At 44.9% G+C, this 144,179-nt stretch overlaps 1 protein-coding gene across 2 annotated transcripts; it reads right to left on the reverse strand.

The window, feature by feature from the left end:
- Positions 1-44,033: 44,033 nt before the first annotated feature.
- On the reverse strand, positions 44,034-107,661 carry BIN2 (bridging integrator 2). Of its 2 annotated transcripts, XM_044285409.1 has the most exons (12): positions 107,518-107,661; positions 97,220-97,300; positions 95,322-95,376; positions 90,052-90,146; positions 82,939-83,034; positions 80,521-80,628; positions 65,831-65,887; positions 62,459-62,544; positions 58,189-58,264; positions 52,054-52,136; positions 47,791-48,974; positions 44,034-44,303 (listed from the first exon to the last, which is right to left on the reverse strand). In XM_044285409.1, exons 1-12 carry the CDS (start codon positions 107,593-107,595, stop codon positions 44,272-44,274), a joined length of 2,031 nt encoding a protein of 676 aa, XP_044141344.1. In that variant the 5' UTR covers positions 107,596-107,661; the 3' UTR covers positions 44,034-44,271. The 2 variants fall into 2 exon arrangements, with proteins under 2 accessions (XP_044141344.1, XP_044141345.1); XM_044285410.1 differs by lacking the exon at positions 65,831-65,887.
- Positions 107,662-144,179: the final 36,518 nt, after the last annotated feature.

The following is a 144,179-nucleotide window of genomic DNA, read 5'->3' on the forward strand; positions in this document are numbered from 1 at the left end:
TATTTTTCTTATAGTTTATTCTCGCATGGGTCCTGGCTGTCATGGGTGAGGGGAAAACAATAATTACTCTTACCGGTAATTATTTTTCTTGAAACCCATGACGGCACCCCAAAAATTTCCCTCCCTACAAAAAGAAATCTCTTCAGGTTTCCTGTCCTGGATGGGAGTTCCTAGTCGCATGAGTGCCGTCATGGGTCTCAAGAAAAACAATTACTGGTAAGAGTAATTATTGTTTTCTAAAATGGGGAGAAAAGGAGTGGGGCTTAGTAGGAGGGGTGGAGTCTACCAAGGCACGCCAGATTTACTATAACTTACACCAAAAACTGTCGCAAACTATAGCTCAAGTTTACACCAGCCCCCAGCTGGCACACATTTGAGTTTATGGCGCACACAGTGCCCACTCCAGTACGCAGGGGATCAAGACTGGTGTATGAGAACTCCCCCGCCAAGTATATAGAGATTTTCTTTCATTAGAAAGTAAATGCACATACATCCAGCAGTAATATGCCAACATCGCAGGACTGCACTTACCTTTCAATGACTGCGATATCCTGATGAAAATGCTCCCTGTGTTTGTCACTGAGTTTACCACAATTATTATTTCCTGACTTGGCCATTTAGCCCTCTTCTTGACCAGGCACATTTTCTATTTTTTCAGTACATGCTTTTTGAAAGCCATAACTTTTTTCCATTCAGTTATGTAAATAATTGTTGTTCCTTTTTCAGTGAAAAATAGGGCTTTGTTTTTATCATTTTATTTTTGTATTTTTATTTTTTATAAAAAGGAAAAAAAAAATTTTGAAGGAACATTTGTTTTGTTTTTTTTAAACATTTTTTGTTAATAGCACAATGTATAACTAAAATATATATTTTTTATTATTTGCTTTCCCGTAATGGTCATTTTGATATGTGAGATGTATGTGTTGTGGAGTGTGGGGGTGTTTTTTTTTTTCTTATTTTACACTTTGTGCCCTTTAACCTTACATTTTTTTTATTGCTGATTTCTCCTGTAACTAGGGCTGAAATATTAGCCCCACTTATGGGGGGAATACAACCACCAGAGAGCTTATACATGCTTGTGCAGCCTCACTCCAGAGATGATCTAGGTCTGATAGCTCTGCAGACTCCCAAACCCCGACAATCACATGGCCGCTGGGACTGGAACATGAAGTGGCATCACCACACTACAGATGTTTTGTATCTTTTTCTGTGACTTTTGATAAATTTATATGCTTGAAGGAGTAGCACCTTTAAGTGTGAATGTGCTTCTATTATCTGGGGAGTGTGCACTTTTTACCCCACCTATTCCACATGCGACTTTGATTAGGTGGTATATATAGGTATGTGTTCTCCTCCTCTCATTGGTTGCTTGATATACACAGAGGTAACTAGGAGCAGCACACTATATGTGCACGGCCTGCACTCCTGAATGTAGATGCCTAACGGCACAGATAGGTTTAACGTAGGACCTGCCTGACTGAGACCACCTTGGCGCAGGTAGGCGGGCACAGTTGTGTTTTGATCAAAATATATTGGCTGAGAGTCTCAGATTTGATCATATCAGAGTAAGGGCTTAGTCCATATGTAATGCTTGCATCTATTGTGTTAGTGCATTATTATCTGTGATTTTTTTCTTTATGAAAGCTGAATGGAGAAAACAGAGATATTCTTAATGAAAACCTGATCCAGAGTGCTCTGAACCTCATACTGGGCCAAAGGTTCCAACAAGACAATGCAGGCAGTCAAGACAACACAGGAGTGTCTTAGGGACAACTCTGTGAATGTCCATGAATGGCCCAGCTAAAGCCCTGACTCCAACCCAATTGAACATCTCTGAAGAGACCTTAAAATGTCTGTACACTGATGGTCTCCGCCGAACTTGACAGAGCTTGAGAAGATCTGCAGAGAAGAATGGCAGAAATGCATCAAATCCATTTTTTTAAAATATTTGTAATTAAAAAAAAAATATTAAGCATGTTTCACATTTTTTGTTCCCTTAGGAGACTTGAACAGGCGAACGCTCGATTGCTTGTACCATACACCACGTTGCTTATGTATTGCAGTGCATAATGCATGGTCCTTCACAAGCCCACTATCTGTCATAGCAACTGCTCAAATCCCACAATTACGCTGCAGGGGAGGGTATTGGAAGACAGAGAGAGCCCCCTCTATCTGACTAACTGCGCAGGTGCAGGCATTGCTAAAGAGCTTCATGCCAGGACAAGAAGTTTCTAGGATTAAAGTAAGAGACAGACTACAGACAGCTAACCTAAGTTCCAGCAGAAGAGGAAGGGTTCCTATTTACTCCAGTCGACATAGCAGAGCTGAGAGAGCCACCACATAGCAGAGCTGAGAATGTTGCAGAAGTGTCTGCCTGCCATTTTAATGCCAATACCTGCTGATGACCAAGATACCATTTGGAAACTGTTTGGATTACCGTTTATGTCAAGTAAAGCTGTGTTCAACATTAATATCAAGTCCGGATGGTTTATTCTACTCATTCATCATCCAAGTTATTCATCCCCTTTACACTTGCTTCGGACTACACCACGTCTGAGATTGAAGGATATTCAGGTAGGAACACCGTGACACGTGTACATAACATCTACAGAGACTGTAGGCCACCCTGCCCCACTCTGGCAATCCTACCCTGGGTACCAACATTACCATCTACAAAAGGAAGCCTTGTGCTTCCGCTGCTTAGCCGCAGCTGGCGTCACATTTACTTGCTCTATAAGAGGGACATATTTCGTAGAAACCTCCTAAGGGGGCAATGGATACCCCAGACGCCCTGGTAGTGGGCCGCTGCACATACAGTATATGTAATATATGCTTTGGGAATGTATGTAGCTGGCTCAGGAAGCAATTCTGTTATACAGCTTCCATCTGTGTACATCAGCCAGGATCAGAGATATCCTCAATCCCAGCCAATTAAAGGGGTTCTCCAGGAAAGATAAAAATGAAAATACTGAAAAAAACATGTTCTTATATATAAGCTATTAAATGTCTTTAATTATTTATAATTATTAAAATTATTATAATTGCTCCTTTAGTCTAGGGAACAATCAGTCAAGTAGCTAAAATGGCTGCTCTTGGATTTCTGATCATAAAATCTGTCCTTCTAGTGACACTGCAGGACGGCCAGTGTGAGAAAGCAGAGCACAGAGCCCTATGTAAAGTCTGCCGGTCTCAGCCCTGTGTAGATGACAGCTGAGATAACTGCTCCGCTGTGTCCCTGTGCTTCAGAAAGGAGTTTCCTCCTCCATACCGGCAGGCTGAGGTGTTTTCTCAAGACGCTCCTCTCCAACAGCAGCGCGTCTGGTCCTCATTCCTACCCTTCAGTCTCCGAGTACGGGATGAGGTAAAATCCTTTCTGAAGCACAGGGACACTGCGGAGCAGTTATATATCCTGCATGGTAAACTCCTTGTTACTTCACCTCCTCAGAAAATGGAAAAACATCTTTAAAATTGTATTAGTAAAAATTACAGCTTGCCCCCGTTATAAACCCCCTTCACCAAATTATGAGAAACAAACTAAAGTGTCTGTCAATACAATTTCTCAATATCACTATATCCGCTAACCAGACCAAATATTATATGGGACAACAATGGGTGTGCCGTGTGAACTCTGTACACATGACCGTGCCTTTAATCAACATGTTTATTACTAAGGAAACCAATATAAAGTCTCATGTCATACACTATAACACTGGATGCTGCGGTGATGCAAGTCTTTTTACTTTCTGAATTTAACTGATGCTGTAAAATTATTTTCTAAGGATGGGTTCACACAGTCAAAAGACTATAACAAAAGGGCGCCAGATAGACCTCATTGCCTATAATGGGATCCATCTGGTATCTGTTAGAAAACCCTGTATTTACCTGACCAAATATTGCAGCATGCTGTGCTTTTTTGTCCTATATTTTTTACAGAATTGGAACGAAGGCCCTTAACAAAGCTTCCAAGTTACGCAGATATGAACATAGCCAAAAAATAAACGTACTTGAAAAATACTGTCCTCACACTTTTCAGCTTTATGATATCTTAAATAGAATGAACAGGCTTTTCCAATTCTTTTCTATTGATGGCGTATCCTCAGGGTAGGCCATCAGTATCTGATCAGTGGGGCCTAACACCCGGCACGCCTGCCGATCAGCTGTTCTGTAGTAACTCTGGTGCGGGAAGTCGGCTCCAGAACTACACATTTCAATCCATTTTGTCTAATGGATAAAAATGTTTTGAAGTGAATGGGAGCAGCACTGCAGTAACCAGCTCTGTCCACTACACAAAGGTGTAGTTCTGGTGGCAAAGCTACTTGCGAACAGCTGATCGACGGGGTGTCTGATCCTCACCAATTAGATATGGATAGCCTATCCTGAGCATAGGCTATGAATATAAATGGACCGGAAAACCCCTTAAATTTTTCCGAGGTCTGCACCTCAAGATAATTCCACAGATTTACAGATGTGAGATGATTCCTATAACACTGTATCATACTTCATAAACTGTCCTCAGTGTGGAACCAGTCTCAATAGCCAGCCTGATGTTATAGGGGCTGTCTAAGGTAGACTCGAATACTCATGTTTTAGGGGCAGTCTAGACTAGACCCATTCTCATGTTTTAGAGACAGTCTAGAATAGACTCTCATTCTTATGTTGCAGGGGCAGTCTAGACAAGACTCCCATACTCATGTTATAGGGGCAGTCTAGACTAGACCCATTCTCATGTTTTAGAGACAGTCTAGAATAGACTCTCATTCTTATGTTGCAGGGGCAGTCTAGACAAGACTCCCATACTCATGTTATAGAGGGCTGTTTAAGCTAGACTCCCATACTCATGTTATAGAGGGCAGTCTAGACTAGACCCATTCTCATGTTTTAGAGACAGTCTAGAATAGACTCTCATTCTTATGTTGCAGGGGCAGTCTAGACAAGACTCCCATACTCATGTTATAGAGGGCTGTTTAAGCTAGACTCCCATACTCATGTTATAGAGGGCAGTCTAGACAAGACTCCGATACTCATGTTATAGAGGGCAGTCTAGACTAGACTCCGATACTCATATTATAGAGGGCAGTTTAGACTAGACTCCCATACTCAGGGGCGGATTGGCCATAGACCCTACAGAGAAATTTCCTGGTGGGCCGATGCCCCATGCTGCAATCCAAGTCCTTCTCTCTGCCGCTGACCGGGTACATAATGAGCTCTCTTCAGTAACTAATGCTGTGAGAATCAGGTACTCATGTAACCAGCCAGTGGCCGCACAGGCCCTGCTGAATTCAATTGCTGTGGCCCACATCTCATCTCCTAAGCCCCCTGCTCCATATTCAACTGTAGGAGGAGGACAGAAGATGGTAGCTATTGATGGCCACCACAGGGACAGCTTTTGGGGCAGTATACTGTGCTACAATGTGTTATTTGGTTCTGCTGGGATGGTATTTTGCACCATAGTATTTTTAACTCCGCCTACTTGTGTTGCCCCACCTTCTGTTAATTTGGACCTGCCTACAAATGGGGCCACTCTTAGTTTTTTTTTTTCCAGGGCCACTTTAAGTTCGCATTCCTTCCCTGCCCATACTTATGTTATAGGTGTCAATCTAGACTTCTATACTCATGTTATAGTTGACAGGTTAGACTAGACTCCCATACTCATGTTATAGGTGGCAGTCTAGACTTCCATACTTATGATATAGGTGGCAATCTAAACTTCTATACTCATGTTATAGGTGACAGGTTAGACTAGACTTCCATACTTATGTTATAGGTGTCAATCTAGACTTCTATACTCATGTTATAGGTGACAGGTTAGACTAGACTCCCATACTCATTATATAGGGGGCAGTCTAGATTAGACCTTTATACTCATGTTATAGGTGGCAGTCTAGACTTCCATACTTATGATATAGGTGTCAATCTAGACTTCTATACTTATGTTATAGGTGGCAGGTTAGACTAGACTCCGATACTCATGTTATAGGGGGCAGTCTAGATTAGCCTTTCATACTCATGTTATAGGGGGCAGTCTAGACTCCCATACTCATGTTATAGGCAACAGTCTAGACTGCCAAAAGACGGTTGGAAGGAATAATACCCAAACTAGCATAATAAATGTAATGCATGTAGCACAGTTTATTCAATGACCAAAGTAAGTTACATAAAAAATATACAAATATCCTAAAAATGATGAGACACACAAATATCCTGGATAGAAAGACCTTTATGCTGCTATAGCGCTGGAAACACAACCAGTATCACACTAATCTCACTCTGCTATAGTCAGTGCTGTAATATCCCCAAAGGCCAAGCAATATGGAGACGTACTGATGCATCTGACTGTAGATGTATTGTAACTAGAAGATGCATACATACATCCAGTGATAAAAAGATTACCCAGTTGTGTATAAATACACATAATACAATGATGCCAAACAGTATCAGTATAAGCTATAGTATAAAGGAAGGACTTATACTTCTTCTTCCTAACGGTCCACTTCTGGCTTTGCCTCAACAAACTGGATTAAAAACTGCCACGAATGCTTTGTGTGACACCACCCTAAAGTCAGTCAGTATGGATCCACATATTGTCCATGGTGTAGGTAAACAAGATCATACACATAAATCCTCTTATACTACCTATAGTGAAATGAAAATCCCCACGTGCCATGATAAGCAATAGTAAGCTCCAATTGGTACTGAAGTGATAGTAGACATTAATGTGTTATACTCATGTACATGCTGTATATATACAGTACCTCAATGCGCGTTTTACCAAGACAGTAGCTTCATGAGGAGACAATTACGGTAATTAAAATTCCTGAGGTTTAAATAAGCCCAACAATATGGATGGATGCCCACATGGGATGTCAGATCAGCATGCCCATGACATGATGAATTCCTGCACTTAGAAAGTGCACATTTCCGCCCAGCGCCACAGCGCAACCTGATGACGCCACTACAAAAGAGTAATCAATCAGGCCACTGCCACGGCTTATTTAAACCACAGGCATTTTAAAGGCTATGGACACCTTCAGGATATTTTTTTTATGATTGTATTTTACTAATTTTGGCTAAAAATATTTTTTCAATTGCAGTTAAAAATCAGTGTATTTGCTACATTTCCCTCCTGAGTTCTGTCAGCTGATGCCTCATATAAAGTCTTATCTCTGATCTCCTGACCTCATAAATGCTCATTTAAGCCATGTTATTACCAGTTTAGCCATAATGAGTGTTTATGAGATCAGGGGATCAGAGATAAGGCTTCACATGAGCCGTCAACTGACGGAACTCAGGAGAGACCGTCTGAAAACAGAGTTTTAACCAAATGTCTCACAAAAACTGCAGAAAATGTTTAATAAAAACCAATTGAAAAAATGTTTTTAGATCAAACTGAATAAAACGCAATTGTAAAACAATTGCCCCTGAGGTGTCCATAGCCTATAATTAGTATTGCCTCCTGACGAAGCTACGTTTAGTGAAAAATGTGTTGAGATATCTGTTTCCTTCACAATAGAATTTATTGGCCATATGATAAAACTGTATAGATATCCTGTTCTAGTAGCATATATATATATATTTTGCATTTGGCAAGCAAAGTGGCAAAACGTGATATGGATCTAGCCTAACCCCGAAGTGGTCACAACAGCTATTAAAGTTGATTAACATGACAGGACATCCTAAGGCCCCTTTCACACGGGCGGGTATTCCGCACGGGTGCAATGCGTGTACATGAGCGTTGTTTTTCACTCATCACTTGTGCGTTGCATGAAAATTGTGTTCTATATTCGGTGATTTTCACGCAACGCCGGCCTAATAGAAGTGAATGGGGCTGGGTGAAAATCGCATCGCATCCGCAAGCAAGTGCGTTTTTCACTGATGGTTGCTAAGAGATGTTGTTTGTAAACATTCCGTTTTATATCACGTGTGTGCAAAACCCATTAAATAGCGAGATAAAAACTGAACGCATCCTCAACGCATCCGGACCTATTCCGCTCATGCTCGTCTGCAGGGGGCCTAAGAAATGCCAACGATGCCTTACTAATACTGTGTAAGATTTATACAGTGATTACATAGTGTAAAGATGTGCCAGATTTATCCCAGCGGCTGATACTTGATGATAAATACACAGTGTGCACAATATACACAGTACAACATGGCAAAACATGACATATCACAAGATTCAGAGTATAACATGATATAGCTCAGTGTGTGACACATGGTATAACATAGAGGAGCGTAAAATAGGAGGGCATATTACAAATGGTAGGTGATAACATAACATGGCATATCACACTATACATACAAGTATACAGTTACTGAAATACGGTTTCCTGGAAGGGGGTGGCTAAGTGTTCCAACAGTCCTTATCATGCCACAATCAAGGCACAATAGATAGCTACTACCAAATGTCCCATAAGTTGTCTTCAACTGATGTTCTAAGAACTGTGTCACTAAGGCCTCTTTCACACTTGCGTTGTCCGGATCCGGCGTGTACTCCACTTGCCGGAATTACACGCCTGATCCGGAAAAACGCAAGTGAACTGAAAGCATTTGAAGACGGATCAGTCTTCAAAATGCGTTTAGTTTTACTATGGCAGCCAGGACGCTATTAAAGTCCTGGTTGCCATAGTAGTAGTGGGGAGCAGGGGAGCAGTATACTTACCGTCCGTGCGGCTCCCAGGGCGCTCCAGAATGACGTCAGAGTGCCCCATGCGCATGGATGACGTGCCATGCGATCACGTCATCCATGCACGTGGGGCGCCCTGACATCACTCTGGAGCGCCCGGGGAGCCGCACGGACTGTAAGTATGCTGCTCCCCCGCTCCCCACTACACTTTACCATGGCTGCCAGGACTTTAGCGTCCCAGCAGCCATGGTAACCATTCAGAAAAAGCTAAACGTCGGATCTGGCAATGCGCCGAAACGACGTTTAGCTTAAGGCCGGATCCGGATTAATGCCTTTTAATGGGCATTAATTCCGGATCTTCAGGATTTTTGGCCGGAGCAAAAAGCGCAGCATGCTGCGGTATTTTCTCCGGCCAAAAAACGTTCTGGTCCGGAACTGAAGACATCCTGAACGGATTTCTCTCCATTCAGAATGCATTAGGATAAAACTGATCAGGATTCTTCCGGCATAGAGCCCCGACGACGGAACTCTATGCCGGAAGAAAAGAACGCAGGTGTGAAAGAGCCCTAAGAGAAACTGTTATGATTTTTTTTTTTTACTGCCAACAGTAACCTCGAAGCTTGTGCCTGAACTGTAACTACTTTTTACTGGACTGTAACCATCTTGTGTAACAGCCAAACATGTGTACAAAGACTGTAACCATTAAGCCAGTGTCTCATCTTTTCAGTAAAATTCCAATGTTTAGCCAGCAAATTTGGCGAAAGAAGCGGGAAACAAGGTGCTCATAGGGTAGTAAGTTTTGGGTACCAGATCTTGGGAGTAGGCTGTGTCGATTGTTATGCTCACCTTCTGGGGTTGTGCATGCCTTGGTGCTGCCGGTATCTTCTCAGTCCTTGGAGTTGCCAGTTGATATGGAACGCTATTAGAAGCTGTGTACTGAGGTCGTACACAATGTGATACCTCTTGGTGCAAAACCACAACCGCGCCACACACAGCAGCACGAACTAAAGCATCTTGACTGGTCGCGCTAACTGCATGTGCCCGGTTCCAAAGACTTGAAAAAGGAGTACTCTCACTCCGAAACGCGTTGTCACCTGATAAAAAAACAACAACTTTTTATAAGACATCATTCGCTGTTGTGGTTTTGCGCCAAGAGGTATCACATTGTGTACGACCTCAGTACACAGCTTCTTATAGCAATGTTTAGCCTGCCTGTGGTTCCTTGTGTGTAAATGGATCTGCCCAATAATAGAGAGAAGAGTGTGGATGTACAGTTAGTTCAGCTCCATCCTCTCTTTCCTCTCTCCGCTCTCATCTCTATGATCAATGCGGGATAAAACTAGGAAGATATATCCACGACTATGTGGCACCTGGGGAGGGGGACCCCAGGTAAACAGCATTAACCCCTTACTGCCCTAGACCACATAGGATCCTGATATTAACCTCTTCACTGCCCTAGATTCTGGCATTAACCCAGCCACTGTCCCAAACCATTAGGGATTCCAACATTAACATTTGCAATGCCCTATACTACCAGTGATCCTGATATTAATACCTTAAATTTCCTAGATCACTGAGGATTGTGACATTAACCCTTAATTTCCCTAGACCACCAAGGATGTTGACATTAACCTCTAACTGCCCTATACCACCATCCTGACATTAATGGGGTGGTCCCACCAAAACAACCTATGCCTCTTGTACAGGATTCGGGCTCATGCACTCGACTGTTGCCCGGCCGTAGCCGTATTGCGGCCCGCATACGGTGGGTGCGCAATACACGGGCACCGGCCGTGTGCACCCCGCATCACGGATGCGGACCCATTCACTTGAATGGGTCCACAATCCGGGAGATGCAGTGCAGTACGGAACAGAAGCATGGATCGGAAGCCGTGGTGTTTCTGTCCATGCCTCCGCACCGCAAAAAATTAGAACATGTTCTATTTTTTTATGGTGCGGAAGGATCACGGACTCATTTAAGTTGAATGGGTCTCAATCCGTCCCGGCCGCCGCATGGATGTTGCCTGTGCAATTTGCGGTCCCCAGTCTACATAACGGCCGTGTGCATGAACCCTTAGAAATAAGTATCTGATTGGTGGGGTCTCACAAGTAGGAGTCATGAAAACAGGAGTTCTGACAATAGTTAAGATAAGGGTACTTTCACACTTGCGGCAGGACGGATCCGACAGGCTGTTCACCCTGTCGGATCCATCCTGCTGCTATTTCGCCGTGCCCGCGGACCGCTCCCATTGACTATAATGGGGACGGGGGTGGAGCTCCGGCGCAGCACGGCACTGCACGGAGAAAGGCCGCCGTACTAAAATTACTGCATGTCAGGCTTTTTAGTCCGGCGGCTTTCTCCGTGCACCGACGTGCTGCGCCCCCGTCCCCATTATAGTCAATGGGGACGGAGCAGCGGTCCGCGGGCACGGCGAAATAGCCGCAGGACGGATCCGACATGGTGAACAGCCTGTCGAATCCGTCCTGCCGCAAGTGTGAAACTAGCCTCAAAAATCCAATTTTACAGTATGGCAATGCTGGAGGGTGTTACATGTACTGATCAAAATCTCAAGATCCAGCCTTCAGTATGTCCAGAACATCGAGGAACCAGTCCTACTGCCTGTTTTGATTCAGTTAGGAAATGTGGTGTTCTGACAAGATAACACCCGACCACATCCTGCCCGCACTACACAATGTGCTCTTTAGGGTATCTAGCAGGCTTCCCTTGGCTGCTTGATCGCCAGATCTCTCCTTCATGAGTAATGTCTGGGACTGGATGGGGGGACAGATATCCCATGCACAGCAACCAACAACCACCTTGGCTGAACTACGGGTCCAATTTGAAAACAGCTTGAAATGACAAACCACAGGAGGCTATCCAGCACCTGTATAACTGTAACCATGTCAGAGGGGCAGCCTGTATCGCAGCAAGGGGAGCTACCATTTAGTAAAGCCTCATTCATACATCCGTTCTCAGATCCGTGAGAAGGTGGTCAGTGATGCATCTGTGAAGCTGTCTGTGAAGGATCCGTGTGTCAGTTTTTTGCTGTCCGTGTGCCATCCGTGTTGCACTGACACTGCACAGCTGAAAAATAATTTTCAAAGCATCTCTGCCTAATGATCCGTGAAACACGGATGCCACACAGATGGCATCCGTGTTGCATCCGTAGTTTTCACGGACCCATAGACTATAATGGGCGTGAAGGATCCGTAAACATGGACAAAATAGAGCATGCATCTGTGCTAAAAAATACTGACCCACGGACCGTGCTAAAACACTGATGTCTGAAAACATACATTAAAATGAATGGGGACGTGTGCCGTCCGTGGAACTCTGACGCGTGAATGAGGCCTAATACTGTGACCCTGCCTCACCATATACCCTGCTGCAGGACCCAAAATAAAGCGGGCACCACCCTGGTTGTGTGATCATTGACCCAGCACCACTAGCAGCTTATACTCTGTCAATCTCAGCTCAGTCACATTAAGTGATTCATCTCTATTCACTTGACTGGAGCTAAACTGCAGTACTGCCACATAGCATGGACAAGAGTGGTGCTTAGTACCTCCCATACCTGACAGTCTCCTAAACCAGTGGTTTTGAAAATAGGTTTCCTACACAGTTTTTTTGTAGCGGTGGCAGGAAGGAGAGTTGTCTGAGTCCTCTGTCCAATATCTGCTTAGTTGCACAAGATAGGTTAGGAGAAAGAGAGTAGCCATCTTACTAGAGTACCGGTATGTGTCATATGGAACACAGCTACCGTCAGAGATGCATGATGAATAATAGATAATTATATTTTGCACAAAAAGTTGTGGACCCTTATGGACAGTCTGCTGTCAACCATCATTGAACAACGAATGCAATAATGGGGAAATCATCTGTGCCAGGCACTTTTATGGTGTCTCCAGACAAGGATCGGCAACAGACCTGGTCAACTGTGTCTGGGGGCATTTAGATCTGGCACACTATTATGGGGGAATCTTTGGAATGTCACACAGTGCTACAGGGATCCACATAAAATGGATTCCTTCTGGGTCGCATTCTGTATTTTTCTCATCCCCATCAATAGAAAGGTCTATTCTTGTCTGCGAAGGATCCTACAAGAATAGGAACTGCTCTGTAATTTGTGGAATGGACACATGCATCCATGAAAAGCATTGGTATGTGCAAAGCAATACATGGGTCAGTGTACTATCCACAGACCCATGGGTAGTACACAGATGGTTGTGCGCATAAGGCATTATGGAGATATCTGTGGTAGACACATTGTTATAGTGGCTGACATATTATTGACCCTTTCCCGAGGAGGCAATTTTCAGTTTTTGTGTTTTCATTTTTCACTTCCTGTTTACATAGCAATATGAGAGCTTGTTTTTTGCGGGGCAAGTTGTAGTTTTTAATGCCACCATTTAATATTGCATAGGATGTAGTGGGAAGTGGATTTTTTTTTTCCAAATGGGGTGGAATTGGAAAAAAAACGCTGTTTCAATTTTTTTGTTTTAGTTTTTTACGGCGCTCACTATGCGGTAAAACTGACTTGTGCTCTTCATTTTCCAGGTCAGTATGAATCTGACGATACCACATATGTATAGTTTTTCTTGCGTTTTGATACAAAAAAAAAAACTTGGAAAAAAATTGCAGTTATTTTTTGCAGTTATGTGTGTGGAGCTGTGTGAGGGCTAATTTTTTTGCGGGGCGATCTGTACTTTTCATTGATACCATTCTGGGGTGTGTACGACACTTTGATCACTTTTTATTACATTTTTCATGGGAGGAGAAGCGACCAAAAAACGGCGAATCAGCCTTTTTGATTTTTTTTCTCGTTTCGCCTTTTTCCGTATGGGATAAATATTATTATATTTTGATTTTGCACGCGCTATAGTTTCCGCATGCGGCAATACCCATGATGTGTATTTTTTTTTTTTTGGGGGGGGGAAGGGGGATGATTAGAATTTTTATATATATATTTTTTATTTTTAGAAATTTTTTATTTTTACACTTTTTTATAGTTTATAGTATAAACTATTTAGCATTGGAGTCTATAATAAATTTACTATGTTTCTATGGGGTCCTGCAAAATGGTTCCTCAGATCGTCACACATGGAGCCGAAGCCAAGCCAGAAGCGCGTGCTTATGGGTTTTCACACGCTCCGATGCCATGGTCAGGTTTGAGGGTCCGCAATTGGCATTACCGCCCGTCGCAGACATTAGCTGAGGGTGCCTGCTGTATAAACAGGAACAGTGTGGGTGCCATCTTTAAAGACTCGACATGTGATGTACTATTACCTCACATATCGGGAAGGGGTTAAAGAGGTTTTCCAATAGCTTTTTACTGATCGTGCGGGTCGATACTTGGGACCCCCACCAATCAACAGTTTGAGAAGGCACCAGCGCTTGCATTAGCGCCGCAGCATTATCCTGCTTTGTCTAGGTCATGTGATGTCGCTTTCATTGGTCACGGGGACCAGGCACATCTCAGCCCTATTGAAGTGAATTGGACTGAGCTGCGATATCAAGCATAGTCGCTGTACAACATACAGCGCTGTGCCTGGTAAGCTGAGAAAAGCCTACAGTGCTACTGCAAGCCCCACTGTCTTCTCAAACTGATTGGCGGGGGTCCCGGGTGTCTGACCCCCACCGATCAGATACTGATGACCTATCCTGAGGATAGGTCAACAGTAAAAAAAACTGTTGGAAAACCCCCTAAAAAAACATAATTGACTAACATACTGTTATAGGGGTAAAAAACAAAAAAAACATCTGCTGAGGATGCCTGTACTGAAGTGCGTTTTATTCTTTCAATCACTTTTTTGTGCTTGGTGCCTTTTTGCTGCAAAGCCCTTGAAGCTGACCTATTTTTACAAAGAATCCAGTCAGCAGCTTTATTTTATAAATGTGCACTATGCTATAAGCGTATTATGCCTGTGAACTTACTAGGGTTCCTCTGTTAGGATATGTTCAAACAACCTTTTTTCTGCATGGATTTCAGTGCATAAACAATTTACAATTCCATCTCCTGTTGTTTTCAACGGGAATCAGTTATGATGGTCATATGGCCTCAGATTTCAAATTCTCGTCAAGAAGGGACACGTCCTTGGCGCAACTTCTTTGCAGAAATCGTGCTGAATTGTCAGCAGTGAACTGGGCTTATCCACGTCAGATCCATGGAATTCAAACCACTAATCTGCAAAGTACAGTCGTGGCCAAAAGTTTTGAGAATGACACAAATATTAGTTTTCACAAAGTTTGCTGCTAAACTGCTTTTAGATCTTTGTTTCAGTTGTTTCTGTGATGTAGTGAAATATAATTACACGCACTTCATACGTTTTAAAGGCTTTTATCGACAATTACATGACATTTATGCAAAGAGTCAGTATTTGCAGTGTTAGCCCTTCATTTTCAGGACCTCTGCAATTCGACTGGGCATGCTCTCAATCAACTTCTGGGCCAATTCCTGACTGATAGCAACCCATTCTTTCATAATCACTTCTTGGAGTTTGTCAGAATTAGTGGGTATTTGTTTGTCCACCCGCCTCTTGAGGATTGACCACAAGTTCTCAATGGGATTAAGATCTGGGGAGTTTCCAGGCCATGGAACCAAAATGTAAACGTTTTGGTCCCCGAGCCACTTAGTTATCACTTTTGCCTTATGGCACGGTGCTCCATCGTGCTGGAAAATGCATTGCTCTTCACCAAACTGCTGTTGGATTGTTGGAAGAAGTTGCTGTTGGAGGGTGGTTTGGTACCATTCTTTATTCATGTCTGTGTTTTTGTGCAAAATTGTGAGTAAGCCCACTCCTTTGGATGAGAAGCAACACCACACACGAATGGTCTCAGGATGCTTTACTGTTGGCATGACACAGCACTGATGGTAGCGCTCACCTTTTCTTCTCCAGACAAGCCTTTTTCCTGATGCCCCAAACAATCGGAAAGAGGATTCATCTGAGAATATGACTTTGCCCCAGTCCTCAGCAGTCCATTCACCATATTTTCTGCAGAAGATCCATCTGTCCCTGATGTTTTTTTTGGAGAGAAGTGGCTTCTTTGCTGCCCTTCTTGACACCAGGCCATCTTCCAAAAGTCTTCGCCTCACTGTGCGTGCAGATGCGCTCACACCTGCCTGCTGCCATTCCTGAGCAAGCTCTGCACTGGTGGCACTCCGATCTCGCAGCTGTATCCTCTTTAGGAGACGATCCTGGCGCTTGCTGGACTTTCTTGGAAGCACTGAAGCCTTCTTAACAAGAATTGAACCTCTTTCCTTGAAGTTCTTGATGATCCTATAAATTGTTGATTGAGGTGCAATTTTAGTAGCCACAATATCCTTGCCTGTGAAGCCATTTTTAAGCAACGCAATGATGGCTGCACGCGTTTCTTTGCAGGTCGCCATGGTTAACAATGGAAGAACAATGATTTCAAGCATCACCCTCCTTTTAACAGGTCAAGTCTGCCATTTTAACCCAATCAGCCTGACATAATGATCTCCAGCCTTGTGCTCGTCAACATTCTCATCTGAGTTAACAAGACGATTACTGAAATGATCTCAGCAGGTCCTTTAATGACAGCAATGAAATGCAGTGGAAAGGTTTTTTTGGGATTAAGTTAATTTTCATGGCAAAGAAGGACTATGCAATTCATCTGATCACGCTTCATAACATACTCGAGTATATGCAAATTGCTATTATAAAAACTTAAGCAGCAACTTTTCCAATTTCTAATATTTATGTAATTCTCAAAACTTTTGGCCACGACTGTACATGTCAAATTTTTCTGACCAGCAGTTATACCATTCGGACATATCCTTCGGTCTCTAGCTGGTTTGGGGTTTTGGAACCAGTGTCATAAACTATAGTTGGGAAGTTGTGCATTGTAAACACCAATTGAAGTAGACAGCTGGAAGGCACCGTGAAAGTGAAGCACAAGGCCATTTGGTACGATATGAGTATTCTGGTGCATTATATTTAGTATGGATGTCTGCTATAAACACCACATCATTTGACACGTGTTTTTAGATATTATACCCATATGCTTTCTCCTAAGCATGTTCCCTTTATGAAGGTTGCCATTGTGCTACACTATTTACTATATCGCTGTACAGTGAGGATCCTGTGTGGCAAATTCACTCCAGGAAGTGTCTAGTAATTATTACTTATTTTGCTGCATGCAGTATTTTACAGCTGCTCCTAATATTACACAATCATAAACCAGAATCATCACGTAATAAGAACCTAGGGGTTTATTTATCATTTGAGGTTGTTTTTGGTGTCACTTTTAAGCCTGGCTTTGCTTTGTGTGCCTGCACCAAATTTATGAACTGGTGCACCATAATAATATATCTGGCATGAGTGCAATGTGGTTAACACCTTTAGGTGTAAAAGTACACCATGGAGTTGCCTGGTGTAGGTTAGCGACTTTATTTTGTGACTTTTGAAAAAGTCGCACATAGTAAATGAGTTATGATCCAGGTCCAGGGACAGATTGGACATAAACTCTACAGGGAAACCTCCCGGTGGGCCGATGCCCATGGGGCCACCTGAGCCCTCCTTTTGGCCAACCAGTGACAGTCTTTAAGGATGTATTTTGTGCTGCTGGGGCAGTATATTGAAATGAACTGTGTATTTCGCTCTGCTGGGGTGGTATAACATGCCACAGTATGGTATTGCTGGCCCTGCCTTCTGTTAATTTGGAACCGACTACAAAATGGGGCCACTTTTATTTTTTTTCCAGGGCCACTTTACGTTCCCAGTTTGCCCCTGTCCAGGTCTAATCTCACCTATAGCTCTTAAGTGGAAAGTGACGACGATCACAAAATGCCACAAATGTAACCAAATGTCGCAGAAAAGTTTGCAGTTGCCATGACTTGCATCTTTTTTAGACCACAAAATTGACGTATCTGATTTGATAAATGTCCCCCTTAATGTTTAAGGCTACTTTCACACTAGCGGCACTAGCGGCTGTTCACCCTGTCGGATCCATCCTGCTGCTATTTCACCGAGCCGCCGGATCGCCACTCTGTCCTCATTGACTATAATGGGGACAGGGCGGAGCTCTGGTGCAGCACGGCAGTGCACGGTGAAAGGCAGCCGAACTAAAAGTACTGCATGTCCGATTTTTTTTTTTTTTAGTCCATCGGCCTCTCACTGCAAACTGCCGTGCTGCGCCGGAGCTGCGCCCTGTCCTCATTATAGAAAATGGGGACGGAGTGGCGGCACGGTGAAATAGCGGCAGGACGGATCCGACAGGGTGAACAGCCTGTCAGATCCGTCCTGCCGCAAGTGTGAAAGTACCCTTAGATAGATATGTATAGATAGATAGATTTATCTGTGTGAACCTAGCACTCCACCCACCTGCCTGGTGCTTTTAATTAGGAATATCACAATAGCTGGACGTGTTAGAGTAGGTCCCATCTGTTAGAAGCCACCTTGTCGTTTGGTAGATGGGCCTGACATATTTTTGATCAATAATATGCGCTAAGAGCTTCTACTTTGTCTAAGGGCTTGTTCACATGACCGTTGTGGTGTCCCGTTCCCGTATTGTGGACCGCATTTGCAGATCCGCAATACACAGGCACAGATCTGTTGTCATTCCGCATCACGGATGCGGACCCATTCATTTCAATGGGTCCACAAATCTGGAGATGCGGAACGGAAGCACGGAACGGAACACTATGGAAGCACTACGGAGTGCTTTCTGGGGTTCCCGTTCCGTGCCTCTGCACCACAAAAAGTTAGAACATGCGCTATCTTTTTGCAGAACGGAGGGACCGTAGACCCATTCAGGTGAATGGGTCTGCGATCCCCATGCGCCTGCCCCACGGAAGGTGCCCGTGCATTGCGGACCGAAATTTGCGGTCCACAGCACGGGCACAGGCTTCACAGATTCGTGTGAACGAGCCCTAATAGTAAGTATAGCAGCATATTCACCATCTTAGGCCTCTTTCACACTTGTGTTGTCCGGATCCGGCGTGTACTCCACTTGCCGGAATTACACGCCGGATCCAGAAAAACGCAAGTGAACTGAAAGCATTTGAAGACGGATCCGTCTTAAAAATGCGTTCAGTGTTACTATGGCAGCCAGGACGCTATTAAAGTCCTGGTTGCCATAGTAGTAGTCGGGTGCGGGGGAGCGGTATACTTACAGTCCGTGCGGCTCCCGGGGGCGCTCCAGAATGACGTCAGAGCGCCCCATGCGCATGGATGACGTGCCATGCGATCACGTCATCCATGTGCGTGGGGCGCCCTGACGTCACTCTGGAGCGCCCCGGGAGCCGCACGGACGGAAGTATGCTGCTCCCCCGCTCCCCGCTACACTTTACCATGGCTGCCAGGACTTTAGCGTCCCGGCAGCCATGGTAACCATTCAGAAAAAGCTAAACGACGTTTAGCTTAAGGCCGGATCCGGATTAATGCCTTTCAATGGGCATTCATTCCGGAAACGGCCTTGCGGCAAGTGTTCAGGATTTTTGGCCGGAGCAAAAAGCGCAGCATGCTGCGGTATGTTCTCCGGCCAAAAAACGTTCCGGTCCGGAACTGAAGACATCCTGATGCATCCTGAACGGATTGCACTCCATTCAGAATGCATTAGGATAATCCTGATTAGGATTCTTCCGGCATAGAGCCCCGACGACGGAACTCTATGCCGGAAGACAAGAACGCAGGTGTGAAAGAGCCCTTAGTGCATATAGTGGTGTGCTGCTACTTTGTTTCTATCTATCTATCTACTGGGTTTTAACCCATTCACCACAGTTGGAGTGCTGCCTCACTTTTTGTCTTTTGGAGCTATGTGTGGAAGTAATACCCCCTGAGGATTTGCACCCATTTTTACATTGTCTAACTGTGCTGCTGTCTTCTCTGGAATTAGATAGATGGATAGACAGCATGTAGAAGGGATCACAACACTCCAGGAAGGTAGATTTATTCTTCTGTAACTATAAAAACACAACGTTGCGTTTTTATGGATACATAGGAATAAATCAACCACTTTTTTGACATTCCTGGAGTACTGTGATCCCCTCTACATGCTATTTGAAACTAACTGATCAGGTCTGGATTGCGTGCACAATACTTTGAATACGTCACTACCTAGTGCTGCTGTCTTGCTTTTATATATACAGTATATATTTTATATACCGGTATATCTATCTCTCTCTATATATAGTTATATATATATATATATATATATATATATATGTACATATTATAGTACGTACCTTAGAAGCTGTTCAAGGGCACTGTAAGTCTCTCCTAATCTTCGACAGGGTTGGGGACAATTTTAAATAGGGAGGTTATTGCTTACATAGCTTAAGGCGTTTCCTTGATCTTGACTTTCCAGTTTAACTACAACTGCCATGTGGAAAACACTATGACTAAGACTAGTCGTATAATACATTAAAATAATAATCAGTAAAATCTAATAAAAATGGGTCAGAAAAACCGACACAGGAAGCTTAATATAGTAACATAAAGTTGAAATAGTAACATCTGGATTAAACCTTGAGTTTTAATATATCTAATATATAAAGCTGAGTGTTTGCATGTATGTCTGCTAAAGAAATTCGCACCGTCGCATTTACAATCACAAAATTTGTCACACGTACATCAGGTGTCTGGGAAAGTTTTAGACCTGATCTCAGCTCTCAGCTTTAGGCCTCATGCACACGACAGTTTTTTTTCACGGTCCGCAAAAACGGGGTCCGTGGGTCCGTGATCTGTGACCGTTTTTTCGTCCGTGGGTCTTCCTTGATTTTTGGAGGATCCACGGACATGAAAAAAAAGTCGTTTTGGTGTCCGCCTGGCCGTGCGGAGCCAAACGGATCTGTCCTGAATTACAATGCAAGTCAATGGGGACGGATCCGTTTGATGTTGACACAATATGGTGCCATTTCAAACGGATCCGTCCCCATTGACTTTCAATGTAAAGTCTGGAGTTCTTTTATACCATCGGATTGGAGTTTTCTCCAATCCGATGGTATATTTTAACTTGAAGCGTCCCCATCACCATGGGAACGCCTCTATGTTAGAATATACTGTCGGATATGAGCTACTTCGTGAACCTCAGATCCGACAGTATATTCTAACACAGAGGCGTTCCCATGGTGATGGGGACGCTTCAGGTTAGAATACACTACAAACTTTGTACAAGACTGCCCCCTGCTGCCTGGCAGCACCCGACCTCTTACAGGGGGATATGATAGCACAATTAACCCCTTCAGGTGCGGCACCTAAAGGGGTTAATTGTACTATCATATTCCCCTGTAAGAAATCAGGGCTGCCAGGCAGCAGGGGGCAGCCCCCCCCCCTCCCCAGTTTGAATATCGTTGGTGGCACAGTGTGCGCCCACCATCGCCCCCCTCCCTCCCTCTATTGTAATAAATCGTTGGTGGCACAGTGTGCGCCCACCATCGCCCCCCCTCCCTCCCTCTATTGTAATAAATCGTTGGTGGCACAGTGTGCGCCCACCATCGCCCCCCCTCCCTCCCTCTATTGTATTAAATCGTTGGTGGCACAGTGTGCCAACCACCATCGCCCCCCCCCTCCCTCTATAGCAGTAACATTGGTGGCAGTGTGCGGTCTCCCATTCCCCCCCCCCCCATCATTGGTGGCAGCGGAGTTCCGATCGGAGTCCCGATTTAATCGCTGGGGCTCCGATCGCTAACCATGGCAACCAGGACGCTACTGCAGCCCTGGTTGCCATGGTTACTTAGCAATAGTACAACAGTAGAAGATTCATACTTACCTGCTTGCTGCTGCGATGTCTGTGTCCGGCCGGGAGCTCCACCTACTGGTAAGTGAAAGGTCTGTGCGGCGCATTGCTAAAGAACTTACCAGTGGGAGGAGCTCCCGGCCGTTCACAGACATCGCAGCAGCAAGCAGGTAAGTATGAATCTTCTACTGTTGTACTATTGCTAAGTAACCATGGCAACAAGGGCTGCAGTAGCTTCCTGGTTGCCATGGTTACCGATCGGAGCCCCAGCGATTAAACTGGGACTCCGATCGGAACTCCGCTGCCACCAATGATGGGGGGGGGGGAATGGGAGACCGCACACTGCCACCAATGTTACTGCTATAGAGGGAGGGGGGGGATGGTGGTTGGCACACTGTGCCACCAACGATTTAATACAATAGAGGGAGGGAGGGGGGGGCGATGGTGGGGGCACACTGTGCCACCAACGATTTAATACAATAGAGGGAGGGAGGGGGGGGGTCTGCCCCCTGCTGCCTGGCAGCCCTGATCTCTTACAGGGGAATATGATAGTACAATTAACCCCTTTAGGTGCCGCACCTGAAGGGGTTAATTGTGCTATCATATCCCCCTGTAAGAGATCGGGTGCTGCCAGGCAGCAGGGGGCAGTCTTGTACAAAGTTTGCAGTGTATTCTAACTAGAAGCGTCCCCATCACCATGGGAACGCTTCTGTGTTAGAATATACTGTCGGAAATGAGTTTTCACGAAGTGAAAACTTAGATCAGAAAAAGCTTTTATCCGTCTGTATGAAAGCAACCTACGGCCACGGATCACGGACACGGATGCCAATCTTGTGTGCATCCGTGTTCTTTCACGGACCCATTGACTTGAATGGGTCCGTGAACCGTTGTCCGTCAAAAAAATAGGACAGGTCATATTTTTTTGACGGACAGGATACTTGGATCACGGCCTCGGCTGCAAAACGGTGCATTTTCCGATTTTTCCACGGACCCATTGAAAGTAAATGGGTCCGCGAAAAAAAACGGAAAACGGCACAACGGCCACGGATGCACACAACGGTCGTGTGCATGAGGCCTTAGACGTACCGTTCCCAAGATATTCCCCAAAAATGCATTAGCCATTAGAAGTCTGCCATACACACGGTCACATGTCACTTATCAGCCAATAGAAGCTCGCAGGCCCTTAGTCTCCACATACACACAGTTTTACACCAGATTTCAATAACAACCCAGCTATTTCTTTTCACTGCTGTCGGTCAGCTTTAAAGGGGCAGGGCACTGTGGATAACACTGTTAAGGAAGCAGAGTGCTGTGCAGATCACAGTCAAGGGGGCAGGTAGGGTGGCCATTCAGGCCACCCTCAAAAGATGGACTTAAAAACCCTGCCCCCAGGCCCCAGTTAGGCCATGCCCTCTCCCACTCCACAGCCGACGGGAATTGAAAAAATGAAGGTAAAAATCAACTTCTGTCAGCTGCAGGGGTGGGAGGGAGGGTGACTTTCTGCCTGCAGCTCACTCTCAGACAGCACAGTGCTGCTGTCTGAGAGTGAGCTGTTCAAAAGGACATCGCTGTGTCTGTTCAGGCCCTGCGCTGGACTGAGGACAGGGAGTCTGAAAGTCGACTGTCTTGCCTAAAACCGGACCTCTGGCCACCCTAGGGACAGGGTGCTGTAGAGGTCACAGTTAAGAGGGAGGTCCGCTATGGAGGTCAGTGTTAAGGGGCAGATTGCTGTAGAGGCCACTATTGAGGGGGCGGGGTGTTATGGAAATCACTGTTAAGGAGACGGGGTACTGTGGAGGTCACTAATAAAGGGGAGGCCGCTGTGGAGGTCACTGTTAAAGGGGCAGGCTGCTGTTGAGGTCACTGTTAAGGAGGTGGGATGCTGTGGAGGTCACTGTAAAAGGGGCAGGCGCTGTGGAGGTCTCTGTTAAGGGGCAGGGAGCGGTGGAGGTCACAGTTATGGGCATGGTCCGCTATTGAGGTCAGTGTTAAGGGGCGGGGTGCTGTAAAGGCCACTGTTACGGTCTATTCACACGTCTGTAAGTGTTCTGCGGATCCGCAAATTGCGGATCTGCAAAATACGGACACTGGCAATGTGCATTCCGCAATTTGCGGACCGCACATCGCCGGCACTATAATAGAAAATGCCTAATCTTGTCCGCAATTGCGGACAAGAATAGGACATGTTCTATTTTTTTGCGGAAACGGAAGCACGGATGCGGAAGTGCGGATCCGCAAATGTGGATCCACAAATGCGGACCCATTAAAAATGAATGGGTCTGCACCCTTTCTGCAAAATTGCGGAACGAATGCGGACCCATTTTGCGGACGTGTGAATGGACCCTTAAGGGGGTGAGTTGTTGTGGAGGTCACATTTTAAGGGAACGGAGCTCTGTGGAGGTCACTGTTAAGGGGGCGGGTTATTGTGGAAATCACTGTTAGGCCTATTGCACACAACCGTATAGCTTTTTCAGTGTTTTGCGGTCCGTTTTTCACGGATCTGTTGTTCCGTTTTTTGTTTCCGTTGTGTTTCCGTTTCTGTTCTGTTTTTCCGTATGGTATATGCAGTATACAGTAATTAAATAAAAAAAATTGGGCTGGGCATAAAATTTTCAATAGATGGTTCAGCAAAAACAGAACAGATATGGATAACATATGGATGCATTTCCGTATGTGTTCCGTTTTTTTTGCGGACCCTTTGACTTGAATGGAGCCAAGGAACGTGATTTGCGGGCAATAATAGGACATGTTCTATGTTTCAACGGAATGGAAAAACGGAAATACGGAAATTGAATGCATATGGAGTACATTCCGTTTTTTTTGCAGACCCATTGAAATGAATGGTTCTGTATATGGACCGTTTACGGAACGCAAAAAACGGCCCGTAAACGGCAAAAAAAAGGTTGTGTGCATGAGGCCTTAAGGAGATGGGGTACTGGGAGGTCACTATTAAAGGGGCGGCCGCTGTGGAGGTCACTGTTAAAGAGGAGAGCGCTGTGGGTGTTACTGTTAAGGGGGCAGGCCACTGTGGAGGTCACTATTAAGGGAGGAGGGGACTGTGGAGGCCACTATTAAAGGGGCAGCGAGATACTGTGAGGTCACTGTTAAGGGAGCAGGGTACAGTGGAGGTCAGTGTTAAGGGAGCGGTGTACTGTGGCATTCACTGTTAAAGGGGCAGTCACTGTTGAGGTCTCTGTTAAGGGGGGTAGGTAATGGTGGAAGTCACAGTTAAGGGGACTGTAACCTCTGGTTAGTGTTAAAGGGTGGATGCTGTAGAGGTCACTGTTAAGGGGGCGGGCCCCTGTGGAGGTCATTGTCAAGGGGTTGGGGTGCTGTGGAACTCACTGTTAAAGGGGCAGGCTGCTGTGAAGGTCAAAGTTAAGGGGATGGGCTGCTGTGAAGTTCCCATTTTAAGGAGAAGGGGCACTGTGGGGGGCCCCATGTTAAGGGGTGGGGGCTGTGGATGTCACTGTTAAGGGGGCGGGGTGCTGTAGATGTCACTGCTATAGTGGATACTGTCGATATCTTTTAACGACACACACAAACATTAAATGAAATAGATGAAATATACCCGTGCGAAGACGGGTCCTTCAGCTAGTTAGCTTATATCTAAGATGCAGGCATTATGACTAGTACAATATCACTTTAGACATATTTAGCTGTCCTCTGTTGAGAACCCATATTTAGCAACATTTTAGATGGTTAAATCGGGGCATCTAAGCTCTGTCCACATAAATGTCTGATCCTGCCAAGAAACTCCCACTTTTAGGTAGGGTATATCTTAGCCCCAACCATTTTCAGCCCGGGATAACCTGAATTTAAGGATTTTCAGAGACAGTCCCGGTAAACTCAGCACAGTTGGCAACTATGAGAACCCCCCTTCCCCCCTCTGACAGCAAAATATGTGTTGGGGACCGGGGTCTGAGGCGGTGATAAGAATAGTTTTATCTGCTATTTGTGGTTTGTTAAAAGCTAAACATCCCTATAGGCCCGAAAACAATAATGGTTGTCACCCAGTTACTAATACTCATGGAGAAGACCAAGAACTAAAAGTAAAATATGTAATGATGGACCATTCAGAGATTTGTGTTTCCTTACTACAATATATTAGAAATAGGTAGAAAAAAAAGAAATACCTTTAAAACAGTTTTAGGAAATATTCCACATTCCAGTGATCATGGATCAGAAAGAATTCAGGAATGGGACTCGCTATGGGGTTAGAATAAAACACAGCAAGTCTATAACATTGCATACACTTCAGTGCAATTTGTTTCAGTTATGTCACAATACCCTAGGCCAGACTTGCCTAATAATATCCAGTTTGGGGATAGCTCAGGTGACTTTAGGCTCCCCTGATGTATAATTTATTTTATTACAAATAAAATCTAAAACAAGTAATATTTCTAGATAATTTGTTTGCAATCTGTGGTACATGTACCCTAAGGGATACATGCCGCAGGGTGAGGGAGCGTGCGAGTCTACCCAAGCAACCGACAATGTTTCATTGATGGTCACTAGGGCCTCTCGATATTCACCTGTACCACAGTTCTCAGTTGAATGCTGCTGCGGGACACGGGAGCCAATGACCCACCATTCACTCTCATAGGCCACAGGCACAAGGCCAGAAGCCTATTAGTGGCCGGCGCAGGCGGTGTGATGACATCATCGAGCTGCCTGAGCTGGGCTGCAAGGAGCTCAGGGTGCAGTCTGGAAGAGTCAACATGGAGGTAAGTATTTATGGTTGTTATTTTTTTTAGGCAGCATGCTGTTACGATAAGGTGGGTTATTATAACTGGGGGCACCATAAGGGGGTATTTTTTTTCTACTGGCCCACAATATGGGTGCTTTATTACTACTCAAAGCGCTATGGTTGGCATCATTACTAATGGGGAGGCATATTTATTACACTGGCACACTGTGGGGGCTTTAATACTACTGGGGGCATTATGGTGGGCTTTATAACTACTGAATGGTACTGTGATACACTTTATTACTACTGGGGAACTATAGGGGGCATTAGTACTACTAGGAGCAGTATAGGTGGGCATTATTACTTTAGGAAGGCATTATTACTACTGAAGGTATTATGGTGGGCTGTGCTACTACTGAAGGCAGTATAGGTGAAATTATTACTATTGGGGGAATTATGGTGGGCCTTACAACTACTGAGAGACTATGGGGAACATTATTATTACTAAGGGCACTCTAGGAAAGAATAATTACTATTGGTGTGACTTTTTAGCACACTATTACTGTGGAGGCACCCTGGCATAGCTTTGCACAATTATTATTGGGTTGACACTACTTTTACGGCACTATTACTTTGAGGGCACTAGTATTTTCAGGGGGAGTATCTGTTTCCGCAGTTCTGTATTGGGGAGCAGAGTGGGCACAGTATTGGGGGTGGCAAAACGGTAAGAAAATGATGGAACTTAGGATGTCTGTGTGATAACACATGGATGAAAGAAGTCATCATGGCAGTCTTGTCTGAATGGAGAAGATAAGGAAAAGGAACATCTATAGCCATCTTGGGTCCTGGATGTGGTGTGCATCATTTTGACAGGAAGATTAGTGCTGCATGCTATGCTATTCTTTCTGTCAAATATGAAGGAACTGCTGATAGAGACTCAGCGGCAGCACATGACAGTGGCGTGAGAATAGCCTTTATGTTAAATGGGTTACCGCAGACCGTAACAGACCTCCCAGGCTGGCCGACCCATGGTGGTCATACTTACCTCCTGATCCCCAGCTCTTCACTTCTCTGTTGAAATCAACATCCTGTTGCCAGGGAGATGCTTGTGACCTGCTCTGCTTGTGTCGAAGGCACTGGCGTACCGCCCATAGTGGCAGACCACGCAGTTGCTATGGGGCCCGGGAGTTTGAGGGGCCCGGGCAGGCTGATTGGCCCCGACCCCTTTCCAATCGAAGTACAACGTCTCCCTCCATCCTTGGCCCTGCAGCCACCCGACAAATGGTTTCGTCTGCTGTGCTCTACTGCTTCCCCTGCCTAGTATCGCTACAGCAGCAGAGCACTGTGTGAGAGAGAGGGCCCCGCAAGGTTAGCAGCGCTTCCCTGCTCTGACCTCCCGACCAACCACTGACCGGGTGAGCCCTGGCCTGCAAGGTAGTGCAAACTCCATGAGCTGTTGGGATTCCCATATCCCACAGGAACACAAACAGCAGACAGCACATTCTGTGTGACAGTTATGTAGTCGCTCACACGCAGAGCTGCAGAGGGGGAGGGGGACACACTAGGGTGCTAACGGCTGGTTAAACCTATGTGTGTTATGTAGGTGTAGCAGGGAGTTAGTGGTTGTGCTGGTGTGTGTGAATATATTGTGGGGATTTGCTCCGGTTGACAGGATAGCGGACGCAGTACAGAGGCAACCACAAAGTCTTTAACTTAAACAGTTCAGTGTTTTATTCACACATAAGGAAAAACAAAAAGTAATAGTTTGCAGGCTTGGTGTTTGTTCACACCATAAAAAGTTCACAGAACAAAAGGCTTCACTTGGTCAGCAGTTTTTCCACCCGCAGTCCACAGCAGGCTTTAGGGCCTGTTTCCCAGCAGGTGTCTCTCAGTGAGATGTGGCTTCTATCACTCCCAGTAAAGTTTTCAGTTCCCAAACACACAGAGACTGACAGTGCCTCACTGTCAGAGAGGAGAAAGCCACACCCAGCTGAGACTGCTGGCCGGGTTTAATATAGGCCAGTAAAGACCCAGCCTGAAATGTGGGGAGAAGCCACCCACCCAGCACTTTGGCTACTCCCAGTAACAGCCGGCCCGGATCGACTTTACAGCCATACTAACAGCAAACAGTGTCAGTCAGCACTAGCTGCCGCTGAAACTCGAAACTACCGGCTCTTACCTCACTGAGGCGAGGAACCTCGGTGACACATACCTTCTGTCAATGACCCTTGAGCCTTCCTACATACCTCCCCCTATGTTCAACCCTGAGGGGTTGAACACCCACCAGACAGTGTACCTGGGACAGGGCATCTGCGTTTCCCTGTAACCTGCCTGCCCTATGTTCCACGGAAAACGTAAAGTTTTGTAAAGATAAGAACCATCTGGTGACCCGAGCATTCCTCTCTTTGGCTTGGCTCATCCACTTGAGAGGGGAGTGGTCGGTCACCAGACGGAACTTTCTTCGCTACAGATAATAGCGGAGAGACTCGAGTGCCCACTTTATGGCCAGGCACTCTCTCTCCACTATACTGTACCTAGTCTCGGCTGGGGTAAGTTTTCGGCTCAGGAAAACAACGGGATGTTCCTCCCCTTTGACTTCCTGAGAGAGTACAGCTCCGAGGCCTACTTCAGAGGCATCGGTCTGTACCACAAACTCCCTTTGAAGTCGGGCATCACCAAAACTGGGGACCCATACAGTGCCGACTTCAAAGCGGAGAAAACATTTTCCGCCTGCTTATTCCAGTAGACCCTCAGGGACTTCCGACCCTTCAGGAGCCCTGTCAACGGAGCCGCTAAAGTGACAAAATGGGGAACGAACCTCATATAATAGCCCACCATTCCCAGGAACAACTTTATTTGCCTAGTGGTGACAGGTCGGAGCCAATTCCGAATTGCCTCAATTTTATTCACCTGAGGTTTGATAATTGTGCGCCCAAGTACATACCCCAGGTACTTGGTCTCTTCTAACCCAATTGCACACTTTTTTGGGTTAGCGGTCAGTCCAGCCTTCCTAAGGGAGTCCACTACAGCCTGCACTTTTGGTAGATGACTTTCCCAGTCGGTACTATGAATGACAATATCGTTCAGGTAAGCCAAAGCGTACCGACAATTTGGACGAAGTACAACATCCATGAGCCGTTGAAAAGTGGCAGGGGCGCCATGCAGACCAAAGGGTAACACCTTATATTGGTATAGCCCTTCTGGTGTAATTAAGGTAGTTTTCTCTTTGGCAGCCTCTGTCAAGGGTACCTGCCAGTACCCTTTGGTGAGGTCCAAAACAGAAAAATACAGAGCTTGGCCTAACCTCTCAATAAGCTCATCCACCCGAGGCATGGGATATGCATCAAACTTAGAGATTTCGTTTAGTTTGCGAAAATCGTTACAGAACCGTAATGTCCCATCCGGCTTGGGTATTAAGACTATCGGACTGGCCCATTCACTTTTGGACTCCTCAATGACGTCTAGCTGCAGCATTAGCTGCACTTCCTCCGCGATGGCTTGTCGCCGAGCCTTGGGTACCCGGTATGGTTTTAACCGGACTTTTGCCTGAGGCTCAGTGATAATGTCATGCTGGATTATGGAAGTGCATCCAGGGAGGTCTGAGAACACATCCGTGTTCCGACTATTGAACTCCCTGGCATCCTGAATCTGTTTAGAGGAGAGGCTGTCAACAATGTTCACTGTGGCAGCTGCTTCCCTTGCTTCAAACAGAGGGGCCAAAACCACTTCCCCTAGAAACCCTGGTCGCGGGCTGTCTTCAGTACAGGTTTCCCTATCTTTCCATGGTTTGAGCAGATTCACATGGTACACCTGCTTCGGCGTTCGCCTGCCTGGCTGGCGTACCTTGTAATCTACCTCTCCAATTTTTTCAAGTACCTCGTAGGGCCCCTGCCACCTAGCTAGGAACTTACTGTCTACGGTTGGTACCAGAACCAACACCCGATCACAGAGTTCCCTCATGACCTTGTACATAAATGGGGTCCCTTGGTCAGTCAGAACCTCCTTAGGCAGACCCACTTGAGAAAACATCTCCATTAACTCCGTACTTATGAGTTTGGCTAATTTATGATGCAGTGGCACCGCCTCCGGGTACCTAGTGGCGTAGTCAAGGACGACCAAGATGTGTTGGTGCCCTCTAGCGGACTTCAGTACCGGGCCCACGAGATCCATAGCGATTCGCTCAAACGGGACCTCGATAATTGGGAGGGGTACCAGGGGACTACGGAAATGTGGCTGGGGGCTTGTTATCTGGCAGGTTGGGCAAGACTTACAACATTCTTCTACCTCTATGAACACACCGGGCCATTAAATCCATTGTGGTATCCGGTCCTGTGTTTTCTGCATTCCCAGATGACCCCTGAGAACATGCTGGTGGGCTAACTCTAACACGAGTTTGCAATAAGCCTGGGGCACCACCAACTGTCCAAGGTTGTAAGGCTGAGACCCATGGGCCGAGAAAACAGGAAACTGGAGGAAGAACTGACATCAAGGTGACTTGTCTTATATGAACTTTCTAATTTGTGTGAAGTAACACTAAGATGTACTTTCTATTGTGTGTGAAGTAAACACCAAGACTGCAAAGTAAAGCATTGTTTTGTGAATTTGCCTGTGTGAATAAACACTGAATTTTTGCATTAAGAACTTGTATTTTGCCTCTGTACTGTGTCCGCTTACCCTATCTACCAGAGCGAAACCCCACAATTGGTGGAGGATGCGTGCAAGCGCAGTGAGGCGAGCGTGATCGCCGAAGTATTTTTGTTTTTCATTTTTGCTCCAGTCACGGTTGTATGTCTTGCAATAAACCTGCTAAATTACAACCTGTGACCCTCGACAAAATGGAGGCCATAATGAAGGCTCTTGTGGAGGCTAACCAGCAGCAGCGAGAAACCAACCTGCAACAACGGGAGGCTAACAGGCAGCATCAAGAAACAAACCAGCTGCTGTTGCAACACGTGATGGCTATACAGACGGCAGGAACATCCCAAAGGGTCCATCATGTCCGGAAAGTGGTCCGTGTGGCGATCCCCAAGAGGACACCCTTAGATGACATCGAAACCTACCTGGCGATGTACGAGAATGTGACCACAAGGAAGAAACTACCCTGAGACCAGTGGGTTGAGGTCATCGCTCCGTTCCTGCCAACCGATTTTCAGCGGGTGTATTTCGACTTGCTGGACGATTAAGCGGCCAACTACCAAAAAGTAAAGGGTGAGATTCTGTCAAGACTGGAGGTGAATGTGTTGGTTTAACTCAGCTGAGCCCACGGGACCCCAGTATTACCCTAGTATTATGACTTATTTCACCTCTTGCAAAAGTGGCTACGGCCTGATGTGCTGAGGCCCACGGCTATGCTGGATCGACTATTAGCTGATATGTTCTGGAAGGCTTTGCCACCCCCTCTCCAGCACTGGATCGGCCAGGTGTCTCCTGTCAATGCCCTGGAAATGGTGGACCTGGTGGAAGGCTATGAGGCTACTAAGAATATACAGGGGGGTTCTTTTGGGAGGGGGCAGTCAAACCCCAGAAATCTCCACCCCAGACCCGGAGATTTGAGCCGATGAAACCCACCCGGGATGTACGCACTATGGGCGTGGCTCCGTTAGTCTGCTGGCAGTGTCCATGGACACTAATTGTGGTTACCGTCAGTCGCTATATGCCAGGAAACTGTGTGCAACAGGTACCCCAGAATCTCTAGACAACTTGTGCCAGGTGGAAGTGGGAGACACTCAAGCGGAGGCGCTGCTCAACTCAGGGTGCCTGGTGGCCCTATTTAGGGCTACCCTAGTGCGGTCCACTGAGTATACTGGCTGGAAAGTTGGGGTGATGTGCATCCATGGAGACTTAAAAGACTACCCCACCGCACTGGTGTCTTTAACCATGGTAGCCGGGAGGTGGACCCACGAGGTGGCAGTCGCCACAAGTCTACACTACGAACTCATAATAGGGAGAGACTTTCCAGGCTTCCCGGCCCTATGGCCGGTTATGAGAGTTACTGATACCCGTAAGTCAGGGATAAACCCAAGAGATTGGCCTTGTTCAGTAGGAAGGCCAGAACCCTGGGAACCTGAGGCCGAAGGGCCAGCAGTAGGGGTGACTGCCACTTCAGTGGAAGAGGGGGAGACAACCCTACTGAGTGTAATGGTGGGAGTTGTGGAGGACTTGCCACGGGGCATAAGTTGGAAGACCTCAACGTCTCCGGAAAAAATTTCGGTACAGCACAACACCGGGACCCAACCCTATCCTGAGCCTGTGAGAATATGGTAATAATTGATGGTGAACCACAACAACCTGGGGACCAGTCGATGTTTCCCAGTTTTGTGGTTCATCAGAATATGCTGTATCGGGTAAACCAGCTGCGGGGGAACATATTGAACAGTTGGCAGTGCCCCAGGCTTATCGCAAACTCATGTTAGAGTTAGCCCACCAACATGTTCTCGGGCATCATCTGGGAATGCAGAAAACACAGGACCGATATTGCAACGGTTTTACTGGCCCAGTGTGTTTAGAGAGGTGGACTAGTTGTTTGCAAGTCTTGCCCGACCTGCCAAATAACTAGTCCCCAGCACCTTTTCCGCAGTCCCTTAGTACCTCTCCCGATCATCGAGGTACCGTTTGAGCGAATCGCTATGGGCCTCATAGGTCCAGTACCAAAGTCCGCTAGAGGACACCAACACATCTTGGTCATCCTAGATTACGCCACTCGGTATCCGGAGGCGGTGCCACTGCGACATACATCGGCTAAACTTATAGCTAAAGAGTTAATGGAGATGTTTTCCCGAATGGAGAGGTTCTGACAGACCAGGAGAGCCCATCTTTTCCCGAATGGGGAGGTTCTGACTGACCAGGGGACCCCTTTTATGTCCAAGGTATACGAGGGAACTCTGTAAGTTGCTGCACATCAAACACCTACGGATGTCCGTTTATCATCCGCAAACTGATGGCCTGTTGGTAGAAAGGTTTAACAAAACATGTTAAAAAGAGTTGTGTCTAAGGATGGGAGGTGTGAGACAGTGACAGGTCTCACGCAGGTTGGAGGCATGGAAGGGATGGATAGTGCGGTCCACACCCCTGTGTGAGACAAGCTGGAGGTAATCAGCCTGGCATAAAGCACCTCCCAGAGTGTCAGAAGGGGGGAAGTGTGTTACCTGTAGACAGAGGCCTGGAGGCTCTGTCTGTGTGGTCTCAGCTGGGCAAGGCTGAGTGACCACAAGGCTGGGAGATAGCCTGGAGGTGGGGGACAAAGCGACGCCTGGGAGGGTCGCAGGGCTATAGTCAGGCGGACTATTAGGCCCCAATCCCCCACAAGAGACATTGGTCTGGTGGACAGAGGCCTGGAGGCTCTGTCAGTGTGGGCTCAACTGGGCAAGGCTGAGGGACCACGAGGCTGGGAGATAGCCTGGAGTTGGGGGACGCAGCGACGCCTGGGAGGGTCGCAGGGCCATAGTCAGGCAGACTACTGAGCCCCAATCCCCCACAAGAAACAGTGAACTAGAGACAGTGGGCATACTGTGCTCTGTACAGCCAGGAGGCTGTGGGACATTGGCTGACAAAGCCGCACGAGTTCACAGGGTGTGAACTGTGACCTAGGTGAGTCAGGAAACTCTGTGTTAGTTAGAGCTTAGCCGGGCAAGTGTTTATTATTTTATGTGGATGTCACATGTGTTAGTTGAAGCTGCGACTTCATGATGACCTGTATTGGTTGGAGTGTAAAATAAATGCACTGTGTGGACCTGAAACCTGGTGTCCTAAAGTCGTATCTGTGAGAATGACCCCAGGAGAAGAGCTAACCCCCCACAGAGGGTTTGGGATCTCCTTCTGCCCTATCTTATGTTTGCAGTGCGAGAGGTTCCCCAGGCCTCTACTGGATTCAGCCCCTTCGAACTGCTATATGGCAGACATTCTCGTGGTCTGTTGGACATAGCCAAAGAGTCGTGGGAGCAACAACCTACCTCATATAAAAGTATTATTGAATATGTCACCCAGATGCAGTAATGTATGGAAACAGTGTTGCCTCTTGTAAGAGAGCATATGGAGGCAGCTCAGCGAGCTCAAAGTCGGGTCTATAATCGGCAGGCTCGGGTCCGGATCTTTAACCAGGGAGATCAGGATTTTGGTACCGACCGTGGACTGTAAGTTCCTGGCTAGGTGGCAGGGACCCTACGAAGTAATCAAAAAAGTTGGAGAGGTAAACTACAAGGTACACTAGCCAGGGCGGCGAAAGCCGGAGCAGGTGTACCATATGAATTTACTCAAACCTTGGAAAGATAGGGAGACCGCTACTGACGACAGCCCGTGGACGAGTTTTTTAGGCGAAGAGGTTCCGGCTCCTCGGTCTGATGCAAGGGAAGCGGTTGCCACAGTGAAGATTGCTGACAGCCTCTCCTCTAAACAGACTCAGGAGGCCAGGGAGTTTGTCAGCAGGAACACGGATGTGTTCTCAGACCTCCCCGGACGCACTTACACAGTTCAGCAGGACATTGTCACTGAGCCTCAGGCAAAAGTCCGGTTAAAACTATACCAGGTACCCGAGGCTGGGCGACAAGCCACCTCGGAGGAAGTGCAGCTAATGCTGCAACTAGACGTTATTGAGGAGTCTAAAAGTGAGTGGGCCAGTCCTATAGTTTTAAAACCCAAACCAGACAGGACTTTACAGTTCTGTAACGATTTTCGTAAACTAAATGAGATTTCCAAATTCGATGCGTATCCTATGCCCTGGGTGGATGAGCTTATTGAGCAGTTAGGACAAGCCTGGTATTTTTCTGTTTTGGACCTCACCAAAGGGTACTGGCAGGTACCCTTGACAGAGGCTGCCAAAGAGAAAACTGCCTTCATCACACCAGAGGGGCTGTACCAATATAAGGTGTTACCCTTTGGTCTGCATGGCGCCCCTGCCACTTTTCAACGACTTATGGACATTGTGCTTCGTCCATATCGTCAGTACGCTTCGGCTGACCTGGACGATATTTTCATCCACAGTACCAACTGGGAAAGTCACCTACCAAAACTGCAGGCCGTAGTGGACTCCTTCTGAAGGCTGGACTAACCGTTAACCCCAAAAAATGTGCAATAGGGTTAGAGGAGACTAAATACCTGGGGTATGTCATTGGGCGCGGCGTCATCAAACCCCAAGTGAACAAAATAGAGGCAATATGGAATTGGCCCCGACCTGTCACTGCTAGGCAAGTAAAGTTGTTTTTGGGAATGGTGGGATATTATATGAGGTTTGCCCCCCACTTTGCTATGGTGGCCACGCCATTGACAGAGCTCTTGAAGGTACGCAGGTCGGTGTTGGTTCGGTGGGATGATCCGGCGAAAGGGGCTTTCTTCGCTTTGAATACAGCCTTATGCGGGACCCCGATTTTGGTGACGCCCGACTTCAAAAAGGAATTTGTAGTACAGACCGATGCCCCCGAAGTAGGCCTTGGTGCTGTACTGTTTCAGGAACTCACCGTAAGCTCACTCCAGCCGAAACCAGGTACAGTACAGTGGAGATAGAGTGCCTGGCTATCAAGTGGGCACTCGAGTTTCTCCGTTATTATTTGTTCGGGAGAAAATTTCGCCACTTCCCTCTCAAGTGAATGAGCCAGGCCAAAGACAGAAATGCCTGGGTCACCAGATGGTTCCTTTCCCTACAGAACTTTAAATTTACAATGGAACACAGGGCAGGCCGGTTGCAGGGAAACGCGGATGCCCTGTCCCGAGTACATTGTCTGGCCAGTGTTCACACCCTCAGGGTTGAACAAAGGGGGGTGGTATGTGACACAGTGAGAGAAATGGTTTGGTAAAACAGGTATTTTCCTCCCAGTGTGTGCTGCTGGGCTGATTTGCAGCCAGGTGGGGTCAAATACCAGACTGGATTTTAATTGCTGGTCTGAGTTTTTGGCAGCACCTGTCTGTCCTTAAATAGGCAGCTGGGCTCAGCAGCAGGATCTCTGTGTTGGGATCTGAGGCTTGGTGCCAGGTTGGAGGGCTGAGACCCATGGGCCGAGGAAACAGGCCCCCTAAAGCCTGCCGTGGACTGCTGGAGGCAGAACTGACATCAAGGTGACTTGTCTTACCAATTTGTGTGAAGTAGCACCAAGATGTACTTCCCATTGTGTGTGAAGTAAACACCAAGACTGCAAAGTAATGCATTGTTTTATGCATTTGCCTCAAGTGTGAATAAAAACTGAAGTTTTGCATTAAGAACTTGTCTTTTGCCTCTGTACTGCGTCCGCTTACCCTATCTACCGGAGGGAAACCCCACAATATATACAGTACAGACCAAAAGTTTGGACACACCTTCTCATTCAAAGAGTTTTCTTTATTTTCATGACTATGAAAAATGTAGATTCACACTGAAGGCATCAAAACTATGAATTAACACATGTGGAATTATATACATAACAAAAAAGTGTGAAACAACTGAAAATATGTAATATTCTAGGTTCTTCAAAGTAGCTACCTTTTGCTTTGATTACTGCTTTGCATACTCTTGGCATTCTCTTGATCAGCTTCAAGAGGTAGTCACCTGAAATGGTCTTCCAACAGTCTTGAAGGAGTTCCCAGAGATGCTTAGCACTTGTTGGCCCTTTTGCCTTCATTCTGCGGTCCAGCTCACCCCAAACCATCTCGATTGGGTTCAGGTCCGGTGACTGTGGAGGCCAGGTCATCTGGCGCAGCACCCCATCACTCTCCTTCATGGTCAAATAGCCCTTACACAGCCTGGAGGTGTGTTTGGGGTCATTGTCCTGTTGAAAAATAAATGATGGTCCAACTAAACGCAAAATGGATGGAATAGCATGCCGCTGCAAAATGCTGTGGTAGCCATGCTGGTTCAGTATGCCTTCGATTTTGAATAAATCCCCAACAGTGTCACCAGCAAAGCACCCCCACACCATCACACCTCCTCCTCCATGCTTCCTGGTGGGAACCAGGCATGTAGAGTTTATCCGTTCACCTTTTCTGCGTCGCACAAAGACACTGTGGTTGGAACCAAAGATCTCAAATTTGGACTCATCAGGCCAAAGCACAGATTTCCACTGGTCTAATGTCCATTCGTTGTGTTCTTTAGCCCAAACAAGTCTCTTCTGCTTGTTGCCTGTCCTTAGCAATGGTTTCCTAGCAGATATTCTACCATGAAGGCCTGATTCACACAGTCTCCTCATAACAGTTGTTCTAGAGATGTGTCTGCTGCTAGAACTCTGTGTGGCATTGACCTGGTCTCTAATCTGAGCTGCTGTTAACCTGCGATTTCTGAGGCTGGTGACTCGGATGAATTTATCCTCCGCAGCAGAGGTGACTCTTGGTCTTCCTTTCCTGGGCCGGTCCGCATGTTAGACAGTTTCTTTGTAGCACTTGATGGTTTTTGTGACTGCACTTGGGGACACTTTCAAAGCTTTCCCAATTTTTCGGACTGACTGACCTTCATTTCTTAAAGTAATGATGGCCACTCGTTTTTCTTTACTTAGCTGCTTTTTTCTTGCCATAATACAAATTCTAACAGTCTATTCAGTAGGACTATCAGCTGTGTATCCACCTGACTTCTCCACAACGCAACTGATGGTCCCAACCCCATTTATAAGGCAAGAAATCCCACTTATTAAACCTGACAGGGCACACCTGTGAAGTGAAAACCATTTAAGGTGACTACCTCTTGAAGCTCATCAAGAGAATGCCAAGAGTGTGCAAAGCAGTAATCAAAGCAAAAGGTGGCTACTTTGAAGAACCTAGAATATGACATATTTTCAGTTGTTTCACACTTTTTTGTTATGTATATAATTCCACATGTGTTAATTCATAGTTTTGATGCCTTCAGTGTGAATCTACAATTTTCATAGTCATGAAAATAAAGAAAACTCTTTGAATGATAAGGTGTGTCCAAACTTTTGGTCTGTACTGTATATATATATGTATACACACACGTACTACTAATGACAACGTCTGCATGTATTTTTTATGGGTGGGGGGCCCAATTCTGAGTTTTGCTATGGGGCCCCATGATTTTTATGTACGCCCCTGGTCAAAGGTTGTAATTATAGATAAACCCTTTAACATTTACCACTGTTTTCTTCCTTGGAGTTACCCGGTTCAAACTTGGAGGTTACTTAGCGTATAAAGGTTGATAACCACTGCTGCAGATTTCAAATCCGCAATTCTGCATCTTTTCCACTAAGTTTTTTTAAACATCACGTGAATGAGAATTCAGGAATTCTTATCCACTTTGCTGGAACTGCAGAACACTGTGGATCTGCCATGTGCAAATCCATGGCAGCAAATCCGCAACCAACGAGTCATGTGTGACCCCAGCCTAAAGGGGTTGTCTGAGTTGATTTTGTTAAGGCAATAAATATTTGAAGATAGCTGTACTTCCTGCCCTGAGCTCTAGTGGTGCTTCTCTGATGCTCCCGCTCCTGCAGCTATGATGTCATGTGCTTGACTGCAGCCGACCAAGCACTGATGAAGCTGGAATGACAAATCTGGTTGGCTTAAGACAGAGCATCCATATTAATGTTTTATTGACTTTTATGCATATTCAGCTCAATACTTGTTGTAGGACCATTTGTTGAATTTTATCAAAAGGTGCTGTGCTTTCTCATTGATCGTTCTGGTGGAACGGAAGATCTGAGATATTGTTAAACCCGGGGAGATCAGAACAGCAGAGAAATAAAATAAGAAGTTGTGTAGTGCTGCGAGAGATCACCGAACAGTTCCTGTTGTATTTGAGTGGAGGGATACACAAGAATATTAACCACCTGCAGCAAGCTCTAGGAATGTATCAGGGGCGTAGCTAGAAATGACTGGGCCCCATAGCAACATTTTTTTATGGGCCCCCCTCCCGGATCTCCCACCCCCACATACCTCTCAGACCCCCACCCCTTCCAGAGCTCCCACTCAAACACCCTTCCAGGACCTACCACCCCAACATCCCCACACCCCTCCAATGTTCCAGACCTCCAGGATCCTGCTTCCCCCTACTCCCCATATATAATGGTCCAGACCTCCAGGATCCTGCTTCCCCTCCTCCTAATATATAATGGTCCAGACCTCCAAGGTCCTGCTCCTCCCTATATAATGGTCCAGACCTCCAGGGTCCTGCTCCCCCTAAATATAATGGTCCAGACCTCCAGGATCCTGCTCCCCCCTTCTCCTTAAATATAATGGTCCAGACCTCCAGGATCCTGCTCCCCCCTTCTCCTTAAATATAATGGTCCAGACCTCCAGGATCCTGCTCCCCCCTTCTCCTTAAATATAATGGTCCAGACCTCCAGGGTCCTGCTCCCCCCTTCTTAAATATAATGGTCCAGACCTCCAGGGTCCTGATCCCCCCTTCTCCTTAAATATATTGGTCCAGACCTCCAGGATCCTGCTTCCCCCTACTCCCAATATATAATTGGCCCAGACCTCCAGGGTCCTGCTCCCCCCTCCTCCCTATATAATGGTCCAGACTTCCAGGGTCCTGCTTCCCCCTCCTCACCAAATATAATGGTCCAGACCTCCAGGGCCCTGCTCCCCCTAAATAGAATGGTCCAGACCTCCAGTGTCCTGTTCCCCCCTATATAATGGTCCAGACCTCCAGGATCCTGCTCCCCCCTTCTCCTTAAATATAATGGTCCAGACCTCCAGGGTCCTGCTCCCCGCTTCTTAAATATAATGGTCCAGACCTCCAGGGTCCTGATCCCCCCTTCTCCTTAAATATAATGGTCCAGACCTCCAGGGTCCTGCTCCCCCCTTCTCCTTAAATGTACTGGTCCAGACCTCCAGGCTGCTGCTCCCCCCCTCCTCCCCAGATATAATGGTCCAGGACTCCAGAGTAAGTTTTAACAGTCCCAGAGTCAGCCAGCCCTCACCTCACAGCCACTTGAACGTCTGCGCGCCCACACTCCAGCAGCTCTGCCAGGCCCAGCAGCACGCAGCTTCGCTGTACGCTCCACATCCTCCACTTTCGGCCAGTTTGACTGCCGCCCAGACTGGGAGCAGGACCACTCTATCTCTTCATTGCAGGTATGCCTCTCTGCCTTTCTCAACACTTCTAAATCATAAATACTAGACATTTTTGCTACACTGCCACTAAATTCCAACTCTGTCCTTGATAAAGACTGTGTTATAGCTGCACATAAAGCCACCATTTTGGGGGACATTTATCAAACTGGCGTACAGTAGAACTATCTTAGTTGCCCATAGCGCCCAATCAGATTCCTCTTTTCATTGTTCACAGCTCATTTGGAAAATGAAAGGTGGAATCTGATTGGTTGCTATGGGCAACTAAGCCAGTTCTACTTTATACCACTTAGAAAAATCTCCCCCTTTGTCCCTTTCTTAAAGGGCTTCTGTCAGCCCACTAAACCCCTTTTTTTCCCCCGTTAATATTAATCCCTACACTGCAAGCTCCCTGTACATATGCTAAATATTCTTTTTCGTTCTGTAGATATTGTTAAAAATCAAGTTTTATAATATGTAAATTACCTTGCTATCAGCAAGTAGGGTGGCTACTTGCTGGTAGCAGCCGCATCCTCCTCTCATCATGACGCCCCCTCCGCCGTTTGATTGACAGGGCCAGGGAACGGGTTTGTTCTCTGCTGGCCCTGTTTGAATTCAAAATATCGCACCTGCGCCGTACCTTTCTTTAATCGGCGCAGGCGCACTGAGAGGCGGCCGCTCTCCCGGCCGCTCCATCCTCAATGCGCCTGCGCCGGGTGTGGATGTGACGTCATCGGCACAGGCGCACTGAGAGGTGGCCGCTCTGTCGGCGCTCCATCCTCAATGCGCCTGCGCCGATGACGTCACATCTACACCCGGCGCAGGCGCATTGAGGATGGAGCGGCCGGGAGAGCGGCCACCTCTCAGTGCGCCTGCGCTGATTAAAGACAGGTACGGCGCAGGCGCGATATTTTGAATTCAAACAGGGCCAGCAGAGAACGATCCCGTTCCCTGGCCCTGTCAATCACACAGCGGAGGGGGCGTCATTATGAGAGGAGGATGCGGCTGCTACCAGCAAGTAGCCGCCCTACTTGCTGGTAGCAAGGTAATTTACATATTATAAAACTTGATTTTTAACAATATCTACTGAACGAAAATGAATATTTAGCATATGTACAGGGAGCTTGCAGTGTAGGGATTAAAAAAAAGGGTTTAGTGGGCTGACAGAAGCCCTTTAAGGCGCACACATTTCAAGTTTGGAGTTTTATTTTCAGCCCTTTTAACAACTGCAGAGAACACGTGATATCGCCATGGGTTGTGCCAAATGACAAAGTCAGCTCTGCAACATCTGCACACTGAACAACCAAATACTGTCCATATGTTAACAGCAAGGTCAAAGTACAAACACATTTGGCACATTGTGAAGTCTACATTATTCACGTCGTATATGGTACATACTGAATCAGAAGCGTGACAATCCTGAGAGAAATGAAATATATACCCTTACCCAACCGGTCCTGGATTTCTTTGTCTTGGTTTGGTGGACTGTGAATCATTAGTGCCGCCCCTCTTTATACTTGTCATCTAACCTTAGACGCTTGTAAGTGAACCCTATAATTGATTTTAACTGGACCCCAGAAAGTGGATTACTGGTGAAAAGGCTGCCAGTTTTAAATAATAGCGCCATCTGCTTTCCCATTATATGCCTCCTGCGTTGTGCACTGTAATTCTAGTTTATCCACGCGATGCAATAAAGTAATGCAAGAACTTATGTTCCTTCATTTCTGTCGTCGTATCTGAAGATTGAGTTCTTCCCCCGCTTTCCCCGCCTCATGCTTATTCTTCACTTTATTTAGAAAAAGTTGAAGCTGTTCAGAATTTTCAACTAAAGCATCTCACATGTACCATACTATAGTCAACATAGCACAAGTGTTTGCCTGCACAGAAAATAAACCTCCAAAACTACTTTTTGTTTTTCTTTCTTTTTTTTTGGAAAGGTTATACAGAGCAGATGGGGCACCATAAAGCTAGTTTCACACTACCTGATGCTGCCGGAATGCCACCTGGCCCCATTATAACGGGGTTTGGCAGAGATCCGGACGCAATCTGGAAAATATGCCGACAATCGACTGGACAAATCAGTGTTTATTGTCTGGTCGATTCATATGCCGGAACAGCCTGCCGGAAAGCTGTATCGGCAGCGTGAAACTAGCCTAACAAATAAACACAGGCTTCCCCTCTTTTTGCTGGCTCATACCACATCTATAAACTGGCATATTAAGGGTATATATTTACAAGTTGCAGATTTGTAGCAAAAAGTTCTGCATCTAAAAACCCAGTCAATAAGTCTGAATGGTTTTGATTCTGCAGTAAAAGCACATGGATTTCTGCAAGCCCCTTTCACAGGAATGAAACAGTTGTACAAATTTCCCTTAGGCCCCTTTCACACGGGCGAGTTTTCCGCGCGGGTGCAATGCATGAGTTGAACGCATTGCACCCGCACTGAATCAGGACCCATTCATTTCTATGGGGCTGTACACATGAGCGGTGATTTTCACGCATAACTTGTGCGTTGCATAAAAATCGCAGCAAGCTCTATTTTGTGCGTTTTTTACGCAATGCACCATAGAAGTGAATGGGGCTGCGTGAAAATCGCAAGCATCCGCAAGCAAGTGCGGATGCGGTGCGATTTTCACGCACGGTTGCTAGGAGACGATCGGGATGGGGACACGATCTTTATTATTTTCACTTATAACATGGTTATAAGGGAAAATAATAGCATTCTGAATACAGAATGCATAGTACAATAGTGCTGGAGGGGTTAAAAAAAATTAAATAAAAATATTTAACTCACCTTAATCCACTTGCTCCTTTGCTGAACAGGACTTGTGGTGAGCATTCATTGCAGGAAAAGGACCAGTGGTGATGTCACTCCGGTCATCACATGGTCCATCACATGATCGTTTACCATGGTGATGGATCATGTGATGGACCATATGATGAACGTAGTGACATCACCACAGGTCCTTTTCCTGTACACAGCACAAAAGAGAAGCCGGGCTGCGCGAGCAAGTGGATTAAGGTGAGTTAAATTTTTTAAAATTTATTTTTTAACCCCTCCAGCGCTATTGTACTATGCATTCTGTATTCAGAATGCTATTATTTCCCCTTATAACCATGTTATAAGGGAAAACAATACAATCTACAGAACACCGATCCCAAGCCTGAACTTCTGTGAAGAAGTTCGGGTTTGGGTACCAAACATGCCGATTTTTCTCACGAGTATGCAAAACGTATTACAATGTTTTGCACTTGCGCGGAAAAATCGCGCATGTTCCTGCAACGCACCCGCACCTTTTCCCGCAACGCCCGTGTGAAAGAGGCCTTAGGATACGACCACACAGCACAGTCATGTTGAGGTTGCGCCATGGTCACACTGAGTTTTGTGTGGCCATATGAGCTGCAGCAGTACTAGAGCCTCTGGCTCAGCTATTTTCATCATCCCCACAGAAGTGAATGGGGTGGTGGCCGAGTGCGCTTCCCATACATTTTTATGGGACTTCTGAAAAAAAGAAAGTCCATCGCTTGGCAATTTTCGACACTCCTGAAGAAATGAATGGAGGGCAGTCCGCTTTCCTTCACTTTGCGGGCTCAGTTCTATAGATAGATGCAGGTCCCAGAGATATGAGAAGGCGAATCTCTTTAGAAGGGTTTTCCGAGATTTTTATGATTACCTATTCTCAGGATAGGTCATCTGTATCTGATCGGTGAGGGTCCAACAATGCGACCTCCACAGCCGCATTGCAACCGCGGCTGACCACTGCACGCGGTTAAGCCCTTAGAGCTTATTTACACATCTGTATTACAAATGGACCACTTGTCTGCTGCCACACGAAGATGATATTTAATATGGCAGTCCACATAGGACATATACCCAGAACAATTGTCTGTAATGACCTCCAGATCACTGTTCTTCTGGGGGGTCTTGGGCTGACTTCTGGGGGGTCTTGGGCTGTCCGTGTACAGTCTGTTGCGCGCGTGGATACTACATTAATGGAAAGTACAGTTGTGGGAAAAGGGCCTTAATACACTTATAGCTCAGAGCAATTTAGATATAAACATGTTTATAGCCTTTTATTAACTGTAAGTTCATGGTACAAGGTGCTGCATAGTGATATCACATAAAAATGGTCAAAATTTGTTTAAAAAAATTAGACCTGAGAAATGGGTAATATAAATATGGCTAGCAAGTCCACATAAGAGGATTTCTCTAAGAAAGGCTGTGTAATCCAGGGATGGACTAATTCTGGAGTAACTGGCACCAGCACTGGCTCCTGCTCTGGAACTGGGTGTCTGGACTTACAGCTGAGTTATCATTTGGTCCTGATATTCTGCATGAGATAAAAACAAAACATGGAATGTAACATACAGCATGCAGTATTCTGCTTGTGCATTGATACCCTTGGCACCCATGTTACCGTTTTGACCTATGTCTAAGGGCTTATTCTGATGAGCAGTGTTAACATCCGGTTGCTGTCCAAGTGTAGAATGGATAGCACCCAGACTAAACACTGACTCGTTTGGCAAGGGCCACGCGTCGACACTGGTCGCTTGACACCTGTCGCGGCCAGGATCGCTGAGCAGCGGTGATCCCATAGAAATGAATAGGATCGCTGAGCAGCGGTGATCCCATAGAAATGAATAGGATCGCTTCAGTCGCAAGAAATCCAACACGGCTGCATATCTTGCGACCAGTGTCGCTGTGTAGCCCTTGTCTTATAGCCAAAGGACCAATTCATGTGTGCAGAGAAAATCGCATAATGCATCAATTTCTTTCTGCAAAACTAACCCATTATAGTTAGTAGGTGCACAAAAAAATTGACTGCAAATAGGTAGTATCCGTGTGCGGTTTGTTGGAGAAAAATAAAATCAACAATTTTTGCGGATCCGCAAAAAATACAGATTACGTTTGCGTGACATCCATATTGCATCCACTTGTTTTGGCGGGTCCATTGTAACAATGCCTGTTTTTGTCTGCAAAATGGACAAGAATGGGACATGTTCTATCTTTATTAGTCCCCTAGACAACGAGCAGGGGGGGGGGGGAACTGAGCACCGATGTCAATGAGTCAGCGCTCAGGTGTATTGATGTGCTGGACATGGGTCACGTGACCCATCAATTAGACCTATTTAAACAGGTAACCTGCTGGCCACAGGTTGCCTGTGATTGGTCTTGTTACCTCACTAGCGTTCTCTGCATGTGTGACTACTTTTGTTTGACCTTGGCTTGTATTTGACTTCGATTTTGTGTTACCCCTTGTACTGATGCGACCTCTTGGCTCCTGACCTCGGCTTGTACTGACTTCGATCTTGAATTACTCCTTTGTTACCTCCTGGTTCTTGACCTTGTCTTCCATTTGTTTCAGTTGTGGTTTTACTCAGCCTGGGAAGCTTGTTGCTTCTCTGTTTTCTGCACTTGTCTTTTGTTTTCTCCCCTTGTTGTTTCCTTCCTTTAGGCCCCTGCACGTACGTAAGCTAGGGTCTGCCGCCCAGTTGTACCCCGTCGGTTAGGAGGTAGGGATAGGGGAGTGGGTGGAATTTAGGGCTGCTCTTATCCCTACCTTTTCGTGACACTTATGTCCTACGAGAAGCTGGAGTGCTGCAATATTTCACCACTAGAAGTTTTTTCTGTCATTTTCTCTGGTGTAGGGATATTGGATGATAATAGCGGATGACTTGTCTCTCCTATAGCAGCTATATTCTTTATTTTTATTTTATTTTATTACTACAGGACGTAGGATGCAATTATATCAGATTCTCTCAACACAAACCAAGAACATTCAAATAATTCCAACTTTTACTGCAAGCTATATACATAGAGGAGAGGAAAGTCTTAAATACAATATGGTCATTTTTCCCTCCCCCGCACAATCTTTCACTACAACTTGTTCCCAAAACAGTTTTGTGGAAATGTGGAGAACTTTGGAATAATCCGAAGACCTTTGAGGGAATACTGGATTCTTAAAACTGTTCACAAGTTGTGCTTATATCATTTATTATTTATTCTGCAGGTTGTTTTTATATCATTTTTTTTTCCTGCTAGGGGATTTACACATGATGTATCCTGATCACGTCCCTAATACATTGCCATGCTGTTACACTAATGATATAATACAATGCAATACTGTAACACTAATGTACATGCCAGACCTAGGGGCTTTGTTAGGGCCCGGCTGCCATGGCAATCTATCAGCACTCTGTGATTGGTGGCAGGGGGGCTGACAGGCTTATAGAGGGAGCCCTTTCCCTCTATAAAACCACTTAGGTGCAACAATCACTATTGATAGTCGGCATCTTTAATGCCTCATCCCACCTTCCTCTGCGAGCAAGCACCTGACCATGGACATAGGTGAGTATTTAGCTTTTAATTATTTTCCTTTTTATTTATTTTCTATTTGATGTGCCTACTTTGGGGGATATGGGGGGTGGAGACACACAGGAGGACATATTTGGGGGCAAATTACTATATGGGGCAGTGTGGGGGAAATTACTATATGGGGCAGTGTGGGGGGAAACTACTGTGTGAGGGCAGTGTGGGGGGAAACTACTATGTGGGACAGTGGAAACTACTGTGTGGGGCAGTGTAGGGGCAGTGTGGGGGAAATTACTATATGGGGCAGTGTGGGGGGAAACTACTGTGTGAGGGCAGTGTGGGGGGAAATTACTATGTGGGGCAGTGGAAACTACTGTGTGGGGCAGTGTAGGGGCAGTGTGGGGGAAATTACTATGTGGGACAGTATGGGAGAAACTACTGTGTGAGGGCAGTGTGGTGGAAATTACTATGTGGGAAAGTATGGGAGAAACTACTGTGTTGGGGCAGTGTGGGGGAAATTACTATGTGGGGTCAAATTACTATATGGGGCAGTGTGGGAGAAATTACTGTGTGGGGCAGTGTGGGTGCAAATTACTATGTGGGGGAAATTACTATATGGAGGCAGTGTGAGGGCAATTTTATTATTTTTAGGGACACTATACAGGGATTATTACCTGGAGCACAATATAGGGTGTTATTATTACTGAGGGTACTCTAGGGGACAGTATAACTGCTGTGGACACTATAGGGACATTTGGGGTAATTTATCAAACTGGTGTAAGGTGGAACTGGCTTAGTTGCCCATAGTAACCAATCAGATTCCACCTTTCATTTTTGATAGCTCTTTTAGAAATCCAGTTCTACTTTACACCATTCTGATAAATGACCCCAATTATGTATATTAGGGTCATTATTTTTTCAGCAGTATAGTACCTGAGGCATTGGGGAGCACAACGGGCACAGTATTGGGAGTGGCAGCAGGATGACACTGTGGGGACACCAGGGTTGATGGAAAAATTTAGAAATCTAATGTGTTTGTGTAACAAACACTGTAGAGACGAGATGCGCCTGAAAGAATTTGCCATGGCGGTCTGGCTCAAAAGGAGGAGAAGAGGAAAGAGAAAGTCTACATGACAGGAGATGTCCCTGGAAGCAAGAGTTATGTGGTGCTGTATTCTCCTCCAAGTCTTTTTTATTATAATTATATGTATTTTAAATTTGGCGACCAAATTTTTCCGTTTAGGAGCCAATTTGGGGTAATTCAGGGTATTTTTTTTTTGTTTGAAGCATCGCAGCCTCTTCATACAAAAAAAAAAACTAAACTAAAATGGAGGGAGGGAGGGGCCCAAGTTGGGTAGACAGCCCCGGACCTATCATGCACTTAATCCGCCCCTGTGTAGATGTGCTTAGAGTAGTAAATTGAGTAGGTGAAAAAGAACAGTTATTTCTATTGCGGGATGGTTAGTAAATGTGTGTTATTGCCCTGTAATAAAACTGCAGCATACCTGATTCAGTTTGTGTTCCAGTTATTTTGTTGGATGTTTCATTATTTTGATTCTGCTTCACTTCATCAGTTGGGCTTGGTTGGAAGGGATGTGGCACAGAAGAAGAAGGTTCATCACATGATTTCTTTACTTCATCAGTTGGACATGGTTGGCAAGGATTTGACACAGAAGAACAAGATTCATCACTTGTATTCTTTACTTCATCGGTTGGGCTTGTTTGACAGGAATGTGGCACAGAAGAAGAAGGTTCATCACTTGAATTCTTTACTTCATCAGTTGGACATGGTTCGCAGGGATTTGGCACAGAAGAACAAGGTTTATCATTTGAAATTTTCTTCACATCATTAGTTGGACATGGCTGGCAGGGATCTTTCACAGAAGAACATGGTTTTGTCTGTCTATCAGAATCATTGCCTCCAGATATATTTTCAGATTCTGTAGGCACTTCAGTTCTAAGGCCCTCCATTCCAACATGATGTTGATCACTTCTTATTTTGTCTTCGACATCCTCTTTGTTTACTTCTCTGGAATTATTTTCCTTTCTATTTTCTGATTCTTCCAATTCTCTCTTGGTACTGTCAACCAAACTATCTTGTGTGCTGTCTGTAACTTTCTCACTGTCTCCAATTTTTATCTCCTCAGTTTCTACTTGCTTTGCATCACTGGAACCTTCTTGGGCTTTTTCGTCTCTAATTATTTTACTGGAATGGCCTGGACTATCAAGAGTTGACTTTTCTTCAGTTCCAGTTTGTTTAATGAGGTCAATGTTTTTCTGTGTTACACATTCTGACACCTTGTCATCTATTGCCCCTTGATCTTTTAGAGACATTTCCTTTGGGTCACAATTTGAGTCACTATCTGTTCTGGTCTCCAAGCCTTTAGTTTCTTTAGATGTTGATGTATCATTCTGTACATTCTCTTCTGTGTTCTGACTTACAGAGTCTTCCAACTGTTCAGTATCTGTAAGTATGTGAGATTCCTCACGAGTCATGTCATCAGTTGAAGTAGAGATGTTTTCATCTGTGTTGGAGTCATTTGACGTTGGAGATATGATATTTGCCTCAGAGTTCTCATTGAAAGAACCTTTGTCACTAATTGAAATACTTGTCCCTGGGTCTACTGAAGCCATAAAAAAGGAGCTGGAAGAACTTATGGGTGATGAGATCAGCAGTGAACTTCTTTTACTGAAAATGAGAATTGTATACATTAGGAATCAAATACTAGATTAGAATAAGTCTGTGTTAACTATATGATGCATTTTCAGCAGTTTTGCCCCTGTTCTCTGCTATGATGTTCTTCCACACTAAGGTGTACTGCACAATTTCCCACAGCCCACAATTATGTGCATGCTTCTAATGAACTAGCAGGGGATTCTATGTGCAGGCATCCTCTTCCTCCCTTCTCATTCTCAGACAATAATATGATCCCTTAGTGAGACATAAAGGGGTTAGCCAGTTTAGAATGTAATTGGTGAAAATATCATATACAGTCATGCATGCTCCATACAAATATATATCACTGTGCCCTAGCTATCCTAATAGAGGCCACCGACTGCCCTGGTGTTACAGAAGTAAACATACTCACCTGTAATCCTCTGCTTCCATGGGCTCCAAGATGGTGGTGACCAATTCCTCTGGCTACTCCTGGGCAGCTTCTATTCTGAACAGTGCTGAATAGCAAATGAACTCATCCAGCGTATGCGCAGATACAGGTAGCAAAATCTCCTGTATATTCGCATGCAGGGTTAGGGTTGGGGGTTAGGGTTAGGGGTTAGTGTTCACTGACTAAACACTGACAGTGTCAAAGCAGCCTTGGGACTCATGCACACAAGCATAATCGCTTAGTGCCCGTATTGCGGATCGTAAACGGGCGGTCCACAATATATGGGCACTGGCTGTGTTTACTCTGTAGTACTGATGCAGACCCGTTGTCTTGAATGGGTCCGTGTTTCATAACATACAACCAAAGATAGGCCTACACCTATCTTTTGCGGACTGGAGGCACGGATTGGAAGCCCACGGAAGCCCTTCCATGGGCTTTCAGGTCAGTGCCCCCGCACCACTAAAAGATTTAACATATCCTTCCATTCTAGTCATTGTGGACCGATATTTGTGGTCTGTAACATGGGCGCCGAGCCATTACACTCGTGTGCATGAGCCCGTAGTAATAGGGAGCCTGGAGAGTCGCTGGAGAGTGAATGAATACAAATTGGGGCATATTTACTAAAGTGTCTCCACCTGATTTCATGAGTAAAAAGCCTATTTCCGACCATCTTATTTTTTAAGTTTCATTTACCAACTGATTTTGTGCCTCTTTTGGAGGCATTTGTGCCTGTTGTGCCTATTTTGAGTTTTAAGACTAATTCAGAAGTTTTCAAACTTTTGCACCTAATTTCCGTCCTATTTATGTAGGTGAGCCTTATTTTGTGGCAGATTCAGTCTAATTTCTATGCCACTCCGGGGCGACGTACTTTTGTCTCTTTTATGGGTGGTGAGTTGCCCCACAATCTACAGGGCTCTCACAAGCAGTCCAAAACAGATACGTTTTGCCCTAATGCATTCTGAATGGATAAGGATCCGCTCAGAATGCATCAGTTTGCCTCAATTCCGTCTCCATTCTGCTTTGGAGGCGGACACCAAAACGCTGCTTGCAGTGTTTTGGTGTCCGTCTGAGGAAACTGAGCCAAACGGATCCGTCCTGGCACACAATGTAAGTCAATGGGGACGGATCCGTCTATGACACAATAGAAAACGGGTCCGTCCTCCATTGACTTTTAATGGTGTTCAAGGCGGATACAATTTGGCTATGTTAAAGATAATACAAGCGGATCCGTTCTGAACGGATGCAGACATTTGTATTGTCTGAATGGATCCGTCTGTGCAGATCCATGATGGACTCCCACCAAACGCGAGTGTGAAAGTAGCCTTATCTACTTTCATGAAGACGTGCGCCAAAACTCATCTCATTTGCTCCACATTTTCATGCAAATTAGACCAGTTTTAGTGAATATGAATCTCTCTTACAAGAAACAACCACTAAAGACAAACCAGATTTATTAGGGGTCAATTGTAGACAGAATTTGCCAATACGCCTTTTTTTTTTTTTTTTGCTCCAAAAAAAGGCGAACTTAGTAAATGTGCCCCATTCTCATTTGGTGACACTACCTTCAAGTTCAAGATGATCTTGAAGTGTAACTGTCTTATTTTTTTATTTATTTGCTAGTTCATTAGAGCTAGGCATGTATACCTGAGTTAGGGTACTTTCACACTAGCATTAGAGGAATCCGGCAGGCAGTTCCGTTGCTGAAACTGCCTACCAGATCTGGAAATCCGTGTGCAAACGGATATAATTTGTTTCCGGATCAATTTGACAAATGCATTGAAATACCGTATCCGTCTCTCCGGTGTCATCCGAAAAAATGGATCCGGTATTTATTTTTTTTCACATTTTTTCACATGAATAGACCAGAAAACCGGATCCGTTTTTCCGGAACACTTGGTACCGGATCTGGCATTAATACATTTCAATGGAAAATAATGCCGGGTCCGGCATTCCAGCAAGTGTTCCGGAATTTTGGCCGGAGAAAATACCGCAACATGCTGCAGTATTTTCTCCGGCAAAATACCGTAAAAGTGACTGAACTGAAGACATCCTGATGCATACTGAACGGAATGCTTTCCATTCAGAATGCATTAGGACAAAACTGAAGCGTTTTTTTTCCAGTATTGAGCCCCTAGGACGGAACTCAATACCGGAAAACTTTAATGCTAGTGTGAAAGTAACCTAAGTCTGTCAATGATTGTCAAAAGATCTATAATTACCTTATAATAACAGCTTTCCTTAATGTCCGCTGTCCCTTTCCACTGGTCCCTTAAAAGACTGTTGCTATGCCTTGTCTGTCTTCCCTTTAGTATAAACAGAAGACAGGGGGGGCGGTCCTTCACACTGCATGCCTGCATTAAGCTTCAGAGTGCAGAGGCGTGTCTCTTAGTAATCCAATCTGATTGGCTGGCAGAAAGCTGCTGGCTACAGCAAGTGTGTATGTGAGGTGAGGGAAGGAAGTTTTGGCCTCAGAGAACTGGCAGAGGAGCCATCTTGAGAAGATCCTCAGCCATAACTAAGAGAAAAACTCAAAGAAAACAGTGGTACTGTTTGTAAAGAAACTAGAGATTGCTTTATGCATAATGCAGCAGCAGTAACATATGCTAAAATTGATCTTTTGATGAAAACATGGCGGTTACACTTTAAGTAAACTAAACATACCTTTTGACTCCTTTCACAACAAAGACTTTGTTGGAATGTTGTCTCTCTAGTTTACTCATAACTTCATATAGGTCATGGTTCAGCTGCAGGGAGGATGAGATACATTCAGTAATTAATTGAAACGACCTAAATTGTTACTGGCAGACAAAGAACACACAAGAAGTGGAGCATTACTAATTGTTTGATATGGACACCTGCTCCACCTATTCTGTGCTGAAGATTTTATACTTCAGGCTTATGCGCTATAAGGCCTCATGCACACGACCGTATGTATTTAGCGATCCGCAAAAAATACGGATGACGTCCGTGTGCATTCTGTATTTTGTGGAACAGCTGCCCCCTAATAGGACAGTACTATCCTTGTCAGTGATGCGGACAATAATAGGACATGTTCTATTTTTTTGCGGAACGGAAATGCGGAGACGGAATACACACGGACACAGAATGAAAATACGTTCGTGTGCATGAGGCCTAATTTAGAATAAACTATTATATTTGTATTTTATGTATTTTGATTTGATCATTTTCAAAATAGCATCTACATGGTGTGGAAATTTTACAAGCATAGGGCTCATGCACACAAACGCGTTTTTTGTCCATGTCCGTTTGTTTATTTTTATTTTTTGAGGCTTGTATGAGGAAAAAAAATATATAGAACAAGTCCTATTCGTGTCCGTTTTGCGGACAAGTACAGGCATTGTTACAATGGATCCGCAAAAGCAAAAATGGACTGCAAAATACATATGGTCGTGTCATGAGCCCTTAAACTTGATCGTGGGGAGGATTTTGATATATGATTTTCAGTGCAGATAGCACTGTCTAATGAAAGGAGTGAAATCTGGTGTAAATCCATGTTGAGATCTGCAGCAATATCTGCATGTACCACATATGGATTTTGGTGCAGATTTGGTGAGGAAATACATAAAAATCTGTATGGAAAATCTTCATGAATTACACTGCCATGTGCATGAATCCTTGTAGGGACTAATAAGAGAACACCACTCATTATACTGTGCTATAAGCTTCTAGCAATATTTGTTTATCATGTGGCAGATTTACTAATCCTGTCTAATATTTAGGCAGTGTAAACTTAAAGGGGTTGTCCAGGATTAGAACAACTACTGTCCACGGGTGAGCTGCAATACCAGACACAACACATGGACAGGTGTATTGCTGTTTGTGAAAGAAAGCAGCCATGTTTTTCTAATCCTGGATAACCCCTGTAAAACATGCCCTTTCGCACCAAACCACGCCGCTTTTTCCGCTAAGATTCCACCTTTTGTTTTCCAAAGGAGCTCTGAAAAGTAAAAGCTGGAATCTGATATAAAGAAGCTTTGCAGATATTTCTCATTTCAAATTTTCTGACATTTTGGGGCACGTTTATTAAGACCGGCGCTTTAGATGCCGGTCTTAATGAAGGCCCTGTGCTGGCGGTGGATCCGATGAAGTTATGTAGAGACGCCATAACTTTGTTGTATCCAGCATCAGTGTAAGGCCTCTTTCACACTACAGTATATCCATTTCAGTGTTTTGCAGTCCGTTTTTCACGGATCCGCTGTTCCGTTTTTTTGCTTCCGTTGTGGTTCCGTTTCTGTTCCGTTGTTCCGTTCCGTTTTTCCGTATGGCATATACAGTAATTACATAGAAAAAATTGGGCTGGGCATAACATTTTCAATAGATGGTTCCGCAAAAAACGGAACGGATACGGAAGACATACGGATGCATTTCTGTATGTGTTCCGTTTTTTTTTGCGGACCCATTGACTTGAATGGAGCCACGGACCGTGATTTGTGGCCAAATATAGGACATGTTCTATCTTTCAACGGAACGGAAAAACGGAAATACGGAAACGGAATGCATACGGAACACATTCAGTTTTTTTTGCGGAACCATTGAAATGAATGGTTCCGTATACGGACCGTATACAGAACACAAAAAACGGACCGCAAAACGGAAAAAAAAAACGGTAGTGTGAAAGAGGCCTAAGGCCTAGTTCACACGAACGTATGGCTTTTATAGTTTTTTGCGGTCCGTTTTTCACGTATCCATTGTTCCGTTTTTGAGTTCCGTTTCCTTTCCGTTTTTCCATTCCGTTTTTCCGTTCCGTTTTTCCGTATTCCATGTACAGTATACAGTAATTACATGGAAAAAATTGGGCTGGGCATAACATTTTCAATAGATGGTTCAGAAAAAACGGAACGGATACAGAAGACATACGGATGCATTTCCGTATGTGTTCCGTTTTTTTTGCGGACCCATTGACTTGAATGGAGCCACGGAACGTGACTTGCGGCCAAATATAGGACATGTTCTATCTTTCAACGGAACGGAAAAACGGAAATACGGAAACGGAATGCATACGGAGTACATTCCGTTTTGTTTTGCGGAACCATTGAAATGAATGGTTCCGTATACGGACCGTATACGGAACACAAAAAAACGGCCCGTACACTCGCAAAAAAAAGTTCAATGGGACCCAAAAAACGGAATGTACTCTGTATGCATTCCGTTTCCGTATTTCCGTTCCGTTGAAAGATAGAACATATTTGGCCGCAAATCACGTTCCGTGGCTCCATTCAAGTCAATGGGTCCGCAAAAAAAACAGAACACATACGGAAATGCATCCGTATGTCTTCCCTATCAGTTCCGTTTTTTCTGAACCATCTATTGAAAATGCCCAGCCCAGCCCAATTTTTTCTATGTAATTACTGTATACTGTACATGGCATACGGAAAAACGGAACGGAAACGGAAACACAACGGAACTCAAAAACTGAACAATGGATCCGTGAAAAACGGACCGCAAAAAACTATAAAAGCCATACGTTCGTGTGAACTAGGCCTAAGCCAACTTCCAAGCTGTCTTACATTTAGACCATTTTTTACGCCTGAAACAGGCGTAGAAAATGGTGAATGAGATGGACCTTATGGCCTGCCCCCTTCCCTGCCCAGGCCACACCCACAATTTTAGACCTGGTGTGAGAGGGGCGAAGTCGCAGATAGCGGCGCAACTATCCCTAGCGCTGCCATCTGCGCCAGAAATACACCTAATTTAGGCATATTTCTTCTTAGTAAATGAGTAAATGACCCCTTATGTGTCTACAGCTAATATGTAGACTTATGTGTCTCCATGTCTATAAACCATGTTTAGGGCTCATGCACAGGAATGTATTTTTTGTCTGTGTCCGTTCCGTTTTTTTGTGTGGTCCATACGTGGAACCGTTCACTTCAATAGGGCCGAAAAAAACGAAAGTGACTCATGTCATGTGCGTTTCTTTCCCGTATGTCCGCAAAAAAATAAAACATGTCCTATTATTGTCCGCATTCCTGACAAGGGTAGGACTATACTATTATGGGAGGTCATTCCAATACACAAAATGCAGAACGAACATGGCCAGTAGCCGTGTTTTACGGATCTGCAATTTGCGGACCGTAAAACAGCGATGGTCGTGTCCATGGGTCCTTAGGCCTCTTTCACACGGGCGTCATTTTTTTTGCCCGGATAAGAGCCGGGTGCGTTGCGGGAAAATGCGCGATTTTTTCTGCGCAAGTGCAAAACATTGTCATGCGTTGCACTCGCGTGAGAAAAATCGCGCATGTTTGGTACCCAAACCCGAACTTCTTCATAGAAGTTCGGGCTTGGGATTGATGTTCTGAAGATTGTATTATTTTCCCTTATAACATGGTTATAAGCGAAAATAATAGCATTCTGAATACAGAATGCATAGTAAACCAGCGCTAGAGGGGTTAAAAAAATAATAATAATAATTTAACTCACCTTAGTCCACTTGCTCGCGAAGCCCGGCATCTCCTTCTGTCTCCGCTGCTGATGAACAGGACCTGGGGTGAGCTGCTCCATTAAATACAGGTTAAGGACCTTCGATGACGTCACTCCGGTCATCACATGGTACGTCACATGATCTTTTACCATGGTGATTCACCATGGTAAAAGATCATGTGATGACCGGAGTGACGTCATCGAAGGTCCTTAAGCTCTATTTAATGGAGTAGCTCACCCCAGGTCCTGTTCATCAGCAGCGGAGACACAAGGAGATGCCAGCTTCGCGAGCAAGTGGACTAAGGTGAGTTAAATTATTATTATTATTTTTTTAACCCCTCTAGCGCTGGTTTACTATGCATTCTGTATTCAGAATGCTATTATTTTCCCTTATAACCATGTTATAAGGGAAAATAATAATGATCGGGTCTCCATCCCGATGGTCTCCTAGCAACCATGCGTGCAAATCGCACGCATCCGTACTTGCTTGCGGATGCCATCCGATTTTCACACACCCCATTCACTTCTATGGGGCCTGCGTCACGTCAAAATCGGAAAATATAGAGCATGCTGCGATTTCAACTGAACGCACAAGTGATGCGTTAAAAACATCGCTCATGTGCACAGCCCCATAGAAATGAATTGGTCAGGATTTAGTGCGGGTGCCATACGTTCGCCGCACGGATCGCACCCGCACGGAAAACTCGCCCGTGTGAAAGGGGCCTTAGTCTGATCCTGCAGTGATTCTCCAGATATTTGATAACATACATCCAGCAGGTTAGTAAAAATGAGGGAAAAGTTAGCAATTTTACAGGACCAGGCTACGCAGAATTTGTTAGTCTCTTACAATGGAGACACACATATCTGCATAGTAGCTGTACAGGTTATTCATTTATTTTATGCACTTATATAGCGCTACTATATTCCGCTGCGCTTAACAGACATTAGCATCGGGCTGTCCAAATGGGGCTCACAATCTAAGGTCCCTATCAGTATGTCTTTGGAGTGTGGGAGGAAACTGCAGTACCCGGATGGCATTTTTAATCAAGACTACGGTACTTTCAAAAGTTGTTTTATTTCTTATTTTAAATGCATTAGATTAATCAAACTGGTTGTGAAGGTGTACATCTCCTCTAATCCCTTAACGCCTTCCTGGCAGAGCCTATTTTGCAAATCTTTTGCTGAGCAGATTTTGATGGATTGGTTTATAGGCACCATATTGCTTTTGAACAGCCTCATGGGTAGTAGTACAGGTATTTTCTGAGAACCTATGTTTTTTTTTTTTTCTTTAGACAGATCTGAGTATTTATTTTTTTCCGGATTAGTTGCTATTATCATTGGTATCATTTTGGGGTACATATGACTTTCTGGGCACTTTTTATTTCGTTTTTTGGGAAGCGTGATAAAGAAAAGGCAGTAATTCTGCCATTGCTTTTTGGGTTTTGTTATTGCACCGTACACCGGGTGGGGAAAATGATATTAAATCTTCATTCTGCTGGTCAGATACCAATTTTATTTCAACTTTTTACCACTATTACTGTTATTACGCATTTTTTGGGGAAAAAATTAATGTTTTTGCAATTTAAAAAAAAAATCTAAATATGGTCTTGTGTGAGGGCTTGTGGTTTGCTGGATGAGGTGATGTTTTCATTGGTACCATTTTGGGGTAGATACTACTTTTTGATCATTATATATTATCATTTATGGCAGGCAAGGCGACCCAAAAATAGCTGCAGTTTTTTATTATTTTTTTTATGGCATTCACCTGACGGGGTAGATCATGATATTTTTATAGGGCAGGTCTTTAAGGCTTGGTATTACCAAATATGTCTATTTTCATATTTTTTTTTTCAATTGTAAATGGCACTGGAAACTGGAAACTTATTTTTTTATTTTTAGAAAACAGTTTTTTTTACTTTTCTTTTTTTGTCCCTTTATGGGGCTTCAACTTTTGAGGGTTTGATCCATTGTACAGTGCATTGCAATACATTGTTTTCCATTAGAAAAAAAACCTCATAAAGTTACTGTATGTCAACAGCAAAATAACCTCGAAATGATATGATGAAAACATGGAAAAAAATACTTAGCCTTTAGACCCAAACTGGCCTGTTTGTTTAGGGGTCAACAGGAGACAAAGGTACTATATAAGACTGCAATGTGAGTGAAAATTTAGCCTAATTTGGTGTAAGCGTTCCAGTTCTTTGTGTGAGATGTCAGAGATACGGGTATTCTAATCTCACTGTCATCTGATTTCTTTGGGGAACCTAATAGCGGCAAACATACAGCATTCAACTAACCACAAAGTGATATGTTCCAGTTTCTGCTTGTGACATATGTTCTAATGTTATTTTACAGTACCTTACTCATCTCCTTGTAGAAAACATCGCTAAGATTGGAAATATTCTGGAAAATAGTCACATAACATCCAATTCGACTGCAGAACACAGAAAACATAAGTTATAAGAGCAATGAGAACTATAAATATATTTATAGAACATACAAAAATGTACACATTTGAAAAGTAGAGATATAAAAAGTCAGATGAGATTGAGCAGGTGGAATGCCTTTGTGATCAGGTAAAGTGCAGTCATCAATCAATACCACTAGATGGCAACAGTGACTTTATAAACACATACCAATGTAATTTTTTCAAATGATAACATAAGGAATAATAAGCTCTTTTCAGACCTCACCTAAACCTTACATGTTTTAACGTGATTGTCTGAGCTCTATCCTCAGATAAGGTCATCGATATCAGAAGGTTTTGTGGCCTGACACCAGGAATTGCACAACATATAAGGGGAGAGTTATCATCTCCCTGCACTAGAAAACTGGTGTTAAAAGATCGCAAACTGTGGGGTTCTGACTTTTTAAAAGCAACTTTTTTTTAAAAAAAAAGTTGAAAGTGGCATTTTTGTAGACTACCACTTTTCAGAAAGGGGGTGTGGCAAGGGTGGTAAGGAAGTGTGACCGACTGCCACAACAAATTCATTTGCATTACGTCACTTTTCTGGTGCAAATGAAGCCAGAAATCTATAGCAGCTGTTTACTGTATATCAGTGGCATAACTAGAACTGACTGGGTCCCACAGCAAATTTTTGAATGGGCCCCCACCAGCAGCCCATGCGGCTAGTCAAGATAACTCTCTCAGACCAGGCGAGGCAGCCACTCCATCCATTTCTTACTTCATGTCACTGTATATACTTTCACTGTATATATTGTCATTGTATAATACTGTTGAGGGGATCCTGACAATAAAATCATTCATCCCTCCTCCTGGGCGGGCCCCTTCTAAGTTTGGGCCCCATAGCAGCTGTTTCCCCTTCTTCCACTATAGCTACTACCCCTGATATATATATATGTATATAGATACCAAAAAGAGGGTCCCAGCAGCACAAGACCAAGAATACAGGTGCAGGTCCTCTCAGCCGCAGGCTCAGACGGCTCTAGGTAAACAAATATCCAAAGGATGAGGCAGCACTCCAAGTAAAGTGAAAAAGGTGGATATATATATATGTGTGTGTGTGTATATTGTGGTGATGTGTACAGTATAAGTGCTAGGAGGTGTGTATATCCCACCCAGATACCTCAGCTGGGTGAGATAACTGAAATCCAGAAAGCTGCAGTGGTTTCAGCAAAGTGTAGTTTGCTGAGATAGTTTTGTCTAGATGTTGTTCTGGGCTGGATTTCATGTGGACTGGGGGATAGGTTTGGTAGTGGGATCTGCCAATCCACATCCTTCCACTATATGTATTGTCTTTTGCCAGAGATGATCGCAGATGACGCGTGCTGCTGTAATCAAGGAGGAATAAAATAACCCTCTGTGTATGACTTGGTGGGAGAAAGGCTGAGGAAGCCTGAGAGAGAAGGGAGCCTGAGAGGCTCTGTGTGGTCTCAGCCTGGAGGACTGAGGGATCACGAGGCTTTGTAAAGTCTGACGTTTGGGGGGCCCAGTGACGCCTACGGCCTTCCCCCCAAGGATGTTGGTGTAGTCACAGCCTAGAGCCTGCTGGACCGTATATGGCTGAGGAAGCAGGATCTAATCCCGTGTGTGAACGGCGCTCTATAGGTGAGGTAGAGACAACACGTGTATTAGGGGCAAGAGGCTGGCAGGGCCATGGGCAATGAGCACTTTCATTGTGGCAAAGGGTTAGGTTAAGAAATTTGCATGGGGGGGGGGGGGGGCTGAGCGATGCTTCAGTTTTCGCCTCAGGCAACAGAAAGGCTAGGTGCACCCCTGTTGAGAAAGGCTCTAACATTGAGCTGAATCATCTCGTCCACGTGGGTAAATACATTTATTATTATTTTGTATTAACTTGAGTGCTGCCTGTTTGCATTTATATATATATATATATATATATATATTTATTTATATAGACAGTTATATACTATAACTGTCTCTGCATACAGTAGAACAGCTTCCCCTGCCTCCCATTGACAGCGTGTTGGGAATACAGGAGAAGAGCTCACTGACAGCGCCGGCCACACTGATCACTGAGAAAGACCTAGGATCATTTATATATATACTGTATATATGCAGTGTCCCAGGGGGTCAGTAGTGTATGCTGGGCTTTGTAGTGCAGATTGACCACTAACCTGGGATCCACTGTCGTCTTCAATTGGGGCAAATACAGGAACAGGCAGATGTTAAAAGTTCGTGACGCCAGTGTCAATTAAACGGTGACACGCCGTGTAAAGTATGGTGGAAGAATGAAGCAAGCACAGGATAGCCAACAAAAACTGGAACTTTTACTGAATATCAGTCAGGATAATACATGGACACAGGTACAGCACAGTTCCATGAAAGACGGTTGGTTTCTTGTAGCAATACAGGTGGTTCTTGGGAATTACAGAATGGCCGGTCTTAGCAATGTATAATACAGAGTGTTGATTGCAGGAGATGCAGTACAGGCGGCTTGCACACTATTCCTGACTGGTCCCGCTACACGTGACTTTCCCTCCAAGGTCTAATGCCCTTTATCTGGCGTACCCTTGAAGCTGTCCTTATCTAGTACCTCCTCTGTTATCTTGAGTACCTCTTGCTTATCTGATCGGCCTCTGTGGTAATCTGTTGCTTGGCTGGTGTCTGGCTTATGCTGCTTCAGCTAAACGGATGATGAATCAGGAGGGGAACCTTTTCCTTGGATCCGGAACCCGGTTACAGGGCCTTTACTACCCTCTCCTAGCCGGCAGGCTTGGGGCCTGCTTTGCTCTCACAGGCCCATAGCCTGGCTTCCACTCAGACACAGGATCATCTCTGACCTCTGCTCCCACTGTCTGTCTCTCCTGCTACTACTTCCTGACTGGGCCTTATATAACCTAGGGTTCCCTAGCTCCCTCTAGTGACTCAGAGCTGGAACTACACCCTAGCCGGCCTGCAAATGCACATTTCACAGTAACAGGAAAATACATAGCATGACATTATAAGATATTCTATACCAACCTCCCCAAAAATACAGGGGGAACGACAATACCCAAGTGACCCTTCTGTAGTGACGGGGTATTACTCTCCCGTACACTACATATATATATACATACAGTCAGGTCTATAAATATTGGGACATCGACACAATTCTAACATTTTTGGTTCTATACACCACCACAATGGATTTGAAATGAAACGAACAAAATGTACTTTACCTGCAGACTGTCCGCTTTAATTTGAGGGTATTTACATCCAAATCAGGTAAACGGTGTAGGAATTACAACAGTTTGCATATGTATCCACAGATATTAATCTACTGTCCACTATGAGGTAGCAGTGAGGGCAGAAGCCTGGCAGCTCCCAGCCCGTCTTTCTAGTCAGTACTATACTGAATTAGGCCTCATGCACACGACCGTTGTTCTGGTCCGCAACCGAGCTGCAGTTCTTGCGGCTCGGGTGCGGACCCATTTACTTCAATGGGGCCGCAAAAGATGCGGACAGCACTCTATGTATCCGTTGCTCCGTTCCGTGGCCCCGCAAAAAAAATATAACATGTCCTATTCTTGTCCATTTTGCGGACAAGAATAGGCATTTCTACAATGGGCCGCCTATTCTGTTCTGCAAATTGCGGAAGGCACATGGGCAGCTTCTGTGTTTTGCGTATCCGCAATTTGCGGACCGCAAAAAACGGAACGGTCGTGTGCATGAAGCCTTAGGAAGATGGATGTGCCTTAGCAATGCTCATTTAAGAGAATGCCGCTAAGGGATATTTCTGGCCAAGTTTTCTACTATAGGGCCTCATGCACACGACCGTTCCATTTTTTGCAGTCCGCAAATTGCGGATACGCAAAACACGGAAGCCGCTCGTGTGCCTTCCGCAATTTGCAGAACGGAACAGGCGGCCCATTGTAGAAATGCCTATTCTTGTCCGCAAAACAGACAAGAATAGGACATGCCTCATAATTTTCACGGAGTGCTGTCCGCATCTTTTGCGGCCCCATTGAAGTGAATGGGTCTGCACCCGAGCCGCAAAAACTGCAGCTCGGATGCGGACCAGAACAACGGTCGTGTACATGAGGCCTAAATGTAGGATTTTTCTAAATGAAGTATATTACAAAAAAGTTCCCTATCACAGTCCCTACACATTAGCAAAAATACATGACAGTTACACTTTAAAGTAAGTTTTGCTCCTCCGATTTGTACCTGTTGAAGAGAATTGGCAGCTCTTCTCTTAATTCTTTGTTCATATCTTCAAATATAATCTGAGATTTATTGAACTCCTCTTCTGCCTAAACAAAATATTGATTTACCTTAATAATCAACCATTTGAATGATTAAGTGCAAGCTACCAAAATTACATTATATGCTGCACTGTTCATTTAGATAATTACAAGGGAATGTGCAAAATGGTAAACCTACCATCCATTGCGGTGCCGCCCATTCATTATTGACTTACATCATTTTCTCATTAGTTCCTGGTTACTACAGGATGATTGAGGCAGGCTCGCACTGGCTCACAGGTGAATCCCATGGTGGGCCCCTGTGCAAGCCGTGCCCCTAGTCTCCCACCCCCGGCAAAAGAGGCACAGTAGAAAGACTGCACTACATATAGATAGGCGGTTTATCATTTTAGATACATAAGGTGGCTGAGATGACTTCTCGGCACACAGGCAGGCCAGCCAGTATGCTTTTTCTCCTTGTCTTGCCTTCTCAAAATTGCAGCAGGGACACCAATAATCAATAATTTTGAGCATGTTGCTGCTGCCTACCAATATGTCAACAGTTGGCATTTGCATGTAGCTGTACAGTGGGCCCCCAGAATTAATTTTACTGGTGGGCCCTAGGCACCCCAGTCCAACACTGGTTTAAGGTATTTCCTTAACCGCCAATGGCTCCATAAAGTGGAACAGTTTGAGACATTGAGCTAACCAAAGGAAGACTTACCGTAAGACTTGCTTAGAAACATGAAAGGGTGCCACTGAACGGATTTGACGTGGGGCTATTCCTGAGGGTGTTGCCAAGGTGGACCTTTGGTTTCCTCTATTTCACACCTGTATGGGCATCTGGACTTTGTTTTAGTCACCACCAAGCCTCTACCTTTAAGAGCCAATCCCCATTCAGAAGCTACTGACCCCAGCGGTCACGGGACATCGATATGTGACACCAAGGGGACATGGAAAATCATGGTCAGCAATATGGTAATCAGGGACTAGGTCAGGGCAAGTGGAACAAATTGAATATGGTGATCAGTCAGAGGTCAAGAGAGGTGTACAAGGTCAATCTGGTAAACAAGTAGAGGTTTGGCATGGGAGGTCAGAACAATATGCAATAGCGCACCTTTTCCGGACTAGACAAGTTAGGAACCTATAGCTCAGGCACCTCCCGACAGGGGAAGGTGCCCTATATAGCACAGGAAATGCTGCCACTGGCTGGGGACAGATTGGTCTATGCGTGTGCAGGCCCTGTAAGAGTTGGAAAGAGAGTGCGAGAGAAAGCACCAGGAAACAGGTGAAGACCACGAGCAATCTACAGCGTGGAGCCTCGGCAAGGGTGAGTATTCTGGCATACGTGACTGGAGATGCCGGTGGACATAACAAGAAAATATAACATTTGGGATGAATACCATACTTTATCTGTAGTGTTCAACTGTTACAGAGTCACTATCGGGGTACATCCACTCGTAAAAGCCAGTGGAAAATTCTACTGCGGTTCCGCCAACGGATGTGGCAAATACTGCATATATTACATGTGGTTCTTGGTGCAGAAATGGTTCCATTGCAAAGGGTGAAATCTGTAGTGGAGATCTGCAGTATAAATTGTATAAAAGTATAAATTGATAGGTTTGGAATCCGCACCGCAGGTCAATTTACACTTGTTCTTTTTTATACTGCATGTGGATTAGATTTCTTAAAATTTGATCCGTTCTGCTGGTATGGTACAACGCCGCAGATTTGCCATACGAAAATCCACAATAGCAAATCTGCTGCATATCCACTATGTGTGAACATACCCTAAATGTTTTTCCTTATGTGACTGAAATACTGTAGATTTTCTGCAGCAGACAGTTGTCAGCATTTCTGGATGAAATCTGCATCACAATAAAAACATCACAAGTAATGTTTCTGATTTTGATGCAGAAGTGCTGCTGATTTTCTTCTTATTTCACTCTTTGCATTGCAAGAGCACTTCTAAGAAGAAATACACAGTGAAAATCTGCAGCATAGGACTTTCATATGGCAAATCTGGAGCGTTGCCCAGTACCAGCAAAGTGAATGAGTTTTTTTTTTTTTTAGCAATTCTCATCAACACACAAAAATCTGCTGAAGAGATTGACTTGTGGTGCCTTTCATTCAACTACTGAAGACCGCACTGTATAGTCAGTTTTCCTTGTTACTAGCCACACGGCCATTAACAATGAAGACTGACTACAATGCAGTCTTCATGAGTTAAAAGAAAGGAAGCTGTGAGCTAATTGGCTGCACGGTTTTTGACCGCAGCATGGCCGCAACAGCGGCTCCATTTGGTCATACCCTTGTTTACAAAAAACATGCAAAAAACGCAACAAAACCACATTTATTACATGCGGTTTTGCCACAGAAAAGCCAGCAGATTTCACCCTATTCATTGCAAAGGGAGAAATCTGCAAGAGAAATCCGCTGGATAAATTGACATGCTGCAGATTTGAAATCCGCAATGCGTACCTTTACCCCTGCGTTCTTTAACGCAGTGTGTGGATGAGAATTCAGAAATTCCCGTCCACTTTGCTGGTTCCATACAGTGCTGCAGATTTGCGTGTGCAAATATGTGACGGCAGGTCCACAGCTAATAAGTCACGTGTGACCCTGGCCTTAGGTACGTTTTTGTGCTGCAGATTTCCAGCAGAAGCACTGCAGATTTTTTTGCTACAAAAAGTCTGCAGCATTTCAGTCATGTGAAAAACAAATATAAATCACTGCAAATAATATTCTATGCTCACAATTGCGTCACTAATAGGTACAACTCACAGAACTCAAGGATGCTAAAAACGAAACAAAAAAGCTTTATTATAATGTAATGTTAAAACTGGGTAGGAAACACTCTTATTAATTTAAAGGGATTCTGTCACCAAGTTTTGGGCTATAGAGATGCGGACATGGACGGCTAGATCGCCGCTAGCATGTCCGCAATATACCTGTCCTATAGGGCTAAATTAAAGCACACAGCCCTATAGGACAGGTATATTGTGGACATGCTAGCGGCGATCTAGCCGTGCATGTCCGCAGCTCTATAGCCCAAAACTTGGTGACAGAATCCCTTTAACACTAATCCCTTTTAATGAAAAGATATACACTCACCTAAAGAATTATTAGGAACACCTGTTCTATTTCTCATTAATGCGATTATCTAGTCAACCAATCACATGGCAGTTGCTTCAATGCATGTAGGGTTGTGGTCCTGGTCAAGACAATCTCCTGAACTCCAAACTGAATGTCAGAATGGGAAAGAAAGGTGGGCTACAACAGCAGAAGACCCCACCGGGTACCACTCATCTCCACTACAGATAGGAAAAAGAGGCTACAACTTGCACAAGCTCACCAAAATTGGACTGTTGAAGACTGGAAAAATGTTGCCTGGTCTGATGAGTCTCGATTTCTGTTGAGACATTCAAATGGTAGAGTCCGAATTTGGCATAAACAGAATGAGAACATGTATCCATCATGCCTTGTTACCACTGTGCAGGCTTGTGGTGGTGGTGGTGTAATGGTGTGGGGGATGTTTTCTGGGCACACTTTAGGCCCCTTAGTGCCAATTGTCCATCGTTTAAATGCCACGGCTACCTGAGCATTGTTTCTGACCATGTCCATCCCTTCATAACCACCATGTACCCATCCTCTGATGGCTACTTCCAGCAGGATAATGCACCATGTCACAAAGCTCGAATCATTTCAAATTGGTTTCTTCAGGGGTGTGGAATTCCTATCGCCCGACGCCCGGGACATGCAGTTCCGGGCGCCGGGCAGGTAGTTTGTGCAGGCAGCTTAGCCCTGAGGGCAAGTAGCAGGGCTAGGGTTGCGCCGGGTTTTCCTTTAATACACAGCCCGGTGCAGCAAGTCCGGGCTGCTTACCGCAGTGTTACCAGCGCTCCTGTGCAGCAGGCCAGACGGCCGCGGAAGCAGTCATTGAGTGAGGTCTGAGTGACTGGGAGCCGGAGGCGTAGTTTCCGCGCATCTCCGGCTCCCAGTCATACACTGAGAAGCAGCAGGCGGAAGCGGCAGTGACGTGCGGCGCGAGGTGAGTTTTGACTAGCCTCGGCCCTCCTCTCTCTGAGTGACAGGCGGCGGCAGCGCAGTGAGCAGAGCCCAGCTTGATGATCGGATGGTAACTCACTCATTCTCAAGAAGAAGGAAATGCAATATTAGCACACAGTGTATAGAGTGGGTAATCCACAATGACATGGAATAGTTTCAGATCTTTTTCATTTACTGTAGTGCCTCCTCAGTCACAGGTTTTGGTCTTTTAATAAAGTGCCACATGAAATAAAACTAACCCTTTAGTGTCAGTGACAACTGTGGTGCTGATTCTCCTTGCCGGTGTGGGTAGCCTTACAGGTAAGGCCTCTTTCACACTTGCGTTGTCCGGATCCGGCGTGTACTCCACTTGCCGGAATTACACGCCAGATCCGGAAAAACGCAAGTGTACTGAAAGCATTTGAAGACGGATTCGTCTTCAAAATGCTTTCAGTGTTACTATGGCAGCCAGGACGCTATTAAAGAGGACCTTTCACCAGAATTAAACTTCTAACCCCCACTTTTAAAAATATTGTTCTGTCCATGGAGCCCTTGTGATTACTATGGTGTTGTTATAAGCTAAATCTGCTGGCTCGTTTTGTTAAAAAAACGTTTTATCTAACCTGTCAGTCATATTGTTAAGGTGCCCAGGGCGTTGCTCATGGCCTGAAGATGCCGCCCGCCGCCGCCGTTGGTGCCCAGCTCCTCCTCTGCTCTCGTCAGCGCCGCCTGAAAATACTGAGCTACGCCTCCGGCTCTCCCTCACTCCCCCCTCCTTCTTTTCTAAGATCCCGCGCGTGCGGCAGTGTTCGCGTTATCGGGAGGTTGAGCGAAGTGCGCGCGCATGCGCACTTCGCTCAATGAGGCTGAACCGAAAAGTCCGCACGGGCGCATCAGGCACAGGCCTGTGCGCACGCGTGGGATCTTAGAAAAGAAGGAGGGGGGAGTGAGGGAGAGCCGGAGGCGTATCTCAGTATTTTCAGGCGGCACTGATGAGAACAGAGGAGGAGCTGGGCACCAACGGCGGCGGGCGGCATCTTCAAGCCATGAGCAACGCCCTGGGCACCTTAACAAGATGACTGACAGGTTAGATAAAACGTTTTTTTAACAAAACGAGCCAGCTGATTTAGCTTATAACAACACCATAGTAATCACAAGGGCTCCATGCACAGAACCATATTTTTAAAAGTGGGGGTTAGAAACTGGTGACAGAGTCCCTTTAAGGCCGGATCCGGATCAATGCCCTTCAATGGGCATTAATTCCGGATCCGGCCTTGCGGCAAGTCTTCAGGATTTTTGGCCGGAGCAAAAAGCGCAGCATGCTGCGGTATTTTCTCCGGCCAAAAAACGTTCCGTTCCGGAACTGAAGACATCCTGATGCATCCTGAACGGATTTCACTCCATTCAGAATGCATTAGGATAAAACTGATCAGGATTCTTCCGACATAGAGCCCCGACGACGGAACTCTATGCCGGAAGACAATAACGCAAGTGTGAAAGAGCCCTTATACTGAGAAAGGTATGTGAAATACCTCATCAACAGAAAAAAGAAACCTGTACCTCTAGTGCCACCTATAGGTAGCTACCCTGTAAATTATTGTCCAACCCATTATAGAAACTTTAGATATGACTAGGTACATCAGGAAAACAACAGACACCTCTCTGTAGACATCACTGTTTTTTTTTTTTTTTGCTGCTATAGGGAGTATTACAGGCAATCCTCACTGGGGAAAGTATGCAAAACAGCTCTTTTCCAGAAGGAGAAAAAAAACGGAGCCCTAGTCTAAACTGATGAGGAGATGCAATTCTGAAATAGTGCCGTCTACAGATGAGTGTCTCTGGGTTGACTGCTATACATAGTCTTGTATCAAGGCTCTATAATGGATCTGACAGTAGCTCACAGGGTTGTTACCAGGGACATAGCTCTAGGGGGTGCAGAGGTAGCAGTCGCTACCGAGCCCAGGAGCCTGAGGGGGCCCAAAGACCCTTGTGTTGGAATTTTAAAAATGATAAATTAGCATTTTTGTTGCTGATCCCCCAAGAAAAATGTAAAATCCAACAATCTCATTCGTTTTTCAGATTCATGGGATGCAAAATTCAGGAGTGTGGAGGTCTAGAAATAGAAGTCAGTTTTCCTAGGAAGGCAGGATTCATAGCTGTTGAGAAAGAGCATCATGTCATCTCAAAGTCTTCTTAATTTAGGCTTTAAGAAAACAAGCAAACAAGATGGGGCCAATGTGTCTCGAAGTCATAGCCCCTGCGATAGTAGAAGCTCAAATCCTACTGCTCTATCAAAAGACAAAAAGTATGATACCGAGAAGAGAAAGAGAGCATTTCTACCTCACTGGAAGGATTCTTGGCCTTGGCTTGTTTTGAAGGAGAGCGATGGGGAAGAAAAGATGTATTGTGAAATTTGCTTAAAATACCCTACCATAGCAAAGAGTCACTCTGGATCTGGTAGGAATGCCTTTGTAAGTGGCTGTGATAAATTTCGCACTGAACCAATTAAAGCTCACGAAACAAGCAAAGCTCACATGGCATGCTGCTCGTGGTTCAAACAAGAAAATAAAAAAGCACTTGTGCAGTCTGAGGGATCAGCAAGTAGAGCAACTAGCAGTGCCAGTTCTGCAGTTCAGTCAGCGCAGCCCATTGTAAAAGCACTACAAAAACTGAAGGAGGTAGAAAGGAATAGACTAACTATTCTATTTAACAATGCATACTTACTTGCAAAACAAGGGAAGCCTCTTTCAGACATGGATATGTTATGCCGAGCAATGATAAAGGCAGGTGTGGACTTAGGAAAAAACTACACTAATCGTGAAAAAGCTGCGGAATTCATCAAATGTGAAGCAGAAATAATTAGACGGGACATCAAAGAGATTGTGAGAAATTCAAGGTTTATCAGTATTATTGCAGATGGCAGCACAGATAGTGCCATAATTGAACAGGAAACTGTGCTGGTCAGGGTTGTTAATGGAGGGAAACCTTATACAGCATTTGTAAACCTTGCCCCAGTTGAGCATGCACATGCTGCAGGTGTGCTAGATGCAATTGTTAAAGGTCTTAAACACCTGTCTTTGGATATGGACCATCTGAGGTCTCCAGAACAGCCTGGTCCAACACTTATCTCCGTAAATTTTGATGGTGCTGCTGTAATGATGGGTTCAAAAGGGGGTGTAGCAGCACTGATAAAGAACGACATTCCATATCTGCTGCCTGTACACTGTGTGGCACACAAGCTTCAACTGGGGATTCTAGATGCAGTAAAGAACAATCCTCACATTGTTTGTTTCGAAGAAACTTTGAAATGGGTTTTTAAATTCTACTGGAATAGCCCTAAAAGGCGAAGAGATGCAAAAGAAATTGCAAAAGTAATAGAACAAAGTTTTGCTCACTTCAGTGACATTAAGCAAGTGAGATGGGTTTCAAGTAAAAAAAAGGGCCCTAAAAGCAATGCAACAAAACTTGCAAACTGTTGTTTTACATCTTGGCCAAGTTGGTACTGGGACTGATGACTCTTCAGCTAAGGCAAGGAAATATCTAAAATCAATCACAAGTGTGAATTTTCTCTCTAACCTGTACGTTTTGAGAGTTATTCTTGAACCTGTATCTCAGCTGTCAGAATTTTTTCAGTCAAATGACCTACTGTTACTAGATGTGAAGCCTGCTTTAGAGAAATGTGCAATGAGACTGACTGGCTTAAAGCTTGATCCCGGAGAGAACATGAAGCAGTTTAATAGACTGTACCACCCAGAGGAGAGAAAATTTGGAGATCAATCTACTGAGGGGTGGGAGATTCAGTTGTCAGGCAAGTGCCCACCAGCTTCTCACGAATGTAATATACAGCTCATTGAAAACATTGTAGATTACATTGATGAAAGATTCTCAATTTTTGATTCTATGCCATCCCGTGGATTCCAAGTGTTTGACTACACACTATGGCCAGAAGGCAGAGAGGACCTATATACATATGGGAGAGCTGACCTTACGGAATTGTTGGATTATTACGGCATTCTTTTCTCGGCTGAAGAAAAGTCCGCTATCCTTGAAGAGTTTTGTGGACTAAAGGCACACATGAAAAATTTCAAAGATAAAAACATAAAAGTTTTGCTAGCATATTCTTCTATGTTGTCATCAAAACCATCTACTCTGTGTAACATATTGAAGGTTGTGGAGATGATGTTCACAGTTAGTGTTTCAACAGCTGAGGCAGAACGGGTGTTTTCTGCCATGAATGTAGTTAAAAACCCACTTAGAACAAGACTTAGGGAGGATATGCTGCAGGACTCCATGCTCATTGAAATGGAGGGACCTGAATATGAGGAATATGACCCCAGCAGAGCCATTGAGTATTGGCTTACATCTGGCGGAACAAAGCATGTGGGTGGACATAAGAGGCCTCATGAGGTTGATTCTGCTTAAAGTGTACTTGTCATAACAGAGAGGCACTGTCATTTAATTTTCCTTTATGTGTTATGTTCAGTTCAAGCTCATCTAGCATTACCAAGCATGTCCATGATGGGTCATGAGGGTGCCTCTGTTAACTTAAGTTTTTTGACAAAGTAAGCTACAGTTCTGGTTTGGAAATCTGTTCTGTTTAAGCTAACAATCTATTTTTGGGCTTGTTTGATTGAATTACAGTACATTTTGGGCATGTCTTCTAAGTTGCTATCAATAAAGACCTTATTTAAATATGGTTTTGTTTTGATTTAAAATTTCTTTTTGTATCAGGACAAGTAGATTGTCATGAGGGACAAGTAGATTGAGACCCCGCTTTAGTCCTTCGACAAGTAGTTTTTTTTTTTATTTCCACACCCCTGTTCTTGAACATGACAATGAGTTCACTGTACTAAAATGGGCCCCACAGTCACCAGATCTCAACCCAATTGAGCATCTTTGGGATGTGGTGGAACGGGAGCTTCGTGCCCTGGATGTGCATCCCTCAAATCTCCATCAACTGCAAGATGCTATCCTATCAATATGGGCCAACATTTCTAAAGAATACTATCAGCACCTTGTTGAATCAATGCCACTTAGAATTAAGGCAGCTCTGAAGGCAAAAGGGGGTCCAACACCGTATTAGTATGGTGTTCCTAATAATTCTTTAGGTGAGTGTATATTGTACCTGCATGCCTGATAATGCAACCCCTGTATATGGGATTACCCCTACTTCTAGTTTCAAGGGGTACAACAGGTCAGCAGGATGTATAGCACACCTAAACAAGGGCAGCCTCCTGATACTGTCCTCGTTCAGTGTCAATATCATTCATGAGGGTCCCGGTGGGGATGACTATGTATTCCTGGTTAACACTGCTCTAAGGTCTCATGCACACGACCGTTGTTTTGGTCTGCATCCGAGCCGCAGTTTTTGCGGCTTGGATGCGGACCCATTCACTTCAATGGGGCCGCAAAAGATGCAGACAGCACTCCGTGTGCTGTCCGCATCTGTTGCTCCGTTCCGTGGTCCGCATAAAAAATATAACCTGTCCTATTCTTGCCCGCAAAACAGACAAGAATAGCCAGTTATATCAATGGCTGTCCGTCCCGTTCCGCAAATTGCGGAACACACACGGATCCGCAATTTGCGGACCACAAAACACACAACGGTCATGTGCATGTAGCCTAACACTCAGGGCTCATGCACACAAACGTTTTTTGTGTTCAGTATACTGGCAATTTTTTTAGTTCAGTATGCGTTACTTATACTGAACCATTCATTTCAATGGGTCAGCATAAAAAACTGGTGCCTCGGTATGCATTCCGTTTCCGTATTTCCGTTTTTCCGTTCAAGATAGAACATGTCCTATTATTGCCCGCAAATCACGTTCCGCGGCTCCATTCAAGTCAATGGGTCCGCAAAAAAAGGTACTCCGTATGTCTTCCGTATCCGTTCCGGAAATTTTATGCCCAGCCCAATTTTTTCTATGTAATTACTGTATACTGTATATACCATACGTAAAAACGGAACAGAAAAATGGAATGGAACCGGAAACACTACTGAAACAAAAAATGAAAATTTTGTTGCACCAATGTCGCGTGACAATTTTTATAATGATAGTCTATGGCATCGCAGCATGTCGCATGGCGCAGTGCGACACCATAGACTATCATTATAAAAATTGTCGTGTGACATTGGTGCGACATCAGTGTCGCGCGACACACGTTGCAGTGTAGTTGTGCCCTATGGGTCGCACGACACATGTCGTGTAGTCCTAGTATAAGGGTCCATTCACAGGTCCGCAAAATGGGTCCACATCCGTTCTGCAATTTTGCGGAACGTGTGCGGACCCATTCATTTTCAATGGGGCTGCAAAAGATGTGAACAGCACACAGTGCGTGAGGCGGCCGCCGACTCTCAGTGATTTAAATGATTGAGCTCCGCCCATTGTTACCGACCTGACCATACAGCCGCAACAACACCGGAGATAGGAGCGCATCAACTTAGCCACTCCCCAGGGTAAGTATCCGTCTGTCACTCTCAGTGGTCGTCCGTAAGGAGATATTAATCTCCACCTACAACTGGGATCTAAATGTAGGATCTCAAATGTCAAATGGTATTTAAATGGGAATCATAAAAAGCCAGAACATGTCTAAAAGATCTCAGCACCCATTACAATGATCGCCATATAAGATGATGTAACACGGGGGACATGTAACCATGTCATCCACCGCACAGTGATTTGTTTCACTATCGCTGTGCCACATCTTACCCTATACTAGTATAGCGGTATGTTGATGCTCACAGGTGGTTTGACACAAAATATTAACACAGGGTTGCTGATATGAAGCCACAGGAGATTTCAACATAAATCCAGAGGCCACACAATGGTTACATATAACTGCAACATCTATGGGTAGGTTATACCCTACAGGAAACAGCTGTACGAGATATGATCATTTAGACCAGGGCTGGCCAACCTGCGCCTCTCCAGCTGTTGTAAAACTACAATTCCCACCATGCCCTGCTGTAGACTGAAAGCTGTAGGCTGTCTGGGCATGCTGGGACTTGTAGTTTTGCAACAGCTGGGGAACTAGAGGTTGGCCATCCCTGATTTAGACCATCTGGCCGTAACTGTTCTGAGGCGAAAGGTCCATTGAGTCTCTTTTTGTAATAGGCATTTGTCAATGTCCCCGACTCTCGGTGATGGTCTGATCACCTCTATGCCCTGAAAGCTCATCATTGCTGTACTGTCATCATGGCATTCCGCCATGTGGAGTGCAATCGGGGTATCAGCCCTGTTGCATATATCGCCCAGGTGTTCCCCAATGCATATTTTGAATTCTCTCAGGGTCTTCCCTACATACTGGATCCCACATGAGCAGGTGGCAAGGTATACCAACCCCACAGTCCTACAGTTAATAAATGATCTAATATCATAGGAATAGCCCGTATGTGTGCTTGTGAAGGTGCTACCCCTTTTGATTGAACTGCAGGCAATGCATTTGCCACACTTGAATGTACCCTTAAGAGCGTTATGAAGGGGAGTGGCTAAGTTGATGCGCTCCTATCTCCGGTGTTGTTGCGGCTGTATGGTCAGGTCGGTAACAATGGGCGGAGCTATATAATTTAAATCACTGAGAGTCGGCGGCCACCTCACGGGTGCAATAGTGCTGGAAACGCAGCCACATGCAGAGGTGGCGGGCGCGTATCTATGTTTTTCTGTCTGTATGTTGGAATAGGCTTTAGCCTTAGTAACAAAAGGGCTCCTGATGAGTGTTCTTTCGAACCAGAAACGCGTTGAGCCTGAGCCTGACTTTAGCTAGTTATATCAGACTGAATTAGCATGCGATACTTAGTTACTATGTTTCATTTAAGTTATTAGTGAGGGAGTTAGGCCTCTTGCACACAAACGTTTTTTTTTCCGTTTCTGTTCCTTTTTTTAGTCTCCGTTTGCGGTCCGTATGCGAAACCATTCACTTCAATGGGTCCACAAAAACAATGGAAGGTACTCCGTATGCATTCCGTTTCTGTATTTCCGTTCCGTTCAAAGATAGAACATGTACTATTATTGCCCGCAAATCACGTTCCGTGGATCCATTCAAGTCATTGGTTCCGCAAAAAAAACTGAATGCATATGGAATGTATCCGTTATGTCTTTCGGATTAGTTCTGTTTTGTCTGAACCATCTGTGACGAAACCAACCTCGCCACTGGGTGGTAGAGAGGCCTGGCTACCAGCCTCTTGCCCCAGGATTATGGGCCCTCTCATCAGCCAGGCTTCCTTTGTTCACAAAGGACTTTTACTAACGTTTGAACCCCTGGTCTAATTTGTGCCATTTTGGGATATGTGAAATTGTCCCCACGTGTGTATTGACGATTCCCCTTTGTCCTGAGAGATAATTGACTTACTCCTCGGTTGTCTCCAGGACAGAAGACACTGTGTATTCTCCTGCCTGTGATACAATCGCATCAACCCATTGTGTGGGGTAATTGTATCACAGGCAGAGGGGAGGATTTTGTGTGGGAGTGTCTGAGTGTATTGTACGTGTTTATTGGTTGTTTTTTCAAAACCCTGTGGGTGGTAACCTTGTTGGAAAATGTGTATAGGTCAATGCTTGTGTGTTCAATAAAGAGTTCCTGTTTTACCCTTTATCATGTTGAGGCTGGTGTTTGGGTAACTGATCGACACTGGGGATTGATATACGCTGAAGATTTGCTATACTCCCCTGGCTATACTATTAGCTCTTATAAGAGCAGTTCCTGCTCTCTGGATTTAGGAGAGGTTCACCCACTGGAGCCTGGAGCCTTGTCGTAGGTCCAGGGTGGGTAGGAGACGGTGAGACCTCAATCAAGCTTCGGCGGTTCATGGGGTATGCAGTGCTTACGGTGTCAAGTGGAGTGCTTGGAATCCTCGGGAAGCACTAGGAGCATCTATCGACGGAGGTACCCGGTCGGGGTGCTAGGAGATCCGTTACACCATCTATTGAAAATTTTATGCCCATCCCAATTTTTTTTATGTACTTACTGTTTAAACATTATTGTATGCTTCCGTTTCCGTTTGCGATCCGCAAAAAACATATCACAAACAGAAAAACGGAACTGCAAAATGGAACAGAAGCGGAACGGAAACGGAAACACTACTGAAACAAAAAAATTGAAAACGGATGTTTAAAATGGACTGCAAAACCATACGGTCGTGTGCAAGAGGCCTTACACTGAGTGTTACAGCAGTGTTAACCAGGAATACATAATCATCCCCCAACGGGACCCTCACGAATGATATTGACACTGAACGAGGACGGTGTCAGGGGATGCCCTTGTTTAGGTGTGCTATACATACTGCTGACCTGTTGTACCCCTTGAAACTAGAAGTAGGGGCAATCCCATATACAGGGGTTGCATTTTCAGGCATGCAGGTACAATAAATATCTTTTAATGAAAAGGGATTAGTGTTAAATTAATAAGAGTGTTTCCTATCCATTTTAACATTGCATTATAATAAAGCTTTTTTGTTTCGTTTTTAGCGTCCTTGAGTTCTGTGAGTTATTTCAGTCATGTGCCCTAACAATGGTTTAATATGTTATTCTTTTAAATGGCATCTTTTTATTGCATTTTTTCCCAATGTTTGGCTTTTTTTTAAATCACTGTTACCAGAAATATAGTGCTTGTTTGTTAATTTTTTTTTGTTTTTGCAATAATGGGTCAGTGGTGTTTCTTTCCCAAAACTCAGCATGTTCTGGGTGTGATAAAAAAAAATGCCACAAAAAAAAACATGTGCCATTGGAGGATGCACTTGCATTATGATGAGGTGTAAAGTACAGTAAGTATAATGTATATTCTGACAGTAGATGATAGCTCAGCCAAAGTGCAAACATTAAAAAATTCCACCAATCAGGGCCACTGTTAAAATTCCAGCAATTATTGCATCATCTTAAAATCCATTAGCCGACCGGAGAGCAAAACGGTCTACGCGTTTCGACATAAAGTCTTAATCAAGGGATGTCTTTGGCAGAAAAGGAATATGTAACATAAATATTCCTTTTCTGCCAAAGACTAGTGTTGAGTGCGAATATTCTAATCGCTAATTTTTATCGCCACTTCGAGAATTCGTGAAGATATAGAATATAGTGCTATATATTCATAATCGCGAATATTCTAGATTTATTTTTTTCATCAGTAACCTCCCTTCTTGCTTGTGGGCCAATGAGAAGGCTGCAATCTCTTTGTCAGCGCTTAGCAACATCCCTAGCAACCAATATGAAAGTTGCCTACCCCTTACTATATAAGAACCTCCCCAGCAGCCATTTTCTGCAGTTATTTGCAGTTCTGAGAAGAGAGAGCAGTGACATTCCTGTGCTCTGTCCTTTCTTCTAGATCCTATTCCTTATCCAATTAAATTAGTTAGTTAGTTAGCTCATATATATAATACAGATAGTTAGTGGGAGATAGTCAGTGTGGGTTAGATCCTGATATAGTGTACTAGTGCAGGGGCTTCTTTTAGCAGCTCGAAAAAGTTGCAAAAGTGAGACAAGCCTGTATTGCGCGTGCAATATGTGCATATTACATTGCCGATTTTCGCAATCAAGAAAATAATGACTAGAGATCACGAATTCTAGAACTTGCGAATTTATAGCGAATATTAGGCGAAAAATTTGCAAAATACTGTGAAAACGAATATTGCCTATGCTGCTCATCACTACCATAGACATCCCTTTTCTTGACATTAAACACAGTTTTTTTTTTCTATTATAGGAAACATACTAGCAGTAATACTGTGCTGCCAACCCCTTCTTGCCATCCCAAACATGTGATTAATGGGATTCCTTTTGGGGAGACCATTAGAATCCGGCGAAACTGTTCTGAAGACTCATTTTTTTTGAACAAGAAAGTCTTGCACTAGAGTAGATTTAGATCTATGGGGTTGTCACGGATGGTGTTACAGAAAACTAGAAGACACAAATGAACTGACTTGATCCAAAACTAAGGAACAGGTGGGTAAGCCCTGTAAGAGCCCTAGCTCTCCCTTACTGCTCAGCCTATGCAAAAATCTCAATGGTAGAAAATTGCATATCCTCGTTCCTCAACTGTATGCACCTGAACACCCTATAATAGTGAGGGGACACGGCCACCGACTCCCTACACTTAATACGGAGGGAGTCAGGGTCACCTAGGATCAAGCCCACAAGCAAACAGAAATAAAGAAAACAGACTTATCTTGTGGATGCAGTAGTAACAGCTTCTAGCATTAGCACACTCCAGGAAGTTGTATAAACCGCAAAGTGATGCAGTATGGGAAGGGATTTAAAGGGATGCAATCAGTGCAACTACATGACAGCTGAGAAACATAGAAACATAGAATGTGTCGGCAGATAAGAACCATTTGGCCCATCTAGTCTGCCCAATATATCTGAATCCTATGAATAGTCCCTGGCCCTATCTTATATGAAGGATAGCCTTATGCCTATCCCATGCATGCTTAAACTCCTTCACTGTATTTGCAGCTACCACTTCTGCAGGAAGGCTATTCCATGCATCCACTACTCTCTCAGTAAAGTAATCCTTCCTTATATTACTTTTAAACCTTTGCCCCTCTATTTTAAAACTGTGTCCTCTTGTGGTAGTTTTTCTTCTTTTAAATATGCTCTCCTCCTTTACCGAGTTGATTCCCTTTATGTATTTAAAAGTTTCTATCATATCCCCTCTGTCTCTTCTTTCTTCCAAGCTATACATATTAAGGTCTTTTAACCTTTCCTGGTAAGTTTTATCCTGCAATCCATGTACTAGTTTAGTAGCTCTTCTCTGAACTCTCTCTAGAGTATCTATATCCTTCTGGAGATATGGCCTCCAGTACTGCGCACAATACTCCAAGTGAGGTCTCACCAGTGATCTGTACAGCGGCATAAGCACTTCACTCTTTCTACTGCTTATACCTCTCCCTATACATCCAAGCATTCTGCTGGCATTTCGTGCTGCTTTATTACATTGTCTTCCCACCTTTAAGTCTTCTGAAATAATTACTCCTAAATCCCTTTCCTCAGATACTGAGGTCAGGACTGTGTCAAATATTCTATATTCTGCCCTTGGGTTTTTACGCCCCAGGTGCATTATCTTGCACTTATCCACATTAAATTTCAGTTGCCAGAGTTCTGACCATTCTTCTAGTTTTCCTAAATCCTTTTCCATTTGGCGTTTCCCTCCAGGAACATCAACCCTGTTACATATCTTTGTGTCATCAGCAAAAAGACAAACCTTACCATCGAGGCCTTTTGCAATATCACTTATGAAGATATTAAACAAAATTGGTCCCAGTACAGATCCCTGTGGAATCCCACTGGTAACATGACCTTGTTTTGAATGTTCTCCATTGACTACAACCCTCTGTTGTCTGTCACTCAGCCACTGCCTAATCCACTCAACAATATGGGAGTCCATGTTCAATGACTGCAGTTTATTGATAAGTCTTCTATGTGGGACAGTGTCAAAAGCCTTACTAAAATCTAGATATGCGATGTCTACTGCACCTCCAACGTCTATTATTTTAGTCACCCAGTCAAAAAAATCTATAAGATTTGTTTGACATGATCTCCCTGAAGTAAACCCATGCTGTTTTTCATCTTGCAATCCATGGGATTTTAGATGTTCCACAATCCTATCCTTTAATAGGGTTTCCATTAATTTGCCTACTATTGATGTCAGACTCACTGGTCTATAGTTGCTCGATTCCTCCCTACTACCTTTCTTGTGAATGGGCACGACATTTGCCAATTTCCAATCTTCCGGGACGACTCCTGTCGATGAGAAAACGAAAGCAAAACAAAAGGAACCTCAAGCAGGAGGTTCTGAAGTACATCTGTCAGAGCTTCTCAGATGTCTGGTGGTAACAGTACCCCTCCTTCTACGAGTGGACTCCGGACACTCAGAGCCCACCTTCTCAGGATGGGACCTATGGAAAGCCCTGATGAGACGAGTGGCCTTAATGTCCAGCCTATGCAAAAATCTCAATGGTAGAAAATTGCATATCCTCGTTCCTCAACTGTATGCACCTGAACACCCTATAATAGTGAGGGGACACGACCACCGGCTCCCTACACTTAATACGGAGGGAGTCAGGGTCACCTAGGATCAAGCCCACAGGCAAACAGAAATAAAGAAAACAGACTTATCTTGTGGATGCAGTAGTAACAGCTTCTAGCATCAGCACACTCCAGGAAGTTGTATAAACCGCAAAGTGATGCAGTATGGGAAGGGATTTAAAGGGATGCAATCAGTGCAACTACATGACAGCTGAGAGAGGCTAACGAGATGAGAAAACAAAAGAAAAACAAAAGGAACCTCAAGCAGGAGGTTCTGAAGTACATCTGTCAGAGCTTCTCAGATGTCTGGTGGTGACAGGGGTATAGTGAACATATTCTTAAACAGGCCAGAGAGAAAGTCAGCTGAATCGACAGACAAAGGCTACATGCACACGACCGTATGTGTTTTGCGGTGACATCCGTTTGCCATTAATTTTTTTTGCGGATCTATTGTAACAATGCCTAAAACGGACAAGAATAGGACATTTTTTTTGCAGGGCTATGGAACGGACATACTGATGCGGACAGCACACGGTGTGCTGTCCGCATTTTCTGCACACCCATGTGAACTGAATTTTGTGTCCCCACTTCTCCACAATACTTACTTCCATGTTGTGATTAATTAGCAACAATTGTTGAGGGGAGCGGGATTGTGGAGTAGGGGTTTTAAACCAGTCAGTCTGTAAACGTACTATGGTCGTGATTAAGACCTTATGTCGAAACGTGTAGACCGTTTTGCTCTACGGTTGGCTAATGGATTTTAAGATGTTCTAGCACCAGAAACTGGCACTCTTTATTGGCATATTAGGGTAAACACATGTGAAGTCTCTGCTCTTTCTCTACTGTTTGGGCAGAAGTGGAGTGGAGCTCATATATATACAGCATGACATGGATGACATGGAGAGGCTTTGGGATTTTTATTCAACGTACAGTAGATAAAATTTAGAAAAAATGTTTGATACTGACTGATCGGCATTGCTCTTACCTTTGCAATTTTTGCCTCATCTTTCTTCTTAGCATTTTGCAATGCCTCCAGGTGGTGTCTTGCACTGTCATAATCCACCAGTTTTCTCCCACGCTTAGCTATTCTTTCCTGTACAGGTAAAAATACAGTGTAGTAAGTACCAGAATGTACTGTAGCTGTTGCTGACCATTTTTAGTCCTGGTAAAACCTATAATAGATCTAGTTAAAACTGAAGTCTCATGCCTGTATACTCCATTTACTTACTGTCTGGGTGAATTGTGAACAGTAATTTCATTGTACCTCCAGTGAAAAATAAAAATTTGATCTCCTCCTAGTTCCCTAGCAGGTTGCTGTAACCTTATCTGACATGTTAGGATCAATTCACAATGTGTCTGGTATACTATTTCTTTCAACTGCATATAAAAGCATTAACTATGCTTTTCCTTACTATTAAAAAAGGTATACGGATGTTGCGTGAAAGAGACCCGATATGTTTGGCGTATGTACATATGCCAAACTGACACTGAGTTTAATACTTGAGTTGTCGTTTATGTTTTTTTTTTCTATTCCATCACAGAAGCAGAAAAAAAAGAGAGAGCTGCTTTTGTCACATTAGGAACCCCACAAGTGCCCTTCAGACTCCAAATATCTATGAAGTGGTCTGAGCGGTTCTGTCATAGTGTCTTTTATTTTACTTGAAAAATATTGCTGCATGCTGTGCTATTTTGTCCAGTAAATATGACAGAATCTGCGACACCTGCTTTGAAAGAGCTTCCAATGAAGATGTGAGCGTATTCAAAGTTCCTACACATTGCTTCAGTCAGTGCAGAGGTTGCTGTAATCACAGGACTTTATTAACTAGCAAGTTCCCTCTAGAGACATATCAAGCATGTGAAGGAGAATGTGACTCCAGAAACATAAGCAATCTGTGTCCTCTCTATGGCATGTTTAGAAGGCATTGTACTGTCTCCTGGAAGCAAGTGCAGCAAGCCTCTGAGGAGCATGGGGTACTCTCTAAGGCTTTCACTCCCCAGAGTCGGTGCAGTGAAGAAGGGACACCCTATGTTGCCTCAGGTTACTCCCTGTAGCCGTGGACTCCCTGTCTGATGGTAGTTCAGGGCAGCCCATAGTGTTAATGTCCATGTGGGTGCTAGGTAGGGCACATGATGGAAATGCAATGGCCTATGTGTTGTGTCAAGAGCATTTAGAGATCAGGCCAGATTAAACTTAAGAAAAGTCTGTCTTTACTGTTTGCAGGACAAAAGTTGAAGTACATCCAGCAAATCTCTTTACACAGTGCAAAGTCTTCCCAGATCTTCCAGCATGAGCTAAGCAGATGAGAACAGCATTGTCCCTCGGATTACTCTGGCTAAAAAAATCTGCTACACGGATATTTGGCTAATGGCTCTGTTCTGGCAAACATGGCTATTCTGGGGTGCATAGGATGTCTTAACTTGTTTCTCCTTTGCAGTAGCAGGGTCTGGAATGCTTTAAACCTGTTCACCTTGCTGTCTCTCACTATCTCTCGCTTTAGCCTTGCAGATTATCTTCCTCTAGCTCTCTCTTGCTTTCATCTCCTGGAGCTAGTGGAGGTGCCAGAGGCTCAAGGGCTTGGGAGCTGTAGAATTCAGAAGATGAGCACTTTTCCCTCCCTCACTACAGCTACTCTGACTGGAATATTCTGGGGGTGAGGCCCACACCCTAAGCTGCAGAGAGAACTGGATCAGGATTGTTAGTTATGGCCACACCTAGCTCCTGCATGAACATACTGGATGTAAGGTGCATTACATCAAAGTCACAGACCTGTGCAAGACCAGACCAGAGAGGGCCCCTGTGCAAGACCAGCAAAGGGGCCCCTTGCTCTAAAACCGCTCACTATAGAGCCCCTCAATGCCTCTCAAGCCATCCACAGATGCCTGAAAATGAAATTCCTTAGCTCAGTCCATTACATACAGTCTAACAGGCAGCAGAAAGTAACTTTTAAGGTGACAGTGGCCCCCCTACCTCCTGGGCCCCTGTGAAGCAGCACAGGTTGTACATATGGTTTGTCCACCCCTGCATTACATTAGGATTACAAAACATTACAATAGTACAAACCCAGTCCCGGGATACTGCACATTGCAGTATATAATATTTATTTTTTATTTTTTTATTAAACCTTGCACTAAAACCTCTACATGAGTTTAGAAGCTTGAGGAGGTACACTAGGTGTTCATCAGCAAGGATAGAGAGCACTCTGTGTGAGTGCTTCTTTCTCCTCATGTTAGCAATCGGAGGTGGTCTCAACACTGTCACCCCTACCGATTAAAATTTTGATTTGTCAATTCTGTGATTTCTGTGTGGCGTATTCCCTTCTTGAATTTATGAGTTTTCATAATTAAATTACCGCATATTTAAACAATGCAACAACCAGTATTTTTTTATTCAATATTATATCACCTTCATGTCGAAGAACTGAGACATGTAATTCTCCATGATGTGGACGGCCTGGTCAGCTAATTTCTCCTCATAATCACTCCAGAGAAGGTCATTGTTCTGAAAAGAAATCATAAAAGCTCAGTATACATGAAAGCACAATGATTCAAACATAGTCTGATTAGTAGATAATATACAATAGACAATTGCTTTCACATGGTTAGTATTGGGTTGATATTTTTCATCAGTAATTAAGTCAAAACCAGGAGTTGGTCCAAAACAAAAAAGAGGCATAAAGCTTTCTATTATACTTTCACTTCAGGTTTTGGCTTACAAATACTGATGCAAAATATTCACCAAATACTCATTGTGTAAAAGTGGCCTAGCCCCTTAAAGAACGGGCAAAAACCCATTTTGTTTTTTTTGTCTTTTATGCCCTGCCTTCCCAGAGCAATAACTTTTTATTTTTCCTTTCACACAGACAAGGGCTTGTTATTTTTGCAGAACAAGTTGTACTTTCTAATGGCACTATCTTATATTGCATGTGATGTAGTAGGAAGCTGAATTTCTTTTTTTTCCAAGTGGGGTGGATTTGGAAAAAAACGCAATTCTACCATAGTTTTATGGATTTCCTTTTTATTAAGCGTTCCTTATGCAGTACAACTGACCTGTTACCTTCATTTTACAGATCAGTACGATTACAGCAATACCACAATTATATAGTTTTCCTTGCGTTTAGTTATATAAATTGATAACATTTTGGATTGTGTATGACTTTTTGATCCATTTTTGTTAATTATTTTGGAAGGTAAAGTAACAAAAATGGTGAATCGTCCATTTTGAATTCTTTCCTGGTACAGCTTCACCGTAAGAGATAAATTCATTTATATTTTTATAGTTCTGGCATTTTGGGATGTAAAAATGTCTATGATTAGGGATAAGCGGACCCATGGATCCTGATCCCGAACTCCATTGAAGTCATTGGGGACCCGACATTCAGTTTATTATTTTCTGTTATAACATGGTTATATCGGAAAATAATAGCATTCTTGAAACAGAATGCAAAACTATATGGCCATTGTCACGGATGATCCACGAGAATATTGAACCGTCCTCCCAATATTATCAATATTACTATCCCTTATTGATCAATGGGTCTATTAAACAGTATTTATTGCCATAGGGCCCTGAAGCTACAGGCCCCAGAACCTACAATCTGATTACTCAGAGTGTCTGCTTCTGTGTACCCAGAGAACAAAATGGTCCTTTTGTTCAAGTCAGTCAATAGATGCCCAGCAGATAACGCAATTGCAGCTGGTTTCCTTAGGTTGACCCTACACAAAAGAACTTCCCTTTCTGCAGAGATATCACAGCTAGGTGTGAAGACTACACCTGGGGGGAGCCATTTGGTGTCGCTGCCATAAGGGGCTTGTAAGCTAGCTTGAGTCAGACAGGCCGGGACCAAGGTTCCCAGATTGAAACATGAATCTGAGATATGATTTTAACCCTTTTTAACAGAGACCATGCATCTCATGGACGTAAAAATTACTTCATCGTGTCACTCAGAATTCACTGGACATTTACATATGACAAACATAACTCTAGGAGATGCCCAGGTAAAGTTATGGTGTTACCCCATCATAGAACCAGTTATAAGAGTCATATTTGATATCCCTGAACTCCATATTTTGTGGGGAATGTGAATCTGTGCTTGCTAATTATGTACAGCGGAGACATCCCGAGATATGGCACATACCATATTTCAGAACTGGCATTCATCTCAGAAATACAGCCTGCAGCAGGCAGACTCAAAATTCCCCGCCTTGATTCTGGGATCCTTATAACAAGGGCCTAGAATCTTCTAAAGGAGTTCTCCACTTTTAACAACACCTGAAGAGGGCCTCAGCCAGAGAACCCGTGGGCTGTAGGCATATTCGGATTATTACACTCTGGACAAAGGTTTCTTGGACTTTATCCCTGCAACAGACTTTTTCACCAACGGACATCTTTTCTGCGGAAAATAAGTATTTTCTTTCTTTTCTCCCTTTTTGTTTATTGGACTATACTTTCCTTAATCACTGCACATATTGAGAAGTTGTATTGTATATAATTAATAAATGACCTACAAGTAATTTTTCTAGCCATATGCCTGCTTTCAAACACTGCAAAAACGTACCCTAGCCTCTCCGAAGAGAAAGCTACTCGGTTCTGTTATCCAGATAGTGGGTTCGTTGCTCCCATAAATTGCAAGGTGGTGGCAGTTAAACTACCGTGTGTGTGGTTCCGGTCTGGTCGCTCACACGCTTACTTGTGGTCAATCTGCGGTCCAATCCCTGCGCTTTCAGCCTATCAACTGTACGGACTCAAGTTAGACTGTCGGTGTGCTGAATATGGCTGGGAGGCCTGTTTGCGGATTGACCACTAGTGGCGCTGTGACGGTTTTGTGACGTATTGTGGCCGCGGCAGTCGCAGTTTGTCACAGCTATTTAGGGGTTAAAAAAACAAAATCAACTCACCTCATCCACTTGATCACGCTGCAGCAGCTTCTTCTATCTACACTGAATAAGACCTTAAAAGCGAGATGCGAAACGTGTGTCGGGGGTTTATGATCACTAGTCGATATTATTTTTATGTTACTCACTACTGGTAAGCTTTGATCACTTTGTTATTGCTTTATATTTTCCTGATCTTTTGTACCATTGGGAACAGTATGTTTTGCACTATGCACTTTGTTGTATGAGACATATTAGGTTGGGGATATCGCTATTATTATTGTTATTGGGGTTTCTGCATTTTTCAGGCACGGTTGTATGTCGTACATTAAATCAGCTATATTACAACCAGTGCCCCACGACAAAATGGAGGTTGTTGTGAAGGCCCTCATGGCAGCAGTAAGAGACAAACCTGCAGCAACGTGAGGCTAATAAGCAGCAGCAGGAGACTAACCAGTTGCTGCTACAACATGTGATGGCGTTGCAGACAGCAGGAGCAACCCTGAGCGTCCACGATGCCCGGAAAGCAGTCCATGCCGCGATTCCTAAGATAACCCCTGCAGACGACATCGAAACCTACCTGGCGATGTACGAGAAAGTGGCCATCAGGGAAAAGCTACCCCGTGACCAGTGGGCTAAGGTCGTTGCTCTGCTCCTGGCATCCGATTCCAAGTGGGTGGATTTCGACTTGCCGGACGATCAAGCAGCCGACTACCAGAAAGTCAAGGGTGAGATTCTGGCAAGACTGAGGGTGAATTTGTTAGTCCTGGCCCAGCGGGTGCATCAGTGGGGATTCAACCTGGCTGAGCCTGCAAGACCCCAGTATTATAACTTATTTCACCTCTTGCAAAAATGGCTAAAGCCTGACGTGCTGAGTCCCACTGCTATGCTGGATTGCCTGTTAGCCGATATGTTCTAGAGGGCTTTGCCATACCCTCTGCAGCACTGGATCGGTCAGGTGTCTCCTGGCAATGCCCTTGAGATGGTGGACCTGGAGGAACGCTATGAAGCTACCAGGAATCTAAAGGAGAATTCTGTCAGGAGGGGTGTCGGCAAACCCCAGAGCCGATAAAACCCGCCCGGGATGTACCCATGGCGGACCTGGCTCTGATAGTCTGCTGGCGGTGTCAGGAGCCTGGCCATGTAAGGGCTGACTGTCCCCATCAGGTTGAATCCATGGACACTAACTATGGCTACCGTCAGTCACTATATGCTAGGAGGCTGTGTGCAATAGGTATCCTAGAATCTCTAGATCACTTGTGCCAGGTGGAAGTGGGAGACACTCCGGCGGAGGCTCTGCTGGACTCAGAGAGTCTGGTCACCCTAGTAAGGGCTACCCTGGTTTAGTCCACTGAGTATACTGCCTGGAAAGTCGGGGTGATGTGCATCCACGGAGACTTAAAAGACTACCCCACCGCGCTGGTGTCTCTAACCACAGTGGCCGGTAGATGGACCGACAAGGTGGCTGTCGCCACAAATCTACATTATGAACTCATAATAGGGAGAGACTTCCCGGGCTTCCCGGCACTGTGGCCTGCTATGAGAGTGACTGATACCCATGAGACAGGGGTAACCTTAGCAGAATGGCCCGGCTCAGGGGGGAGATCAGAACCCAGGGAACCTGAGACTGAAGGTCCAGCGGTAGGGGTGACCTCCACTTCGGTGGAAGAGGGGGAGACAACCCTGCTAAGTGTGATGGTGGGAGACGTGGAGGACTTGCCGCCGGGTCCTAAATTGGGAGATCTCAATGTCTCTGGGGATAATTTTGGTACCGCCCAATGTCGGGACCCAACCCTATCCCGCGCCTGGGAAAATGTGTTAATAGTAGATGGTGAACCACAACAACCTGGGGGGCAGAGTCAGTGTTTCCCCGTTTTGTGGTTAATTGGGATATGTTTACCAACATATTCTCGGGGGTCACCTGAGGCTGCAGAAAACTCAGTATCGTATTCTACAGTGGTTTTACTGGCCCAGCATATTCAAAGAAGTGGAAGAGTTTTGTAAGTCTTGCCCGACCTGCCAGATAACTAGTCCCCAGCAACAATTCCGTAGACCCCTAGTACCTCTCCCGATTATCGAAGTACCGTTTGACTGAATAGCTATGGACCTCATAGGCCCAGTACCGAAGTCCACCAGAGGGCATCAACACATCTTAGTGATTCTAGACTACGCCACTTGGTACCCGGAGGCGGTGCCACTGCGTCATGCCTCAGCTAAACTCATATCTAAGGAGTTAATGGAGATGTTTTCCCGAGTGGGACTACCAAAAGAAGTTCTGACTGACCAAGGGAACCCTTATATGTCCAAGGTGATGAGGGAACTTGTAAGTTGCAGCACATAACACAACTACGGACATCCGTTTACCATCTGCAAATGGATGGTCTGGTAGAACGGTTTAACCAAACATTAAAAAAATATGTGGAAAAAGGTAGTGTCTAAAGATGGGAAGGACTGGGACCTCCTTCTGCCCTATCTCATGTTACCAGTGTGAGTTACCCAAATGCAAGATCGGATAGGGTCTATAATCGGCAGGCTCGGGTCCAGATCTTTAACCCGGGTGATCAGGTTTTGGTTCTGGTGCCGACCGTGGACAGTAATTTCCTGGCTAGGTGGCAGGGGCCCTACGAGTTACTCGAGGAAATTTGAGATGTAAACTACAAGGTACACCAGCCAGGGTGGCAAAAGTCAGAGCAGGTGTACCATGTGAATTTACTCAAACCATGGAAAGATAAGGAAACCTGTAGAGAAGACAGCCCGTGGCCGGGTTTTCTAGGAGAAGAGGTATTGGCCCCTCTGGATGATGCAAGAGAGACGGCTGCCACGGTAAAAATTGCTGATAGTCTCTCCTCTAAACAGACTCAGGAGGCCAAAGAGTTAGTTAGTCGGAACACAGATGTGTTTTCAGACCTCCCTTTACACACTTCCATAATCCAGCATGACATTGTTACTAAGCCTCAGGCAAAAGTCAGATTAAAACCATACTGGATACCCGAGGCTCGGGGACAAGCCATATCAAAGGAGGTGCAGCTAATGTTGCAGATAGACGTCATTGAGGAGTCAAAAAGTGAGTGAGCCAGTCCTGTAGTATTGATACCCAAGCCGGACGGGACGTTGCGGTTTTGTAACGACTTTTGAAAACTTAACGAGGTTTCCAAGTTCAAAGCGTATCCCATGCCCCGGGTGGATGAGCTCATCGAGAGGTTAGGACAAGCCCGGTATTTTTCTGCTTTGGACCTGACAAAAGGGTACTGGCAGATGCCCTTAACGGAGGCTGCCAAAGAGAAAACTGCCTTCATTACGTCTGAGGAGCTGTATCAATATAAGGTCTTACCCTTTGGTCTGCATGGCACCCCAACCACTTTTCAGCAACTAATGGACATTGTGCTTCGTCCACATCGTTTGTACACTTCGGCTTTCCTGGTAAAGTCACCTACCCAAAGTACAGGCCGTAGTGGACTCCCTTCGGAAAGCTGGCCTAACCGCTAATCCAAAAAAATGTGCAATAGGGTTAAGTGACTAAGAACCTGGGGTATGTCATTGGGCGCAAAGTCAACAAACCCCAAGTGAACAAAATAGAGGCGATATGGAAACTATTTGCCACTAGGCAAATAAAGTCATTCCCGGGAATGGTGGGCTATTACATGAGGTTTGTTCCCCACTTTGCTACTCTAACCGCGCCCTTGACAGGACTCTTGAAGGAACACAAGTCAATGATGGTTCGCTAGGATGATCGGACGGAAGAGGCTTTCTCCACTTTGAAGTTGGCCCTGTGCGGGTCCCCGGTTTTGGTGACGCCCGACTTTAAAAGGGAGTTTATAGTACAGACCGATGCCTCTGAATTAGGCCTCGGTGCTGTACTGTCTCAGGAAGTTAACGGAGAGGAGCATCCCGTTTTCTTCCTCAGCCATAAGCTCACCCCAGCCGAGACCCGGTATAGTATAGTGGAGAGAGAGTGCCTGACTATCAAGTGGGCACTCGAGTCTCTCCGTTATTATTTGTTGGGGAGAAAATTCTGCCTGGTAACCGACGACTTCCCTCTCAAGTGGGTGAGCCAGGCCAAAGACAGAAATGTCCGGGTCACCAGATGGTTCCTTGCCCTACAGAACTTTAAATTAACAGTGGAACACAGGGCCGGCTGGTCACAGGGAAACGCGGATGCCCTGTCCCGGGTACACTGTCTGTTGTGTGTTCACCCGCTCAGGGTTAAACAAAGGGGGGGTATGTGACACAGTTAGAGGTTTGGTCTGGGAAAACAGGCATTTTCCTCCCAGTATGTGCTGCTGGGCTGATTTACAGCCAGGTGAGGTTTTAAGTGCCGGTCCGGGTTTTGGCAGCACCTGGCTGTCCTTAAAAAGGCAGCTGGGCTCAGAAGCAAGACTTGTTTATGACTGCTTGTTTTGTCGCTTGCCTAAAGTGTGAATAAAACACTGAACTGTTTGATCCAAAGAACTTGTTGTTGCCTCTATACTGCGTCCACTAATCATGTCTACCAGAGCGAAACCCCAGAATATATATTTATACAACCTGAATATGGTTATTTATCTGACTATATTTTATGGCTTGGAATGTTTTGATTAAATGATTCACACAAAGAGTACAGTAGACAGTCCACTGTGAATTCATACTGAAATATTCCATAATTTACCTCTACAATTGCTTTCAGGTTATCATTTCCATCCCAGTCTGGTCTGTAGATGACTTGAAGGGTTTCTGATAATCTCTTAGAACTTTCATGCATTGCTGAAAAAAGCAGGTTATCACATGTACAGGTTAGGAACTCTACAATTTGTGCCATATTATATAAATTCATGCAAACATAAACATACATATTTGAATAAAATATAATGTTCAAGAACTAGTACCGGTAATCTGTATCATAAGAAGGCCATACAAATTAGACTAAGGTGTTTTTATTGAGACCTACCATCTAATGAACTGTAACTATCATCTTTGGCTAGCGTTTGACATATTAGAAAAAAAAGGGATTGTTCATGCTGAACTTTTCTCTCTCTCTCATAAACGTACAATAGATAAGCCATGGCAGTGGATGGCTCCTTTCTTCCTATTCTGCACACATGCACTCTTCACACTCAGTCTATGGGAGAAGTGATCTGATGAGAGCATGTTTAAGTCCCTAAGGCCCCTTTCACACGGGCGAGTTTTCCGTGCGGGTGCGATGCGTGCGGTGAACGCATTGCACCCGCACTGAATCCTGACCCATTCATTTCTATGGGGCTGTGCACACGAGCGGTGATTTTCACGCATCACTTATGCGTTGCGTGAAAATCGCAGCATGCTCCTCTTTGTGCGTTTTTCACGTAATGCAGGCCCTATAGAAATGAATGGGGTTGCGTGAAAATCGCATGCATCCGCAAGCAAGTGCGGATGCGGTGCGATTTTCACGCATGGGTTCTAGGTGACAGTCTATTCACTGTATTATTTTCCCTTATAACATGGTTATAAGGGAAAATAATAGCATTCTGAATACAGAATGCTTAGTATAATAGTGCTGGAAGGGTTAAAAATAATAAAAAAGTTAACTCACCTTCTCCTCCTGTTCGCGTAGAGGCCGGTCTGTTCTTTAGCTGTGGCTGAAGGACCTTTGATGATGTCAGATCACATGCTCCATCACCATGGTGATGGACCATGTGATTGGAGCATGTGATCTGACGTCACCTCAGGTCATTCAGTCCACAGCTAAAGAACAGACCGGGATCTACGCTAACAAGAGGAGAAGGTGAGTTAACTTTTTTTATTATTTTTAACCCTTCCAGCACTATTATACTAAGCATTCTGTATTCAGAATGCTATTATTTTCCCTTTATAACCATGTTATAAGGGAAAATAATACAATCTTCAGAACATCAATCCCAAGCCCGAACTTCTGTGAAGAAGTTCGGGTCTGGGTACCAAACATGCGTGATTTTTCTCACGCGAGTGCAAAACGCATGACAATGTTTTGCACTCGCGCGGAAAAATCGCGCATTTTCCCGCAACGCACCCGCCTCTTATCCGGGCAAAAAACATGACGCCCGTGTGAAAGAGGCCTAAGGCCCCTTTCACATGTGCGAGTTTTCCGCGCGGGTGCAATGCATGACGTGAACGCATAACACCTGCACTGAATCCTGACCCATTCATTTCAATGGGTCTGTGTACATGAGCGTTGTTTTTCACGCATCAGTTCTGCGTTGCGTGAAAATCGCAGCATGTTCTATATTCTGCGTTTTTCACGCAGCCCTGGCCCTATAGAAGTGAATGGGGCTGCGTGAAAAACCATTGCATCCGCAAGCAAGTGCAGGTGCGATGCGTTTTTCACTGATGGTTGATAAGAGATGTTGTTCTTAAACCTTCAGTTTTTTATCATGCGCATGAAAAACGCATCAAAACGCATTGCACCCGCGTGGAAAAAACTGAACAACTGAACGCAATCGCAGACAAAACTGACTGAACTTGCTTGCAAAATGGTGCAAGTTTCACTGAACGCACCCTGAACGCATCAGGACCTAATCGTCACGCTCGTGTGAAAGAGGCCTATGGGGCCAGGGCTGCGTGAAAAACTCAGAATATAGAACATGCTGTGATTTTCACGCAACGCAGAACTGATGCGTGAAAAACATGTACACAGACCCATTGTAATGAATGGGTCAGGATTCAGTGCGGGTGCTATGCACGGAAAACTCGCTCGTGTGAAAGGGACCTTAGGGAGACTTTTAACAAGTAGAAAAAGTAAAAAAATATATAAAAATTCTAATCCACTCACCTTACTCATAATAAAAATAAAATAAGCCCCCCCCCCCAAAAAAAAAGATAAAGATGATTTGCACAATGGTATCTCAAAACAATTGTACTGTTCAAAAATAAATGTATTTATCTTGTTCGGCAAATGCTATAATGGAAAAACAATTCAAAATTAAAAAAATCACCTCCCCAAAATTTTTTATAAAAGTGATCAAAAAGGCATACACATGGTATCAATAAAAACTACAGAATGCCCTGCTAAAAAATGAGCCCCCACACAGTTCAGTAGACATAAGTATAAAAAAAAGTTACGGGGGTCTGAATATGACAATGAAAAGAAAAAAAAAAAAATTCCAAAGTTTTTATTAAAACACAAGAAAAAAAATTGTCATCACTGTATTCGTCCTGACCCGGAGGATGAAGAGAATAGGTCAGTTTTACTGGATAGGGAATGGCATAAAAAACTAAACGCAGTAAACTATGACAGAATTGCATTTTCTTTCCACTTCCACCCCAATTGGACTTTTTTCCCAGCTTCCCACTACATCGTATGCAATATTACTTAGTGCCATTAGAAAGTACAAGTGCAAAAAGCAAGCCCTCATGCAGCTGTGTGAATGGGAAAAATACTAAAGTTATAGTTCAGGGGACGCTGGGAATAAAAACTGGAAAAGCAGAAACAGAAAATCGCCCAGTCCTAAAGGGATTAAATCAGTGGACACAGTCCTGTCTGGTCCTCCAGAGTGCCAGCAGATGGGGCTCCTGAATGCGGGACCTTTGTTAATTCTGAATTCATAACTGCGAAAGGTGCACCACAATGATATGCAACTGACGACACCGGCTAATCCCTCAAGCTGATGTTAAGAACTGAGACTTTAGCCAATGTATTCCTGTCAGGAACACATCGGAGGCCTTTTGCACCACCGTCAGTGTGGCATGGGTTCCTACTAGAGATGGCCTTGCGGTTCGCCCGGCAGTCGTTTCGTGGCGAACTTTGCGTGTTCGCGATTCGCCGAACATGCAAACATATGGAGAAATTTGCGCCCCCGCCATATTCTTTTACATTGTGAAGAACTTTGACCCATGACACATCCATCAGGTGTTACAGGACAGCCACTTGAGACGTTTCAGCACATGGACATACCCCCTACCTTATAAATAAACCTGATCTGGCCGCCATTTTACTTTCAGTCTTTTGCCAGTGTAGGGAGAGGTTGCTGTGTGGAGCAGGGACAGGCTGTTAGGGACATGAAACGCTAGCAAATAGGGCCACAAAAGTCATTTTAAGGACTGGAATAGGTGTGCTATCGATAGGTGTGATACACAGAGGGGTGCGATATACTTATAATATACTTTTATAATGAGTCAAAAACACATAGATCTATATAGTGATCACCTGGAAGTCAGGGGCCTAGGGCTAGGGGCTTACTAGGGCCATTTTTATATAAGGCAAGGTTCCGGACGGGGTCGTTCTTATCAGGGCGGGTGGTCTGTGGTTTGGCTATCAGGGCCAGAATAGCACCCCCTCTAGGACAATATCAGGGACAGTTCTTTGCCCACCCTGTCCTTCAATACCACATCATCATCTAGCCCAGGGATGGATGTTTTTTGCTTTCCCCCCGGGATTCCTGGATGTGCACTGGAACCCCCCGGATTGTGGTAGGACATATGGTTTCTGATTTGGTGCCGCCGAGCACTTGTTATTGCCTACCACATCTATGCTTTTTGCTTAACTTTAATAATTTAATTTGTTTTCATTTTGAGGGATATCTTTTCCATTCACACGTCCGCAAAATGGGTCCGCATCCGTTCCGCAATTTTGCTGAATGGGTGCAGACCCATTCATTTTCAATGGGGCCGGAATGTGCTGTCCGCATCTGCATTTGCGGATCCACAACCACATTTGCGGATCCGCACTTCCGCATCCGTGCTTCTGTTTCCGCAAAAAAATAGAACATGTCCTATTCTTGTCCGCAATTGCAGACAAGATTAGGCATTTTCTATTATAGTGCTGGCGATGTGCGGTCCACAAATTGCGGAATGCACATTGCCGGTGTCCGTGTTTTGCAGATCTGCAAAACACTTACGGACGTGAGAATGGACCCTCACAGTAAAATTATTAAAGGTTTCGTTTTATCTTATATATCATGCATATTCTAATGGATTGCCTTCCTTGTACAATGTTATAATATACTTTCCATGTTAGAAAGTATATTATAGTGCATCTGTATTGTGCGGCAGTTGTGTGATAGCACAGGGCTGTGCGGAAAGAATACTATTATATTGATATGCTGAATAACCTTTTTACTTCTGTGAGTATAATAAAACAGAAAGTTTTTACTGTGCCGGAGGTACTCTCACTATTGTGTGATTTATGACATCTTGCAGAAAAGCCTTTAACGATCCAGCAAAGATTTGCTGAGCTTCAATCTGGGTTGAAGCCCACCACTATCCAACTAAAGGGTGTCTGTCTTGAGCCAGAGAAAGTGATTACCTGCATTCCTGGAAAAACGCCTTGTGTGAACAAGGAGCAGCGCTGTCCCACTACATTAACACTTTGCATTTGTGAAGAACCCACTTCATTTCGGGAGACCAGCAGCGCAAGTACCGTTCAAACCTAGTGACTCATTTTATTTCATTTTACAGGCAGTGCACTGACTTAGGCCTCATGCACACAACCGTTGTGTGCATCCGTGGCCGTTGTGCCGTTTTCCGTTTTTTTTCACGGACTTGACTTTCAATGGGTCAGTGGAAAAATCGAAAAATGCACCGTTTGGCAGCCGCATCCGTGATCCGTGTTTCCTGGCCGTGAAAAAAATATGACCTGTCCTATTTTTTTCACGGCCAACGGTTCACGGACCCATTCAAGTCAATGGGTCCGTGAAAAATCACGGATGCACACAAGATTTTTTTTTCATTTTTCATGTCCGTGGATCCTCCAAAAAACAAGGAAGACCCACGGACAAAAAAACGGTCACGGATCACGGACCTACGGACCCCGTTTGTACGGACCTTAAAAAAAAACGGCCTTATAATGGGGTCTGCATGAAGTGCAGTTTTTCTGTCAAATGTTATGCTGATGTGATGGTGCTAATGTGATACATGCATGGGGTGAACCTGGCCTACTGCATTGACAAGGTTAATGATTTTTTTTAATATCCAGACACATTGTCTTACCTTTCACAGCACTGAAAGCTGCCTTTAAATCCTTATACAACCTGTTACCTTCATTCTAATATAAAAAAGAGATGAGAAATCATAAGGATTATATTCCATACTATAAATAAAAAGCAAAATACATATCCAGAATCTGCAACTACTTACCTGTCTCTAATTTCCCTTTCATTACTAAATTCCTGGAACGCTTGGTCTACACTCATCTGCTGTCTCTCTGCTACCTGTCCTCTTGACCACTACAACATTATTTCTGCACTCTACATTTTACAGAAACTTCCCTAACCAAAGCCTCAAATGAAAATCTAATGGCAGCTGCTCACTACTGATTCTTCTGGAACTGTCTACAGTGTTTGACACTGTAGACCACCGAATCCTACTTAGAACACTTCAATCTTTTGTCCTCAAGGAGATAGTCCACTCTTGGCTTTCTATCTACCTTTCTGGCTGCTTATTCTGTGTATCATTTGCTGACTCTTCTTCTTCTTCTTCTTCTTCTCATTCTCTTGCTGTTGCTGTTCCTCAGAGATCAGTCAGTGGTCCTCATCTCTTTTCTGTGTTCACAGCCCGTACTGGACAACTATCAGCATATCTGGCTTTCAGAACCTTCCCTATGGTGAGGAAACTCAAATATATGCCTCTGCCTGTGACATCACACCTCCACTACTTCCAAACACTAGTGAATATCTGTCTGCTGTCTCTAATATAATGTTCTTTCTTTATTTGAAACTGAATCTTTCAAAAACTGAAAGTCTATGTTTTCACCATCTACTAACCTACATAAACCTGGTATTTTCATTTCAGTGTGTGGCACTACCATAACTTCTAGGCTGCATGCCCACTGTCTTGGAGTTGTATTGGTTTTGTCACCTGCACCTCAAAAACATCTCGAGAATCTACCCCTTTCTTACTGTGGAAACAGCATGCATTTTAATACTGGCCATGAACCATTTTTTGTCTTGATTGTTGCATCTCATGACTAATCAGTCTTTCTCTGACTAAACTCTCCTCTCTTCAGTCTATCCTGAGTGCAGCCAGGCTCATCCATCTGCCCAACCACTACCCTGATGCCTCCACCTTGTGCCAGTCACCACACTGGTTACCCATTCAGTATAGTATACAAATTAATCATTATACCTCTCACCCACAAATCTCTCCACAGTGCTGCACCCCTTATATCTTCTCAATCATCTGTTTACCACCCTACTTGTGCTCTGTCTTCTGCCAATGATCTAAAGACTAACAACCTCCATAGTCTGAACCTCCTATTCCCATATCTAAGACTTTTTGTCATGCTGCACCAGTTCTCTGAAATGCGCTACACCAGGAAGCCCACAGCATTTCCTGTGCTCTAACACACATCTTTTTAGGGTGGCCTATATTCCTTAATTTGACTCCTCTCCATTGACGCCTTATAATATCATTCCTCTCGGGACCTGATCCTTTCATTCCCCATGCTCCATGCACTCAAGTGCACTTCATATTTGTACATACACAGATACTGTCTGGTCTCCTGCAGCTTTAGATGTACTACCCTACTCAGTTTAAAGATGGCTGTACAAAACAAGCAATTTTTAGCTTTTGCTTCACCCCTATTTTCTCAGCAATTATTAATCTCTTATGAGTATACTAATTGCTAATTAGTACGTTACTCTGTAAAGTCTGATTTTGTTTGTACTTGTACCCTATGATTGTAAAGTGCTGCAGAATATTTTGGTGCTATATAAAGATTATTATTATCATTAAGTGGTGGTAAAAAAATATATTCCCACAACCTATTTTGTAGGAATATCCTAAATTAACCATATTTTACTGATGTATACATCCTCCCAAAAATACATCTGTCTAGCTCTAGACTAATTCACTGCAGAAGAATGGACTTTTGGATTCTATGGAGTTACCTGCTGCTTGTTGAAATCATAAGCACACTGCTCAAACAGCTCATCCTTGGTTTCTATTGTTCTTCCCAACTTTTGTAGAACCTAAATAGAAAACAAAATTGTAATTCCTTCATATGAAAATCTAGAACTAAAAGAAACAATACTTTTTTTTACAATAATGATCTGTAATATTTAATGTTTTATAAATGATCTTATGTAATATTAACTCCCTGGGGAATGATTATCGTACCTTATAGAAACAGTGCCACATTGAATATTTCACTCATATTATTAGTTACTAAAATTTCAAGGAAAAATTGACTGGATTTGAACAGTGGTGCAGTGGTGTAGTTATAATTAGTGCAGAGGTAGTCTGTCCTGGACCCTGGTGGCTAAGGGGGTTCAAATGCTCCTCTTCTACATAAAAAAATACCAGAGGAGGGAACCAGCTTTTGAACTAGCAGGTAGCAGATCATCAGCGCTCATCAAATTATTATTTGATGCACAGAGGAAGAGTAACATGCGGAGCAGCACTCAGTTTGGATGCAATTGGCAGGAAGGGCGGCATGTGATGCATGAGAAGTAGAGGGGACAGAGTGTAACAATTACCTGGTGGCAGCACTGCAGAGTGTGTTGCTAAAACCACATGTAGTGCTTTGGGAAGCCAAGTGTTACACAAGTCAAGTCTAACTGTAACTTTAAGAGAACTATTCATTGTTGTGAACAAAATGCATTGTTGTTCTTTAGGCAACTCCGATTAAAACCTGTATTGTATGTGTCAAGGAGATGAGTAAGTTTTAAAGAGGTGGCTCAATGTGTCTGTATTCAAAAAGGAGATTGCTAGTAAGTGTTTCAGAGACCGTTTCATATCCTGCTCTCCTTTTTGCAGTTTGTGCAAGGTGAACGACATCTAGAAAATCACCTTGTTAAAGGTCATCATCTCCTAATACTGAATAAAGAAAAGTTAATCTTTGCCCGTGTCTCTGTTACAGATGACTTCGAGAACATATGCACCAACAAACCACAGAGGTACAGTACAGACCAAAAGTTTGGACACACCTTCTCATTTAAAGAGTTTTCTTTATTTTCATGACTATGAAAATTGTAGATTCACACTGAAGGCATCAAAACTATGAATTAACACATGTGGAATTATATACATAACAAAAAAGTGTGAAACAACTGAAAATATGTCATATTCTAGGTTCTTCAAAGCCACCTTTTGCTTTGATTACTGCTTTGGCATTCTCTTGATGAGCTTCAAGAGGTAGTCACCTGAAAAATGGTCTTCCAACAGTCTTGAAGGAGTTCCCAGAGATGCTAGGCACTTGTTGGCCCTTTTTCCTTCACCCTGCGGTTCAGCTCACCCCAAACCATCTCGGTTGGGTTCAGGTCCGGTGACTGTAGAGGCCAGGTCATCTGGCGCAGCACCCCATCACTCTCCTTAATGGTCAAATAGCCCTTACACAGCCTGGAGGTGTGTTTGGGGTCATTGTCCTGTTGAAAAATAAATGATGGTCCAAAATGCTAGCTAATAGGACCACAAAAGTCCTTTTAAGGACTGGTATAGGTGTACTATCGATAGGTGTGATATACTGAGGGGTGTGATATACTTATAATATACTTTCTAACATAGAAAGTATATAGTGCATTTGTATTGTGCAGCAGTTGTGTGTAGTTCTGCCGCAATACCACAGCTATATAGAGGGACAAGCGCTATTGGAACAGCTATTTGCAATGGGTGTGATATACCTGTTGCACCAATTTTTTTTATTGAGGGGCGTGATATACCTTCTTCAACAAAATACAGATTTAGGGCTGCGATATACCTGTTTCCTCAAATAAACAGGGTGGTGTGATATAACTGTTGTGGCAAAAAAAATAATTGAGGGGTGTGATATACTGTCACGGCAGACAGGATACAAGATACACAGGATATAAACAAACAAGTGTCTAGGCAAGAAGCTGGGGATAGTGGTCACCTCCTGACAAATCCCTACCAGCTCTCTCTAGACTTCTATGCCCACGTTCAGACCCTGAAGGTAGAAAAAAACCTCGTCCTAGGCTGAATATTCCCTAGAATCCCTTAGATGGTGAAAGGGGGAAAGAGGCAGCCTGCTCCCTCAGGACCTGGAGGGGGCAGGCGTCTCTCTAACAGCCTAGACAGACAACCACAAGAAAACAAAACCAACTTATCTTTACTGAGCAGGAACAGCAAATCCTTCCTTCCTTCCTCTGAGCCAGACAGAAGCTATAACCCGCACACTGGTAGTGGGCGTAATTTAAACTCAAACTAACGACCCCACCCAGTGCACCTGAAGGGAGGCGGATATAGCTCAATTCCAAAACAAAAACAAAAAGGCTACACACGTGCTGCTAACCTGGCAGACCTCCGCACATAGCCTGAGCAGGGCATGACATATACCTGCTTCCACAAAATACTGATTAAGGGGTTCGATATAACTGCGTCTACCAAATATTGATTGAGGGATGCGATATACCTGCTTCCACAAAATACTGATTATGGGGTTTGATATACCTTTTTCCACCAAATATTTATTAAGGGCTGGGATATACCTGATTTCACAAAATACTGATTAAGGGGTTTGATATACCTGATTCCACAAAATACTGAGAGGAACACAAAATACTGATTAGTGGGTTGGATATACCTGCTTCCACAAAATACTGATTGAGGGCTGCGATATAACTGTTTCCACAAAATACTGATTAAGGGCTGTGATATACCTGCTTCCACAAAATATTGATTAAGGAGTTCGATATACCTATTTCCATCAAAAATTTTTGATTGAGGCCTGCAATATACCTGCTTCCACAAAATACTGATTAAGGGATTTGATATACCTGCTTCCACAAAATACTGATTAAGGAGTTCAATATAACTGTTTCCACCAAATATTGATTGAGGCCTGCGATATACCTGCTTCCACAAATACTGCTCTTCTCTAGGGACTTAGGCACAGGGTCATTTTGAAAATGACAGGCAGAGGAAGGTAGGCCATTCTGAAGGGGTGGTAGGGGTCGGGCAGGTACACCAGGCCGGACCCTAAGTGGGAAGTTGGAGAAGGCGCGTGCGATTACTTCAAAGGGAGCACCAGAGTTGGTTAAGTGGCTAATTCACCCTTCCGCTTCTGCACCCTCCTTATCCTCTGTATCTGCACCCTCCCCACTCTCTGCTGTGTGCACCCCCAAATACACCACCACTACAGCCCCTCCACTCGAGTCAGAGGAATTATTTTCTCATCCATTCCCAGACCTTACCGATGCAAAGCCATTCTTGACATCGGATGAGGAAGAGGAGTTAGCAATGGCCACCACCCAGCAGTCTGACGACAGTACCCAGATCAGCCCAAGGAGGGAGTTCCCCGCTGTTGCTGCCTACTTCGAGATCTCAAATGTCAGTGGTGGTGAAGGTGACGATGATGACGTGTCGATGGATGTCACGTGGGTCCCCACAAGAGAGGAAGAGGAGGGGAGTTCAGAGGGAGAGACGGAGCAGCAAAGAGGGAGGAGAAGCAGGCAGAACTCACAGGGCACAGGAGGCAAAAAGCAGACTGCAAATGTATCTAGAACGAGCCACCCACCATGCACGGTCACTTACGGCACTCCCAGGATGCCAGCAGTATGGTCTTTTTTTTTAACGTGTCAGCTACTGACAATAGTGTTGCCATCTGCAGCCTGTGCTGTCAATGCATAAATCATGATAAGCCCAACACTCAACTAGGGACAACTGCCTTAAGAAGCCATCACTGAGCCCAGTGGGAGCAATGCCGTCAGACCCACAAAGCCACACTCCCGGCGCTCCACGTCATGCCTCTTCTCCTTCTCCCCCATTTGTCCTCCGCTCCACTGTGCCATTGTCGCGTTCATCTGGCAGAAGGCAGGCTTCTGTGGCCCAAATGTTTGAGCTTAAAAAGTTGATGGCGCTGGATAACCCTCTTGCCCAACGGCTGACCGCTGGCTTGTCGGAACTGCTAGCCCGCCAACTACTGCCATATAAACTGTTGGACTCGGAGGCCTTTAGAAATATTGTGGCCATTGGCACACCGCAATAGAAGGTCCCCAGAAGGAAATATTTCTCCCAGAAGGGCATCCCAGAGCTATATGGCCACGTTCAGCAGCAAGTGAATATATATGTCTGTGGTATATCTGACCACAGACACATGGTCTAACATACACGGGCAGGGAAGGTACATAACTTTTACTGCCCACTGCGTGAACTTTCTTACGGCCGTCAAGCTCAAGCATGTAACCCATGGCTCCCGTGTGGATTTGGTGTTACCGCCAAGGACTGTATGCAGGCCTGCCTTTTCTTTTGCTCCTTCTACTCCATCCTCTGTCTCCTCCTCGGATGACTCCTCCTTTTCCACTGCTACCGCCTCTTCCACTGCGCCCCCCAAGCTCCCCAGAACCAATTTGATGGACGACATTCTCTTGGGCGATGAGCATGAGCCAGGGGCCTCCACCGCTTTCAATTTAGTGCAAATGGGGGCCTTCATGCTCCAGTGTTTGAAGGGGGACCCCCGTATAAAAAGCATAAAGGGCAAGGACCAGTACTGGGTGGCAACATACTTAGACCCCCGGTACAAACACAAAATGGTGGACATGTTACAAGCATCACAGAGGGCTGGCAGAATGCAGCATTTCCAGGCCTTGCTGTGAGAGATGCTGCATTCTGCTGTTGCAGGCACTGGCAGAGGAATTTCCACACACAGTTAAACAGGTACGGGTACCAATCCTACCGCGCCTGCAAGAAGAGGGCATTTTAAGAATGTGTTGGTCACTTCGGATATGAGATTATTCTTGCAGACAACCCATCGACAGCCGCCGTCCGGATCCAGCCTCAGGGAACGCCTAGACCGACAGGTGTCCAACTACATCGGGTTAACGGCCGATGTGGACGCTCTGAGAAGCGAGGAACCCCTGGACTACTGGGTGTGCAGGCTTGACCTGTGGCCAGAGCTGGCACAATTTGCCATGGAACTCTTGGCTTGCCCTTCGTCAAGTGTTCTGTCCGAAAGGACGTTCATCGCAGCAGGGGGGATCGTGACCGATAAGCGCACTCGCCTAGCTCATGACAGTGTGGACTACCTCACATTTTTAAAAATGAATGAGGCATGGATCTCAGAGGAATTCAACACCTGTGATGACCACGTGTAATTGAATTTCCTCATGCCAGCCCACACATATCCGCCACCACAAAGAACAAAGGATGGTCCTTGTCCAGCAGCATAAAAGGCCTTTTCCGTCAGGTGAATGCCGAATTTTTGGGGCCTGTACTGGCCGACAGTAAAATTTGTATCCAGTGACCGTCTAATGTACCTCCACCCACATCATCACAAGTTCTTTTCTGTCAGGTGAATGCATAATTTTTGGGGCCTGTACTGGCCGACAGTAAAATTTGTATCCAGTGACCACCTAATGTACCTCCAGCCACATGATCACAAGTTCTTTTCTATCAGGTGAATGCCTAATTTTTGGGGCCTGTACTGGCCTACAGTAAAAATGTTATCCAGTGACCGCCTAATGTACCTCCGGCCACATGATCACAAGTTCTTTTCTGTCAGGTGAATGCCTAATTTTTGGGGCCTGTACTGACCTACAGTAAAAAAAAATTGCCAGTGACCACCTAATGTACCTCCAGCCACATAAACACAAGTTCTTTTCTGTCAAGTGAATGGCTAATTTTTGGAGCCTGTACTGCAGTGGCCTACAGTAAAACTTTTATCCAGTGACCATCTAATGTACCTCCAGCCACATAATCACAAGTTCGTTTTTGTCAGGTAAATGCCTAATTTTTGGGGCCTGTACTCCCGTGGCCTAAAATAACTTTTTTCTGGTCTCCAGAAGGGTAAATTTTTTAGAGTTTCCCTTTAAGATGCATAAAAATGGCCCCTGATTAAAATACATATTTCTTGTGGGAATTATTGCCAATGATCCCCCTCTGGTATGTCACTGTCCATGTTGTGGGACTATTTGTGCACTTCTAGTAAATATTTGGTGGCTGCAAATATGACCTGAGGTTTTTCAGGTTCACCTGCCAGTAAAGTCAATGGGACCCGCCGCGAACGCACGGTCCGCGTCCCGGCCGAATGCTGAAGTTCTTCCATTACTACTTGTGATTTTGTCCTGGCTCCTGTTTGTTGTGTTCTCAGAATAGTGCTGTATTTTGGTTGGATATTCCCGTGTATTGACCTAGACTAGATTCTGTATTAACCCCTTGTCTACTGATTAGGCGTTAACTGTTGGCTTTGACTTCTCAGCATTTTTGTGGTTTAACCCCTTTTTTGCTATTTTGCTACTATTGACCCCTTCTGGCACAGACTTTGTTTTAGTGTGTTACTCTCCTACTGCTCCTTGGCATCTGATAGATCTCTTACCTGTAAGCTCACAACTGTTTTTTTTACTGCCTTACTCCTCAGACGCAACCCGCAACCGGCCTCACGCATACTCAGGTAAACACCTAGGAAAAACTTTAGATCTACTAACTGGAATGGTAAAGGAAGTTAGGTACTGTAGCAGATTTAGAGTATGCTGGTGGTGGTCCTGAACGATGACCCAGTACACTTCCTCTCCTCTGCTCCTTTACAAGGAGCGAGCATGTGCAAACACAGGCAATGAACATTTCTCATGTCTACTCTTCCTGGGGCATATAGAGTGTGAGATATGTGAAACAGCCATGCTTTTGTTTTCCTATATTCTCACCTGGTGTCTATTATCTATGACTTTGGAGTAAAGTTCAATTTTCCTGGATTGGTGAGTGTTGAATTATTTCTCTTAAGTTCAAATATACTGTACTATAATGTAAGGCCTATTTCTATAGTTTTTTTTTTACAAAGTCAATCTGCATTGTTCAGAAGTTGTATAGAAGTAAACTTCCTGTTTTATTGCTCTTTTAAACCTTTTACATTTAACAGGAAGCTGAAACCACAATATCACACTTAAGGCAGCAACATTTTCACAGTTTGCTGTAGGAAATAGATGTGCGTTTGCAGTGTGACCTCCAGAAAGCGTTGCTCTCATAGTATAACCCAGTCATATGACAGTACATGATTATATTTAGTGCAGCCTGGGAAGCTTACTGGGTATAACATATGTCAATACATAATTACCACTCACTAAACCCACAGCGCCTGGCAGTAAGAAAGTTATTCTCTATATCTACTTAATTTACCACAACGCCAACACAGATAACAGCCTTTTTAAAGGTTTTCATTAATGTTTTTAATATAAAGTATGTGTAAATTGTCTGCTGGAGATGATATGCTCAGCTGTTGGGGCCCCTTTTGAAGTTATCTACAGCCTCCCTAATACACATCGCCACTTGTTAACCTTTTTGGTCTACTCACCCTTTTACTATATCACATATAAGAGGTTGACTGAAATATGAAGAAACTTAGTGGTGGCTGGACGTGTGCTCAGAATAAGATAAAAAAACCTTATTCACTTTGTTAGAGCTACCTGGTTCCAGTGCGCACCTCTTGTCTCCAGTGGCCCTGAAACGCGTTTAGCCGATACACTTGAAGGCTCTGTCAGTACTGCTGCATATATTAGCAGATGAGTCCCGTTCCCCAGTATTACCTTCAGTGGCCACTATAATACTATATTTGCCTACAAAGCAATAAACCTATTCTATGTGCATTTTCTCACTTTCTGTGTGGCACTAGGAATCCCAGAAAGCTCCACAAGTGCACACTTTAACAACATCAATATGCTTGTGCAGGTGCAGCAAGCCCCCGAGGAGCCAGTGCAGAGGATGGGAGTGGTAGTGATCCTGATGAGATGATGTGTTCCTTTGTACTCCCTCAGGCCATTGCTCTGTGGGGATCTGTACAGTGAACTGGTGGTTTAAGGAATTGGACCAGAAGTAAAAGTATAAGTAGAAGTCTCTCTTTACTTTCCCTAATTCCTCTCCCTAGATGATGAGGTATAGTGGCTGGCAAAGTAGCTGATAGTAGCACCACTGGCATGCTACCTTGCTGATGTTTCTCTCCTCAACATCTGGCTAACAGCTGTAAACTGGCACTTGTGGCTGTATGTGTCCACTTGTGAAAATACAATAAGATAATGGGTTGCATCAGAAGGGGCATAGATGCCCGTGATGAGAACATAGTCCTACCACTTTATAAATCATTAGTCAGACCACACATGGAGTACTGTGTACAGTTGTGGGCTCCTGTGAACAAGGCCGACATAGCAGAGCTGGAGAAGGTTCAGAGGAGGGCAACTAAAGTAATAACTGGAATGGGGCAACTACAGTACCCTGAAAGATTATCAAAATTAGGGTTATTCATGTTAGAAAAAGGACGATTGAGGGGAGATCTATTTACTATGTATAAATATATCAGGGGTCAGTACAGAGATCTCTCCCATCATCTGTTTATCCCCAGGACGGTGACTGTGACGAGGGGACATCCTCTGCGTCTGGAGGAAAGAAGGTTTGTCCACAAACATAGAAGAGGATTCTTTATGGTAAGAGCAGTGAGACTATGGAACTCTCTGCCTGAGGAGGTAGTGATGGTGAGTACAATAAAGGAATTCAAGAGGGGCCTGGATGTATTTCTGGAGTGTAATAATATTACAGGCTATAGATACTAGAGAGGGGTCGTTGATCCAGGGAGTTATTCTGATTGCCTGATTGGAGTCGGGAAGGAATTTTTTCCCCCTTAAGTGGGGAAAATTGCCTTGTACCTCACAGTTTTTTTTGCCTTCCTCTGGATCAACTTGCAGGATGACAGGCCGAACTGGATGGACAAATGTCTTTTTTCGGCCTTATGTACTATGTTACTAAATCAAACTTTGCAGATAACCTCAGGTCTGGGGTACTGCACAGACACCTGAACTATTCTCCAGCACTTCAAGCATACGTATTCTCTAGCATACCAGACACGTATGCCAGCCGGTCACCGTGAACATACAGCCAATAACAAACACTCTGTGCGCTAATTCTTCTACATTTTCAAGCTGGGACATGACTCATTATACTATTTGTCCATGTGATGGATACAATTGATTTCAAAATGAATAGCTGGGTTTCTATTTCTAGCAAGTGTGCCTACATCATTATTCTAACAGATACCTATAATACGACTACTTCATATTAACAAGACTATTTACGATTCTTAAATTACCGGTAACAAACTACAAGTGGACATTTTTGAGGATGTTCATTTGATATATTTACAGCAATATTTCTAGCGGTTTATCCCTATTGGTGTCAGGCTTGTATATCAGTAGACTTATGCATCATGTATACAAACCAGTTGATTTTATTCCATTTTATTTCATGCTGTGTTATTTCTACATTTAACTTTTGTCTTACTACTATTATCATTTATATTTTATTGTGTTGTATTTAGTGAAATTAAGTACATATCCTGCCAGCTATTACTATTTGGGTCTTGAGAGCTGACTAATCATTGTTTTTGGACTAAATACGTAGCACCGTTGATATAGAGGCATTGTCAGTGCACGCAGTGATCGATAAAGGAGAGCCACCTACTAGCGCAACCATATAAAAGATCATTATATAGGCATTGGACTTAAATGGGTCAACAAGATTTGTCATAAATGTTTGGTGTGGGTCCCACCTGTGTCATCCGGATGCCTCTAAATGCAGAGATGACCAGTGATAAACTAAGCTCATGTACACAAACCCATTGAAATGAATTGGTCAGGATTCAGTCTTGATTCTATCCGCTTACAACGCGCATCTCATCCTGATGGAAAAATCACTTTCACGTGAAAAAGGCCTATATCCTCCAGCTTCCCATCTGTACATTTATGGTATATCCACCTCGGGACCCGCACATATCACGAGAACAAGGACCATGTCCAGTACCGCGGGGAATGGAGAGGTAGTTGCGCATGCACAGTCTCTCTATTCACCTGTATAGGAGTTCTGAAAATAGAGAAGCAAGTACACTGCCATAGAAGTGAATGGAGAGAACTGCGCATACAGTACATGGCTACCTCTTCTATTCCTGCAGCACTGGATTGGCGCCATGTTCTTGAGATACCTGCAGGTGGATCTGCCATAAATGTACAGAGGAGAATACTCCTTTAAGTAAATTGAATGTAATAGTACAACTTTACTACATTATAACACATTGGAAAACATACCCTAATGTATAATGATTGGGAAGATGGAGGTGCTGTTTCAATTTTTGCCTCAGGCAGCATAAAGGCTATGTGCTTCCCTGCCCCTGGCCACAAAGCACTGAAGAAAAGGGGACCCAAGCTGAACTCTTGCTTTAGGGCCCATGAGCCTATAGCTACGACCCTGTAGTTTACATTACCTTTTCTTGTGCACGGGAGAATCTCTTTTGGACATTTTTGGCAAACACCCCAGCGCCTCCTTGCTTGGCTTCTGCCATAGCTGTTTGACAGCATATGTGGTTTCCTAATACTGTGAGGGGATTTTTGCAGTTAAAGAGAGAAGTGTCAGCTCCTCCCAAGATTTAAGTCTTCCGCTGTAAGATGTCTAAAACCACTTCACTTTTTGTATTTCTTTCTCTTGAATAACCCTCAGTCTCTGTACTGTAAACAGGATTGTGCAGGAACCAAAATGAAAGTCAGCGTATTACCGTAATATGCCATGCAAAATGTGTATTGTGCAATGTATGTAAACCAGTAATACTATATGTGTATATATATATTTATATATATATTTGCATTTGCCTTATAATACAAGTAAATATATTGTGAAATTCTTATCCTTTTCCTTTCCTGTTATGCTAGTGCAGCCTTTACATTGTTCATTCACAATATTCACAATATCTGAATGTATTAACTAAGTGGGAATGATTTGGCTTAGTTTTAGTAAATACTTGTGTTCCTATTGAAACAATTAGAGATGAGCAAATTGATTCTAAATGAATATTTGTTGGGAATTTCCTAAAAATTCTACTTCCACTTCAAGTTTTGTCAAATTAGTTTGGGCAAATAGAGCAAAAAGACGATCAATATTTTTCATATTAAATTCAGTACAGTAGTGAGGGGAAACAGGCCAGGGAAGATAAAGACGGAAATCATATGGACTGTAGGCTTGCCCATAATGCCTTGCAATCAGCCTCACATCCAGTCAGGTAGGACAATATTCACTTGTGTATTAGGAACTATGCAAGATCCAAAGTAGAGACGTCAATCTCAGCCCAGTCACTAATGTGATAGAACGTGTCTGTCACAGACAGCAATAAGACACACAGACAGCGAGTTTAGGGTCTCACAGGGACAGTGCTGGGGATTGGGAAGACATATTTAGTTAGGTAGATTGAATTACTTGATAGAAAGACAGGTTTTAGTACTAGGGACTGGCTAGTTAATTTATTGTGTGTGTTAGGCTACTTTCACACTTGCGCTTGATCGGATCCGTTCTGAACGGATCCGATCATATTAATGCAGACGGAGGCTCCGTTCAGTACGGATCCGTCTGCATTAACCACCTCCGGACCGCCTAACGCACATGTGCGTTCCGGAGGTGGCAGGCTGGCGCACAGTCACGCATATATGCGTCATCTCGCGATACGCGAGATTTCCTGTGAACGCGCGCACACAGGCGCGCGCGCTCACAGGAACGGAAGGTAAGCGAGTGGATCTCCAGCATGCCAGCGGCGATCGTTCGCTGGCAGGCTGGAGATCCGAATTTTTTAACCCCTAACAGGTATATTAGACGCTGTTTTCATAACAGCGTCTAATATACCTCCTACCTGGTCCTCTGGTGGTCCCTTTTGTTAGGATCGACCACCAGAGGACACAGGTAGGTCAGTACAGTCGCACCAAACACCACACTACACTACACTACACCCCCCCCCCCGTCACTTATTAACCCCTTATAAACCCCTGATCACCCATGATCACCCCATATAAACTCCCTGATCACCCCCCTGTCATTGATCACCGCCCTGTCATTGATCACCCCCCTGTCAGGCTCCGTTCAGACGTCCGTATGATTTTTACGGATCCACGGATACATGGATCGGATCCGCAAAACGCATACGGACGTCTAAATGGAGCCTTACAGGGGGGTGATCAATGACAGGCGGGTGATCACCCATATACACTCCCTGATCACCCCCTGTCATTGATCACCCCCCTGTCATTGATCACCCCCCTGTAAGGCTCCATTCAGACGTCCGCATGATTTTTACGGATCCATGGATACATGGATCGGATCCGCAAAACACATGCGGACGTCTGAATGGAGCCTTACAGGGGGGTGATCACCCATATACACTCCCTGATCACCCCCTGTCATTGATCACCCCCCTGTAAGGCTCCATTCAGACGTCCGCACGATTTTTACGGATCCATGGATACATGGATCGGATCCGCAAAACACATGCGGACGTCTGAATGGAGCCTTACAGGGGGTGATCAATGACAGGCGGGTGATCACCCATATACACTCCCTGATCACCCCCTGTCATTGATAACCCCCCTGTAAGGCTCCATTCAGACGTCCGCATGTTTTTTGTGGATCCGATCCATGTATCCATGGATCCGTAAAAAATCATGCGGATGTCTGAATGGAGCCTTATAGGGGGGGTGATCAGTGACAGGGGGGTGATCACCCTGATCACCCCCTGTCATTGATAACCCCCCTGTAAGGCTCCATTCAGACGTCCGCATGTTTTTTGTGGATCCGATCCATGTATCCATGGATCCGTAAAAAATCATGCGGATGTCTGAATGGAGCCTTACAGGGGGGGTGATCAGTGACAGGGGGGTGATCACCCTGATCACCCCCTGTTATTGATAACCCCCCTGTAAGGCTCCATTCAGACGTCCGCATGTTTTTTGTGGATCCGATCCATGTATCCATGGATCCGTAAAAAATCATGCGGATGTCTGAATGGAGCCTTACAGGGGGGTGATCAGTGACAGGGGGGTGATCACCCTGATCACCCTGATCACCCCCTGTCATTGATAACCCCCCTGTAAGGCTCCATTCAGACGTCCGCATGTTTTTTGTGGATCCGATCCATGTATCCATGGATCCGTAAAAAATCATGCGGATGTCTGAATGGAGCCTTACAGGGGGGTTATCAATGACAGGGGGTGATCACCCTGATCACCCCCTGTCATTGATAACCCCCCTGTAAGGCTCCATTCAGACGTCCGCATGTTTTTTGTGGATCCGATCCATGTATCCATGGATCCGTAAAAAATCATGCGGATGTCTGAATGGAGCCTTACAGGGGGGGTGATCAGTGACAGGGGGGTGATCACCCTGATCACCCCCTGTCATTGATAACCCCCCTGTAAGGCTCCATTCAGACGTCCGCATGTTTTTTGTGGATCCGATCCATGTATCCATGGATCCGTAAAATATCATGCGGATGTCTGAATGAAGCCTTACAGGGGGGGTGATCAGTGACAGGGGGGTGATCACCCTGATCACCCCCTGTCATTGATAACCCCCCTGTAAGGCTCCATTCAGACGTCCGCATGTGTTTTGCGGATCCGATCCATGGATCCGTAAAAATTATACGGACGTCTGAATGGAGCCTTACCAGGGGGGTGATCAATGACAGGGGGGTGATCCGGGAGTCTATATGGGTGATTACCCCCCTGTCATTGATCACCCCCCTGTCATTGATCACCCCCCCTGTCATTGATCACCCCCCCCTGTAAGGCTCCATTCAGACATTTTTTTTGGCACAAGTTAGCGGAAATTTTTTTTTTGTTTTTGTTTTTTCTTACTAAGTCTCATATTCTACTAACTTGTGTCAAAAAATAAAATCTCCCATGAACTCACCATACCCCTCACGGAATCCAAATGCGGATGTCTGAATGGAACCTTACAGGGGGGGTGATCAGTGACAGGGGGGTGATCACCCTGATCACCCTGATCACCCCCTGTCATTGATAACCCCCTGTAAGGCTCCATTCAGACATTTTTTTTGGCACAAGTTAGCGGAAATTTTTTTTTTGTTTTTGTTTTTTCTTACTAAGTCTCATATTCTACTAACTTGTGTCAAAAAATAAAATCTCCCATGAACTCACCATACCCCTCACGGAATCCAAATGCGGATGTCTGAATGGAACCTTACAGGGGGGGTGATCAGTGACAGGGGGGGTGATCACCCTGATCACCCTGATCACCCCCTGTCATTGATAACCCCCCGTAAGGCTCCATTCAGACGTCCGCATGTTTTTTGTGGATCCGATCCATGTATCCATGGATCCGTAAAAAATCATGCGGATGTCTGAATGGAGCCTTACAGGGGGGGTGATCAGTGACAGGGGGGTGATCACCCTGATCACCCCCTGTCATTGATAACCCCCCTGTAAGGCTCCATTCAGACGTCCGCATGTTTTTTGTGGATCCGATCCATGTATCCATGTATCCGTAAAAAATCATGCGGATGTCTGAATGGAGCCTTACAGGGGGGGTGATCAGTGACAGGGGGGTGATCACCCTGATCACCCTGATCACCCCCTGTCATTGATAACCCCCCTGTAAGGCTCCATTCAGACGTCCGCATGTTTTTTGTGGATCCGATCCATGTATCCATGGATCCGTAAAAAATCATGCGGATGTCTGAATGGAGCCTTACAGGGGGGGTGATCAGTGACAGGGGGGTGTTCACCCTGATCACCCCCTGTCATTGATAACCCCCCTGTAAGGCTCCATTCAGACGTCCGCATGTTTTTTGTGGATCCGATCCATGTATCCATGGATCCGTAAAAAATCATGCGGATGTCTGAATGGAGCCTTACAGGGGGGGTGATCAGTGACAGGGGGGTGATCACCCTGATCACCCTGATCACCCCCTGTCATTGATAACCCCCCTGTAAGGCTCCATTCAGACGTCCGCATGTGTTTTGCGGATCCGATCCATGGATCCGTAAAAATTATACGGACGTCTGAATGGAGCCTTACCAGGGGGGTGATCAATGACAGGGGGGTGATCCGGGAGTCTATATGGGTGATTACCCCCCTGTCATTGATCACCCCCCCTGTCATTGATCACCCCCCCTGTCATTGATCACCCCCCCCCCCCCGTAAGGCTCCATTCAGACATTTTTTTTGGCACAAGTTAGCGGCAATTTTTTTTTTGTTTTTGTTTTTTCTTACTAAGTCTCATATTCTACTAACTTGTGTCAAAAAATAAAATCTCACATGGACGCACCATACCCCTCACGGAATCCAAATGCGTAAACATTTTTAGACATTTATATTCCAGACTTCTTCTCACGCTTTAGGGCCCCTAAAAAGCCAGGGCAGTATAAATACCCCACATGTGACCCCATTTCGGAAAGAAGACACCCCAAGGTATTCGCTGAGGGGCATATTGAGTCCATGAAAGATTGAAATTTTTGTCCTAAGTTAGCGGAAAGTGAGACTTTGTGAGAAAAAAACCAAAAAAATCAATTTCCGCTAACTTATGCAAAAAATAAAAAATTTCTAGGAACTCGCCAGGCCCCTCATTGAATACCTTGGGGTGTCTTCTTTCCAAAGTGGGGTCACATGTGGGGTATTTATACTGCCCTGGCTTTTTAGGGGCCCGAAAGTGTGAGAAGAAGTCTGGGATCCAAATGTCTAAAAATGCCCTCCTAAAAGGAATTTGGGCCCCTTTGCGCATCTAGGCTGCAAAAAAGTGTCACACATCTGGTATCGCCGTACTCAGGAGAAGTTGGGGAATGTGTTTTGGGGTGTCATTTTACATATACCCATGCTGGGTGAGAAAAATATCTTGGTCAAATGCCAACTTTGTATAAAAAAATAGGAAAAGTTGTCTTTTGCCAAGATATTTCTCTCACCCAGCATGGTTATATGTAAAATGGCACCCCAAAACACATTCCCCAACTTCTCCTGAGTACGACGATACCACATGTGTGACACTTTTTTGCAGCCAAGGTGGGCAAAGGGGCACATATTCCAAAGTGCACCTTTCGGATTTCACAGGCCATTTTTTACAGATTTTGATTGCAAGGTACTTCTTACACATTTGGGCCCCTAAATTGCCAGGGCAGTATAACTACGCCACAAGTGACCCCATTTTGGAAAGAAGACACCCCAAGGTATTCCGTGAGGGGCACGGCGAGTTCCTAGAATTTTTTATTTTTTGTCACAAGTTAGCGGAAAATGATGATTTTTCTTTTTTTTTCTTTTTTCCTTACAAAGTCTCATATTCCACTAACTTGCGACAAAAAAAAAAAAATTCTAGGAACTCGCCATGCCCCTCACAGAATACCTTGGGGTGTCTTCTTTCCAAAATGGGGTCACTTGTGGCGTAGTTATACTGCCCTGGCAATTTAGGGGCCCAAATGTGTGAGAAGAACTTTGCAATCAAAATGTGTAAAAAATGACCGGTGAAATCCGAAAGGTGCACTTTGGAATATGTGCCCCTTTGCCCACCTTTGCAGCAAAAAAGTGTCACACATCTGGTATCGCCGTACTCAGGAGAAGTTGGGGAATGTGTTTTGGGGTGTCATTTTACATATACCCATGCTGGGTGAGAGAAATATCTTGGCAAAAGACAACTTTTCCCATTTTTTTATACAAAGTTGGCATTTGACCAAGATATTTTTCTCACCCAGCATGGGTATATGTAAAATGACACCCCAAAACACATTCCCCAACTTCTCCTGAGTACGGCGATACCAGATGTGTTACACTTTTTTGCTGCCAAGGTGGGCAAAGGGGCACATATTCCAAAGTGCACCTTTCAGATTTTGCAGGCCATTTTTTACAGATTTTGATTGCAAAGTTCTTCTCACACATTTGGGCCCCTAAATTGCCAGGGCAGTATAACTACGCCACAAGTGACCCCATTTTGGAAAGAAGACACCCCAAGGTATTCCGTGAGGGGCATGGCGAGTTCCTAGAATTTTTTATTTTTTGTCGCAAGTTAGTGGAATATGAGACTTTGTAAGAAAAATAAAAAAAATAAAAATCATCATCATTTTCCGCTAACTTGTGACAAAAAATAAAAAGTTCTATGAACTCACTATGCCCATCAGCGAATACCTTAGGGTGTCTACTTTCCGAAATGGGGTCATTTGTGGGGGTTTTCTACTGTTTGGGCATTGTAGAACCTCAGGAAACATGACAGGTGCTCAGAAAGTCAGAGCTGTTTCAAAAAGCGGAAATTCACATTTTTGTACCATAGTTTGTAAATGCTATAACTTTTACCCAAACCATTTTTTTTTTTTGCCCAAACATTTTTTTTTTATCAAAGACATGTAGAACAATAAATTTGGCGAAAAATTTATATATGGATGTCGTTTTTTTTGCAAAATTTTACAGCTGAAAGTGAAAAATGTCATTTTTTTGCAAAAAAATCGTTACATTTTGATTAATAACAAAAAAAGTAAAAATGTCAGCAGCAATAAAATACCACCAAATGAAAGCTCCATTAGTGAGAAGAAAAGGAGGTAAAATTCATTTGGGTGGTAAGTTGCATGACCGAGCGATAAACGGTGAAAGGAGTGTAGTGCCGAAGTGTAAAAAGTGCTCTGGTCATGAAGGGGGTTTCACCTAGCGGGGCTGAAGTGGTTAATAACTTAGAAAAAATGCTAAGTGTGAAAGCAGCCTGAGCGGATCCGTTCAGACTTTCAATGTAAAGTCAATCGGGGACGGATCCGCTTGAAGATTGAGCCACAGGGTGACATCTTCAAGCGGATCCGTTCCCATTGACTTACATTGTAAGTCTGAACGGATCCGCTCGCCTCCGCACGGCCAGGCGGACAGCTGAACGCTGCAAGCAGCGTTCAGTTGTCCGCCTGTCCGTGCGGAGGCGAGCGGAGCGGAGGCTGAACGCCGCCAGACTGATGCAGTCTGAGCGGATCCGCTCCATTCAGACTGCATCAGGGCTGGACGGAGGCGTTTGGGTCCGCTCGTGAGCTCCTTCAAACGGAGCTCACGAACGGACCCATGAACGCTAGTGTGAAAGTAGCCTAACATGGATGGGTCTGTTCACATACATACAGACTCTACTGCACTACGCACCAATTTTTTATGGAAATGTGTCACCAAAAATTGTATCTGCCAGTTAAAACCAGATGCCACATATCACTTTTTCTAATTAGTTTTATATTTTCTGATTGCATATTTCCTCATTCTTTTTACCGAACATGATTATGGGGTTGGCCATCTTGCCTTAACTTCTATGGGAGAGTTTTCTGGGCATGCTCTGTGCCCTCTGCAGAGGTCATTGTACAAGGAAAGAATAGATAAACTTTGAGAATCATCTACTGTGAATGGTGAATCCTGTCTTATCTGTACACAGAGGTGATATCATTACAGGCAAGATTAGAATGACAGATAAACAGGTAACTGCAGTAAAGTTATCAGTACAGCCCAAAAAATTCTTGCCAATTCTTATGCTTAGTAGCCTTTGCGAATACTGCAGGAATGTATGATATTTTTTTTGTAAACATAGATTCTGACATGGAAAATTTAAAATCACATCACCAAAAGTTCTTTAAAATATGTTAAACATAAAAATATGATTTGAACAATAGGTCATGATGACACATGACAACACATTCCCTTTAAAGAGACAGTACTCTTTTTTAATGTGCAGGAGCCAGCTAGCATCCCAATTAATATAAAAAATCTAAATCTAATCACTTATGATATTTTAACCATGATGGGTGCACTGTGCAATTGCACTTTTATTTTCTGAAAAACCTGATGTATATTGTTTGCTGTTAATAAGTATACAGATAAGCATATTTGACTGTCACCAGCAGGATATGTTTTGGCTGCAGAGGGTGTTCAAATGTGCCTTTTTTCCCCCAAAAAACCTGTTGCATAGTTTCCTCATTTAATAACCAGTGTACAAAAACGGTGAGTTATCATTGTTTAAATAGAATTAAAAACAAAATGCCTTGCAATGAGCGGGGTAATGGAAAATGAAAGACGTATGACACTGTCACATCATATGCAAGTGAGAATATAGGTCGCTGTAGTACTGCAAGCAGCAGTACAGTCAGCACCAGCTATCTTGTCAATAGTAGAAGCAGGTCACAGTTCTCTCTCACCTCCGGTAGGCAACAGATTATAATTACGGAGATACAGGATGACATAGTGGACAAGGTGGCTTACTCATCATCTCGTAGTAGGATGATGTTATTACCTTTGACACTGTACACTGTAGGGTTCAGCACATTCCTCCTGTTCCTTCTCTTTGTGTACCCAGACAAACCATTCATTTTCATAATTCCTGTCTCTGCTACCTCCTACTAGTGGGAAACCTTCTTTTTTTTCTTAAAAAAAGAGACAAAACCTAGGGTGCTATGGAATATACAGTACCGAAGATAGTCTTTCTGCTGATTAGTTGTATGAGAACAGTCAGCGTTTAGACTGGCTTGAGGAGGAGGTTCAGTTGGAGGCAGGGGACATGACAACTGAAATGCAAAGCCATGTTGGTGGTGATAGTAGTGGCACTTATAGCAGTGGTGGTCGTGAAAGAGAGTATGTTAGCCAAAGTGGTAGTGGCACTCTGGACAAATACATAGGAAGGAATCATGAAGGAGGGGCAAGCAGCCAGGGGTGGACCACCAATGAGGCGAGGTGAGGTAATTGCCTCAGGCAGCACCAGGTAGGGGCAAGAGAGGGTCAGCAGAAGGGGGATTATCTGTTTCTATTGGGAAGCACAGTGGGCACAGTATGTGGCGCTGTATTACCCTGTTTTCCAAGTATGTCTTTAACAGTAGGGCTGGAGGAAAGGGGTTAGGTTAAGAAATTGGCATTGGGGGTTGGGGCACCATTTCAGTTTTCGTCTCAGGCAGCAGAAAGGCTAGGTGCACCCCTGCAAGCAACCCGTCACAGTCTTGAGAAAAGTGGTGAGGAAGATGATGGCTATGATTCTAACTGTATGTGTGGACAGGACCTGGGAACCGGATCAGCATGGTGAAGAGGAGAGTGGGGGCAGTAGCAGCAGAAAACAGAGCCAAAACATCCACAAAAACTGCCAGGAAGAGATCTGGTTGTATTGAGGTCAGACAGAATGCTGATACCTGTTTGTGTAGTTCTGGTAGCTCTGTGTGGGTATCGCCATTTTACAATTTTTCTCCACTGCCATGAGGAGGAGGAGGCAGATGATTGGGACATGATGACAAAACCATTGCCGTGTGCAAGATCTGCAGGATGAAAATAAGCCATGGGCATTAAAACACAAACATAAGCACCATAGCTCTATTGCAGCATCACCAGATCCAGTGGAAAAATCTCACTGGTCAGCAATCAAAACAAGACTGTCATCTTCCATCCCCATCTTCATTGTAGCAACCAGGCCGCATCTACAAGCAGTACAGTGTCACTGTCAGGGGCATCCACAGACCTCATAAGGGTCCCATAGTAAAACTTATTATGGGCCCCTCTGCCGCTCTCACCCAGTTTCCTAATATGCATGTGTCAGTCATTACCATGGACTGACAAACACTCCATTAAGATTTTATTTTTATTTTTTTATGAAGCAGAAGACATTTTAATTAACTACAAACTGTAATAAACAATTCCTTTGGCCTCAACATTTTATTGTACTTTAATGTTGGAAAAAGTGGAACAGGTGCTTCAAAATTTTGCAGCTAGTTTTGATCACCTTATTTCTCAATGTATTTACATCAGACAACTGGCAAAAATACATTGATAAATCTTCTGCGTCCCTTCTATTACTAAGCTGGGTGCCTCCAGCCACCACTAGGGGGGACAGCAGTGTGTAGGAATTTATGTACCGTAATTATCATGGAAGCTGTAATAATCTCTTTGCATTGAGGTCCCCCTTGTGGCGGCTACTTGAAAATGCAATGCTTTTTCATGGGAAAGAGAAGGTAAGTGCTGGGTCCCCTGGGCCCCTCCTCTGCCCAGAGTTAACTGTATGTGAATATACCGCTATAATCTTAAATCAATAAAATTTATATTGATGCTATTAATATGATGTCAATAAAATTAATATTGATGTTATTAATATGATGTTATTAAGATACCAGAGTTGGAATATTTGGATTGTAGGAAATCGATCTGTTTGCTGGGCAGCAGCATGGTATAGGTTTGTGTTGTATATTGCACTATTATGACCCTAAATGATTCCCCCAGAATCGAAAGTGCTCCAAATGCCTGAAAAAGCTGTGGATGGCATTGTGGATTTCTCTTTCACATTTAATTTTAATTTCATGTAATTGATTCACTCGTCTTTTCTTGTGCTGGAGGATGTTACATGTAGCGAGCGAGTTCCAGGATCCTTTCTTTACATACAGATGTTCCACAGACTTTTTTTTTGTCTGTATCACTGTTGTATTTTGTGCTTTTTTTCATCTTCTCTTTAAGGGTATTTTTACACTAGTGTTTTTGTTTTCCGGTATTGAGTTCCGTCACAAGAGCTCAATACCGGAAAAAAACGGATCCTAATGCATTCTAAATAGAGAGCATTCTGTTCAGGATGCATCAGTTCAGTCCCTCTTACGTTTTTTGGACAGAGAAAATACCGCAGCATGCTGCAATTTTCTCTCCGGTCAAAAATACTGATCACTTGCGGGAATGCTGGATCAGGCATTAATTTACATTGGAGTGTATTAGTGCCGGATCCGGCATTAAAGGGAACCTGTCATGTGGATATTTGATTATAATCGAACTAATTATATACAATCATTAACTACTAAAAAGTACCTTAGATGTATTCACTTACTGGTGTGACAGATGGTTACCTCATAATAAACACACAAAGATGCCACATGCCACATGCTAATGAGCTGATTCGAGTCCAGTGTGATGTCATTGAGTTCAGCGTATATTTAATTCAGCGCTATAGCCCCTCCCCTGCCCACCTGCTGCTGATTCATATGGAAAATAACTGTCATTCAGCAGCAGGTGGGCGGGGAGAGTCAGGAGCTCATGAATATTCATGACTAGAGTTGAGCGGACACCTGGATGTTCGGGTTCGAGAAGTTCGGCCGAACTTCCCGAAAATGTTCAGGTTCGGGATCTGAACCCGATCCGAACTTCGTCCCGAACCTGAACCCCATTGAAGTCAATGGGGACCCGAACTTTTCGGCACTAAAAAGGCTGTAAAACAGCCCAGGAAAGGGCTAGAGGGCTGCAAAAGGCAGCAACATGTAGGTAAATCCCCTGCAAACAAATTTGGATAGGGAAATGAATTAAAATAAAAATTAAATAAATAAAAATTAACCAAAATCAATTGGACAGAGGTCCCATAGCAGAGAATCTGGCTTCACGTCACCCACCACTGGAACAGTCCATTCTCAGATATTTAGGCCCCGGCACCCAGGCAGAGGAGAGAGGTCCCGTAACAGAGAATCTGTCTTCATGTCAGCAGAGAATCAGTCGGCATGTCATAGCAGAGAATCAGGCTTCACATCAGCCACCACTGCAACAGTCCATTGTCATAAATTTAGGCCCAGCACCCAGGCAGAGGAGAGAGGTCCCGTAAGAGACAATCTGGCTTCATGTCAGCAGAGAATCAGTCTTCATGTCATAGCAGAGAATCAGTCTTCATGTCATAGCAGAGAATCAGGCTTCACGTCACCCACCACTGTAAGAGTCCATTTTCATAAATTTAGGCCCAGCACCCAGGCAGAGGAGAGAGGTCCCGTAACAGACAATCTGGCTTCATGTCAGCAGAGAATCAGTCTGCATGTCATAGCAGAAAATCAGGCTTCACGTCAGCCACCACTGCAACAGTCCATTGTCAGATATTTAGGCCCAGCACCCAGGCAGAGGAGAGAGGTCCCGTAACAGAGGATCTGGCTTCATGTCAGCAGAGAATCAGTCTGCATGTCATAGCAGAGAATGAGGCTTCACGTCAGCCACCACTGCAACAGTCCATTGTCAGATATTTAGGCCCAGCACCCAGGCAGAGGAGAGAGGTCCCGTAACAGAGGATCTGGCTTCATGTCAGCAGAGAATCAGTCTGCATGTCATAGCAGAAAATCAGGCTTCACGTCACCCAGCACTGTAAGAGTCCATTTTCATAAATTTAGGCCCAGCACCCAGGCAGAGGAGAGAGGTCCCGTAACAGAGGATCTGGCTTCATGTCAGCAGAGAATCAGTCTGCATGTCATAGCAGAGAATGAGGCTTCACGTCAGCCACCACTGCAACAGTCCATTTTCATAAATTTAGGCCCAGCACCCAGGCAGAGGAGAGAGGTCCCGTAACAGAGGATCTGGCTTCATGTCAGCAGAGAATCAGTCTGCATGTCATAGCAGAAAATCAGGCTTCACGTCAGCCACCACTGCAACAGTCCATTGTCAGATATTTAGGCCCAGCACCCAGGCAGAGGAGAGAGGTCCCGTAACAGAGAATCTGTCTTCATGTCAGCAGAGAATTAGTCTGCATGTCATAGCAGAGAATCAGGCTTCACGTCACCCAACATTGGAACAGTCCATTGGCATATATTTAGGCCCCGGCACCCAGACAGAGGAGAGGTTCATTCAACTTTGGGTAGCCTCACAATATAATGGTAAAATGAAAATAAAAATAGGATTGAATGAGGAAGTGCCCTGGAGTCCAATAATATATGGTTAAGGGGAGGTAGTTAATGTCTAATCTGGACAAGGGACGGACAGGTCCTGTGGGATCCATGCCTGGTTCATTTTTATGAACGTCAGCTTGTCCACATTGGCTGTAGACAGGCGGCTGCGTTTGTCTGTAATGACGCCCCCTGCCGTGCTGAATACACGTTCAGACAAAACGCTGGCCGCCGGGCAGGCCAGCACCTCCAAGGCATAAAAGGCTAGCTCTGGCCACGTGGACAATTTAGAGACCCAGAAGTTGAATGGGGCCGAACCATCAGTCAGTACGTGGAGGGGTGTGCACACGTACTGTTCCACCATGTTAGTGAAATGTTGCCTCCTGCTAACACGTTGCGTATCAGGTGGTGGTGCAGTTAGCTGTGGCGTGTTGACAAAAGTTTTCCACATCTCTGCCATGCTAACCCTGCCCTCAGAGGAGCTGGCCGTGACACAGCTGCCTTGGCGACCTCTTGCTCCTCCTCTGCCTTGGCCTTGGGCTTCCACTTGTTCCCCTGTGACATTTGGGAATGCTCTCAGTAGCGCGTCTACCAACGTGCGCTTGTACTCGCGCATCTTCCTATCACGCTCCAGTGCAGGAAGTAAGGTGGGCACATTGTCTTTGTAGCGTGGATCCAGCAGGGTGGCAACCCAGTAGTCCGCACAGGTTAAAATGTGGGCAACTCTGCTGTCGTTGCGCAGGCACTGCAGCATGTAGTCGCTCATGTGTGCCAGGCTGCCCAGGGGTAAGGACAAGCTGTCCTCTGTGTGAGGCGTATCGTCATCGTCCTGCCTTTACCCCCAGCCACGCACCAGTGATGGACCCGAGCTGCGTTGGGTGCCACCCCGCTGTGACCATGCTTCATCCTCATCCTCCTCCACCTCCTCCTCATCCTCGTCCTCCTCGTCCTCCAGTAGTGGGCCCTGGCTGGCCACATTTGTACCTGGCCTCTGCTGTTGCCAAAAACCTCCCTCTGAGTCACTTCGAAGAGACTGGCCTGAAAGTGCTAAAAATGACCCCTCTTCCTCCTCCTCCTCCGCCTCCTCCTGGGCCACCTCCTCTTCCATCATCGCCCTAAGTGTTTTCTCAAGGAGACATAGAAGTGGTATTGTAACGCTGATAACAGCGTCATCGCCACTGGCCATGTTGGTGGAGTACTCGAAACAGCGCAACAGGGCACACAGGTCTCGCATGGAGGCCCAGTCATTGGTGGTGAAGTGGTGCTGTCCTGTAGTGCGACTGACCCGTGCGTGCTGCAGCTGAAACTCCACTATGGCCTGCTGCTGCTCGCACAGTCTGTCCAGCATGTGCAAGGTGGAGTTCCACCTGGTGGGCACGTCGCATATGAGGCGGTGAGCGGGAAGGCCGAAGTTACGCTGTAGCGCAGACAGGCGAGCAGCAGCAGGATGTGAACGCCGGAAGCGCGAACAGACGGCCCGCACTTTATGCAGCAGCTCTGACATGTCGGGGTAGTTGTGAATGAACTTCTGCACCACCAAATTCAGCACATGCGCCAAGCAAGGGATGTGCGTCAAATTGGCTAGTCCCAGAGCTGCAACGAGATTTCGCCCATTATCACACACCACCAGGCCGGGCTTGAGGCTCACCGGCAGCAACCACTCGTCGGTCTGTTGTTCTATACCCCACCACAACTCCTGTGCGGTGTGGGGCCTGTCCCCCAAACATATGAGTTTCAGAATGGCTTGCTGACGTTTACCCCGGGCTGTGCTGAAGTTGGTGGTGAAGGTGTGTGGCTGACTGGATGAGCAGGTGGAAGAAGAGGAGGAGGAAGCCGAGAAGGAGGAGGTGGCAACAGGAGGCAAAGAATGTTGCCCTGCGATCCTTGGCGGTGGAAGGACGTGCGCTAAACAGCTCTCCGCCTGGGGCCCAGCTGCCACTACATTTACCCAGTGTGCAGTTAGGGAGATATAGCGTCCCTGGCCGTGCTTACTGGTCCACGTATCTGTGGTTAGGTGGACCTTGCTACAGATGGCGTTGCGCAGTGCACACTTGATTTTATCGGATACTTGGTTGTGCAGGGAAGGCACGGCTCTCTTGGAGAAGTAGTGGCGGCTGGGAACAACATACTGTGGGACAGCAAGCGACATGAGCTGTTTGAAGCTGTCTGTGTCCACCAGCCTAAATGACAGCATTTCATAGGCCAGTAGTTTAGAAATGCTGGCATTCAGGGCCAGGGATCGAGGGTGGCTAGGTGGGAATTTACGCTTTCTCTCAAATGTTTGTGAGATGGAGAGCTGAACGCTGCCGTGTGACATGGTTGAGACGCTTGGTGACGGAGGTGGTGGTGGTGTTGGTGGTACATCCCCTGTTTGCTGGGCGGCAGGTGCCAACGTTCCTCCAGAGGCGGAGGAAGAGGCCGAGGCGGCAGCAGCAGAAGAGGCCGAGGCAGCAGCAGCAGAAGAGGTAGCAGGGGGAGCCTGAGTGACTTCCTTGGTTTTAAGGTGTTTACTCCACTGCAGTTCATGCTTTGCATGCAGGTGCCTGGTCATGCAGGTTGTGCTCAGGTTCAGAACGTTAATGCCTCGCTTCAGGCTCTGATGGCACAGCGTGCAAACCACTCGGGTCTTGTCGTCAGCACATTGTTTGAAGAAGTGCCATGCCAGGGAACTCCTTGAAGCTGCCTTTGGGGTGCTCGGTCCCAGATGGCGGCGGTCAGTAGCAGGCGGAGTCTCTTGGCGGCGGGTGTTCTCATTTTGCCCACTGCTCCCTCTTTTGCTACGCTGTTGGCTCGGTCTCACCACTGCCTCTTCCTCCGAACTGTGAAAGTCAGTGGCACGACCTTCATTCCATGTGGGGTCTAGGACCTCATCGTCCCCTGCATCGTCTTCCACCCAGTCTTGATCCCTGACCTCCTGTTCAGTCTGCACACTGCAGAAAGACGCAGCAGTTGGCACTTGTGTTTCATCATCATCAGAGACACGCTGAGGTGGTATTCCCATGTCCTCATCATCAGGAAACATAAGTGGTTGTGCGTCAGTGCAGTCTATGTCTTCCACCGCTGGGGAAGGGCTAGGTGGATGCCCTTGGGAAACCCTGCCAGCAGAGTCTTCAAACAGCATAAGAGACTGCTGCATAACTTGAGGCTCAGACAGTTTCCCTGATATGCATGGGGGTGATGTGACAGACTGATGGGATTGGTTTTCAGGCGCCATCTGTGCGCTTTCTGCAGAAGACTGGGTGGGAGATAATGTGAACGTGCTGGATCCACTGTCGGCCACCCAATTGACTAATGCCTGTACCTGCTCAGGCCTTACCATCCTTAGAACGGCATTGGGCCCCACCATATATCGCTGTAAATTCTGGCGGCTACTGGGACCTGAGGTAGTTGGTACACTAGGACGTGTGGATGTGGCAGAACGGCCACGTCCTCTCCCAGCACCAGAGGGTCCACTAACACCACCACTACCATGTCCACGTCCGCGTCCCTTACTAGATGTTTTCCTCATTGTTATGGTTCACCACAACAACAAAAATATTATTTGGCCCAATGTATTGTATTCAAATTCAGCTGAATATAAATTTGAGGCCTAGTATTTAGGCGCTGGGTGACCGGTATGGATTTAGTGACAGAATTAGACTTGGAAATGCACAGTAGCATGTGTGTGAAGTTATTCTGAATGACCCTATGTGCACCTTGAATATTATATACCCTTTTAGGGATAGATTTCAAATAGCTCTGATATAGCAGAAACCACTAAATTATGAAATTGCTAAATTTGGAATTGTATTTCAACCCAGAACAAAAAATGTGCTTTGACGGACACTAAATAACTTGCCCAGCCACAACAGTACAGCGGTAACGACAGATTTAGCGGGATATAAATTTGAGGCCTAGTATTTAGGCGCTGGGTGACCGGTATGGATTTACTAACAGAATTAGACTTGGAAATGCACAGTAGCGTGTGTGTGTGAAGTTATTCTGAATGACCCTATGTGCACCTTGAATATTATATACCCTTTTAGGGATAGATTTCAAATAGCTCTGATATAGCAGAAACCACTAAATTATGAAATTGCTAAATTGGGAATTGTATTTCAACCCAGAACAAAAAATGTGCTTTGACGGACACTAAATAACTTGCCCAGCCACAACAGTACAGCGGTAACGACAGATTTAGCGGGATATAAATTTGAGGCCTAGTATTTAGGCGCTGGGTGACCGGTATGGATTTAGTGACAGAATTAGACTGGGATATGGCCAAAAAATAACCACACTATTGCTGGTTAAATGCACTTGGTGTGACAGCTTGACCAACCACACTACTGAGGGTTAAATGCACTTGGTGACGGGCGCAGCTTGCCCCTGATGTAGTATATGGCCAAAAAATGAACAGACTATTGCTGGTTAAATGCACTTGGTGTGACAGCTTGACCAACCACACTACTGAGGGTTAAATGCACTTGGTGACGGGCGCAGCTTGCCCCTGATGTAGTATATGGCCAAAAAATTAACAGACTATTGCTGGTTAAATGCACTTGGTGTGACAGCTTGACCAACCACACTACTGAGGGTTAAATGCACTTGGTGACGGGCGCAGCTTGCCCCTGATGTAGTATATGGCCAAAAAATAAACAGACTATTGCTGGTTAAATGCACTTGGTGTGACAGCTTCACCCTGATGTAGGCTTTAGCCAAAAAACAACCACACCATTGAGGGTTAAATGCACTTGGTCGCAGCTTGTGCTGGCGCACCACAAGACACAAAATGGCCGCCGATCACCCCAGAAAAAAGTGACTGACAAACGGTCTGGGCAGCCTAAAAACAGTGAGCAATTGAATTTCAGCAACTCAATGATGCACAGCTGCAGATCGATCGATTAATCAAGTCCTTTGGAGGAGTTAATCTGCCTAATCTCGCCCTACTGTCGCAGCCGCAACCTCTCCCTACGCTAATCAGAGCAGAGTGACGGGCGGCGCTATGTGACTCCAGCTTAAATAGAGGCTGGGTCACATGGTGCTCTGGCCAATCACAGCCATGCCAATAGTAGGCATGGCTGTGACGGCCTCTTGGGGCAAGTAGTATGACGCTTGTTGATTGGCTGCTTTGCAGCCTTTCAAAAAGCGCCAAGAAAGCGTCACAAAAGCGCCAAGAAAGCGACGAACACCGAACCCGGACTTTTACGAAAATGTCCGGGTTCGGGTCCGTGTCACGGACACCCCAAAATTCGGTACGAACCCGAACTATACAGTTCGAGTTCGCTCATCCCTATTCATGACTCATCATTATGAGCTGAAGCTTTTCAATACAAGATGTTGGCAGGTTGACTGGGTAAATTAAAGAAAGTGACCCAACATTTTGCTAACATAATCAGTCACTTATTTATGTTGCCCTTAGGACACCATAAAACTGGTGACAGGTTCCCTTTGAGTGTTCCGGCAAAACAGATCCGGCGCATGCACAGACCTTCAAAAATGCAAGCAACATTAATACTGGATCCGTTTTCCTGGATGACACCGGAGAGACTGATCCGGTATTTAAATACCTGCCGGGATCCTCTGCCGCAAGGACTGTTGATTGGCTGTTGTTGAAGTGCTGGCTATGCCTGCTAGATGAAGGTGTGCACCATATGTGCAGTTAATGGAGTTTGAAAAGGGGATGAGATAATGCATAGGTGGTGTTAACAGTGTTCAGAAGAGAGCAATTAGACACGTGGAGAGGGTTCTGGTTGGTCAAGACAGACAGATGCACGCCAAGACCACTGCATAAGAAGACCTACTGTATCTCAAAGGACAGCCACAGATTCACAAAAAAGTTCTATAGTAACCCCCAGGACCATAAACAACTCAACAACAGGAATGAAGCAGCACTGTGACAACCACGAGGCTGTATCAGGATCAAACTTTCACCAGTACAAAAGCAAAGGGAAGCAGCACTACAATGCAGAAAATAGGTTTATTCATCCAGTGTCAGAAAAGCAACGTTTCAACTGCTCAATGCAGTAATTTTTCAAGCAACCGTAATCATGTGACATCATATAAATAGGGCAGCCCCCAATTAATTCAATACATTTCTAATCAAATATACATAAAATACATGATTATACATATAAAATCAATTCATAGTGTTATAATACATATCCACGTCTTAATTCATACATTAATAAATAGATACAGAAAGTACAAGTGAAGTGTGATATGCCCAGCATTGTTAATTGTGCAATCACTGATAATTAAAATATCTGATAAGTGCTCGCCATATTTATATATTATTCAAGAAAGGCAAAATAGGAACACAGCGTCCCGGGACGCATGCCCATAGATCCGGCCATAGACCACGTGATAGGAAAGATGGAACAATGAGGACAGTGTCCCAGGATATCAAATACACATGCCCATAAAATCGTCCATAGGATGCATGACAAGAAGAATAGAGATGGCCTTGCGGTTCGCCCGGCAGTCGTTTCGCGGCAAACTTTGCGCCAAACATGTAAACATATGGCGATGTCCGCCGGCGCCATATTCTTTTGCATTGCGCCGAACTTTAACCCATGACACATCCATCAGGTGGGACAGGACAGCCAAATGAGACGTTTCAGCACATGGACACCCCCCCTACCCTATCAAAGAACCCGAACTGGCAGCCATTTTACATTCTGTATTTTGCCAGTGTCAGGAGAGGTTGCTTTGTGGAGCAGACAGGCTGTTAGGGACACCAAACGCTAGCTAATAGGGACACAAAAGTCCTTTTAAGGACTGGCATAGGTGTGCTATCGATAGGTGTGAGATACTGAGGGGTGTGATATACTTATAATATACTTTCTAACATAGAAAGTATATAGTGCATTTGTATTGTGCAGCAGTTGTGTGTGGTTCTGCTGCGATACCGCAGCTATATAGAGGGACAAGTGCTATTGGAACAACTATTTGCAACGGATGTGATATACCTGTTGCCTAAAAAAAACCTGATTGAGGGGTGTGATATACCGTGTGATATACCTTCTTCCACAAAATACTGATTGAGGGCTGCGATATACCTGTTACCCCAAATAAACACTGTGGTGTGATATAACTTTTGTGGCAAAAATTTTTTTTGAGGGGTGTGATATACAGTGGATATAAAACGTCTACAAACCCCTGTTAAAATGTCAGGTTTCTGTGATGTAAAAAAAATGAAACAAAGATAAATTATTTCAGAACTTTTTCCACCTTTGATGTGACCTATAAACTGTACAATTCAATTGAAAAACAAACTGAAATATTTTAGGTAGAGGGAAGAAAAAATCTAAAAACCGGATTCCCAAAAAGTTGGGACACTATACAAATCGTGAATAAAAACTGAATGCAATGATGTGGAGGTGCCAACTTCTAATATTTTATTCAGACTAGAACATAAATCACGGAACAAAAGTTTAATCTGAGAAAATGTACCATTTTAAGGGAAAAATATGTTGAATTAGAATTTCATGGTGTCAACAAATCCCCAAAAAGTTCGGACAAGGCCATTTTCACCACTGTGTGGCATCTCCCCTTCTTCTTACAACACTCAACAGACGTCTGGGGACCGAGGAGACCAGTTTCTCAAGTTTAGAAATAGGAATGCTCTCCCATTCTTGTCTAATACAGGCCTCTAACTGTCCAATCGTCTTGGGCCTTCTTTGTTGCACCTTCCTCTTTATGATGCGCCAAATGTTCTCTATAGGTGAAAGATCTGGACTGCAGACTGGCCATTTCAGTACCCGGATCCTTCTCCTACGCAGCCATGATGTTGTGATTGATGCAGAATGTGGTCTGGCATTATCTTGTTGAAAAATGCAGGGTCTTCCCTGAAAGAGATGACGTCTCGATGGGAGTATGGGATATGTTGTTCTAGAACCTGAATATATTTTTCTGCATTGATGGTGCCTTTCCAGACATGCAAGCTGCCCATGCCACACGCACTCATGCAACCCAATACCATCAGAGATGCAGGCTTCTGAACTGAGCGTTGATAACAACTTGGGTTGTCCTTGTCCTCTTCGGTCCGGATGACATGGCGTCCCAGATTTCCAAAAAGAACTTTGAATCGTGACTCGTCTGACCACAGAACAGTCTTCCATTTTGCCACACTCCATTTTAAATGATCCCTGGCCCAGTGAGAACGCCTGAGCTTGTGGATCTTGCTTAGAAATGGCTTCTTCTTTGCACTGTAGAGTTTCAGCTGGCAACGGCGGATGGCACGGTGGATTGTGTTCACTGACAATGGTTTCTGGAAGTATTCCTGAGCCCATTCTGTGATTTCCTTTACAGTAGCATTCCTGTTTGTGGTGCAGTGTCGTTTAAGGGCCCGGAGATCACGGGCATCCAGTATGGATTTACGGCCTTGACCCTTACGCACAGAGATTGTTCCAGATTCTCTGACTCTTCGGATGATGTTATGCACAGTTGATGATGATAGATGCAAAGTCTTTGCAATTTTTCGCTGGGTAACACCTTTCTGATATTGCTCCACTATCTTTCTGCGCAACACTGTGGGAATTGGTGATCCTCTACCCATCTTGGCTTCTGAGAGACACTGCCACTCTGAGAAGCTCTTTTTATACCCAATCATGTTGCCAATTGACCTAATTAGTGTTAATTGGTCTTCCAGCTCTTCGTTATGCTCAAATTTACTTTTTCCAGCCTCTTATTGCTACTTGTCCCAACTTTTTGGGGATTTGTTCAACGTATTTTTCCTTTAAAATGATACATTTACTCGGATTAAACGTTTGATCTGTCATCTACGTTCTATTACAAATAAAATATTGACATTTGCCATCTCCACATCATTGCATTTAGTTTTTATTCACAATTTGTTTAGTGTCCCAACTTTTTTGGAATCAGGTTTGTAAAAATAAAATAATATGGTTGAACACCCTTAAACTAATACTTTGTTGAAGCACCTTTTGATTTTATTACAGCACTCAGTCTTTTTTGGTATGAGTCTATCAGCATGGCACATTTTGACTTGGCAAGATTTGCCCACTCTTCTTTGCAAAAACACTCCAAATCTCCTGTGCACAGCCCTCTTCAGATCACCCCACAGATTTTCAATCGGATTCAGGTCTGGGCTCTGGCTGGGCCATTCCAAAACTTTAATCTTCTTCTGATGAAGCCATTCATTTGTTGATTTGGATGTATGCTTTGGGTCTTTGTTATGCTGAAAGCCGAAGTTCCTCTTCATGTTAAGCTTCCTAGCAGAAGCCTGAAGGTTTTGTGCCAATATTGACTGGTATTTGGAACTGTTCATAATTCCCTCTAGCTTAACTAAGGCCCCAGTTATATCTGAAGAAAAACAGTCCCAAAGCATGATGCTGCCACCACCATGCTTCACTGTGGGTATGGTGTTCTTTTGGTGATGTTCAATGTTGTTTTTCCGCCAAACATATCTTTTGGAATTATGGCCAAAAAGTTCAACCTTGGTTTCATCAGACCATAACACCTTTTCCCACATGCTTTTGGGAGACTTCAGATGTGTTTTTGCAAAATGTAGCCTGGCTTGGATGGTTTTCTTCGTAAGAAAAGGCTTTTGTCTTGCCACTCTACCCCATAGCCCAGACATATGAAGAATACGGGAGATTGTTGTCACATGTACCACACGGCCAGTACTTGCCAGATATTTCTGCATCTCCTTTAATGTTGCTGTAGGCCTCTTGGTAGCCTCCCAGACGAGTTTTCTTCTCGTCTTTTCTTCAATTTAGGAGGGATGTTCCAGTTCTTGGTAATGTCACTGTTGTGACATATTTTCTCCACTTGATGATGACTGTCTTCACTGAGTTCCATGGTATATCTAATGCCTTGGAAATTCTTTTGTACCCTTCTCCTGACTGATACCTTTTAACAATGAGATCCCTCTGATGCTTTGGAAGATCTCTGTGGACCATGGCTTTTGCTGTGGGATGCAACTAAGAAAATTTCAGGAAAGACCAACTAGAGCAGCTGAACTTTATTTGGGGTTAATCAGAGGCACTTTAAATAATGGCTGGTGTATGCTGACTCCTAATTAACATGATTTTGAATGTGATTGCTTAATTCTGAACACAGCTACATCCCCAGTTATAATAGGGTGAGCACACTTAAGCAACCACATTATTTTCGTTTTTTTTCGTTTTCTTCCCTCCACCTAAAAGATTTCAGTTTGTTTTTCAATTGAGTGGTACAGCTTATAGATCACATTAAAGGTGGAAAAAGTTCTGAAATGATTTATCTTTGTCTCATTTTTTTACTGCACAGAAACCTGACATTTTAACAGGGGTGTGTAGACTGTACCTGCTTCTACAAAATACTGATTTATGGCTGCGATATACCTGCTTCCTCAAAATACTGATTAAGGGGTTCGATATACCTTCTTCCACCAAATATTGATTGAGTGCTGCGATATACCTGCTTCCACAAAATACTGATTAAGGGGTTTGATATACCTGTTTCCACCAAATATTGATTGAGGGCTGCGATATACCTGCTTCCACAAAATATTGATTAAGGGGTTTCATATGCCCGATTCCACAAAATACCGATTGAGGGCTAAGATAAACCTGCTTCCACAAAATACTTGTTAAGGGGTTTGATATACCTGCTTCCACAAAATACTGATTGAGGGCTGCAATACATCTGCTTCCACAAAATACTGATTAAGGGGTTTGATATACCTGCTTCCACAAAATACTGATTGAAGGCTGCGATATACCTGCTTCCACAAAATACTAATTAAGGGGTTTAATATACCTGTTTCCACCAAATATTGATTAAGGGGTTCGATATACCTGCTTACCTGCTTCCTCAAAATACTGATTGAGGGCTGCAATATAGCTACTTCCACAAAATACTGATTATGGGGTTCGATATAGCTGCTTCCACAAAATACTGATTAAGGGGTTCGATATACCTGCTTCCACAAAATACTGATTGAGGGGTTTGATATACCTGCTTCCACAAAATACTGATTAAGTTGTTTGATATACCTGCTTCCACAAAATACTGATTGAGGCCTGCCTATACCTGCTTCCACAAAATACCAATTAAGGGGTTCTATATACCTGTTTCCTCCAAATATTGATTGAGGCCTGCGATATACCTGCTTCCAGAAATACTGCTCTTCTCTAGGGATTTATGCACAGGGTCATTTTGAAAATGACAGGCAGAGAAAGAGGCAGGCCGTTTCACAGGGGTGGTAGGGGTCGGGCAGGTGAACCAGGCAGGAGCCTAAGTGGGAGGTTGGAGAAAGCGCGTGCCATTACTTCAAAGGGCACATCAGAGTTGGTTGAGTGGCTCACTCACTCTTCCGCTTCTGCACCCTCCTCATCCTCTGTATCTGCACCCTCCTAACTCTGTGTGCACCCCCAAATACACCACCACCATTACCATAGTCCCTACACTCGAGTAACAGGAATAATTTTCCCATCCATTCCCAGACCTTACTGATGCGCAACCATTCTTGTCATTGGATGAGGAAGAGGAGGTAGCAACGACCGCCACCCAGCGGTCTGACGACAGATCAGCCCAAGGAGGGAGGTCCCCGCTGTTGCTGCCTACTCCGAGATCTCAAATGTCAGTGGTGGTGAAGGTGACGATGATGACGTGTCGATAGACGTCACGTGGGTGCCCACAAGAGAGGAAGAGGAGGGGAGTTCAGAGGTAGATACAGAGCAGCAGAGAGCAGCAGAGAGGGAGGAGAAGGAGGAGAAGCAGGCAGAGCTCGCAGTGCACAGAAGGCGAAAACTGAAAATGTATCTGGAGCGAGCCATCCACCATGCAAGGTCACTTCTGGCGCTCCCAGGACGCCGGCACATGGCTCCGCAGTGTGGCCTTTTTTTAACGTGTCAGCTGCTGACAATAGTGTTGCCATCTGCAGCCTGTGCTGTCAACACATAAGTCGCGGTAAGCCCAACACTCACCTAGGGACGACCGCCTTAAGAAGGCACCTGGCCTCCCATCATCGAGCCCAGTGGGAGCAACACGCCCTACATCCTACCTCTTCTCCTTCTCCTCTCTCCTCCCATTTGTCCTCCATTCCACCTTCCACCATGCAGTTGTCGCGTTAATCTGGCGGAAGGCAGGCTTCTGTGGCCCAAATGTTTGAGCGTAAATAGTTGATGCCGCCGGATAACCCTCTTGCCCAATGGCTGACCGCTGCCTTGTCTGAACTGCTAGCCCGCCTGCCAGACTGCCATATAAATTGGTGGACTCGGAGGCCTTTCGAAAATTTGTGGCCATTGGCACACTGAAAATAATTCACAGTAGAAATAGAATAGGTATATTGTAGGTATATACACCCCCTATATGCGGGAGAATCACCCCCAAAGGAGCGACCCCACTTATCGGTGGCTGATCCTGTTAATCTTGCCCTGTAGAAAAATCTCCCAGTGCCTGCATAGCCAGATGTTAAATATTAATCCCGACGCGTTTCCTCTAATAAACAATGTTACTAGATTCATCAGGGGATATCAAAAAACTATAAAAATATGGCTCAATGGTCGTTAGTGCAATCGCTATATCTAGATGGCCCAACTGGATAATGCAGTCCAGGATGCTCCTTTGGGGGTGATTCTCCCGCATATAGGCGGGAGACCTCTCCGCTTTTAGGCAGGGCTCAAATAGTTGGTTAGGGATATATCTCCCCTATACCTACCCTCTCTTCATAAGGAGAGCCAGTCACCAAACACTTTTTGGATTATATTTACAGCGGACAAAGCAACAACTGTGGATCCAACCCGCCTACCTTGCTGCAAATACCTCCATTTGTCCTGGCACAGAAAACCTCCACAATATCGTACATCAAAACGTGAGTGGTGACTATAAGGTTTAAACTGTATTCTCATCTGTTTATTCAGTACCATATATCGCTACATATCTGTGCATAAGCCTAAATTTATCACATGCAGTCATCTACAATTACTTTGTGGGACTTATTTGAACTAATTATCAATATAAAAGTTAAGTTTTAGTAGGATAACTAATCAGTGATACCATTGGCACACTGCAATAAAAGGTCCCCAGAAGGAAATATTTCTCTCAGAAGGGCATCCCAGAGCTATATGGCCACGTTCAGACTCAAGTGAATATATCTCTGGCACACAGTGTCGGTGCCAAGATACATCTGACCACAGACACGGGCAGGGAAGGTACATAACTTTTACTGCCCACTGGGTGAACTTTCTTACGGCCGTCAAGCATGTAACCCGTGGCTCCCATGTGGATTTGGTGTTACCGCCATGGATTGCATGCAGGCCTGCCTCTTTTTCTCCTCTTCCTACTCCATCCTCCGTCTCCTCCTCGGCTGACTCCGAGCCCCCAAGCTCCCCAGAACCTATTCGACGTCCCAGGTGAGACGTTGCCGTGCTGTGGCTGTTGTGCCTGGAAGCGAAGAGCCACACCGATCCTGCACTGCTTTCAGTTCTGCGGTCATAGGCCGATCAGTGGCTAACCCTGCTCAATTTGACACTTGGTAAAGTGGTGTGCGAATACGGTGCCAATCTGCTGAGCGTGCTGAAACAGGGCAAAATGACACACGTGCCGTGCTTGGCACACGTCCTGAACTTAGTCGTGCAGCGATTCGTTGCATAATACCCCGGGGTCTAGGATGTCCTGCGGCAGGCCAGGAAACATTTTAGAATATCTTACACTGCCATGGCTCTCCTTGCTGACTTTCAGCGGCGACATTACATGCCCATCAGACGTCTGATTTGTGACAGTCCGACGCGCTGGAACTCCACCTTGTATATGCTTGATAGGCTGCTCCAGCAGTTAATGACTACCTGTACGAACTCTGCAGCAGGACAGGTTCTAGGGAGGTTGGTTTCTTTACACCATGTAAGTGGCTGCTCATGCTCGACGCATGCAGACTTCTGCGGCCATTTCATGAGATCACCAAACTGGTTGCAGCCAGGGTGCCATCAGTGACATTGTACCGTATGCCATCTTTCTGCAGCTTGCATTGCATTGTGTCATTAATCAAGCCATTGAGGAGCAGTAGCAGGGAGATGAGGAAGTCAAAATGCTGAATGATTTCCCAAGGGGGGCTACTCCATCTGAGACAAGTCAGCAGGAGTCTGAAGAGGAGTCAGAGGAGCATGGTGGCTGGGGAGAGGAGAAGCAAGAAGAGCAGGCTTTGAGGGGGACTTTAAACTTTTCGGGGATCCCTGGTGTTGTCTGTGGCTGGGGGGAGGAGACCGAGGACGACATTCTCCTGAACGATGAGCAGGAGTCAGGCCACCCCACCGCTTCCAGTTTAGTGCAAATAGGGGCCTTTATGCTCCAGTGTTTTAAGAGGGACCCCCGTATAAAAGCATAAAGGGCAAGGACCAGTACTGGGTGGCAACGTACTTAGACCCCCGGTACAAACACAAAATGGCGGACATGTTACCAGCATCTTAGATGGCTGGCAGAATGCAGCATTTCCAGGCCTTGCTGCAAGAGATGCTGCTTTCTGCTGTTGCGGGCGCTGGCAGAGGAATTTCCACCCACAGCGAAACATGGCGGTTTGAAAATGTGTTGGTCACTTCGGATATGAGATCATTCTTGCAGCCAACCCATCGACAGCCGCCCTCCAAATCCAGCCTCAGGGAACACCTAGACTGACAGGTGTCCGACTACATCGGGTTAACGGTCGATGTGGACTCTCTGAGAAGCAAGGAACCCCTGGACTACCGGGTGTGCAGGCTTGACCTGTGGCCAGAGCTGGCACAATTTGCCATGGAACTATCAGCTTGCCTGTCATCGAGTGTCCTGTCCGAAAGGACGTTCATCGCAGCAGGGGGGATCGTGACCGATGAGCGCACTCGCCTAGCTCACGACAGTGTGGACTACCTCACATTTCTAAAAATGAATGAGGCATGGATCTCGGAGGAATTCAACACCTGTGACGACCACATGTAATTGAATTACGTGTAATTGAATTTCCTCATGCCAGCTCACACATATCCGCCACCACAGGTACAAAGGATGGTCCTTGTCTTATGTATATACATTCTGTCAGGTGAATGCCTAATGTACCTCCAGCTACATAATCACAAGTTCTTTTCTGTCAGGTGAATGCCTAATTTTTGGGGCCTGTACTGGCCTACAGTAGAATTAGTATCCAGTGACTGCTTAATGTACCTCCAGCTACATCATCACAAGTTTATTTCTGTCAGGTGAATGCCTAATTTTTGGGGCCTGTACTGGCCTACAGTAAAACTTTTAGCCAGTGACTGCCTAAAGTACCTCCAGCCACATAATCACAAGTTCTTTTCAGTTCTTTTCTGCAGGTGAATGCCTAATTTATGGGACCTGTACTGGCCTACAGTAAAATTTGTATCCAGAGACCGCCTAATGTAGCCACATCATCACAAGTTCTTTTCTGTCAGGTGAATGCCTAACTTTTGGCGCCTGTACTGGCCTACAGTAACATTTGTATCCAGTGACAGCCTAAAGTACCTCCAGCCACATAATCACAAGTTCTTTTCAGTTCTTTTCTGTCAGGTGAATGCCTAATTTATGGGACCTGTACTGGCCTACAGTAAAATTTGTATCCAGTGACCGCCTAATGTAGCCACATCATCACAAGTTCTTTTCTGTCAGGTGAATGCCTAACTTTTGGCGCCTGTACTGGCCTACAGTAACATTTGTATCCAGTGACTGCCTAAAGTACCTCCAGCCACATAATCACAAGTTCTTTTCAGTTCTTTTCTGTCAGGTGAATGCCTAATTTTTGGAGCCTGTACTCCAGTGGCCTACAGTAAAATTTGTATCCAGTGACCACCTAATGTACCTCCAGTGACCGCCTACATCAGGGGGTGCTTCTAATGGGACATGGTGTAAATAAACCAGTCCATCAAAATCTGCCCTCCAGAAACCATATGGCATTCCCTTCGTTCTATGCCCTGCCATGTGGCTATATAGCCATTTATGCCCACATATGGGGTGTTTCTGCAAACTACAGAATCAGGGCAATAAATATTTAGTTTTGTTTGGCTGTTAACCCTTGCTTTATTACCAGAAAAAAAGGATTCAAATGTAAATTTTGCCAAAAAAATTGGTGTTTTGGCACAGTTTTTACTTTATATTCTTAACGCTGTTCATCCGAGGGCTTTGGTAAAATGTTATTTTTATAGGGCAGATTCTTATGGACGTGGCGATACCTAATATGTCTACATTTTAAAATTTATTTAGATTTGACACTATATTATCATTTTAGGAACCCCCAAAAATTATTTTAGTATCTTCATAGCCTGGGAGCTACAGTTTTTTTTTTTTTGTTGGATGACTATCTTATGTAGGGGCTCATTTTTTGCGGGATGAGATGGCGGTTTTATTGCCACTAATTGGGGGTGCATATGACATTTTGATCGCTCGCTATTACACTTTTTGTGATGTTAGGTGACAAAAAATTGCTTTTTTAATTTTTTTTACGCTGTTCATCCGGGGGGCTTGGGTTAAATGTTATTTTTATAGAGAAGATTTTTATGGACACGGCGATGCCTAATATATATGGCTCTCAGACTTTGGAGACACTAAGCAGGCATCCTCAAACTGCGGCCCTCCAGATGTTGTAAAACTACAATTCCCACCATACCCTGCTGATGGCTGTAGGATGTCTGGGCTTGCTGGGAGTTAGGCCCCTTTCACACGGGCGAGTATTCCGTGCGGATGCGATGCGTGATTTGAACGCATTGCACCCGCACTGAATACCGACCCATTCATTTCTATGGGGCTGTTCACATGAGCGGTGATTTTCACGCATCACTTATGCATTGCGTGAAAATCGCAGCATGCTCCTCTTTGTGCGTTGCGGTGCGATAATCCACGCAACGCAGGCCCCATAGAAGTGAATGGGGTTGCGTGAAAATCGCAAGCATCCGCAAGCAAGTGCGGATGCGGTGCGATTTTCACGCACGGTTGCTAGGAGACGATCAGGATGGAGACCCAATCATTATTATTTTCCCTTATAACATGGTTATAAGGGGAAATAATAGCATTCTGAATACAGAATGCATAGTAAAATTGCGCTGGAAGGGTTAAAAAAAAATAAAAAATTATTTAACTCACCTTAATTCACTTGCTCGCGTAGCCCGGCATCTCCTTCTGTCTTCATCTGAGCTTTGTGCAGTAACAAGGACCTTTGGTGACGTCACAGTCATCACATGATCCATCACCATGGTAAAAGATCATGTGATGGATCATGTGATGACCGGAGTGACGTCATCACAGGTCCTGTTCATGTATTTAATGCTCACCCCAGGTCCTGTTCAGCAAAGGAGCCAGAAGGAGATGCGAGCAAGTGGATTAAGATGAGTTAAATTTTTTTTTATTTTTTTTTAACCCTTCCAGCGCAATTTTACTATGCATTCTGTATTCAGAATGCTATTATTTTCCCTTATAACCATGTTATAAGGGAAAATAATACAATCTACAGAACATCGATCCTAAAACCTGAACTTCTGTGAAGAAGTTCAGGTTTGGGTACCAAACACGCGCGATTTTTCGCATGACAATGTTTTGCACTTGCGCGGAAAAATCGCGGGTGTTCCCGCAACGCACCCGCACGTTTTCCCACAACGCCCGTGTGAAAGGGGCCTTATAGTTTTACAACATCTGGAGGGCCGCAGTTTGAGGATGCCTGCACTAAAACTAATATTTTTGGAAAAAAATATTGTTTCCGTCTCCAAAGTCTGAGAGCCATAGTTTTTTATGTTCTCTAGTGGACTGTTGGGGATTATAAAAATGTTGTACTTCATGGAAGTGTGATACTCCCTGAAGCAATTGATAACGTAGAGGCCTGGATGATTGGGGCAAGAGTCACATTGAGTGGTGGTGTCCTTCCGTATCCCCCTCTTGTGACACACTCTGCATCTTTTTTGGGTTCGTCCCTTCTTTCCAGTATGGGGGACAACACCTGGAAAATGTTGGCCAGGGACGATCCGGGCGCCTCCAATTCCCGAGGTACTCCGGCCTGCTCTTTCCTGGTCTGAAAAAATCAGGTCCTTGGAGAAATGTCCCTGTACTGCCAGCGCTTTGGTATAGTACAAAAGAGTTGTACAAGGCAACCGGTACCAAGTAGACCGCAACTTTTTTGTACCATGCCTGCGTTTTACGCATGGCGTTATATGGCTTGAGGACTTGATCAGAGAGATCAACTCCTCCCATATACCGATTTTAGTCGACGATACAATCGGGCTTGAGGACCGTTGCCACGGTACATCGCACAGGGACAGGGGTGATGCCATTACCGTGGATTGTGGACAGTACAAGGACATCCCTCTTGTCCTTATACCTGACCAGCAACAGGTTTCCACTGGTAAGGGCACGGGTCCCACCCCTGGGGATAGGTACCTGGAGGGGGTGGGCAGGGAGGCCGCGCTGATTTTTCCGCACGGTCTCACAAGCAAACGTGGATCTGGCGGCAAGGGACTGGAACAAGGGGATACTGGTATAAAAATTATCCACGTACAAGTGGTAACCCTTATCTAGCAGTGGGTACATAAGGTCCCACACGAGTTTCCCACTAATACCCAGAATGGGGGGACATTCTGGGGGTTAAATATGGGAATCTCGCCCCTCGTACACACAAAATTTGTAAGTGTACCCTGAGGTACTCTCACAAATTTTGTACAGCTTCACGCCATACCTCGCCCGCTTAGTGGGAATGTATTGGCGGAAACTGAGTCTCCCCTTGAACGCAACGAGAGACTCATCAACCGCGACCTCCCTTCCAGGTACGTAGGCCTGCGCAAATTTGGCCCCGAAGTGATCGATGACTGGCCGTATCTTATACAGACGGTCTTAGGCAGGATCACCTCGGGGGGGACATGCTGCATTATTTGAATAATGCAGACATTTCCGGATGGCCTCAAACCGGGAGCGTGTCATGGCCATACTGTAGAGTGGGGTCTGGTAGAGGACATCCCCACTCCAGTATTGCCTGACACTGGGTTTTTGCCCTAGACCCATGTGCAGCACGAGGTCCCAAAATGTCCTCATCTCGGCTGCACTGACCGGCGTCCAGCCACCGGGTCTAGGCAAAAAGGAGCCCGGGTGCTGAGCAACGAGCTGTTGGGCGTACAGGTTCGTCTGCTCCACAATCAGATTCACAAATAGGTCACTGAAAAAATTACTAAAAAAGTGTCAGGGGGGTCTAGGGTCTCAAAGTTAAAAACCAATAAATTTAGGGGAGAGAGGAGCGCCGGGAGTTTGAATCTCCCGCCTCTCTCCAGCACCAATCAGCACCCTGGACAGCGGCCATCAGCACCACGGCCAGCACCGCCTCTCCAAAATGCTCGAACTGTGATTGGTGGTGTGTAATCACACCACCGATCACAGTCCTTTTCAGGTTCATTGTGTCACCGGAGACCCGAATGGACCGGAAACGCAGCAAACCGCAGTTCTGAATTGACCTGCGGTTTGCTGCGATCGCCGATGGGGGGGTCACATGACCCCCCTAGTGTTGTGACAGGATGCCCGCTGAATGACTTCAGCGGGTATCCTGTTCTTGTTAACCCCCGCCGCGCCGCAATTGCGTTTTAAACCCATGGCGTAACGGTACGTCATGTGTCCTTAAGGACTTGGGAAACATGCCGTAACGGTACATCATGTGTCCGTAAGGGGTTAAAGTTAATGGGGCCCGCCGCAAACGCACGGTTCACGAACATTTGATCGCGTTTGAATGCGCGTTCGCCAACCGTCCCGGCCGATTTTCGTCCAACACTAAAGAAGAAGCTCAAAGGGGCATGTCAAATGATGTGATAAATCCCACGTAACATCTAGTGTCAGCACCTGTGCACCAAACAAAGGGGCACAAAAAACTGCTATTAGAAAAACCCAAATGGAATATTTTTATTTTTTTTCAGTTTCACCCCATGAAGATTTTAAATCATTTTCTAATAGAAGCTATAGTAAGCCCTCATGCACACGACCGTTTTTTTTTGCGGTCCGCAAAAACGGGTTCCGTAGTTCCGTCATCCGTGTCCGTTTTTTCTTCCGTGGGTCTTCCTTGATTTTTGGAGGATCCACTGACATGAAGGAAAAAGTCGTTTTGGTGTCCGCCTGGCCGTGCGGAGCCAAACGGATCCGTCCTGACTTACAATGCAAGTCAATGGGGACGGATCCGTTTGACGTTGACACAATATGGTGCAATTGCAAACGGATCCATCCCCCATTGACTTGAATGGGTCCGTGAACCGTTGTCCGTCAAAAAATAGGACAGGTCATTTTTTTGACGGACAGGAAACACGGATCACGGCCGCGGATGAACAACGGTGCATATTCCGAGTTTTCAATGGACCCATTAAAAGTCAATGGGTCCGCAGAAAATCACGGAAAACGGAACAACGGCCACGGATGCACACAACGGTCGTGTGCATGAGGCCTAAATCAAATGGTGCTATTACAAAATACAACTTGTCCCACAACAAAAAAAAGTCCTCATAGGGCTATGTGAATGTAAAATTAATAAAGTTGTGACTTATGGAAGGTAGAAAGGAAAAAAAGAAAACAATTGGCCTGGTCCCTTAAAGCATAATGCCGTATGTATGCCATTATCCAGGTGGAATTGTATGAAGCAGGCTGTTGCAGTGAGCCCCACCGCAATGATGGGGAATGGAGCTCATACCGAACCCCATCATTTAACCCTTCAGATGCCATGTTCAACAGCGATCATGCCATCTGTGAGGTAAGGCAGAGGGATGCCGCTCCCTCTGTCTTCTGATCGCGCGGCTCCGATCGGTTACCATGACAACTTGGGGCCTCAGCAGGGAGTGTGGCAAAATTCCATTAACCCTAATAAATCTCTATTAGGCCTCTTGCACACGAACGTGCCGTGTTTTGTGGTCCGCAAATTGCGGAATCACAAAACACAGATGCCGCTCGAGTGCCTTCCGCAATTTGCTGACCGGAATAGATGGCACATTATAGAAATGCCTATACTTGTCTGCAAAACGGACAAGAATAGGACATGATCTATAATCTTTGCAGGGGGCCACGGAACGGAGCAACGGATGCGGACAGCACATGGAGTGCTGTTCGCATCTTTTGCGGCCCCATTGGAAAAAATGCGGCTCGGATGCAGAACCAAGCCACGGTCATGTGCAAGAGGCCTCAGGGTGAATGGGATAAGGAATCAAAAGATCCCAGGTTCTAGCTCTCTAAGGCCTCATGCACACGACTGTTGTGTGCACCCGTGGCCGTTGTTTCGTTTTCCGTGATTTTCTGCGGACCTATTGACTTTCAATAGGTCAGTTGAAAACTCGGAAAATGCACCGTTTGTCATCCGCCTCCGTGATCTGTGTATCCTGTCCGTCAAAAAAATATGACTTGTCCTATTTTTTTGACGGACAACGGTTCATGGACCCATTCAAGTCAATGGGTCAGTGAAAGAACACGGATGCACACAAGATTGGCATCCGCGTCCATGATCCGTGGCCGTAGGCTACTTTCATACAGATGGATCGTGAAAACTCAGATCCGACAGTATATTCTAACACAGAGGCGTTCCCATGGTGATGGGGACGCTTCTAGTTAGAATATACTACGAACTGTGTACATGACTGCCCCCTGCTGCCTGGCAGCACCCGATCTCTTACAGGGGGCTGTGATCCGCACAATTAACCCCTCAGGTGCCGCACCTGAAGGGGTTAATTGTGCGTATCATAGCCCCCTGTAAGAGATCAGGAGCTGCCAGGCAGCAGGGGGCAGACCCCCCCTCCCTCCCCAGTTTGAATATCATTGGTGGCCAGCAGACCCCCCTCCCTCCCTCTATTGTATTAATATCATTGGTGGCACAGTGTGCGGCCTCCCCTCTCACCCCCTCCCCCCGATCATTGGTGGCAGCAAAGAGTTCTCCGATCGGAGTCCCAGTTTAATCGTTGGGGCTCCGATCGGTAACCATGGCAACCAGGATGCTACTGCAGTCCCGGTTGCCATGGTTACTTAGCAATATTAGAAGCATCATACTTACCTGCTTTGCTGTCTGTGACCGGCCGGGAGCTCCTCCTACTGGTAAGTGACAGATCATTAAGCAATGCGCCGCACAGACCTGTCACTTACCAGTAGGAGGAGCTCCCGGCCGCAGACAGCGCAGCAGGTAAGTATGATGCTTCTAATATTGCTAAGTAACCATGGCAACCAGGACTGCAGTAGCGTCCTGGTTGCCATGGTTACCGATTGGAGCCCCAGCGATTAAACTGGGACTCCGATCGGAACTCTCCGCTGCCACCAATGATCGGGAGGGGGGGGGGGGAGAGGGGAGGCCGCACACTGGCCACCAATGATATTAATACAATAGAGGGAGGGAGGGGGGCCGCACACTGGCCACCAATGAAACCAATACAATAGAGGGAGGGAGTGGGGGCCGGGGGGGACGCACACTGTGCCACCAATGATATTAATACAATAGAGGGAGGGGGGCCGGGGGTTGAGGCCGCACACTGTGCCACCAATGATAATACAATAGAGGGAGGGAGGGGGCCGCACACTGGCCACCAATGATATTAATACAATAGAGGGAGGGAGGGGGGCGCACAATGTGCCACCAATGATATTATTTAACATAGTATATTTAATTACCGTTTATGTGTATGTCTATGTTTTGTGTAACCTACTTGTAGTAATCACATATGATATTAATACAATAGAGGGAGGTAGGGGGGGCCGGGGGGGGGGGGGGGGGAGGCCGCACACTGTGCCACCAATGATCATACAATAGAGGGAGGGAGGGGGGCCGCACACTGGCCACCAATGATATTAATACAATAGAGGTAGGGAGGGGGGCGCATACTGTGCCACCAATGATTTTAACACAATAAAGGAAGGGGGGGGGCGCACACTGGCCACCAATATTATTTAAATTGGGGAGGGAGGGGGGTCTGCCCCCTGCTGCCTGGCAGCCCCTGATCTCTTACAGGGGGCTATGATACGCACAATTAACCCCTTCAGGTGTGGCACCTGAGGGGTTAATTGTGCTGATCACGGCCCCCTGTAAGAGATCAGGTGCTGCCAGGCAGCAGGGGGCAGTCATGTACACAGTTCATAGATATTCTAACTTGAAGCGTCCCCATCACCATGGGAATGCCTCTGTGTAAGAATATACTGTCGGATATGAGTTTTCACGATGTAACTCAAATCTGATGGTATATTCTAACATAGAGGCGTTCCCATGGTGATGGGGACGCTTCAAGTTAAAATATACCATCGGATTGGAGAAAACTCAGATCCGATGGTATAATAGGGACTCCTGACTTTACATTGAAAGTCAATGGGGGACAGATCCGTTTGCAATTGCACCATATTGTGTCAACGTCAAACGGATCCGTCCCCATTGACTTGCATTGTAAGTCAGGGCAGATCAGTTTGGCTCCGCACGGCCAGGCGGACACCAAAACGACTTTTTCCTTCATGTCCGTGGATCCTCCAAAAATCAAGGAAGATCCACGGAAGGAAAAACAGACACGGATCACGGAACTACAGAACCCGTTTTTGCGGACCGCAAAAAAAAACGGTTGTGTGCATAAGGCCTAAGAGGGCTAATAGT

The sequence above is a fragment of the Bufo gargarizans genome, chromosome 3, assembly GCF_014858855.1.
Source record: "Bufo gargarizans isolate SCDJY-AF-19 chromosome 3, ASM1485885v1, whole genome shotgun sequence".
NCBI classification, from domain to species: Eukaryota; Metazoa; Chordata; class Amphibia; order Anura; family Bufonidae; genus Bufo; species Bufo gargarizans.

Bases quoted from the DNA above. Each gene is read 5' to 3' on its own strand.
- BIN2 (XM_044285409.1), bottom strand. From the start codon at position 107,595: ATGGCAGAAGCCAAGCAAGGAGGCGCTGGGGTGTTTGCCAAAAATGTC. The intron at 83,035-90,051 runs GTAAATTATGGA...ATTTCTTTTCAG, and splicing joins ACCTGAAAGCAATTGTAGAG to AACAATGACCTTCTCTGGAG. The intron at 58,265-62,458 runs GTACAAATCGGA...TGTGTTCTGCAG, and splicing joins CTGCCAATTCTCTTCAACAG to TCGAATTGGATGTTATGTGA.